Source organism: Girardinichthys multiradiatus, chromosome 3 (genome assembly GCF_021462225.1).
Source record: "Girardinichthys multiradiatus isolate DD_20200921_A chromosome 3, DD_fGirMul_XY1, whole genome shotgun sequence".
In the NCBI taxonomy this organism is placed as follows: domain Eukaryota; kingdom Metazoa; phylum Chordata; class Actinopteri; order Cyprinodontiformes; family Goodeidae; genus Girardinichthys; species Girardinichthys multiradiatus.
Window position 1 is genome coordinate 5,839,351 of NC_061796.1, and position 144,179 is coordinate 5,983,529.

Below are 144,179 nucleotides of genomic sequence, written 5' to 3' on the forward strand. Positions count from 1 at the left end.
CGAGTTCATTTTTTTGAAAAACAGTTCCATCTCTGTCTCGAGTTGAATAACGCTGTTATAGTTGCCACTTCTGATCCTTTGCGTATTGATCTCCACATCGCCAACCTTCCTCCATTCAAAGTAGGCATCATAATCTGGTAAATTATGCCATGTATGAGGGTATGAAATCTCTGCTAATGCAACCATCCATTGGCCTTCTAAATCAATATGTTGAGCTAAATTTACAGGGAAACTCGAACTGGTATTATTTTTAAACACTTCCATGCTAGCGTTAGAGGGAAGGGTAATGTAAAAACCGTCATCCTCTGCCTTGCGTTCCATGATGCTGTATGAATCGTTAGGTTTTAGCACACACCTATTTTATACGTTTCGTAGTTCATCAAACTTGATCCAACTGTTGAATTTCTCAGGCCAATTTTTCCAGCGTACAAAAACCTGTTTGACACCCTTGACGGTGCGTTGATTTAATATTTTCTCCACTTGATACATCTTGTCCTTAAATATTTTTACTTTTTGAAGTTCCTCAGCGTAAAAAGAACCCTCAATAGGTTCTCCATCCAAATTGTAAAGCTGTGTACTTTTTGTTTGTTTCGTTTTTTTCTTGTTTTGCTTTCCGTTTTTGGTCATTAGATGTAATAAGAAAAAGAAGAGTGTGGAACTCTCTTATACAACTTTAAAATCTAAACGCATGAAGCAAAACCAAAGAGCATGAATAATACATACAAACCAGAACTCGAGGACCTCCCACAATCATTAGTCTGCTGTTTGTTGATTGACTGTTTTTCAGCCATACACAATATTGTAGAAAGAAAGGTGGTTTAATTAAAGTTGAGACCGGCATTGTTGAACAAAGATAAGGTGAGTAGCTGGCTCTATGTTGAACTTAATTTCCCCCTTGAACTGGTATAACTCGACTAAATGTAACTGGTATAAAGAAAAAAACAAACTTAAGTACAAATCCAGCTGCTTGTGGCAATCAAGTAGTCCTTTGCTAACAATTCAGACCATACCATACCATACCAAACCAAACCATACCAAAGCCATAACAAATGCTTTGAGAATCTTTATAGCTGTAGATGTGGAACGTAACTTTGTCAATGCACCACATTTTAACACATATAGAAAGGTATTAGAATTACATTGTGTTTTTTTTTTTCATGCTGCTCCTCAATAGATATATTTTGAAGATTATTGAAAAAGCTGTGTTTCAGCAGCTAAACAACTTCCTAATAATGACCAGCCTCTTTGATGTCTTCCAGTCAGGCTTCCTTGCTCACCACAGTACGGAGACTGCCCTTGTCAAGGTGTTCAATGACATCCGTATAAATGCAGCTTGTGGAAGAACCACTGTGCTGGTATTATTGGACCTTAGTGCAGCATTCAACACTGTCGATCACTCCATTTTATTAGAGATCCTGGAAAACTAGGTCGGCCTTTCTGGAACAGCACTCAATTGGTTTAAATTCTACTTGAAGGACAGGGACTTTTTTTGTGTCTGTAGGTAACTTTACATCAGAGAGGATAAAAATCACATGTGGTGTTCCCCAAGGGTCCATCTTAGGGCCCCTCTTATTCAATATCTACATGCTCTCCCTAACTCAGATTTTAATAAACAACAACGTAAGTTATCATAACTATGCAGACAACACACAGCTATACGTTACGATGTCACCAGGTGACTATGAACCCCTTCAAGCGCTGTGTAAATGCTTAGAAGAAATCAATGCTTGGAAACACTGAAGGAGGATGCTCTGTTGCTCTGGGTAACGTCACTTCCTGTTTTCGCTGTTGGTGAATTGTTTGGTGTGTGGAGCTCTCTCGTTTGATCTGATTTCTCTCTACTGTGATATCTCTTACTTGTTCTAATACATAAGCATGTTAAAACACTCACTTTCTGTTGCTACTTTTAACGTTTGGGGACTCTCCGTGTCTTACACAGTTTTTCTAGTAGTGGTAAGGGGTCGCTAGCTTAGCTTTAGCTCCACCATGGCTACCCATTCTGCTGTTTCTCTCTCTGAGTCTCCTCCTCTCTCCTGCTCTCTGTGTCATATGTTCAGTTACTCCTCTGCCTCCTTTAGTGATAATGGTACGTGTAATAAATGTAGCATTTTTGTAGCTTTGGAGGCGAGGGTGTCGGAATTAGAGGCCTGGCTCCACGCTGTTGAAAAACCAGTAGATAGCCGAGGCCCCTTAGCCAGCGCGGAGCCACCAAGGGTAGCTCCCCATAGCAGTCCTCCAGCAGAGCCCGCGCAGCCGGGGCCTCAGGCCGGCTGGGTGACAGTACGTAGGAAGCATAGTCCTAGATCCCAGCCCACAGGTCACCACCAACCCATCTGCGTTTCTAACAGATTTTCCCCACTCAGTGACACACCTGCTGAGAAGCCAACTCTGGTAATTGGCAGCTCCATAGTCAGAATTGTGGCACTAGGGACACCAGCAACCATAGTCAAATGTCTGCCAGGGGCCAGAACGGGCGACATCAAATCATACCTGAAACTGCTGGCTAAGGATAAGCGTAAATACAGTAAGATTGTTATTCACGCTGGCGGTAATGACACCCGGTTACGTCAATCGGAGGTCACTAAAGTTAGTGTTGCTTCGGTGTGTAAGTTTGCCAAAACAATGTCGGACTCCGTAATTTTCTCTGGAGAGGTTTTAGTGCTTTGCAATTTGGATGAGGAAAACTAAGGATTAAATATTCAAAAGAGTTGTAGCTATTGATGGGTCTGGGACTAGTCAATAAATCCGACTGAAAGATGGTTGCTACTCCTCCTCTTCGCCCAGTAATTCGAGGAATGTGAAAATTTTAATAATTAGTAGGAGTTGACTCATTTATAGTAACATAATCCTCTTGCTGCAGCGAGGTTTCTGTCAGGCAAAATAAATCAATCTGTTTGTCACAAATCAGGTCACTAACTAGCAAAGTCTTTGAAGAGAGAGATCTTATGTTCAGTAAGCCACATTTAATTGTTTTACTTTTTCTTTTTGGTCTGAGTTATGTTTATTTTTATGAAATTTTCCTGATTTCCTTCTTTTAGATTATTTTTTAATCTAAAAGAATGCCACAAGCAGCTGGATTTGTACTTAAGTTTGTTTTTTTCTTTATACCAGTTACATTTAGTCGAGTTATACCAGTTCAAGGGGGAAATTAAGTTCAACATAGAGCCAGCTACTCACCTTATCTTAGTTCAACAATGCCGGTCTCAACTTTAATTAAACCACCTTTCTTTCTACAATATTGTGTATGGCTGAAATAAAATCAATCAACAAACAGCAGACTAATGATTGTGGGAGGTCCTCGAGTTCTGGTTTGTATGTATTATTCATGCTCTTTGGTTTTGCTTCATGCATTTAGGTTTTAAAGTTGCATAAGAGAGTTCCACACTCTTCTTTTGCTTATTACATCCAATGACCAAAAACAGAAGGCAAAACAAGAAAAAAGCAAAACAAACAAAAAGTACACAGCTTTACAACTGCTACAACTCCAGGTACAATTATATTTGAGTATTTAGGTTCTAATACTTTGTAACACTTGGCATTTACATTCCTCTCATTTTCACAATGGTACTGTTATCTGTTTACAAAGATTTAAACATGCTTGATTTGCTGTCAGAGTTCATACTTGAAATTAGAAAAAAATAGGAACTTATATTAAACTAATTTATTAAACTTATAGAGCTGACAGGAAAGTCGCAAATATTACCGAACTTCAGGAGAGTTGAATGTAGCGGTGTTAACACGCAGTATGCTGCTTGTAAAACGTGTTTAGTTGTAATCATGTACACCAGTGATTAAGGCACACTCGTTAGGCAGATTCTGGATTGAATCAGCCCTGCATCTCTTCATTCGTCAAACGAAAGTACCATCACATGTCAAGTCTCATCTGACCAACAAAATTGCTCGCATGTGCACTAAAGATTTAAGAGCCTTTGCCACAGTAGAGGGGAAAGGCTTTATAAAGGGAAGATATTAAATAAATACGTTGTGAAATAGAAAAAATGGAATGTACCATTAAATGTGCCACTGAATAATTAAGTATAATTTTAAAGACGACATGACGTAATTAGTGGTACACTTAATATTTAATGATGATTTTATTGTATTAATTTTGTCCAGTTTGACCCTCCATTCTTGATGCCTGTATAGGAGGTCATGTCAGAATTTGAATCAGGTGAGCTGGAGCAGACGCACATCTAAAACTTGCAGGGAAGGGGTCCCTGAGGACCAGGGCTGTGAACCATTGAGGTACAGTTTCTAAATTGTGAAGGTAATGCCTTTTTTGCACTTTTGTTCAACAAGTACAGTTCTCTTGCTAGGTGCATTTTTCTTTCATTTCAGCAACTTGAAACATAAAAGTAATGTCATTGTTCAAAGGAAACAATCACTTAATAAATGAGTAAAATACAACTATGTACATTTTGTTTATTCAACTAAGGTAGGCATGGTCTGTTTACTTGTTTGATATTTTATTTCTTGATTATTATTCTTTTTACTTTAACTGGCCTTTACTACAGCTAAAAACAAGGACCTAACTGGTCTTTTAAAGAAATTGCCAAAAGACTGAAGAAAACAAAAATGGGAGTGGCACAGGAGTGGGAGTCGTTCTAAATGGGAGTGGGACGGGACAAGATTTTTTTTTTTTTTATGCTGGCCTGGATTGGGATGGTACAAGACATTTTTCTGTGGGAGCGGGATGGGACAGGAGAGAAAATCCACTCCCGTGTCACCCTCTAGTCCTCACTAAAAGTTAGAAAGTGAAGCACATCACCCCAGTTCTAAAGTCATTACATTGGCTCCCCATATCTCAAAGAATAGACTTAAAAATACTTCTGTTATTCAGTAAATCAATAAATAAATTTCAGTCCATTCATTTTTTTATCAATCATATTATCATACATTTTTACTTTTTTATGTTTTTTTATCATCTTATTATTTTAATTATTTTTATTCCCTTTAATTATTTGAATCAGTTGTATCTCAATAGATTGAATCAGTAGATGGTTTTCTCCTGGAGGAAAAATGCACAATTAGTCTGTAGAGATTGAATAACAGAAAAAGCAAGAGATGCCAAATGAAATAATTATTAAATGAGGCTGATGATAAAGAGTAAAGTTTATAATAGTTGTGGAAGTTTTGTGAAGAAGTAAAAAGAGAACCAGGTGTTTTATAACCCTATCATGCATTCACTAGTCATGTCATATTGACTGTGCTGTGCTGTGGCTTAATCCTGTGTTCACTTTAAATTTAATTGGATTAAAAGGAATTTCGCAGGTGTCTCTAAAGTGATCAGTGAGGAACCAAACCCATCCCCAATTCACAGCAAATATATTTAAAAGTTATGTTAATGAAACCCCGGCTCCCTATTACAACAAGTACAAAAGACTTGCTCAGGTGCCTTGAGGAAAGGAAATGACTGTTTTGCATTAAAGAATATACACACGGCTCCCGAGACACCTCCGCAAAACTGCAGACGCCTTAATTCAATAAACAGTGACGTGTCTGAGGTCTGATCACCTGTTCAATAAACAGTGGATGTGGATTGTCTGAGACAATGGTTGACACTTTGGGCAGGGAAGGATCACCGTTGCTTTAATTACTTCACGAATACAGTCGGTGTGAAGACTTTGTCTGAGACAATCCGCAAAAAACAGCTGTGGATGTCTGGCTTAATTCAATAAACAGTGACATGTCTGAGTACTTTTTAACTTTTTTTTTTTTTCAGTTTCTTGTGACATTTAACATAGACCACACCTACAGGATACAACCTTCGCCTCCTACGTGGTATGAGAAGAAGACTTTGAATCAGAAGGACGAGGCAGCAGTTACAGGATGACTGTTTTCTCTAAATCCTCAATAACTATTGTTCTAAGATGAAAAAAGAAAAGCTTAAGGTAACTAAAATTATCATCCATTTTACCAAATGGAGTCTCTCATGATTCCAAACAAAATCTTTTAGCTGTAGAATCCATTTCGAATTTGGAAACATCATACTGAGCACTCATAAAATTTTAGATAATTCCATGTTTGGCTTACTTTTTAACAATTTTTTTTTTCAATTCATTTATTTCTCTGTTTTTAGATCATCTCTACAAGTTACTGGTGCAGATTAGATTACTCAAACATTTGAGCAGAGGAAGAAAGGTTCTGTCTCTACTTTTTGTCTCCTTGTTTTTTAGATATAAAAACATCCATCTAAATAACCCCTGTGTTAAAACAAAATGAATTTACAATTCTGTCAGGTTCTCTTTTTATCAGAATTTTGTGTGACGTGCCTGCATTAACCTGAGTGACCTTTTAAAGTAGATAAACTACATGTTTTGTTTTTAGATGTAAAAAACATCTAAAATCATACAATTAGAAAGATTCTCTTCCTTGTAATGACAACATTCGGTTAATGACGATATCCGGCTAATGACAACATTCGGTTAATGATGATATCCGGTTACGTCACAGGAAGGCCCACCACCGGAAGTCCCGCCCTAGGATGTCCCAGCCACCGGAAGTCCCGCCCACCTGTCAAAATTTTCACACTTCGTTTGATTGAAGGATGTACATTTAGTCTCTCACAATAAATTTTTTTGATTGAGATTAGTTTTTTTAAATTTTTTATTGAGATTAGTTTTTTGCTTGATTGAATAATATTAGGACAAATTTACCTCCATAAAAGTCCAACTTTTAACTCCTGGCTGATTTGGGATCAGTCAGACAAAAACATACACACGCACCTTCCTGATTGCAGCCACGCTCCGCGATCAAGCAACACTTGCATTTACAATCAAAATAGCTCAGCATAAAACACTTTAATCAATATTGCATGCAACAACTTAATACCTTTGATTAACTACTGGTGATTCCAAATCACCTTAAACTATGCCTCACCCTGCGCAGGCCTCTAAATATACCTATCTGATTTAATATAAAAAGAACTAAATTACTTTGACGTTGCTTTCTTCTCTTCACTGGCTTGAGGATGGATCGTAGGTCTGAAGAAACCGGTGGGTGGGGGGTCGTGGTGGTGATCAACTCTGTGATCAACTCAAAAACGGTAAACTTCTCATTCGTCTGAAACAGTGAAAATATGAGGAACCGATGCAGTCGACTAAATCAACAAGGGTCTCCTTGGAAATAAACCTTTGTGGGCATTCACTGCGGAGTCTTCGATCGTTTATGAATCTTCTGACCTTCTTGTATCAGACAGAATTCAGCTTTCAAGCTCTTCTGGCAATGGGCATGTGGAGGAAAGGTTCAACTCGCCTGCTAGATTCTGTCGCTCCAGATATGTGCCTTCGTTGCGTCGTCCCATCAGACACGTTGGAAATGGCAACGAAAGATGGTTTCCATGGGTTTTATAATCCCGGTTGACGTCAGAGCTGCGACGCCTGTTGAGCTGCGCGTGTCGAACTGCCCAACCTAGTCGGCCTGTCCGACCAAAATGGATGACCCCAACATGCTGAAATGAGAACCTAATGTGTAGAGAGCCAACCAAATTTTCTGAAAGGTGACACAGCAAGATCCAACAACAGCAAAGCCTTCAGATTCTTCTAAACCGTGAGAAACCTTTAAAGAAGAATGAACTTTTAATCATCCTAGATAGCATCTTGACCCTTCAGAGCTTACTCAGAAAACATTCCCCATTCATTTAGCTACACCAGACATGTTACAACTGGACATGAATTAGAAATGATGCTGTTTTATTTGTTTATTGGTAAGAAGCAAAAACAGTATTTTCATGCTCTTGCTATTCAAACTGCATCTGCATCCCATTCATAAAGTTAGCATTTCCAGCAGTTCTTTTTATTTACATGTCATCACCAATTAGTGACGCTATTCAGTGTAAAGGAAAGAAAACAGATTGAAATGCTTGAGGTATGTATACAAGACTTTACAAGTCATACATATAGTGTAAACGAAGTCTGCAAACTTATAAGTAATGCCAAAGCTGCCTGTCAACTTAAAAAAAATCTGAGATTACAAGAAATTACAAGAGAGAAAATAGTAATTCCAAACAATATAATGGAGGTTACATTTCTTGATTTCATTGTTTGTTAACATTGGAGGCCTCCATTGTTTCAGTCTAGCAATACTATGGGTGCGTTTTTATTGACAGAATTGGCAGCATGCAAAGATGATAATATGAAAATACTCTCATGTGTTCCTACATTGACAATAACAACGTAGTTTTGTTCCAAACATGAGAGTTACAATAAATAAAGCAGTTAATAGTTAAGAAAAACTGCTATTGGCTTAGATATAGTAATAATAAAAAGTACATCTAAGCCCAGAATTATTCTTACCGCTCGCAGATTTAGGTAGTACTGGGGCTCAAAATGGCTTACCACTTACCCCTACACCCTGACTGGCTAACCTGAAATCCCTAGACAAAATGTCAGTGGATATCCAGTGTTTGCAGGATCATTTCGTATTAACTCTATGCACTGCTGACACAGTAATTGTGTCATCCCTGATATGGTGTCATAGGAATGAATGTACGAGAGAGCAAAGGGACTTTGTACCTGGGCTCAGTGGTTGATGTTTTACAGACTCCCTCTGTCTGAACACATTAAAGAGCGAGGAGATGGTACCAAACTTTCATAGGTTTAACCCACCTGCAGTATAGCCAGCATGTCAGCATTCAGGGAAACGATATGTGAAATGTAAGTAATACAGAAGTGCAAACATTTGTTGGCCAAATTGGTCTGGTCCACACTGTCTATAAAATATTATGGCTTGGGGTATATTGGATGCATTGCATGTATTTTGTCTAAAACCTTTTAATTTTAGACGTCATCTTTGCTTTATAAAATAAGTTCATGGTAAAATCTGTGCCATAAAACTGAGGTTACAATTAAATAATTTTAGAACTTGCTAAACCAGATCATTGCTTAAAATTCTGCATGTGCTGTGTCTTTGTGTCTGTCTGCCCATCTTTAAAGAGGAAAAGAGTGCGTCATGTTTGTCTTTGGTAATCTAGTAGCTGTTTATTCTTTAACTGAGGCTTGAAACTTGTATTTAGTTGACAGTATCATAAACGCTATTAAAGAAAACCCTACGCACTGTTATACAATCAGCACATTATTATTAAAAAGCATCAACAAACTTCTGCAGTCAAGCACTTTATTCAGTTCAGTCTGTCTTGGAAGACTCCACCTCAAAGTACAAATGTACAGAAAGAACAACAAAATATTTTAAAATATACATTACTTATTTGCAAAATTTCATTGGATATCACTTCAACAATACTGCAGCACAATCACATATATCACAATATTATGTTGTTTATTTCATTGTATCTTAGTACAAATGTATGGTAGAAGAGTGGTAGAAAAGTAAATAAGAATAAAGAAATTAAAATGAAAAGCACTCAAAACAGCAAATATTCTTTTGAATTTCTGTCTCTTCACAGATTTACAGCATTGTCTATATCAATCTACATCAATGGATGTCACCTTCATCTTGGATTTTTTATTTTCTTTTTCTTGCAATTTCTACAAGATTTTGTTTAAAAAACAAAAAATAGCAAAAGAAAAAAACTTTTCATTTGTGGGTGTTTTCTTGCCTTCGCTTCACTCTAGACCTCTCAACTCTCCGTGAAAATCAGTGTAGTTGCTTTCTCTTCTGGGGGAGCAGAATCTGACTTTCGAGAAATCCGTGAAAAGTGTGATGAGAGAGAACGAGATGACACAAAAGAAAAATGGTCCTCCGCCAGAGCACTTTCCAGAACAAAGCATATGGACTGCTTGATCTTTTTCTGGAACTCGTCACACATGAAAACATAGAGAAAGGGGTTCAGGCAGCTGTTCATGAAGGCGAGACTTACAGTTAGAGGACCTCCAATCCGAATAATTCTCCGGAGATTTGGGTTATTTGTTCCTGTGAAAACGAAAACATGAAATGGCAACCAGCAGATGAAAAATGCAAAAATTATAGAGAAAATGATTCGATGAAATCTACGTTTTCTTTTCCACTGCAGATGCTTGGAACGGATGCATACAGCCACAGAGGAGAAAAGTATTGCCAGGAATGGGATGAGAAAGCCCATTAGGAAGCGGAAAACATTCAGACTCCATTGTTGTTCTTTTGTCATGGTTGAGGGGTAAGTGCAGAAGGTTTTACCCGGAATGACCGTCACAGTACGTAAGCAGGCGTAAGGTGTGCTGCAAATCCCTGCAACCAACCAAATTACAGCACTCATGATCTGAGTTTTACGGACAGTGCGCTTGTTTTGTGCCCACACCACCACCCAGATGGACAAACAACGATCCAGACTAATGGCTGTCAGAAAAAAGACACTGGCAAACATGTTGACTAAATTCACAAAGTTGTTGAGTTTGCACATAAATTTCCCAAAGGGCCAGTGGTGCTGCTGATAGAGAGAGGCAGCTGAAAAAATCAGGAAGCACGTAAAGAGGAAGTCAGCCAGACCCAGGTTGAGAAACCACACCGAGTTGACAGTTTTCTTCATCTTGAAGCCTGTCACGTAGATGACCAGACCATTACCTACTGTCCCAAATACAATAACCATGCAGTAGATGACCAAAGATAATGTTTGCACATGTTTTTCTGCCAATTCTAGTCCAGATAAGCGGTGTTCTGTGGTGTTATCTGAGGACAGAAAAATGGAAAGCTTGAAGAATACACTGCAAGAACAAGACATTGCAATATAAAAAAGATAACATAGCTATCATTTATTGTGCAATGAAAGATGAAACAATAACTTGGTCTAAGTAACAACTAGTTTGTTTGAATTAACAGACTAGGAAATATCACACATTATCAGTTTAACCCCATGTCAATGCATACCTACATTTTGTATTTTCAAAGTTTACCAATTTGTTTCTCCTGAAACAATTTAACAACAATACTATCTTAGTTGCACATTTAAAACATCTTACCAGTTTTCATTTTGCAAGAGTCTGTCTTCTGTCTGAGTTGTTTTCTATCTGCTCTGAACTATATTTCTTGCTGTCATATTCCCCTCCCTCACAGCTCATCTAGCTGCCAATGAGACAGTGTTACCCAATAGAAGGAGTGAACAAAATGACATGAGTGCATTAGAATACAAAGGAGGATATTTAAATTTCCATACAAAGAAGGTAATTTATGACTACTCACTAGTTTCTAAAAGTGGTTTGTTTTTAAACAGGTTGTGTGCATCATTTTGTGAATGCTCAGGTGGGACATATTTGCTGCTGATGCACAATGAAGTTGAAACCATTTTTCTAATATTATCCTGCAGGTAATGCATTGTATGATGTAATGCCACTCATCAAAAGGCCATTACTACAAAGCAAAACAGTAAATCAGACAAGAATATAATGAAGAACCCCTTATGACTTTGGCCTCTGTGTCTTCTTAGTATGAGGACACATGCCCAAACATGCTGTCTGAAAGACTCTTCAGCCTTGGCTGGACATCTCCCCCCTGCAGCTGGGAGCTGAATTCCCTCTCACACTCACCTCAGTGAGTCATAATAGGACATCAGATATGAAGCATTAGAACTGTGAGTGCAGGGATCCCTCAGGCTTGTGTGCTGAGTCCACTGCTCTTCAACATATAGATTGCAGATGACACTACAGCCATAAGACTGATGAAGTGGTGAGGAAAATGCATAGAGAGGAGAGGTGGCAGGACTGGTGGCCTGTTGCCAGAAAAACAATGTCTTCTTAGACACAGTACATGCTTCTTGACCTTAGGAGGATGAAGAAGGAGCACCACACTCCAATACATATCAACTAGACAGAGGTGCAAGGGGTTAAATTTCTAATTTCTCTTAACTATGGCAACAATCTCACCTAGAGATCTTCAAAAGAAGCAGACACCCACAACACTGCCTCTTCACATATCATTTATTGGTGATAGAGTCTATTTATTATTTGGATTTGGGCTGTGTATCACAGATGCAAAAGAACAATAAAGGAATAATACCACTGTGGTGATTAAATTACTGTTTTCCATTCGCATATGACAATAAATCTCGTATCATTTTTGGGTGCATCTTACACATCCCACTTGAGAAGAGCAATTCTCAAAAGAGAATTTCTTAGATAAACTGTGAATAAACATATTGTTGACTCTTATTTCACTTTAAGAAGCAACAACAATGCCTAATAAGTTTGCGAGGTTGTTTTTTTAACACCTTGGCAAAAGGAGGAAGAACTAAATAAAAAAGAAAAAGATACTGATCACAACAGTGCTTTCACAGGAACAACCTTTTTGCAATAACTACATGTCACATTACAAGACATGATTAAAATTACAGATCAGAAATGACCTTCTGAGAAAGGCCATGTAGATTGTCTTTGGGATTTAAACACATGATATAGTTAAAGGTTTTATGAAAGATACTACGAACTATTTTTTAAAACATTAATGCAGCAATAAAAGTAGAGATGGAGAGGTAGAGATACTGTGTACAGTGTTCGAATGCAAAAGTTGTTGACTTAGTTTGTTGACCTAATCTGATACACTGCAGATAATCAATGTCATCATTTAAGATACATATTTCTTTAAATGCATTTCTTGTGTATGCATTAGAGACAATTAGGACATTGGTGTTGGGGAGACTGCTGTCAAGAAGCAGTGGGGTCTTGTACACTCCAGCCACAACCCCAAATTTAATGCACTTGAGATGTTCATGTTGTATTCCTCGCAGAAGACCAGCAAACAAGATCGGAGAGATGCCACAGAGGAATCAGACCAGAGACACAGCCCAGCTGATCGACTGCATTTAACAGAGGATCAACCAGTTGACTTTGAAGGACTGTGCCTCACAATTAAGAATCTGATTTCATCTGAAAGCTTTTTTATCCAGACAACAGAAGTGAACTTGATCGGTGAACAGCTGATAGCTCCAAGATTCAGGCATCAGGAAGTCCTGACTCAAACTCATTTGCGTCTCCGGTTTTCCCTCAACTCTTCAGCCCCTGGAAACCACTACCTTTGGGGACAAAGAACAACAAAGATCCAGTTTAACCATCAAGGTTTGGAGCATCAGTACATGCCACTTAAAGGAAGAAAACTGAAGATGAAGTCGTATTCCCTTCAAGAAACCACTCGTTGTCACCAGAAGAATTCTTCTCCATCAGGTTCATGGATGAGTCTCCATCTTCAAAAGCCTCTTTAAATCCACTAGTTTCAGCATCAGGGAAAGACAGGTTGAGTTGATTGATTCATTACTATTTTTGTGATAATTCATTGTATTGCTGGATTTAAGCTGTTACTGACTCCCGCCAAAGCGTTACTAATTAAAGCAAGCATATAAAATTCTAGTTCATTCGTGGACATTCAATTATTTGAGTCACTATACTGTAGGTTTTTCATTGGTGGTAAAAAGTCTTGTTGCCTGGTTCTGAGATGTATTAGGAGGTTTTTATTGGTTGCCTTAGCCAAAGTTTGACAAAACAACGCCCTTGAAGCTTGTTCCAAGCTACTAAAATTAACCTAGCCCATATACCAAGTGCCAGATGTAAATTAGGGAATGAGCAGCTGTGAACAAAAGTGACTGTCGAAGGTGTGGATGACTGCGAGAGGCTACTCGGTCACCCAGACCTCCAGTTGAAGAAGGGTGAGACTTTGGGATGTAGGCTGTCAGAGGCTAGGCGAGTCATTTCCCGACACCAGCTTAAACAGAACTTTCAGTAAACCTATAAACCTCTCAGGTTTAGGGAAGTCCGGACCCGTTGGATGGAGACCTGGAATGAGCAATCCCTTTTAGACTTAAGGAAGTAGGACGGAGGGGTTGGCTAAGCGGACAACGAAAGGTTCATTCACAACACTTCACATTACCACAGACACAAACAAACACGACTAAGGGGGGGCTGTGCCTGGGGGGCATATCATTATCCTCTGACTCCAACCACGGCGCCGGTGCTGGCTCAGTATAGTGAAAGCTAGTCAAATTAAAGGCTGCATTTATTTATGTTTTTCAACGTGACATTATGCTGTTATAAAAGATGGATTTATTTTAAGCTTCTTATCTGCCATATGTATAAGGGGGGCTAATTATTGTAAAGGCTGCCTTGTGTAAGTAATCATGAACTGTCAAACATGAAGCTTTATAACAAGTATTTCAACCGTCACTCTTCTTGAACCTTTTTGATACTGCTAAATGACAACTGATTAGAAACGATAGATAACTTTTATACTTCCTGTGTGCTGAGCCGACTGTTAAATGTGCCTTTGCATCCTTCCCACAAGATAAAAGCATTTTCGTTTACCTTCAGCTTTCTGTGGTGATATAATATATGCACTTCCAGTAAGAAAGAATCTCACTAAATCTATAGTATATGTGTGTTTGTGCACCAGTAACTGGGAGACTATCACACACGGTCACTAAACCATAATTTGGCCTTTATGCTTATGAATATTACTGTAACTCCCCCTAACATGCCAATACATGGCTTTCTTTTCAATTTATGGTGCATGTAGATGTGGATGTTGTTCAGGTGCAGCAGCTGAATGAGCCTTTGATTTAAAGGTATTTACAGGGTTTTATCTATAACAGGGGTGTCCATGGATGGATGGATGGATGGAACAAATATGCTATCTTAATAATATATCTTTCATACTTATCCAAACCTTTAATACAATCAAATTCTGTACCTTTCCATCTTTCCATACCTTTCTAGACTGCATAGGAAATCAGTATATAGTTTCATTTACATCTGAAGAATTCTGAAAAACACCAAATCTCCCTTGTGATAGTATCATACATGCTGTTATGAGTATTTGCAATTAAACATTTTCAAGAAAGCATACATATCTAAAATGCAAAAAGGAACAAGGATTTTAATTATTCACAATAATTTAAAGGTGTGTTAAATCAGTGCAATCACAAAATTACAAAGCATTCACATATTTACAATATTTGTAAAATTTAATCAAATGCACGGCATTTTTGCTACAATACACAGACACTTGCGAAATTATTGAGGAGCTAAGTAATATTTTTAACCGTAATTTCATTAAAGACAAAGAACTAAAGATTTAGGCAAAGCGGTTTTAAAAATAAAATTGAATAAGCATCGTTACATTTTTCAAATCTACTATGATGTATCAAATTTAAATGTCCAATTTGAAGATTCAACCCTATCATACCACACCACCACACCCCCAACACACACACATACACACAGAAACCACCAGCACCTTTTTTAACATAATTCATAATTCACATTGCTGTTTTCGTTTTGAGAAATTTTAATACTTCATCTCTACTCAATGAAGGACTTGTTGCTACTCTCTGTGAAGGTCATTGAGATTTCAACATGGTTCATCTCAAAAGGAGAATCAGATTTTTGGGAAACCTTTGAAAACTGTGTTGAAAATGAACAAGAGGACTCCTGAAGCTCTTTCTGGAACTCATCACACATGAAAACATAGAGGATGGGATTGAGACAACTATTCATAAAGGCTAGACTCACACTCATAGGACCTTCAATCCACACACCTGAGGTTTTGGTTATCTTTGACCTTTAATTCTACAAGACCTAAAGCATGAAAGGGCAACAAGCATTAAGTACACAAACATGATGGATAAAATAATCCACTGAGATCTTTGTTTCCTTGCACTCTACAGATGCCTGGAATGGATTCTGACAGCCACATAAGAGAAAAGTATTGCCAGGAATGGGATGAGGATGCCTATGACAAAGGGGAAAATATGGAGACTGCATTTCTGTTCTTCCTTTATGAACTAAATACAGTCTGTCCTATTCTTGAAGTCTCTTACAGTACAAAGTAGCAGTAAGGCGTGCTACAAATCCCTGCAGCCGACCAAATTACAGCACTCATGATTTAGTTTTATTGTACACTTGTTCTTTACTCACACCACCAGCCAGTTGGACAAGCAACAATCCAGATTTATTCCTGTCAGAAAAAAGATGCTGACAAACATGTTGACTGAACTCACAAAGTTGTTGAGTTTGCACATGATCTGTCCAAATGGCCAGTGATACTGCTTATATTTAGATAATGTTGATAAGACCAGAAATGCTGTGAAGAAGTCAGCCAGAGCCGAATTGAAAAACCACACTGAGTTGATGCTTTTCTTCATCTTGAAGCCTGTCATGTATATAACCAGACCATGACCTGCTGTCCCAACCACAACAATCATCATGTAAATGACCAGGGACTACATTTATATGACTGTGTCATTTCCATTCCAGATGCCTGAACTACAGTTGAAGTGCTGTTATCTGAAAAGTGAAAAATGGAAATTGTTGAATACAGATTCTTCAGTGTGCACTGAGAGAACAAGAAATTTGTCTGCGACATGTTTTACAGAAAGACATTAACGGCAAATAAAGCTGATGCTAAAGTTTTGTTAAAAATCACTTCAACTTAATTTCTGTGATTGCATTCAAAATGTATGTTCAACATATTGCATATGCTTGATGCTTGCAGTTTTCTTAGGCTATTCAGGAACAAATCATGGTGTATTACTGTTATTGTACTGTATGTGTAATTCGTCTGACCAATCTCCATTCTGCAGCCAGCTGTAAGAGTCTGTGTTCAGTTGAGAGTTGATTTCTATCTGGTCTTATCCACATTTCTTGTCTCTTTCTGATTACTCCTCGCTCGCATCTCCTCCTCTTCCCCGCAATGTAGTAATGTGCACTGTGGGGCATCATATTTTAGATTACATGCAATAACAGTAATTTTGGTGAACAATAAAATGCTTTAGAAAAGTTGTGCATTTTTGACCCCCCACAGCGAATTCCAAAACGTAAATGTTTTTGGCTAAAGCCATTCTTCTGTTGATTTGGTTGTTTGCTTTGGCTCATTGTGGTTCGAAAAATTGAAACCCCTCTCCATCACCACCATTTTAGCAGACACCTGAAAGCTTTGGGTCAAAACTCAGGTTTTTAGAACTGTTCATGATTTAATTCTCCCTGCTCTGAATATGTGTCAGCTCAGATGAATGGCTACAGGTTGTTAATCAGACTTGACGACCCCAAGAGGCCACACTTTGCTGCAGTTCTATGACAGTAAGCAATAGAGATTGTTCACCACTTCACTGTGCATGTTGGAAAGACTTTAGTCCCCATTTCGCCTTGCTTGTCAAAATTTCAGTTGTTTTAAATTTTTGTCATCTTCTTGACTGAAGATATGAGAAAGTTTCTGTAAGCAGTTACTTTCCTGGAACCATCAATTTGTAGAGACATATTTAGACCAGACATAGAGACACCAGGACTTGACTTGGAACTTGTTCAATCAGGCTCTCAGGTTTAATCAAAAATAAAACATACAACAACATGCTTTTACAATCTAACATTGGCACAGTTTGCCATATGACAGAGTCTTTGTTTCAATGCTAGTAGAAGCATTAAGCACTTATGGCCTTGCCACAAGACATACGTCCAAAAAGATCATCACTTGGCAACCTTAGAGGCACAGGCTTAAATCTGTGGCTAAAATAAAAACACAAACGTTTTAGACAGTTAGGCCTCAAAAGACAAGAAATTCTCATAATAGCAAGTTCACTTTCCAAACTGTTAATCAAAGTTATGGTTTAGATCACATTGCACTTAATTTCATGCTTTAAGGGAAATGTTTACATTTCTAAGTGTGTCAGATTTTAGAATAAAATAGGTTGGAAACAAAAGAGAAAACTAAGAAAACTGCTACTTGGAAATCTCTCCAAATTTACATTACTGGACATTGAAGATTTTGCACAGTGTAAGACAACAAAATCTAAAAGAATGTTTTAATCATATTGGCTGGCTGAACAATAAATGATCAATCTATCAAACTCATAATACATAATTAACACATTATAAAAGTCATGGTCTGTTTTTCAGTTTGTTTTGCTAATCTGTTCCAAATCCTGATTTAACTGGATAAAATTGACCTTTCTAGCAAATGAACGTCTGCCTTTCTGCATGAGACATCACAGTGGGTGTTATATTATAAAATGGAGTATTGATACGTATATTTAGTATGGCTATTTGTGTTTAGTCCCTGTTTTTCTTTTACATTTGTTCTTGAGATTGAAAACCCAAGAGCCAAGAACACCACACAGTGTTCCAGATAATTCAGCATGGAAGCAGTACTTTAAGAGGACCAGGGTGGACTGGAATGGCCACATTTGATTTGATCAGAACCAACAAGCTATATATACACTGCCAAGCAGCCAGACTGACAATAGATCCAGTTGCACCATCTAGCCCTGACATTGCTTCACGTAAAACATGATCCAAAGGTACAGTATTAATTATAATGTGAAGAGAAAGGTGCATTATTGAATGAGAAAGAATGAAAAGCAGTACCTAATTGGAGTATGGATAAGCCACAAATGTAACGACACTGCTCTGTGCTTGTGATTTGAGTATTTAAACGTGTATGCCGGTGGATATGTATGTCATGTGTATAACTGCTGTACTTGCATGTCACATAATTGAGGCAACACCAGCAAAATATACCATTCATGAGTGGTGAACATGCAAGAAAAATCAATAAATTTTGTACTGTTGATTACATAGTTTATAAGATATAGATTTCACACTGAACATGAGACTGTTTCTCCTGGTATTTTGGTCTTGCTACATTTGCACAAATTTACAAATTTAGTGATTCAGTCACCACAGTGGTATTATTCCTTTATTGTTCTTTTGCATCTCTGATACACAGTCCAAATCCAAATAATAAATAGACTCTATCACCAATAAATGATACGTGAAGAGGCAGTGTTGTGGGTGTCTGCTTCTTTTGAAGATCTCTAGGTGAGATTGTTGCCATAGTTAAGAGAAATTAGAAATGTAACCCCTTGCACCTCTGTCTAGTTGATATGTATTGGAGTGTGGTGTGGTCTTGCTACATTTGCACAAATTTACAAATTTTATGGAATCCTGTTAGTTTTCATAGATTTTGTATTATTACTTTATTTTCACATAGAACTTGTTTTGGTTAATTTTATTTTATTATATATATTTTTTTATAATGTGTCCTGTCATGGCATTTTAGGCATACAATATGGAGCAGATGATTGCTATGGCAGCTTGGCCCTACAAAAAAGATATCTCAAGACAGTGTCCTAATGGTGTGATTAACTTTATTTATTTATTTTACAGGCCACTTTGTTGTTTTAGTAACCTGTGTTTGCATGACCTTCATCCATTTGAGTAATTGTGTGTTGATGCGTGCATGTGTGTTTGTGTTTTTGTGTGTGGGTAGGTGAGCATATGTGTAGAAATAGGTGTGTTTGTGTTGAGTTAGCGTGTGTGAGTTTGTCACATGGAAGTGTACATTTTGAGGTGTGGCGACAACGGTAGAAGGCCTGCAGTCCACAGCACCTGAGCAACAAAGGGCAGGTATACCTGCTATGGAAGGCAGCAGCAATCCTAGGCAGCCAGACATGTTGCATCGCCCCAGGTCGGCCATACACCCGGCGCAGAAGTAGGTTGCCAGCAAGGCACCCCTGTTGGGCACCCTCATGGTGCCCTCAGAGGCTTCCAGGTCATCCACACATGCCCAGTCCAGGCTCTGTGTGCATGCTTGTGCAATTTGGTAATGTTTCTTACACACAGAATATTCCAGTAATGTTTCTGTTACTCTAGAAGTCATCTGCCTTTGTCAGAAGGCCAGAGTTAGTTTCTGCATCTGCAAGGTAAAAATCAAAAAGAAGTTAGCTATCACAGTCATGTAGTTATTGTGCACTTCTTCTGTCCTTGGGTATATAAAGACATGTAGTAAAACTGTAAGCCAGGCTTTGCACTCTTGTGTAGATGCTCTGTGTTGAAGTCTTTGCTCTTGTCTTGTACATGAGCCTTTAATAAATCTGAATGACTTTCACCTTAACAGTGCTTTGATAATCAAATTTTTTCATCCTCTATACTATTAAAAAAGTCAACCATAAGAAATGCAAAAATAATGGACAATATTATCCGCCAAGATCTTTGTTTACCTTCTGCACACTCCTGACCTGAAAAGAGATGAGGAAGCCCTAAGCAAAACAGAAAATATTAAAGACATTTTTGTTTTTTTGTCATGGGTAAGTCCAGTACATCTTATCAGTGTGATTGCTCACAGTACAAAAAGAAGGCATAAGGTGTGCTGCAAATCCCAGAGGACACCCAGACTGCAGCACTCATGATTTGAGCTTTAAGGACAGTGTGGTGGTTTTGTGCCCACACCACAATAAAGACGGACAAGCAACAAACCAGCTGTCAGAAAAAAAATGCTGGCAAGAATTATGTCTAACCTCACACTGTCGTTTTGTTTGCACATCAATTTTCAGAAAGGGTAGTGGTGCCCCTGAGGAAGAGATACAAGTTAAAAACCTCAGGAAGGCCGTTAAGAGGAAGTTAGTGCCAAGTTGAGAAATACCACTGAGTTGACAGTTTACTTCATCTTGAATCTCGTCGTGTAGATGAACAGACCATTACCTACAGTCCCAAAGACAGTAATCATGCAGTACATGACCAGGTCTTATCTGATGAAATACATTTTAAATATTTGAATCTAGAATCTGCTGTCCACATAGAGAGAACAAGAAATGTGTCTGGTATGTATACAATTTATGCAAAAAGTTGAGAGGACACCTGATTTTGAGGAGATAACACCAGGCAATGCACTGGCACGTTTTACAATCCGGAGGTGTATGGGTTTTGATTTTGTTTTTTTTGTGTATTTTGACCATTTATTTCTCTATTTACTTTGTTCTTAAGGTTCTGCATTCTTAGGTTTATTTCCTAATACTTATTATTGTTAGGTGTTTTCCTTATTAGCTCATTGTTATGCGTTTTATTGTAGTGTTCTTTATCTAGAGTTATTATCTATTAGATTTCTGTTAGATACTTCCCTGGGTTTCTTTGTGTTTCTGCTCAGTTCAGCTCTGGTTAATCATTCTCCCTCCTTCAGCTGCTCTGCCTTCACTGTGCCTTTACTGTGCCTCAACTGCTCATCATTTCTTCTAATTAGCTATTCTGGTTTATTTGCCATCTTCCAATCCTTGCCTCAGTATAAAACCCATTGGTTTTCTTAGTTCTTTGCTGGCTTCATGTTCCCTGTTGCTTCTTTTTCCTGATTGTTATTTCTACACCGGGTTCATGTCCTGTTTCTTCATACCAACATTGTAAGTCCTATTAGCTAACTATAGTATGATTTTTACTGATTACTGTAATACATATAATATCACTAATGGATATAACCAAGTATGTTATTGCTTGCAATGCTTTCCCATGCAGACTTAATTTCTTCAAATAGTACAACCAGTCACATGCTCCTAAAAATACTTGCTACAGCTAAGAGGATTGCAGGGATTTTATTTTAATCTCTGGAGACTTTCTGTTATTTTTATTATTTCCAACATTAGCATGTCACTATAGTGAAATTATTGCAGTTTTCTTTTACCGTCAGGAACTCATGTTGTCAAAAACAAATGATCAGAAGACAATTCAGACATTGCACACATGCACACAGATATACACACATTTGCATGCATTCATTTCTTTATTATGTAGGAACATAACACCAGAAAGAATCATCTTTAAGATTTTATTGCTTGATTTCTAGCAAATGCACCAAACAGCAACACTGTGGGGCACTGTTTCTATTTATTCTCAGTATTATCTAACATTAACAGTTTGTTTGTATTAGTGTGTTGCTCATTAGTTGGAGGCAAGGGTCTGGTCAATCCAGCTGCGCAGGTAGGACACGCGGGAGTACACTGCCGGGGCATACACATTGCAGTTGGTGGTGCCCCAAGATACAATACCCACGAGGTACCACACACCACTGCTTTCACACACCAGAGGGCCACCAGAGTCACCCTGAAATGAGGCAAATAGTTTTTAAGGTGACTTGCATTCGTATCTTGATTCTGCTTGACAGGACTGCTTTCTGTGAGCGCTGGGTTATGTTTGGCTTTGAGCAGATTGTGGGCTGGCTGATTTCAAAAACAGGAAAACGTGTAGCAAGAGCACTGTTGCTGATTCAGATGATACATTTTAGCCCTGACACCAACAATTAAAAGGCATTTCGTAAGAATTTAAAGAACAGGATATCTAATTGCACATTTTACCCGTTACAAACAGGAGAGGACAACAGATATTTCCTTGATTGAATAATCATTTTTAGCAATATGTTTTATTTGAATAATGTTTAGAAACTGAAATGCCTGTTACCTGGCAAGAGGACACTCCAGAAGCACCAGCACAAATCATGACATCGGTAATTCTGTTGGAACCCCAGTAACTCATGCACTGAGCCGGGCTGAGCAGAGGCAGGGTGGTTTGCTGCAGGAAACGAGGGCTCGCTGAGAACACAGAAGAAACGATGATCTTTCCAGATCTCTCACAGTGCATTATTTTCTAATTTTTTTGCATTAATTCTTGTCAGTAATTTGCATGTACAAAGATCCTGGGTAGACATCTTGAGTGTCTCACTCACAGGTTTGTCCTGTCTTGCCCCAGCCAGTGGTGACACATTTGGTTCCAGAGGGGATGCTGCTGCTGGAAGAGACCAGGCACACCGGAGACACACGGGTATTCAGCTGTGCTGGGGAGGAAAGCCTCAGAAGCGTGATGTCAAAGTTAAGGGTGTTTGAGTTGAAGTAAGGGTGGGTGATGGCCTGAAAGGTAAGGTTAGGAAAAAATATTTACTAACTGAAGTGTTCTAAAGACAAGAGTTTACATTTTATAAAAGGACATTTTTAGTTGGATTATGATTTTCCTTACCCTGGAAATACCCAAGATCTGAATAGGTTCGTTGTTATACTGCCGATCGTGCTCACCCAGGATAACACGGTGGTATGATGGACTAACAGAATGAAAGATCATCTTAATGGTAACTTACCTTTAATAAACAGTTTTTAATAGCTTTGCTGTGGGTCACATCTAAAAACTTACGACACACGACAGTGAGCAGCTGTGACGACCCAATACTGGTTGATCAGTGATCCTCCACAGAAGTGAAATCCAGTGCCATCCTAAGTTTGAAACAATGTCTCTTTGAGTGATTTTCTTCATCAGAGTTACTTGGACCTGTGTGATTCTAACTGTGGCATTTTTGAAGACTGAGCTACGCACCTGAAGAGAAACCTGCCAGGGCCAGGAACCGGACACAGCATTTTCACCGTTTACAATCTTGTTGTATCCACTCACCTGGGGCTTAATAGCCGGCACTCCACACCCTGAGGCCCAAAGACAAAATTCACTTTAGCAGCATTCCTGTGCCTTATTGCAATGTTTATGCTCAGTTGTAGCAAAGTGTCAGTGCATCTATATCTACAATATGTTTGAAATGCAAACTGTCAAGTAACTCTAAAACCCAAATTTCACCGCATTTCTTTGATTGCTTGCCTCAAGATAAAAGAGTGAAAGGTGATGTAGTGCCACTCACCCAGTGTGGAGGCCACAAGTGCAAAACAACTAATGAGCAAGAACATAATTGCGGCCCGACTTTGATTCAAGTTCCTGTCTGGGGGCTTCGTGCTGCACTTGCATTTATAGGTGCATCTCAAGCTGACCCTGACTTCTGTGGGCAGCCATTAGTAAAAACCCCACCCCATTCATGTTCCAATTGCCCCTGCATGAGAAAAGACCACCTGCTGATAAGCAGCTTAAAGTTCACAGATGTAACAGTACTCATTTTAAAGCCACACTTGAAATAAAACATATATAACATAATTATTTAGTTTGGAAGAAGCAGCAAGATGGTTTTGACTTGTTGCCGGCAAAACTGATCCATTAGGACAAGCTTGCTTTTTAATTTTAAACTGTACACACAGAAAGAAGAAGCAACTAATGCTGTTAATAGAAATTCTATTTTTTTACACATTTTAACACATTTGCTGAAATTTCCGGGGAGGCAAGTTCATATAGATAAGAAAGATATTGATCAGACGTTTTGTGGTGCACTTACAGGAACAGAGTGTGCAAGACTGCAGCATGGGTGTCACAATGCATACCTGTTTATTAACTAAACTAAACTGAGTAGAGTACGTGCTTTTTGGCTGCTCCCTTGTTGAGAGGTCGTCACAGTTAGTTTTTCCAACTTGCATTCAGACTTGGCAGAGTTTTTATGCCGAATGCGCTTCCCCAACGCAACCAGGATTTGAAGTTGAGTCCCTCGTATCAACAATGCAGACTTAGCCTGCTTCATCACCACAGAAGAATAAACCCCACCACAGAGGGATAATAATAAAAGTGAGATTATTGGAGAATTCATGACTTTAAATTTAGATGGCAAGAGACAGTACTTTCTTTTAATAGTCAAAGTTGTCAAAGTTAAATTTTATTGATTTGAAGATTTACAATTACAGATTGAAGATTGAACAAACCTCATACTTAAGAGTGTTTTATTGCATTTGATTTTATATAATGACATAAAGAAGTTTATGTAATTTATGACGTTCAAACATTTTTACAAATCAAAATTTAAAAAAAGTAAAGGGTGGTGTGCAAGAGTATTTAACCCCTTTAGCTTTCTTTCCCTAAAAAATCCACTTCAATTAATTGCCTTCAAAATTTAACTAATCAGTCAACAGAGTCTACATGTATGTTGTTTAATCTCAGTATAAAAGCTGCTCTGTGAACTTCTCAGATGAACATTATTGAACAAACAGCATCATGAAGACCAAGGAACACAGCAGGGATGAAGCAGGGTCAAGGATAAACTTGTGAAGAAGTTGAAAGCAGGGGTAGGCTTTGACTGAATCTTTACGCATTTAATTTCCCTGTTGAACCCATCTGAATGGCTGTCTTCAATATAAAAAGTTAAAAGACTGTTGAATTCTCCCTCAGCAATTTGCAACAAGCCAAAGATGTGGAAGAAGGAACTCAGGTTAAATGACTCCAAAACTGAACGTTCTGGCTTATGCTATGTGTGGTGCAAACTAACACCCTGACACACAATGTCCGCTGTGAAAAATGATGGTAGCATCATGCTGTGGAAAGACTTTTCTTCATCAGGGATGGGGAGCTGCTGACAGTTGATGGAAGATGGAGCTAAATACATGGAAATGCCGGAAGAAAACCTGTCAGAATATGCAAAAGACTTTAAACTGGGGCCCCCTTCCAGCAGGACAACGACCCTAAACATGCAGCCAGAGCAACAATGGAATGGTTTGTATCAAAACATATGTGTAAGTAGGGTATAGGCCTAAATCCAATCAAGATTTGTTGGCAAAATTTGGATTATGATGTTTTCCGAGGCCCATCCATTAGAACTGAGCTTCAGTTCTAATTTTGCCCATTCTAAAAGAATGGGCAAAATTTATTTGTCTCTAGATTCCTAAATCTGGGAGAGATATATTCCAAAAGGCGTGTACTTGTAGTGAAAGGTGGTTCTACAAACATTTAATTTAGGGGTCTAATATACATTTGTAAAAAAAGTTTGAAAACCATATATCATTTTTTTTTTACTTCACAGTCAGGTACTACTTTGCGTTGTCTTTAAAAAATATACCAAACGGTTTTTGGTTCTGTCAGCAAGTTCAAGAATTAAAGTCCATTTTGTAAGATACTATCTTTAGTGTCACATTCTATTGCTAAAATCGGTTTGGAGACACTGTGGAAATTCAAGTAGAGGAAAATCAAATGTTTATGAAGTTTCCAACATGGTTAGAACAGCTGGTACATGTGGTCAAGCTGAGATAAATAACCTTTGCAGTGGTATGATTGCTTATATTTAGTCGACCTCTTCGATGGTTGGGCCAGAGGAGGAACCAGCTCCAGCTCCACCAGGGAAGCCACCAGGCATCCCTCCTGGCATTCCTCCTGGCATACCCCCCTGGTACAGCTTAGAGATGATGGGGTTGCAAACCTTCTCTAGCTCTTTCAGCTGGTGATCATACTCCTCTTTCTCAGCCGTCTGTGTTAAAAAAGAAGCAGATAATTATGTGGCGAAAGCTGGAACTGTGTGAAATCAACATGAGACGGAAGCTGGTAGATGTCTACCACTGTTTTTCTGTTACAAGTCTTTGATTTCATAGCTCTTTCAAATGTGGGGTGTTAAAATTACAATTTCAGGTTTGTTGATATTTACCTGGTTCCTGTCCAACCAGGCAATAACTTCATTGCACTTGTCGATAATAATCTTTTTGTCTTCGGGGCTGATCTTGTCTTGGAGTTTCTCGTCCTCCACTGTGCTCTTCATGTTGAAGGCCAGAGATTCAAGAGAATTTTTGGCTGTGATCTTGTCTCTCTGGGACTCATCTTCAGACCTAAACTGCTCTGCTTCCTGCACCATGCGCTCAATGTCCTCCTTGCTCAGTCGACCTGAGGAAGAATGAAATATAAAGCTGGCTTTAGTCACTTTAGAACCTTCTCTTGTGAACAGTCTTTGCTCTGTAGTGTGTAGTTCAACCTTTGTCATTGGTGATTGTGATCTTGTTCTCCTTGCCGGTGCTTTTGTCGACTGCGGACACATTGAGGATGCCATTGGCATCGATGTCAAAGGTCACCTCGATCTGGGGGACTCCTCTGGGAGCAGGCGGAATGCCAGTCAATTCAAATTTCCCTAAGATATTATTATCCTTGGTCATGGCTCTTTCCCCTTCGTAAACCTAAAAATATGTATTGATGTTAAGTTTATTGACTCATTTCAATTAACATTTGCAATACTGAGGTGCAGTGCAATTAAAAAGTCCTTACAGATTTATTCTGTTCTTCCTTTTTGTCACATTTAAATGTTTCAGATTATCAAGCAAATTTGAATATCAGAGAAAGATGACATGAGTGAATCCATAATGCATTTTTGAAACAAGCACGGCTGGCTTCAAGGGGGCAGGGGGGTCAAGATGTTTTTTGGGAGCTCTGAGATTAGCCTTTGTTTTCTTTTTGCTTAGCAGTGGTTTTTGCTTTTAAACTCCCATATACAGGTCCTTCTCAAAATATTAGCATATTGTGATAAAGTTCATTATTTTCCATAATGTCATGATGAAAATTTAACATTCATATATTTTAGATTCATTGCACACTAACTGAAATATTTAAGGTCTTTTATTGTCTTAATATGGATGATTTTGGCATACAGCTCATGAAAACCCAAAATTCCTGTCTCACAAAATTAGCATATTTCATCCGACCAATAAAAGAAAAGTGTTTTTAATACAAAAAACGTCAACCTTCAAATAATCATGTACAGTTATGCACTCAATACTTGGTCGGGAATCCTTTGGCAGAAATGACTGCTTCAATGCGGCGTGGCATGGAGGCAATCAGCCTGTGGCACTGCTGAGGTCTTATGGAGGCCCAGGATGCTTCGATAGCGGCCTTTAGCTCATCCAGAGTGTTGGGTCTTGAGTCTCTCAACGTTCTCTTCACAATATCCCACAGATTGTCTATGGGGTTCAGGTCAGGAGAGTTGGCAGGCCAATTGAGCACAGTGATACCATGGTCAGTAAACCATTTACCAGTGGTTTTGGCACTGTGAGCAGGTGCCAGGTCATGCTGAAAAATGAAATCTTCATCTCCATAAAGCTTTTCAGCAGATGGAAGCATGAAGTGCTCCAAAATCTCCTGATAGCTAGCTGTATTGACCCTGCCCTTGATAAAACACAGTGGACCAACACCAGCAACTGACACGGCATCCCAGACCATCACTGACTGTAGGTACTTGACACTGGACTTCTGGCATTTTGGCATTTCCTTCTCCCCAGTCTTCCTCCAGACTCTGGCACCTTGATTTCCGAATGACATGCAGAATTTGATTTCACCCGAAAAAAGTACTTTGGACCACTGAGCAACAGTCCAGTGCTGCTTCTCTGTAGCCCAGGTCAGGTGCTTCTGCCGCTGTTTCTGGTTCAAAAGTGGCTTGACCTGGGGAATGCGGCACCTGTAGCCCATTTCCTGCACACCCCTGTGCACGGTGGCTCTGGATGTTTCTAATCCAGACTCAGTCCACTGCTTCCGCAGGTCCCCCAATGTCTGGAATCGGCCCTTCTCCACAATCTTCCTCAGGGTCCGGTCACCTCTTCTCGTTGTGCAGCATTTTCTGCCACACTTTTTCCTTCCCACAGACTTCCCACTGAGGTGCCTTGATACAGCACTCTGGGAACAGCCTATTCGTTCAGAAATGTCTTTCTGTGTCTTACCCTCTTGCTTGAGGGTTTCAATAGTGGCCTTCTGGACAGCAGTCAGGTCGGCAGTCTTACCCATGATTGGGGTTTTGAGTGATGAACCAGGCTGGGAGTTTTAAAGGCCTCAGGAATCTTTTGCAGGTGTTTAGAGTTAACTCGTTGATTCAGATGATTAGGTTCATAGCTCGTTTAGAGACCCTTTTAATGATATGCTAATTTTGTGAGATAGGAATTTTGGGTTTTCATGAGCTGGATGCCAAAATCATCCGTATTAAGACAATAAAAGACCTGAAATATTTCAGTTAGTGTGCAATGAATCTAAAATATATTAATGTTAAATTTTCATCATGACATTATGGAAAATAATGAACTTTATCACAATATGCTAATATTTTGAGAAGGACCTGTATACTATTTTTGCTGAATCTATCTCCTACTGTTGAGTCATGAACACAGACTTCAGCCGAGGCAAGTGCGTTGCTTTAGATGTCTTTCAAGCCTCTTTCTGTGACTTCCAGGAGGAGTCGTTGCTGCCAGCCTTTCTGGTCACTACTGAGAAGGTTAAACTCTTTTTTATGTTTTCTCCATTTGTAGATAATGGCTCTCATTTTAATTTGCTGGAGGCACTAAGCCTTAGAAATAGCTATGTCTTCCCAGACTAATATATTTTAAGGGCTTTGTTTCTGATTTGTTCTCATTTTCTGTCAGCTTGGACCATGATGTGTTGCTTTTTGAGACCATGTGGCCTACTTCATGTTGTTAGACAGAATCTATTTATTGACTTCTTGTTTCTAAAGGTTTGGACGTAATCTGACCTGGGTGAAATTGAACTAATTTTTTTTTTAAATGTAGTTAATTAGTTAATTACTTACTTTAGTTGTTACTTTCGACATAGGACCAGTTTGGTTTGGATAGCTTTTTTTCCTTAATAAATACATTCGTCAATTGAAACCAGTTTTTTTATATTTACCCAGGTCATCTTTGTCTGATATTTGTCTGATCTGAAACATGTAGACAAAAAGTCAGAGACAGAAGAACTTTGTAAAGGGGGGCAAATAGCTTTTCACAGCACTGTTACATCTGTGAACTCTTATTCGTGGTATGCTCTACCTGAATGAGCACCCCAGGTTGGTTGTCTGAGTAGGTGGTAAAGGTCTGGGTTTGTTTGGTTGGAATGGTAGTGTTCCTTTTAATAAGGACAGTCATCACTCCTCCAGCTGTTTCAATTCCCAGGGACAAGGGTGTAACATCCAGCAGGAGCAGGTCCTGCACATTCTCAGACTTATCACCAGCCAGGATGGCAGCCTGTACAGCTGTGGGTTCCAGAAAATAACGTCATGATTACGGGAAAGCTTTTATTTGCACTCTATTTGCATTTGGACAGGTGATACAGGCAGGAGTAAATTCTATAGAGACCTACCTGCCCCATATGCAACTGCCTCATCTGGGTTGATGCTCTTGTTCAAGTCACGACCATTAAAGAGGTCCTGCAAAAGCTTTTGGATCTTCGGAATACGTGTGGAGCCACCCACTAGAACAATATCATGGATCTGGCTTTTGTCCATCTTGGCATCCCTCAGGGCCTTCTCCACAGGCTCGAGTGTTCCCCGGAACAGGTCAGCATTGAGCTCTTCAAAGCGGGCCCTGGTGATGGAGGTGTAGAAATCTGTTCCTTCATAGAGTGAGTCGATCTCAATACTGGCCTGGGTGCTGCTGGAGAGGGTGCGCTTAGCTCGCTCACACGCTGTACGCAGACGACGGACGGCACGTTTGTTGTTGATGATGTCTTTTTTGAACTTGCGCTTGAACTCAGCAGTAAAGTGGTTAACCATGCGATTGTCAAAGTCCTCCCCACCCAAGTGTGTGTCCCCCGCTGTGGCCTTGACCTCAAAGATGCCATCCTCAATTGTCAAGATCGACACATCAAAAGTACCACCACCAAGGTCAAAGATTAGAACATTACGCTCACCCCCAACCTACAATATATGGAAGTAAATTGTAAGAGGAACATAAGAAACAATACATTACCATTTTTAGCTGCCAGGTGCTTAGATACCTTTTTGTCCAGGCCATATGCAATGGCTGCGGCTGTGGGTTCATTGATGATACGAAGCACATTGAGGCCAGAGATGGTTCCAGCATCCTTGGTGGCTTGACGTTGGGAGTCATTGAAGTAAGCAGGAACTGTGATAACTGCATTGGTCACAGGCTGAAAGAATGGGAAGAATTTATGTTTATGAAACAGTGAGGAACTTAAAATTTAATTTAGTTTTTTTCTACCTATGAGTCTGATGCAGGAAAAAGCTTTACCAGTAGTTAGGGCATTAAAATCAGCAAACCTTGCCAAGATAAGCCTCAGAAATCTCCTTCATTTTGGTTAGAACCATGGAGGAAATCTCCTCGGGATAGAAGGTCTTGATCTCCCCCTTATATTCAACCTCCATCTTGGGTTTTGAGGAGTCATTTATAACTTTGAAGGGCCAGTGTTTCATATCAGATTGCACCACAGGATCATCAAACTTGCGACCGATCAGACGCTTAGCATCTATAGTTTATTCAGCAACAATAAAAGAAAGGTTTCACAGTGTGTATTGACATTTAAAACAACTTTTTCTAATTTCAAATTAACTGATCAAAAATTGAGAAGTATAAGAAATGGAGAAGTGAAATCACTATTTTGTATCACTGTTTTTGACTGTTCTTTCCTGTGGATATTGCAATATTTTTACCAAATACGGTGTTGGCTGGATTCATGGCCACCTGGTTCTTGGCGGCATCTCCAATAAGTCTTTCTGTGTCTGTGAAGGCCACATAACTTGGCGTGGTCCTGTTTCCTTGGTCATTGGCAATAATCTCCACTTTGCCATGCTGGAAAATCCCCACACATGAATATGTGGTACCCAGATCAATGCCTACTGCTGGTCCTTTAGACATCTTTAAAAGACAAAAGAAAGAAAAAAAGTTTTAGCATTTTAGCTCAATTGCAATAGCAGGTCAATCTCAAATGAGTGCATATGGTGTGTATTATTAAATCGTATTGTTTGCAGTCTACATGATTTTTCTGCTCAGGCCTTATGAACTTGTAATATTATTTAGAACATGTACTCAGTGTATCCACAAGATGCCAGATCTTCTTGACCAGTTATTCTATTGGCTCCCTGATGGTTTAATAAAGCTGTGCTTTCATTTTCACTGCATTTATCAGTCTAGTACCTGATCAGTTTTAGATAAATCTAGTATAATAGTTTACTAAGACTTTTCAAGAGCACAGACTGACATAAAATAGTATTCCACTACCAGCAAAGAGATTTCTAGATCACATGTTGAATCTTTCTTGCTTTTCACTTGCTGTCAATTGTTTTTTGGGCCTAAAACTTCTCAATCTGTCTTGGTGCCTTATGCTGGTAAAATGACTTAAGTCCAAGACTTCTTGTCCCAAGTATGGGCAGTTGCCCAGGGGGGCATTTTAGGTAGGATGCTTGTGCACTAGATCTAAACATTAATAGCTTATTTATTACGTAGTTACACCCTGAATATGTTTTCTACTGCTTATATACATGTGCAGTCAATATAGAACAATATAAATATATAAAGGAAATCTGCGGCTTTGTGGTTTAGTTGCTTACTTGTTTCATGGGGGAGAAATCTAACAAAAACCTCATGCGGCACCCCAACCGAGGACCATTTTAGAACAAGAAAATGTCACAGTGTCACTGTGGAAGATCAAGGTACTAGACTTGCCTAGCTAAATTAGCCAGGTTAAATTTTTCCTTCTATAATTCCAAGGCTTAAAACCATTGTAACAACATGCTATAGAAGTAGGACACAGAGCAGAAAGAAATGCTGAGATAAGATATTCTGTGTCCTGCACACACGCCAACAACTGAAATTGCTTTTCAACAGAAATTAGTCAAGGACAAAAATCATTTGGTTGCATAACTTCACACTTTTCCCCTCCCATTTAGTTTGGTTACATGTGTCATGCCATTGTTTGGTAGAGACCATGCACATTTGCTTTATTTCAATACCTTTTACTTTATTCTCAGGCTTTCAAAGCAGAAAGCAAGGTAGATTATGAAGCAAGACCAGATGAGCAATGCTTCCTGATTATGCAGTTACCTTGTGAAGTTGGAGGTTCAAGAAGTGAGTCTACTGAATTAAAGTGATGCTATATTTTCAACAGCACTGTCTGAGATCCTCTCCAGCACTCCCTTTGTCTCCTGAAAGGTAACGGACGAGCTCCCTTCTCTCCTGTGTTTATAAGGCTCTGTGCAGAGAGAGCCCACTGGGGGTGTCAGGTGACTCCACCAAGGAAAGTTCTAGGCCTGTGATTCTGCTCACTGGCAGGATTTCCTTCAATGAAAGCTTGCTATTCTTATCTCTGCAGTAATTTGCAAACTGAACAAGATCAAAAGAGGAAAGGTGTAGAATTGCCAGGCATGGTTTGGTGGAAAAGCTGAAATCACTTAACTGTTGCCATATTCAGTGACATGATGGGAAACATTTTCATTAAACGCAGCCCATTTTCTAAAGACAGACAGCTAATGTCATTCACATGCTTCTTTGCACATGCAGGGAGAAAACTGAAAGGGGCATGGTATTGCTAATTAAGTTTTTTCAAATATTTTTATAAGGATCAGTCATTCTAAGCAAAAATAGACAAAGCATTCATGCCCCTGCAACCTTTCACATTTTGTGACTTTTATGGGTTTATGGAAAGTTTTATGAGGGACCTTAATTGATAGACAAACTCAAAGTAGTCCATAACTTTCAAATGGAAGGAAAATTACATTTTGGAGTTTTTGAAAACAAAAATCTAAAAGGTGGTGTGCATTTGTATTCAGCCTCCTTAGCAAAACAGCTCAAACTTGGTCCGACTGGATTAGAGCATCAGTGATCAGCAATTTTTAAGTACTGCCACATATTTTCAATTGGATTAAGGTTTTCACTTTTACTGAGCTATTTTAACACATTAACATAGTTTAATGTCAAACATTACTTTGTAGCTATGGCTCTGTAGGTTTAGTATTGTTGCCCTGTGGGAAAATGAAACTCAACAACAGTCTTTGCAGCCTCTAACATGTTTTCTCCCAGAATTGCCCTGTATTTAGCTCTAACCCACTTTCCTTTAATTGTGACCAGCTTCCATCTCCCTGCTGAAGCAAAACTTCCCCAAACCATAATGCTTCCACCAGCATGTTTACAGTGGGAGTTGTGTTGGGGCTACAGGCAGTTAGTTTTCTGCCACAGATAGTGTTTTGAGCAGAGCATCTGGTTTGACAGGTTTGCTATGCCCCCTACATGGCTTGTGGCAAACTGCAAACAGGACTTCTAATGACTTTCTTTTTACGATGGCTTTCATCTCGGGACTTAATAATTGCCAAAGAGTTGCATCCTCTCACCCAAGTAGTGAATCATGTGATGCCTTAACAGAAACATAACAGCTGTATTTAGACTGAAATTAAGATACACAAAGGTTTTTTTCTTACACAAATCTGTTTATTTATTTTTTTTCAAATTGGTGGCTTTTGAGGGCAATGAACTGAATAATAAATATAAATGCTTGTGACAATGTTTGTTTGGTAGAATTTTCTTTTTAACATTTACATTTTCTTATTTGTGGTTGGTACAAGACAAAATGTGAAAAGGTTCTAGGGGTATGAATCCCTTTGCAAGACTCCCTCTGTAAGGCAAAGTGGGTATGCATTTCACTTCCCTGTTACTACATGATCTATTCTTGCTGCATTAGCCTCTCTGACACATTTGCCATCTGGCCATAAATATAGCCACAGCAGCTGTTGGGACAGACCACATTTAGGTGGGACTGTTGCATAACCTCAAGAGGGACATCAGTTAAAACCCAAATGCTATAAAGGAGTAATAAAACTATTAAGCTTTTGACATTTGTAAACACAACAACTCACAACAGTTGTAAGATAACCTTTAATAAATAAAGTACATTAAGCAGCTGTAAACAAAGGTTTCCTTTAGAACAGAAGTAAATAAAACGTGTGCCCATAAGAAAATATCAGTTGGAAGAAAATTATAATTTGATAGCAAATGAGAAAGTTATCACTTCAGGACAAACAAACTACGGAGTTGATAAAAGAAGTCTTCATGTTTGCTACTGTTTGCTGGGCAGAACCCATTCATATAATCCCACACACAGCGCTTGCAGTAGTTGTAGAAATGGCTCTCTGCTTTCTTCAGGGTGCTGTTCAGGTCCAGTTTTCCCTGAAGACTACAAACGGAAAATATTTACTGCATTACAAAGACAAACAAACACAAAAACGTCCTTGGGATCAAACCTGCTGGTAAACTGGATTAGCTGCACGTCATCTCGGCACCGGAGCAGAGAGTCCCTGTTATCCAGTAGGATGGCTGCGCAGATGAAGAGCTCAAAGGTGAAGTCTGTGTTGAAGGTTTGTTGCGGTGACTCCAAACTGTCCTCTGGAAACATTGCATGGTGAAGACACAGCAATGTGGGACGTTTTACAGGACAACATATAGTAAAACTGTTCTGCTTTTTCCCTGAATATTACCTGTGCTGTGTTTTTGGCCCAGTCTCTCCTGATATCGAGCACGGTCAACCTGCTGTGAGATTAGCTCCAGATGGTCACAGCTAAGGATTTCAAACAAACGCTGTGCATCACTGTGTTCAAACTCCCTTTGAAAACCCAACAGCAGCCACCTAAATGCAAAAAACATAAGCAAACATTAAAAAACAACAAAATCATAAAAAATATGAAAAATGCTACAAAAGCTCTACCTGTGGCAGAATGTAAAGCTCTCCATGTTGTCTTTGACTAGATGACCATAAAGTAGAGGGTCCAGTTCCTTCAACAAGGCTGCCTCCAGCTCTAAAATACATTAAATTAAACATTTCCCACTCAGTCAAACTGTTTCAAAAGAAAAGCCTGGATTTGAACCTTCATCTTAACATTTTACCACTCTGGCACTGAAAACAATATATGTTCTGTTTCTCCAAACCCTGATATACAATTTTCTGAGCTTGAAATCAGTCCTTTACTTTGTTTAACCACTAGAGGTCTCAATTGTTTTTTACTTGAAATTGAAAAAAAAAAAAAAAAAAAAAAAAAACGGATCACAAGACTTTGGGCACATGCAATGTCTTATAAATGCATTTTTATATTCTGTGTATATCCATTTGAGTAAAGATTATTAGCATTGCTAAATCTAATTACTCAAAACGTTTCTTTTGCAAAACATTGCTAAAAAAAGAACAACCCACCCCCCAAAAAAATGAACTCTTGTAGTTCTACACTTTTCTAAACACATTAGTGTTTAGAAAAGTGTAGAACTACAAGAGTTCATTTTTTCAGATATGTATAACTACAGAAGCTCATTGCATTCCCCAAGAAATAAATATCATAATTACGAGATCTTATCTCGTAAAAGCTGCAATGTGAAAGAGATCTTTTCTCATAATTACGAGATCTCATAATTGTAGATTGTTCTACACTAATAGCAGAATCTTCTAAACACAATTTGGGATTTGTGAAAGCTTTATTTGATCTGTGAAAGTTCCATAAAGGGCCACATTAGAACTGGTCCTGCTCCAAGGCAGAGTAATCTGGCCTTTGATGTAGTGACCACATTCAGTCTGTGTGACCAGCTGACCGCATAAACAACTGCAGAGACATTGAGAAAAGTTTTACCAACAAATTATTCATTTTAATGCCAATAATAATAAAAACCGTAAAAGGATGTCCTGTTGCTCACAGAGCAGGAGAAGAGACATCTGTGCCTCATATTGTGTGTAGTTCTTCAAATCATTAGCATGGTCTTCCACTGAACATTTCCTCTGGTCCCACGACTCAGTCTTTTTTTAAAGCTTATGTCCGGAAATATTATTTTTAATAATAAGTATAACGGTAAATTATTATTATTAAATTAACTAAATCAAAAGAAAAAACAAGAGCAATCTGAAAATGATCTAGGGGCAGTAATACACAGTAAAGTCATGAAGACAGTGACTCAGTGGAAGAGCAGGTGAACCATAGCAGGAAGGTTTTAGTCCTTAATGAAGGAGCTCTGAGTTCAATTCCTGAGCCATTTACTGCATGTCTTCCTGTTCTCTTTCTGTCTTTCTTACTGCTAAGCTACTAATGAATAAAGGCCACTAATCCCACAAAAAAGAAAGATGCCAAGTGGAATTTACCCAGCTTCATATAAAAGATTTAACAAATCTTTCTTCTGCTTCACGGGAGGTTTCTGTCCTCCCTGAGCTCCTGCTTTACCGTTTGACAGGTGTACCACCCCAGTCAATCTCCCTACCTGCCACTGTCCCTGGGGCGGGTCACACCCTGGATGTGCAGGGGTGCTTAACGCCAGAACTGTATTTTTGAAACAGGTCCAGTTGTATTGTGGTCCAAGTGGCAAAAAAGCACTAATATGGCCCTTTATGAAACTTTCACAAATCAAATAAATCTTATATAAATCCCAAATTGTGTTTATAAGATTCTGCCATTACTGGATAACAATCCAGTGCAGGTTTGAAGTGTCTACGTACTGTAGTTTTTAAATTGGAGCAGATTAAAGATGCTAAAGGTAATGAAAAATTAGGTGGAATTGCTCTTTAACTGTTTCTGGAGTCAAAAATCTAAAATGTTGTAATTCCGAGAAATTTGTTTCTCGTCAGACAAAGTAAGAGGAGCAAGACCACGGAGGACCCTACAGATCACACAAACCTTTCTATAGTTTATAATTTTCCCAAGAAATTTAAGATATTTTTCTTACAAATATCACAATGATGGTACATAAACATTTTGTTGTAAAAGTGCTTGTTTGCATATTAATTCCAAATGTTTTGCAGTTCTGGGGTTTGTGTGGGACTAACTTATCAAACAATAACTAATCACTGTGAAAAGGTATGACTTTTGTCACTCCATTTGAAGGTGAATCCCTGATAAATCCAAACATTTCCATAAAAGAAATTCACATGGAAAAAAACTTTTAATTAACACACTTTTACACACCTAAATAATTATGTTAGGTTGTACTATATTTAATGGGACAATGTGCAATTTTAGTCTTGAATTATGTCTTGCTAGCCTGACGACATCAAAAGACAGCATCAAAAGCAGGAAAGTCTTAATTACCAAGATCTAAAACAAGAAAAAGGTTATTAGATGCAAAGTCCGTTAGTAAATCTTTGAGTAATGTGATAAAAACTAAAAACCGCAAAATGTCTGCATAAAATACTGAAGCAAACAAGCTAACGGTGCTGGTACTGTGACGTTAGCTGCATACAAGTTGCTTTTCTTTTTGGTGAGTCCCACCTATTTTTCTGTGCAGGCCGTCGGCCATGAAATCCCTGGAGAATTTTTCCATGTAGCAGGAAAAACTCCAGAAGGCGTCCACCTCAGAGTCGAGGACCTCCAGGAACCGGCTGCACAGGTCATTCATTCCCTGGGCATAGCTAACCTCTGCAGTAACAATGAGGAGCAAGACAGTTATCAGACACCAATAAAGTTTAGATTGGACTTATTCGGTCTGATTACCTGGATGAAACGCAGCATACGTGATGAGGATATCTCTCAGCACCAACAGATTGCCTAAACCTTCCTCTCTGCAGACAAAAACAAGTAATTTATGGAAAATTTGTAAAATGTTTCTGGTGCGCCTGCATATCAGAGACATATATACTCATCAGGAAATTACTAAAGAAATGATGTCAATCATTTTCAAGTGTTTTTACACTAATGTAAACGGGGCGACGGTGGTGGCAGTGGTAGGGGTTTGTGCTGTAACCAGTGGGCTGGCTGTTCGAACCCCTGCTCTGTCCGTCTCAGTCGTTGGGCAAGACACTTCACCTGCCTTGCCTGCTGATGGTGGTCAGAGGGCTCAGTGGCGCCTGTGCATGGCAGCCTAGTTGTGGCTACAATGTAGCTCACCACTGTCAGTGAATGTGTGAATGTGTGTCAGTGGGTGAATGATGGATTGTAGTGCAAAGCATTTTGGTTTCTCTGGGGACTTGATAAAGGGCTACACAAATGCAGGCCATTTACCATAATGTATTACATTACTGTTAAAATTATGTATTTTCATTTTATTTATGAAAGCATTTTTTTTATAACATATCAGTCAACACAGTTGATTGAAATTCCTTAGTAATAATAAGTTTATGCAAAATGTCTGATTGAAACTTAAGTGAAGACACATTTTTGGAGAATAATGCATGAAACTTCCCAGTCCTTTAAAAATGCCCATAAATCGTATAAAGTATTTTTATTTGTGATATAGGAAATGTTTATAGGTACAGACAAATCTGGTTGCTGATAGAAACTATGAAACCTGAGAAATCAGGGATGATAGGTGTTAAGTAACCAACAATTAAAGGCAAGCGAGACAGAAGTAGTATGAGGAGGAAGCAAACATGTTGGTAGCAGCATCTAGCAGTTGGAATCCTATTCTGAAAGAAAGACAGGAAGAAAGGTCAGGAGTAAAGAAAGGATAGATAACAAAATATGGCATGATCACAAAGGAAGACTGTGCAGCTGCTAAGGAAGATCTCATGAAATAGAAAGATTTATTTCTGTGAGGTCTGGATACTCATGTAGGCTGATAAGCAGAAAACGGACAAAATGTATTTAGCAAATGACAATAGTTCTGAGGCATTACCCATTCTTGCAGAGTAGAGATGTAATTTGTATTCTTTGTACACACTATTTGTTGGGGGTCACCCGAAAACATTGTCAAATTCAGATCAGGGGTGCATTTACATCTCATCTGTGAATGAATAAGGAAGGCGCTTTATAACTTCCAAAGGCCACAGGAGCAGAAGACTAAATAACTGTCATCATAGCAACCTTGCTTAAATTGTCCTGGATTTTCCTAATCCTATAGGACAAACATATATTTATTTCTAAGCTTTTGGCATTTTTAATCCATCCATCCATTTACTATACCTGCATCATACGTACAAGGTTGCGGGGGAGGTGTTGCCTATCTCGAGCAGTTTACGGGCAAGAGGTGGGGTCCACCCTGGACAGGTCGTCAGTCCATCACAGGGCAATGTAGAGACACTCAGGACAAGCAACCATGCACACACTCATTCACACCTAAAGGCAATTTAGAGAGACCAATTAACCTTACAGTCATGTTTTTACACTGTGGGAGGAAGCCGGAGTACCCGGAGAGAACCCACGCAGGCACAGGGAGAACATGCAAACTCCATGCAGAAAGACCCCGGGCCAGGAATCAAACCCAGGACCTTTTTGAGGCAAGGCAACAGTGTCTTGTGGAACAAATCTAGGTTTTTCCACATAAATAAATAAATAAATAAATAAATAAAATGTTTAGATATACAGGAATCCAGTTTTTTTTTTCATTGTGCCTTAAAGAGGCATCACAACCAGTACCTGTGGCTGAACTTAAGAAAAGAGGGTACACTAGTTAAGCAACTTGCTTCAGCAGTTACTAAATGTAACTTGTGCCTAAATTAGCACTTTGATAGTAAACCGAGGATATAGGACACATTTCAAATGAGACACACCTTGTTTAGGAGAGGTGGAGTTGAGTCAAGTGGCTGACTGCCACTAAAATCTACCACTAAACCAGGAGGAAAGGAAAACAACAGAAATTTCTGGCTAAAATGATAGCGGTGATTCTTTAACCTTTATCGATATTTGTACCTTGTGCTCAGACTCAGCAGTCAGATTTCATATACACAGACTTTGTAAAGGCAAGAACAATAATTACTAAGGAAAACTCACTGGTAGTAGCTCAGGTCTCTGTTTGTGCGGGGCACATCCTTGTCAATGATTCGAATGGCTTCCCGCAGCTCCTCCAGGTCAAACGAGACACGCTCAAACAGTATCTGTTAAGGGAAAAAAATGCTACAATAACAAACAGGTTGGCAGATGACTGTCTTACAGTGCCTTGTATTCACATACATTGATGGTTTTCATGATTTGTCAATTTACAACCACTAATTTTGGATTCCTTGTAGTGGGACAACACAAAGCAGTAGATAATTGTGAAGTGTTGTGAAAATTATACTAATTTTAAAAAAGTTAAGAAATATACGTCTGAATTTAGTATATAGAATCCCATTTTGCTGCATTTAAAGCTTCAAATCTTCTTGTGTATGTCTCAACCATCTTTGCACATCAGTCGACTGTAAATTATGCCCAATCAAATTGGATGGATGGCACTTGTATTAAGCTTCATCCATTTTCCCATCAACTATGAAGACTTTCACTGTCCCCGCAGGAGAAAAGCATTTCCACAGCATGATGCTGCCTCCACCATGTTTTTACCTGTGAGGATGGTACGTTCAGGAACTTTCACAAACTTGTATCTAATGTTTTCATCGTCTTGAATGAGACTTTCACCACTTTTATCATTCCTGTTATAATAATGTGATCCATTGATTTGCAGCTACTATCCCCTTTAAGGGAATAACTGACTGTAAACCACACCAACAAAATCCCTCTCTTAGATAAACTGGGTCACATGACCCACTGACTGTAGGGGTCTAGAGTTAATTTCTTTCCTTTGATTTCTTAGCTGTCAAAAAATGTAAATATTACCTATTGAGCTTCCAGTACTTTCAACCTTTGAGGGTCATCGTTTGACTTCAGTTTGTTGTTTCTGCGTAGAAAAATGTTCGGTTCTATACAGTCTTTCATATAAAAAGGCAGAGGAGTGCCAGCTGTTGCCATGAGACAAAGTGACCCTCTGAGCTATAGCTACCTCACCTTCAGGCTACAGGAGAAGTCAACTGACACCAGAGTAAATACCAGTTTGTTTACATGATCAGATCCTGTTCGGTTACCTCCCTAAACATATAAACTTCACTACTCCCAGGTTAAAAGAGCTTAAACTGTGGAGGTTAATCTAAACCAACAAATTTAACAACTGTAGAAGGAATTTCTGTTGAAACAAGAATAGATGAAATTCATACATATAAATCAGAATTATCTTAACTTGAGATTGAAGCTCCAAGAAGGCAAGTCTGTCCTTCACCTCCTCAGACTGATCCTGGGCCTGCTGATGGGTTTGTTCCTTCCTCTGATCAAAGTACCGCACAGCTGCGAATAACTCAGCTGGGTCAAATCAGTACCGGGTTTAACCGATGGAAAGACAATTGGGGCGGAGGAGAAACAGATTGAGTCAAAAAGGGTCAGAATGGAAAGAAAAATGTCCTCCATTCCAGTAACATCAGAGCTTGTGCAGGATTGGACCTTTACCATCAGTACCGTTGAGATGTATCCGCACTGCTGAGGGGAGAAACTGCTGCCACTTCCTTTTCATGACCCGGTACCGCATCAACAATTGCTCCTGTAGCAAAGACCGCTCCAGTGCGGTGGAGCTGCATGGGTACATGCCGAACAGGAAACGCCACGCCAGGCCTCGCTCCGATGGAGACACACCACCTAGACCCAAATAGAGGACGGTTTAATTCATCTAATTAACTGGGCAGAATTGTTCTCAAGCTAAGGGTTATCAAACTACAGTAAACAATCCCTCAAGGATGGGGTGTCCAAAGTATGGCTGGTGAGCCATTTGTAGCCCTTGAATCCAATTAGAGAAGGGAATAGATTTAGCACGCCAGTACAGGAGGTTTATACAGATGGACAATTTTATAATCTTTTTAGGGCTGGTTTTTGACTAGAAAATTTGAATTTTTGTAAAATAGAAATTTTTATGTACAACACAAAGTATTCTTAGTTAATTAACCACTCTTTTTGGATGGATGGATGGATGGATGGATAGATGGATGGATGGATTGATGGATGGATGGATGGATGGCAGTTATATTAAGCTTCATCCATTTTCCCATCAGCTCTGAGCAGTTAGTTCCTTGTCCCTGCTAAATAATGATATTCCCACATCATGATGCTGCCTCCACCATGTTTTCAACTCTGAGGATCAGTTTTAGTTTTCAGCTGAACATAGCATTTATCACATTCACAGCTTTCCTTTTAATGAGATGAAGGATCCCTTTTCTACAAAAATCTATCAGCGTAGTTTGTTTCTGTGAAATCTTGCATATTTAGTTTATTGTTAAACTGGTAAAAATGAAAAACAAAAATGCTAAAATTATATTTAAATTTTTAATAGAAAAAGTGTTAACTTGAAGATTTTGCCCTGTGTGGTGAAGTATTTGGACACCACCACCACCTTAAGGTATAGTTTAGTCATTTTTAGTCATGTTCTGTGACTTTATCAGTAGTTCCTCAACTGCAGTAGACAGATGTCCCCAAGTTTTTAGGCTTTTTACTGTTTTCTTAGCCAGTTTCCACAAGTAAAACTGACTGAGAAAAGGAGGATAAGCTGTAACATTCCTGCTAACAGACATGTGACGTTGCACCCCGCAGCCTCTCTGTTAACTTCTCATGTCTGCCGCTTGCCTCCTCATAAATAGTCCAACTGGAAGGTCCAACATACACCCTTGCTTTTTCAAACAACAAAGCTGCATCCGGAGGTAACTTTATGCCTCAAACAAGCAGTAACTGTTGAGATTTTTGTTCTTATTACTGTCAAGATTTACCAGTATTATATCTGTTGTTTTATTACAGTGATCACGCTGGGGTATTTTGCCCCTGGGGAATCTGATGTACGTACAAAGAAATCTTAGAGTTCATAGGAGAATAGTTTGATTGTGACTCAAGTAAACTCCCTAAAGCAAAGCATCACTTGACTTCCTTTTGATTTGGATCAAAGGGTAACATTGCATCTCAAGCCAGCTAATATTTTTTAAATATATAGACGGCAGTCATGAAGTACAACTCTAGAAAGAATTTGAAGAAAATTAGATCACTGCAAATTCGGTTCTAAGCAACTCTACATATGTGACATCGATTTTATTCCAGTGTCTATTGAATTTCAAAGCAAGCATGCATCCTTCTTCCTAATAAGGTCCTGAGTAGGTGGTTATTTGGCCCTGACAACAATGTGAAAGATTGGCATAAAAGGATGAATGAAAGACCTGATTAAAAAAGAAGGTTCTTGCCTGCTACTAATCCTTTTTCACCAGTAGGGGCGTTAGGAGCTGATGGATCAGGGTGGTCAGGTGTTTCACGTGTTGTCATCAGCTGGAGGACTATAAGAGGGAGGCGAGCCAGTACTTCGATGTCTGAGTGTTTTGCCTCTTCGTGGTTACCCAAGCCTCGTTCGTTAAGAGATCTCAGGAGAACTTTCTAACAGTTTAAGGACTCTGGATTCTCGCTTTTTTCCCCCGCTGGCAGCCGGATCAGACGTTTGCTTCACAGCTTCTGGCGAACCCTGTCCACCCTCCTCCGTACCTCTCAGGACTACCTTGCTCCAACGGTGCAGTGTAGCTCGCTGCCCCTCCAGGATCACAACCTCTCTCCCTGGCGGACCTAACTCAACCTGACTCGCTCAGCAGCCTCTGTTTCCAGTACCTGGTTCTGCAAATAAAGCTTCTGAAACGCTTCTCTGTTTAATCGTGTTTTTCTGCATGTGGTTCAAGTCGGCCATCAACAATATGACAAAGAATTGATTTTTGAATTCTTCTTAACCTAAAATATTGTTTAAAAATAAATATGAACTTGTTTCCCTTGCTTTAGTGGAAATCAAATATTTTCAGCTTTTCTTTTATTGTGACAATTTTCTGGAGATAAATGCTAGAAATTACAATATTTTACTTTGCAAATTTTTGAGGAATGTTGTTTATGGATTTAAGGATAAACCAAAAATGTTCATATTTCTCAAACAAATACCTATAAATAATAAAATCAGAGTAAATGATATGAAATTATTGTTATTTTCATTCTTTTTTATCCAGATCTGTATATCTTTTTAAATCTCAAGAGCAGTAAATTAAATGTCTAATATGCTTGCTGTTTTGAAAGTACTACTTTGTAAATATATTTGGTATTTTACTGCTATAAAGCCTTCAATTTTCTTTTTATTTAGGCAATTATCAACTATAAAATACATCATCCTCTTGTCTGATGTATAAACCATTAAAATCAATAAAAATTTGAGTTTCCAAGATGTCTTAAATTTGCTTAATTTAGCAACAAATGCAAATCTGAAAGGTTTGACACGTTTATTTGTCTTAAAAGGTAGGATAAGACCAACACATAACAGATTAAAGCATTCAGCATCCATTTGACCGGTCCCACAATACCAAATCTCAGACAAATTTTAAGTCAAATAAAAAGTACGTTAATTTAATCTAAAATGTAAAAACATAAACACTGTATTAATTGTTAACATGCATGTTGAGTACAAGAAATGCCCATTAGTACTGTAGTTTAATATTTAACGCACATGTATAACCCTATGGTTTTTATGTGTGTGAGAAATGAGTGTTGGTGCAGCTGTTGAATGACCTGTGCTGTGCCAAATACTTTCTTTTATTTGAAATCCACATTCTCACTATATACCCTATAGTGTAAAATAATATTAAAAACTATTTAAAATTTATATTCATCCTTAAGTCATTGGTAAATATTTAATTGAACAATTTTGCAATATTGACATAAACTTGCAAAATTTTTCCAGCTTTTAACCCTACTATTAATATCGTATTTACCGTTCTTGAAGATGTGCATCCTCAGTCTTGACTCGTCGACCCTCCCCTCTGCGTCCATGACCCCGGGTAGGGTAAGGCGTGAGGCGGACAGAGCGGGAGTGCTCACCGCTGCTACTCTCCTCCGAGGGCGGACCTCCGCCTGCTGCCCGCTTACGTTGCAGGGATCTTTCCCCCCCGTTTGCGGCGGCATCCCATTAGGATGCAGATCGTCCATGAGTGTATTTCGATTTTGCGATCACACCCAAACGTTTGCCGTCATCACGGCAATTTTATTTCCAAAACCTATCTACTTATCTGTGAGAGTCAGAGCTAAAGTCAGCCCAGCTTGAGCTTATCCGCCAGGGTCAAGATCCGGATCACAAAAGCAACCGAATTTGCCCCAGGAAGCATTTTCAGCTCTGTTTTCCTCACATTCATGCAACTAGAAGTCATATGACTGTACCTTTAAAGTTTAGCCCACATTCCAGGTGTAGTCCCTCCTTATGATCCAAAGTTCAATGGAGAGTAGAAACCATGTAGCACTATCCCCATCTAGTGGCCTTATAGAGATATTACAGACTTGTCGGTCATTTTTAGTAGACTTTAATGAGGCAGACACAAGACATTGATTCTACGACTGTTCCTTTAGTATCAAAACAAATAAACAAAACTAGGAGTTGTTGATTACTCTAGGCCTATTTGTAACATTTTACCTATAAGTCATGTTTTCATAAGATAAGATTAACCAGCTGCACAGAGCGGCATTGTTGTGAAGAGTGATTATACAAAACGTGTTAATATATCGACAGTCCTGGGTGTGATTTTTTAGCAGGGGGAGGATAAGACCAATTGATGCATTGAGTGTGTTGTATGAAAGCTTTGGAGACTCTGCATAAGAATTAGGTATCAACTGTCTTCACAATAGGCTGCCAGCACCAATGTGTCGAAAGGCAAACCTTTAAAACTGGTTTGTTTATGTTATCTGGTTTTTGAAGACGCACCTCCTTTACTTGACATTGGGAGTCTTTTAGTGTTTAAAGGACTTATAGATCATTAGTAGATGAATCATTTACATAAAAATAACTCATTCCACGGATTGAGGTAAACATGAGGACTGAAATGAAAAAAGGGGTTCGAAAAGAAAAAAGAATCCTGTTCTGAAACAAAACTTTTATTGACCTCTGAAGACTGAGGAACCGTTGCTCAGGACCAACATCTGGCTGTTTGTAGAAGGAAGAAGTTAGGGTTTACCACACAAGTCAGGGATAACGATGTGGAGACGTTTAACACACAGAAGAAGTCCCATTTGCAGTTTACCAAAAGACATGTAGGGCACTGCAAACATGTAGCAGAAGGTTCTCTGGTCAGATTAGAAATGCTAAACTTCCACAATATGCAAAATATTATATGCATTGGAAAGCTAACTTTGCACATCACTCTAAATGCATCCTCCCCACGATAAAACACTGTGGTGGCTGCATCATGCTGTGTGGTTGCTTTTCTTCTGCAGGGACAAAGAAGCTGGTCAGATATATTGGAAAGACAGATGAAGCTCAAAACAATGCAGCACTGTAAGACAACTGGTTATACCCTGCAGAAGACTTGAGACCAGCTCAAGGTATACCTTCCAGTAGGACCAGCATCCTAAAAATACAGCCAGAGCTACAATGGAATGGTTTAAATCAAAGCATATTCTTGTGTTGATGATGACTTTCATAGGTGCTCTCTACTGTGTCTGACTACGCTAGAGCTGTTTTGCAAAGAAAAATGGATACAATTCTTCTATCGGTGGAAAGCTGATAGAGACATAACCCAAAAGACTTGCAGCTCAGGGCGCCACGAATGCAAGAACCTTTTGTCACCAGTTAATATGAACTTAAACTTCATCAACTGAAATACTGTTTGCCCTGTTCAGGAGAAGCTGGAGTCCATGCCAGCATCAGCTGGAAGGATACACCATCAAAAGAATGCCAGTTTGTTACAAAGCAAAGAAAAGTACACATGTGGTAAAGAACCATGCACAAACACAATCAATGCAAAGTTAATTTCAGAATCCCCAATTTTTGGACTGTGGGGGGAGGTGAGGCCAGAAAACAGAGAAAAGATTATGTGTATATATTACAGTATATAGACATACTTTTCAGTAGTAGTGCATAAATCTTTCTTTCTTGGTCATGCAATATTATTCAGATTTTCTGAAAAACTGAATTTTGGGTTTTTTCAGCAATTTTAAGAAGTATAAAAACAGGTATTCGGGAGTGGGTCATTTTAATGCAAACTCATGTTAAAAGCAAGCTGTTATTTTTGTCATAATATATGTGTAAAATTTCTCTTGTAGCTTAGGTGTCCTGGCTGCCTTCCCCTTTTCACCTATTACTCAACTGTGTAACAGGAAACTCACCCAAGAGTTTTTAAGTCAGTGCTTAGATGTAATACAGACTCAAAGACCAACTATCCGACCCACCATCCTTCTTTTCACAGTGAGTACCTAATTTATGTACTAAAATTACAGCTTTAAATAACCTATTTCATTAGATTCTGCTGTAAGTGATGGAGTTTTAAAGATTTGTTCTCTCTTAGCCAATATATATATATATATAGATTATCAGATGAAGCGACCAATCCTGCTTTACCTCAGTCTAATGTGGATACTGCAATCACAAGCTCAAGGTTTGTGATATGGATATATGTGTGTGTGTACCTTTTTTTTTTTTTTTTTTTTAAAGATAAGAAGTTTAATGTTTTGAGGATTAAATATTGTCAATGACATGCTTTTTTTCGCTTGATTTTGAAACACAGATCACGACTGGAAAATAGACATAAGTAGGACCTTCAATGCAACAAAGGGATCAAATATAACCATAATGTGCCGGTTTTCCTTTCCTTCTACGCAAAACGCAAACAATTTTGGAGTTTACTGGAAAACAGAGGGGAAAAGTGAATGCAGCAAAAATGACAATGACAAAAAGGCATTCGCTTTTCACCCTAATTTGACTTGTGTAGATTCCAACTTCAGACATAGGACAAAACTCATTGGAAACAAAAGCAAAGGAAACTGCTCTCTGCAGATCTTCAATATTCAGGAAGGAGAACCAAAAATCTACCTGCGGGTTACTGGATTGAACGACAACTACAGTTTCGTAAAGGATCCTGTCATCATTTATGTGGACGGTCAGAATTTAAGTTAGTATATTTCTATTTTACCAGCCAAAGTCATTTCAAACATTTTTACGTTTATTGTGTTTTAGTGGCAACTTTTGATCCATTTGAGTAGTTCTAGTTTGCAGTCACACAGATTTAATATTGATAAAACATCTTTTTTTTTTTTTTTACAGCTTCCTTAAATCACACAGATCCCCCATTTAACACTGCAACAGGTAATTATAATTTACCGTACTTAATTCACTCAGTATGTTTCTCAGAAACATGTTTAAATCCTTATTTTAGCTTCGTTAATGAAAATGGTTACTGTTCACAGCAAACTCCATGTCGGGAGAAAAAATCAAACTGTATCTGACCACCTTTGTGCCAGTTCTTGGAGTTCTGGTCATTGTCGCTGCTGGTACAGTTGCTTACAAAATACGCAAGAGGTAAGCATCAACTTTAAATAATCTGATCTTATATGTAAAATAAAATAAAATAATGCTAATGCTTAAAGTGAAGGTGTTTTACATCACACCACAACCCCACAACAACATGTATATGTGAAGTTGAGATCAGATAGTCATGCACACTGTATAAAAAGAGACACAACCTGACCGTAAACTTCCTGTTTTAGGTCAGTAAAGAATCACAAAGCTTTTTTTTGTGTTAGGTAAATATTAGAATAATGAGTGAGATAACATTTCAAACACACCGGTTCCTTGTGTGTGAACATGGAAAAATGAAAAGGAATCGGTCAAGATATCAAACGGAGAATTGTTTCACTTTTATCATTGTTGGGTATAATTCCCAGATCCTTAGACAACTATGTGCAATTTAAACACTATCAGAATGTCCAGCCATCAGTTTAGGAAAGAGTTCCTAAACCCATAATTAACGAGTTTTGGTTGAAAATGTGTGCATTAATGCCAGAACAAAAGCAAGAAGGAAAGTAATAAACATTCTCCCAAAAATATATATACATTATTCTGGAAATCAGCAAATAGAAATAATTGTAATAATCCTAACAGACTTACAACAGAATTTTTTTGTCTGATTTAATGTCGGAAACCAAGAAAAAAAAACGCATATCTGTGTTTTAATACAGTATATGTACACTCACCGGCCACTTTATTAGGTACACATGTCCAACTCCTCGTTAACACAAATTTCTAATCAGCCAATTGCATGGCACCAACTCAATGCATTTAGGCATGTAGACATGGTCAAGACGATCTGCTGCGGTTCAAACCGAGCATCAGAATGGGGAAGAATGGTGATTTAAGTGACTTTGAACGTGTCATGGTTGTTGGTGCCAGATGGGCTGGTCTGAGTATTTCAGAAACTGCTAATCTACTGGGAATTTCATGCACTGCCATCTCTAGGGTTTACAGAGAATGGTCTGAAAAAGAGAAAATATCCAGCGAGCGACAGTTCTGTGGGCCCAAATGCTTTGTTGATGCCAGAGGTCAGAAGAGAATCGCCAGACTGGTTCCAGATGATAGAAAGGCAACAGTAACTCAAATAACCACTTGTTACAACCAAGGCATGCAGAAGAGCATCTCTGAACGCACAACACGTTGAACCTTGAGGCGAATGGGCTACAGCAGCAGAAGACCACACCGGGTGCCACTCCTGTCAGCTAAGAACAGGAAACTAAGGCTACAATTCACACAGGCTCACCAAAATTAGACAATAGAAGATTGGAAAAACGTTGCCTGGTCTGATGAGTCTCGATTTCTACTGCAACATTCGGATGGTAGGGTCAGAATCTGGCGTCGACAACATGAAAGCATGGATCCATCCTGCCTTGTATCAATGGTTCAGGCTGGTGGTGGTTGTGGTGTAATGATGTGGGGGATATTTTCTTGGCACACTGGGCCCCTTAGTACCAATTGAGCATCGTGTCAACACCACAGCATACCTGAGTATTGTTGCTGACCATGTTCATCCATTTATGACCACAGTGTACCCATCTTCTGATGGTTACTTCCAGCAGGATAACACGCCATGTCATAAAGCACGAATCATCTCAGACTGGTTTCCTGAACATGACAATGTGTTCTCTGTACTCAAATGGCCTCCATAGTCACCAGATCTCAATTCAATAGAGCACCTTTGGGATGTGGTGGAATGGTAGATTCGCATCATGGATGTGCAGCCGACAAATTTGCAGCATCTGTGTGATGCTGTCATGTCAATATGAACCAAACTCTCTGAGGAATGTTTCCAGTACCTTGTTGAATGTATGCCACAAAGGATTAAGGCAGTTCTGAAGGAAAAAGGGGGTCCAACCGGTACTAGCAAGGTGTGCCTAATAAAGTTAATAAAACTTGCATCTTTGCAACAGAAATTGTTCACTTCAGTTTATATTTGAAAATACTGTTTTTAACAAAATGAAATGTTAGCATCTTTAAGTAATGTGCATATGTTTTCTATAAACACTCTGTAAATTACATAAATTCAGCTGTCTACTGCATTGCTTCCTGTACATACTATTGTCATTTGCACTATCATCCATCATCCAGGATTTTCAGTTTTTTTTCTTTTGATTGCTGCTCTAGAATTTTATTTTTCACATTTCATTCTTCTAAATCATATTTGTCCTGGCTGTTTCTAGTTTTATTTTTCAAACTGTATTAACTATTGCACATATCAATGTATGCAACAGTGATAAAAAGTACTTTTACTCCTGTAAAAAGTATTTATCTAATCATGATCTCCCTGAACATTTACAAATAATAGATATTTAATGCTTATCTTCAATATCCTAGCTCATACAGGTTCGAACGGGAGGAATCTGAATATTATGTAAACTTCAGGCGGACATCGTCAAACACACCCATAAGGTTCTGCCTTTTTTTATTCTCTAGATACATTATACAGTTTTGTGAAAAAGTATATGCCACTTTATAGATTTCTTTTGTTTTTGCTTTGTCACAGCTTTACTGTGTTAATGTAAGCCTCTTAATGAAGAAGTTATGGAAGCTGATAAGATCACCAGATCTATGGTGTATCAACCCACCTAATCAGCTAATTTGTTGGAACAGCTGATTGTGAGTCTGTTGAGATAATTCTCAAACTACAAAACATGAAAGTAGGAGGGACATACCACCTGCGATGCTGCTGTACAACTGATGCAAAATTCAAGGACGCTGTATGTCTAATGAGCTTATTAGCCATCCACAACACCAAGGACCTCTAGCAAGCTCATGGTACTTTGGATGAGGGGGCTTTTGCAGTTAATAGATTTGCAGAACCTCTCTCAAAAAAATTCAAACTAACCCAATAAGGAAAAAAAAAGCTATTTCAACCAGTCATTTTCTACCGCTTATTCCATAGTGGGTCACAGGGGAGCTGGTGCCTATCTCCAGCAGTCTATGGGCGAGAGGCAGGGTACACCTTGGACAGGTCACCAGTCCATCACAGGGCAACACACATACAACCATACACACACTCATACACCTAAGGGCAAGTTAGAGTTACCAATTAACCTAACAGGCATGTTTTTGGACTGTGGGAGGAAGCCAGAGTACCCAGTGAGAACTCACACATGCACAGGGAGAACATGCAAACTCCATGCAGAAAGACCCCAGGCCAGGAATTGAACCCAGGACCTTCTTGGTGCAAGGCAACAGTGCTACCAACTGCGCCACCATGCAGCCCCTATTTCAACCAACCTCGCTCAATTTGAAAAACATATTTCCTCCTAAACAAATGGCAACAATTGCCATTAGGTGTCTCCAATAACTGGCAATGAGTCTTTTACATCGGTGTGGGGGAATTTTGGCCCACTCTTCTTTGAAGAATTATTTTAATCAAAACACATTAGAAGGGTTTTAGGCATGAATGACCTGTAAAAGGTCATGCTACAGCATCTTATTTGAATTTGAGTTTGGACTTTGATTAGGCCATTCCAAATCCTTCTTTGTGTTTTTTTAGGCATTCAGAGATGGATTTACTGATGTGCTTTGAATTATTATCCTGCTGCATAACTCAAGTGTGCCTGAGCTTAAGGCCATGAACCGAACAGTCTCCTTCGGGGGTTTTTCTAAGAGAGCAGAATTTATGGTTCCATCATGTAGGGGAATTCGTCCAGGCAAAAGCAAAGCAGTCCCAGACCAGCACACTATCACCATGTTTGACTGTAGAGGTACGTTTGTACGTTTTTAAAGTAGGCTAGGTTGGTTTTCCTTGATAAACTGGCATTTGAAAACTGCATTTTGTATCTAAATCAATAAAGTGTGAAAAAAAGCATATAATAGAAGAAATCTGTGGGGGCAAATACTTTCTCACAAATTGTATCAGGAAATGACATATTTTTTGTGAATGTTTTGTGATTATCTGTTGCATTTGTCTGGAAATCTCAGTAAGTGAAAACACACAATTCTCCACCTGATTCTCAATCTAAAATCTAAAGTCTCCACATTTCCTCCTTTTCTAGTAAACCATCTTGTGAAACATCAAACAAAAAGCTTCCAGATCCAAAAGCTATTGATGAAAATATTTACATGAATCTCAAGGTATGCTGTATTTCTATTAATATTTGGTTTTAAAATTCAAGACACGTTCCTGTAGTTTTCTCTCAGTTAACTCCAACTTTCCCCTGTCTTTTTAGACATTACAAAATCAGACGGACCAACAGGTGGAACGCGTAGACAATATTTATGGAAATGTGGACCACACAACTTAATAAAAAAGCATTGTCTCACAGCTAATACTAAAAGTGTATCCTAAAGTATTGTCTGTATTTTGCATTGTTTGTTTTTCGTCTTCAAATGAGTGTGCGCATTGAGTTGGATTCAAAGTATGTCAGTAGAATTAAGAAGGGGAGCACTGCACTGGTTTGCAACAAATGAATGTAAACCCCAAAATGTTGTGAAAGGGAACCTTTTCCTGCAGTGTGAGTTTTACAGGTTGGTTAACAGATGAAGCTATTAACCACCCGTTAAGAATGCTTCAATAACACACAGTTCAGAAAGTCAAAAATCTAATTAGATTACTTTATTGTAATGGACTGAATGTTTTCATTAAGGGTATTTTAGGTGTCAAAAACTGAGGTCCCCCACCTGCTGCGTCTCTGACATTAACCAAAACAAACAGGGACTTTTATAATGCTTGCATCTAGATTGCAACGATAAAATCTCATTTTACAGTCTAGTTTGTGTGTTTGTATGCATTGAGTCTTACCATTTGTTAGGTATTAATTAGTCAACTCAGAGACAAGAACAATACTGAGTCAGATTTACTTGCAGCAAGGGTAGCTCACACTTTGCAGTGCAGACTACAAAGTGTTGGCACCCTCTCTCTTTATTTATACATGCTGGTTCACACACAGTTCAACAAACATTCAGGGTGTGTGTGTGTGTGTGTGGGGGTCAGAAAGGTTAGGGTTCATGTGTCTTGATTTTAAACAGAGAGAGTGGGCTAGTACGAGCAGCCCCTAGATGTTGCTGATAAAAGCATAACTCACTTCTCTCCCCATCTCCCTTTCTGTGGCATGTAGGAGGGAAAGGCACTTAGAGCAGACATAAGTGATAAACAATACAAAAGTTTTCAAACCCTAACACCATTTAATAGGTGAATTATGACAGAACCTATATGTGCACAAGGATAACATGGAAACCACTGAAAGTAACTTCTGGGTGCAAGTCATTAGTGCTAACGATTGCCTCACAAAGGAGCCCTATGTGGCAAGGTGAAAACAATTATTGTCGTGTTCTCAAATATAAATCTACAGTATGCAATTGTCTTTTACAGTTTCCCAGGAAAACGTTAAATTATCGTGCTGTAGGAAATAGTTTGATAAATGTAACTAGGTGGTTTTGAAAAAAACTTTTTTTTTCTATTTTTTTAAAGATTCGTCTTTTTTCCTTGGCGTCCAACACCACGTTTTCTTTTTCTTTTGCATTAGTTGTTGTCTCATCTACCAAAGTTTTTTAATTTCTGTCTTAATTTATTGTCCTAATGTACGACTCTTTGGTCTAGCATTTCCTTTTAAATGGGCTTTGTAAATAATTTGAATTGGACTGGAAGGTACAAGAGGAGTTGTGATAATTTCTTGCACTGCCAGATTACTCCGTATAACTTTGGGAGTCCAAAACCTCAAACTTATCTTAATTTTCCACTTAAACGTTACTCTTATCCTGAAGCATCTTTTCGTTTTTTCATGTCTGTGGTCAACTTACCTTAGCAAATCTGCCCGTTTACCCTTGTCCATAAACAGATCATGGAGATTAAGAACCTGTAAGAAAACCACGTAGCTCAGGATTCTCAGCCTTCTCTCCAGGCTTCTTTACCTGTAACTCTGGAAATAAGTGAATCATTTTTTAACCTTACACTTGATGTGTTCATGCATTTGTGTCATTGAAGTAAGTCTACAAAGATGACAGTTGTAAACAGTTGTTTCAAACAAAAGCTATGTATACACATCTATCTATTTTCTATTATCATGCAATATTCAAAAATTTCAAATGTCAGAGATGTAGGTGGAAATGATGTTACGCCCTTGTTGAGATAGTTTTACTTGTAAGCCAGGAAACACTGGAATTTGGAACTTGTTTTGGTTTTGCTACTGGCAATGCCAGCTGATTACTGTACAGTCATATAAAAAAAAAACAGAACATGTGCTCCTATGAGGCTCATTTGTCAGATAAAAACGACCTTTTGAAAATAACTTTGAAGCAGGTGTTAAACATACTTTTCATTAAGCCCACATTTCTGTAGTAAAATGTGTTTTTATTGGTCTGATGTAATAATCTGATCACAAATGTTGTGTTTTCATTGTCTGTAAGCAGAAAATCATCATAATTAACAGAAATAAAGGCTTCAAAACATAATTAATTTATGTAATCTGTTTCACTGAGTGAAGTGAGTTACTGAAAAACAACTAACTTTTCAATTAAATTCTAGATTATTGAATATGACTGGATTTTTCTCTCCCTTCCAGTTGTTTTTCTGACTGGGAACTAGGAAAATCCAACCTCTGAGTACATAGAGAACATTAGATCAGTTTTGCTTTTGTGCTAAGATGAAAGATGTCTGTGTTTTTGGCAAACTACATTCTTGAATAAACTAACAAGGCAGCATTGTTTCTAGTTAATTTTCTGAACTAGTTTACTGCTGACTGCCAACAAGTCATCCTAGAATGACAGGGAAATGCATAGCATGAATTCTGTTCTGGTCAGTCATCTCTTACCTAACTGTCTTCCTTATTTTCCATTTTACACAACCTTGTGGGAGGAAAACACCCAAGGATTTTTCTAACCACTGTGTATCTTACAGACACATGAAGCACAACTAACTTGTCCAACATCCTCTAGGTCCTCCTTATGGTGAGTATTTATTTTGTATAATTGTTCAGAGAATACAGCTGTTTTTTTATTTATTTATTTACATTTACTAGATTCCGCTGTAATTGATGGGGTTAGTCTTTGTTTGCTGTATTAACCAAAGAATATTGTTTCGAATCAGATGCAGCTACCAACCCTGTTTTACCTCAGTCTCATGTGGATTCTGGCATCAAATGCGAAGGGTGGGTAAAATTTTAAGTGTATAAACTGAAATTGCTTTAATCAAAATTAATGTTGCTACTTTGCCTTGGTTTCAAACACAGACGCAGCTTGAACAATGAACGTCGTTCAGAGAATTAAAGCAAAGAAAGGCCCAAATGTAACCATCTTGTGTACATTCACCTATCCTCAGGAAGAACACACTGAAAACATTCAGGTTTACTGGAAAACACCTGGAAGAAGTCAATGCAGCAAGAATGACATAGACAAAGAGGCATTTATTCACCCTTATTTCACCCTGATTCCTTTTGTGTTCTTTTGAGTTACAGGAATAAGACTGAACAGGAAAAAAAAAATAAAGGAAACTGCTCTCTACAGATCTTCAGTATTGGGGAAAGTAACCCAAATGTCTACTGTTACAACATTTTTTAATTTTAAGTTATAAAGCCATCCCATATGAAAATACAACAGGTATATGTAATACATACTCAATATGTTACTGTTGACAGCAAGTTCACCACCTGGATTTTATAATGTTGGAAAAATTAAAATGTATCTGGCCATCTTTCTACCATTTCTTGGACTTCTGATTATTGTTTTTGCTGGGGCAGTCACTTACATAATACAAAAGAGGTAAGAACCAATCTTCAGTCAACTACAAACATCCAAGGAGATGGATACAGTAGATATAAAAGGTCAACATACCCCTCCTAAAAGGCTGGGTTATTGTGATGTTAAAAAATGTTAACTAAATAAATTGTTTCTAAATTTTCTCCACATTTAATGTGACTCATACCATGCATATGTTGACTAAAAACAAATATATTAGGGAAAAAGATTAAAAAACTAAAATAATTGGGTTACATAAGTCTCTTATAACTGGGGATGTGGCTGTCATCCACATTTGTGTTAAACAGGAAACAGTTTAATTACAAACAACAAGCAAGAAAACAATCCAAGACAAATTTTGTACCAACCATCTCCCAAAAGCATTTTGAAAAATGTTTTATGGTCTGATGAAAACAATGTTTCACTTTTAGACATAATTCATCATCATACTCTTGAACCTTTTTCTTCTGCTAGAACGAGACAATTAGTCAAGATGGCAGAAGTTAGTTCCAAATACAAGTTAATGTTGCTGAAAAACCTTAAGGCTTCTGCTTCTGAAACAAGATAATCTTCATATTTAATGACAACAATGACCAAAGCGTACATTTAAATCAACTAAAGAATTGCTTCAACAGCCAAAGATTTAACTCTCAGAACAGCACAGGCAGAACCAAGACCTGAATCTGATTGGAAATGTGTGGTTTTCCAAAAAGGGCTATGCACAAGAGAAGTCCTCACAGTCTGACATATTTGGGGCATTTTTGCAAATCATTTCTGAACGTTTTTGCAAAGGAGAGTCACCAAATATTGCCAATTCAGGATGCTGATAAACTCCTACCACAAACATACTAAGTCATGTAAAAGTCCCAAAAAATTCAAAGGTGCCTGAACAAAGTCTTACTTTAAGGGTGTGCACACTTAAGATAGTATATAGTTTTTCTTATTTTCCCACCTAAAAGGTTTTAGGGTTTTTCATTTTTGTTGTACAGATTTCAAGCCACATTAAAGGTGAAAGAAGTTCTCAACTAATGCGTGTTGGTCAAAATTTAGTTTTGTGTTGCATATGTGGGTACAGTTTTATATCCATTGTGCCATCCTGGAGTAGTCAAGCTAGTGAATCTCAAGAAAAAACTCACAGAAACTGATAAACATTACAGATGGGTATGACATCAATCAATGATCAATGCCAAATTTAATTAAGGTAAAGTACAAAACCTAATCTGAAAGCAGTTTACATCATACTTCCCCAACTAAAAAGCAATACAATTTAAATATGTTTGTAGGAATGAAATAAAATCTATTTTTGAGTTTATTACACATATATTGTACACGCCACTCACTTGTTTACTGCATAACAAATAAGAGTATGCCATATTTTTTCTCAACTTTCCAGGTTACCTACTCTTGAACAAAAAGAACCTGAATATTATGTGAACTTCAGAAGAACATCATCAAACCTGCATGAAACGTTTTGCTTTTTTATTTCACTGGGCAAATATGTCTGGACATGGTATTAACAAATTTAATTTATTAAATTACCAACATTCTACATTTTCTTCTTCTTTAGTAAGTCGGTTTGTAAAGTATCTCACACAAAGCCCCAAGAAGAAGAGGCCATTGATGAATCTTTTTACATAAACTTTCAGGTACATTGCATTTTTATTAATAATAGCCTTGTTCTATCCTCAGAATGCTTCAGGACTTTAATTCATGGGCTTTAGGTTTTAAAATCTAACCCAGAATCTTGTTGTGTTCTTTCCTCTGTCTTTATGGACTGCAACAAATCAAATGGAAGATGTGGAATACAGAGAAAATATTTATTAAAATGTGGACTAATTTGGACTCAACATGGAAGCAAAGCTCGTCTTGCAGCTATTTCTTAGACCCATGATTCTCAAACTGTGGTACAAGTACCATTGGTGGTACTTGGTCAGCCTTCAGTATTGTTGATCAAATATTTGCAATTCAAATGTGAAGGAATTAACTGTAAATAATATATAATATATAATAATATATTATTTACAATTAATTCCATTTTGTACTGTCAAACACTGTTGAAACATGTTCACTAAATGAGACCTTATACCATAGTCTGGAATATCTGGTTCAATCGAAGTCATCTGGTTTTCATACTTGTCGTCTTCCGCTTTATTTGGGACCGGGTCGCGGAGGCAGCAGACTCAGCAGAGACACCCAGAGGTCCCTCTCCCCAGACACCTCCTCCAGCTCCTCCGGGGGGGAACCCAAGGTGTTCCCAGTCCAGCCGAGAGACATAGTCCCTCCAGCGTGTCCGGGACCGTCCCCTGGGCCTCCTCCTGGTACGACGTGACGTGCCCGGAATACCTCCTGAGGAAGGCGTCCGGGATGCATCCGGTATGGATGCCCGAGCCACCTCAACTGGCTCCTCTCGATGTGAAGGAGCAGCGGCTCTACTCCGAGCCCCTCCCGGATGGCCGAGCTCCTCACCCTATCTCTAAGGGAGTGCCCGGCCACCCTACGGAGGAAGCTCATTTCAGCCGCTTGTATCCGGGATCTCGTTCTTTCAGTCATGACCCAAAGTTCATGGCCATAGGTGAGGGTAGGAACGTAGACCGACCACTTTTCGCCTGAGCTCTCTCTTCACCAGAATAGACCAGCACAGCGGCCCCATTACTGCGACAGCCGCACCGATCCGTCTGTCGATCTCCCGCTCCATTCTTCCCTCAGACATGAACAAGTGCCCAAGATACTTGAACTCCTCCACTTGAGGCAAGAACTCCCCTCCAACCTGAAGAGGACAAGCCACCCTTTTCCGGTCGAGAACCATGGCCTCGGACTTGGAGGAGCTGATCTTGCTCAAAGCCTCTTCACACTCGGCTGTGAACCACCCCAGTACATGCTGTACGTCTGGGCTAGAGGGGGCCAGGAGGACCACGTCATGTGCAAAAAGAAGAGACGAAATCCACTGGCCCCCAAACCAGACCCCCTCCGGCCCTTGGCTGCACCTAGAAATCATGTCCATAAAAGTTATGAACAGTACTGGTGACAAAGGGCAGCCCTGCCACAGTCCAACATGCACCGGGAACAGGTCCGACTTAGTGTCGGCAATGCGGACCAAACTCCTGCTCCGCCTGTACTGAGACTGGATGGCCCCTAATAAAGGGCTCCCAATTCCATGCTCCTGGAGCACCACCCAAAGGGCACCACGAGGGACACAGTTGAATGCCTTCTCAAAGTCCAAAAAAGACATGTGGACCGGTTAGGCAAACTCCCATGAACCCTCAAGTACCTTGTAGAGGGTATAGAGCTGGTCCAGTGTTCCACGGCCGGGATGAAAACCACACTGCTCCTCCTGAAGCCAAGGTTCATCTATTGGCCAGACTCTCCTGTCCCATACCCTGGCGTAGGCCTTACCAGGGAGGCTGAGGAGTGTTATCCCCCTGTAGTTGGAACGCACAATCTGGTCACCCTTCTTATGAAGGGGCACCACCACCCCAGTCTGCCGGTCTGCCACTGTCCCCGACCGCCACGCAATGTTGAAGAGACGTGTCAACCATGACAGCCCCACAATATCCAGAGACTTCAGGTACTCAGGACGGAACTCATTCACCCCTGAAGCCCTGCCACCACGGAGCTTTTTAACCACCTCGTTGACTTCAGCCTGTGTGATGAAAGAGTCTAGCCCTGAGTCGAGGTCAGCAGCCTCCCACCCCCACTGTAAACAGTGTCGGTGAAGCACTGCTTCCCCCTCCTTGTTGCCAAAATCGCTTTCAGGCAAACCTGTGTCCTTTTACATGGCCTCACCGAACTCCTCCCAGCCCCGAGTTTTTGCCTCTGCCACAGCCCGGGCCGCGGCATGCTTGGCCTCACGGTACCCGTTAGCCGCCTCAGGAGTCCCACAAGCCAACCACAGCCGATAGGACTCCTTCTTCAGCTTGACAGTGTCCCTTACTGCTGGTGTCCGCCATCGGGTTTGGGAATTGCTGCAGTGACAGGCACAACAGACCTTACAGCCATAGCTACGGGCAGCAGCATCGACAATAGATGCGGAGAACATGGTCCACTTGGACTCTATGTCTCCAACACCCCCGGGATCTTGTCAAAGCTCTCCCGGAGGTGGGAGTTGAATATATCCCTGGCCGAGGGCTCTGCCAGATGTTCCCGGCAGACCCTCACTGTGCGCTTGGGCCTGCCAAGTCTGTCCGGCTTTCTCTTCACTGGAGTGTTCAAAACCTGTGGCCGAAGGTCTGACAACACGATGTTGGACCATGTGTTGCTTGATATTGGACCATTTGCACGTTGCTGGACGCCACTATGCCTTCCGGCGTTATCGGCCATTTTGTACCCCAGGATAGTCCGCTACTACAAATCCCAGCGGGCACCGTGGCTGATAGAACGGGGCGTCCCAGTTCTGACATCACAGTGGGCTATATATTAAAGTCAGCCCTTTAATGAGGCGCTTTTCAGCTTGGAACTGAGATGCGGTTACCGGCATCTGAAGCGCATCATTCCAGAGAAGAAATCCCACGTGGACTTTCATTCATTCTCCCATTGGCCAGAAAACTAAACGAATTAAGCTTACAAGAATGAGAAAGCTTGTAAGTTTCAACTTTACCGATTGAAGTTGTGGATTTAACACGTAACTGAAAAACCAGGAGGTTTCAAGGAGAAGAAAATTTCCTCTTTGTTTTGTTTTTGCTCCAGTCGACTAGTGACGATCCGTCATATTTTTCACCTTTCTGCCAAGGAGGCCAAAAGGACGAGGACGGACCGCTTTCCTGAGTTACCCACGGACGCGTGGAAACTCTTCCCCCCCCTTTTTCTTTACCTCTCTGCCCAAGGAAGACTACATCAAGTACAGTCCGTTCATTTTTATTTTCTTTATTAGGAATTGCTTGGGCAGGATAGAGTAGGATTTTAGGACGATTTAGAATCACCACTTATAGTCTAATGTATTCTAAATTGTATGTGCATGCCATTGTTTATTGAAACTTGATTGCTGTTGATTTTCGGAGGCCGCCGAGTCTCGCAAGTTGTGTTTTTACTGTGTGGACACCTGAGCGCAGGTGCGCTGTGAAACTGAAGTGATATAATTACCTTATGGTGAAAATCAACCATTTTCTTTGTCTCCAACTTCATGCTTTACTGGCTTGCCGCCAAAGGTTTTATTATCCTTTGTGTGCACGGACTTCCCAGCGTTGGGGGATGTTTTATGACTACCTGTTTTAACTAAGCTACACTTTGGGAGTGGCCTCCCAGAACGTCATTCAACCACACTCCTTTTGTATTTTGCCATAACTGCTGGTTTGATTTCATACACACTCAATGCTGTTTTCTTTTGTTTAGTTAGATATTTTAACCCCTTTTTGTGTAGAACTTTGCATGTTTGATTAGGTGAAGATTATTGAATCGGAAGAGCGAGTTGTATCAGGGCTGTTGATTTAATAAATTTTCACGTAGATAAAGAAAAGGCGTTTGTGTTTATTTTGTGCAGGAGTAATTTGTCAGTCAAAATAAGGTTAAAGTTCCCACGTTTTGGCAGAAACGGTTGATTAAACAGTGACATCTAATAATAGTTATCAACTATTACTGAGAATTTAATAATTGTAATTATCAAGGGCTTTGAGCCACAATTACAACCCCAGAGGACATCTCTGATTTCGATTCATAAATAAGGATTCTTGGTTAAGAAATTAATTTTCTCAAATTATAATTTTCAATTATAATTATTGATAAATATTAACTAATCAATGATCATAATCCCAACAACGACAACAAAGTCGATCACCCACCTCCTGCCTAGGGTGTCCTGGTGCCAAGTACACTGATGGACACCCTTATGCCTGAACATGGTGTTCATTATGGACAATCCGTGACTACTACAGAAGTCCAATAAAGAAACACAACTTGGATTAAGATCAGGGAGGCCATTCCTCCCAATCACACCTCTCCAGGAGTCACTGTCGTTTCCTAAGTGGGCTTTGAAGTCCCTCAGCAGAATAATGGAGTCCCCGGGAGAGGCACTATCCAGCACCCCCGAAAGGGACGTTCAAGTGCACTCAATTCCATAGTCTGGAATATCTGGAGCAATAGAAGTCATTAAAAGGGCAAATGCAGAGTTTTATTTTGTTTTTTTCTATTTTTTTAGGTTCACTGTACACAGAAAACTAGGGGCGGGGGACAAAATCAGTTTTTTTATGCATCAACATGGGCAATTTTGAATCAATTAACAAATGTCAAAACTTGATTATCTTACCTTTATTTTATGACCTAAATTAGAGGAATGTAATCGGAATGTTAACAGGAAGATCGTCGAGCTAGTGACGGCTCCCCCTACATGCAAAGTTCACTACAGCTTCTACTGCGAAGGACCTGCGACCATCTAGAGTTGTTGGGAATCAGGACATTTGGACTATGGCGCTCTATTTGGAGACAACATTCCAACTCAAAAACATTTGACTAAAACAGCAACCCCACACCTTACAACAAGGCCAAAACAAAGTGGGTAAACAGGTAAGAGAGCTCTGACTTTTGGTGACTGGATTTTGTCACTGAATCTTATGTCCGTGACAGCGCATCTTCTGATGCGTAACGGCTAGCCCGTATGGTGCACCCATCATGGGCAGTGAATAAAAGTCACATATTTGCAAAAGTGCAGCAGAGAAACAGCAGATTGCTAAAATAGATTTAGTTTTAGATACATCTAAAGTAAGGTACTTTGGACTCAATAACTTGTGAATAAGGTCAGCTGTTTTGTTAGTTTTTAATGAGGAAAGGTGAAAAACCTTTTTTATGTATTCTGTGTTTAATATTTTTTTGTTATTTAATTTCAGTTTTTTCTTGAAAAAATATGGTTTCAACCTTCAGTTCACAATCACATCATAGCCTTTTGCATCATAATCAATCATGAAGTGATTAAACCACACCCCCTTTTATAGGCGGCCGTATAAAACTTTGAATTTGCAAGAATCCTCATAATTTTACACTTTGACTTTCTAGTCATTTCCTGCATTTAGAGTTCGGATATTCCAGGTTTTGAGTAAAAATTGTATTTCTTATGAAAGTACTGCTTACAACCAATCATGAATTGCCACTGAATAAGAATGTTGTTGTTGGAAATCATAAACAATAAAAGTTCAAGCCCTGTTCTACTGTTTCAAAACACCTATCAGTATGATGGGACTCAGAAGATGTATTTACTGAGGAGCTGGATAAGTTTGAGAACCAGTGACTTGCTTTGTTTTGTAAACATGTTTATGTGCTGCGATGGCTTTATATGATGATTGAAATAAAACTGCTGGAGTCCCATAAAAGCATGGGCGAAAATTTCATTTGTGTTGCCGGATTTTCAGTGAAAGCTCTGCAAATGAGTTCTGTGAGGTTTGTTTTTGTGCATTTTGCCTAACCTTTATTTCTCTCAAATAAACTGCCTGATGAACATTGGGGACAGGCAATGTTGGATATTTGTTACACCATTGGAGGGCAGCTATATCAAACCACTTATTATGCATCTTACTAAGTCAGCTACATCTTTGAATGTAGTTATGCTTTCTCTAGAATTAGTGCATCTATTCAAAAACACTTGAAGGAGAGGTGAAGAAAAGCACACCCCTGACAGCATACCCTTGTGTACATGCAATGGTCTAATCTACTTGAATTCCTTATGTTCAATGTCCATAATTTGAAGTTGAGTTCAGTGTAATTGTGCCTTAAAATAAACAGCAAAAATATAGATCTGCAGATCTATTTCTCTTTTATAGCACTGCAACAGTTGTGTAAAACTGTAATAAAGAGCAACATTTCCTGTGGCCTTAGCACTGAGAGGAAGTAAAAAAAATGTAACACTGCAACCACACCCTGAAGTGTGCTTTAATTTTTGCGAGCAATAATTATAGAACAGTGAAGGTCCTCCAATATGTTTGTTGTTTGTGATAAAGGTTGATGCAAATAAGTACTAAAAATAATGCCTAATAAACAAATTGATGTTAGGTTGTTTTCAGTTTTTGAGGTCTTGTTAAACAGAAAGTTCCCTTTTTTTAAGATGTTTCTCATTTTAAAGGTAACCTTACATACCCTCTTTCCCAGAAATGTTGAGAAACATTGAGAAAATGTTTCAATGACATTCTGAGAGATAATTTAAACTGAAGTGAGGAGGGTGATAAGATTCTGCTGAAGGAATAAAATGAGCATGACCATGACTATCAGTTTCCTGCATATTTAAGCAGGCTTTACATCAAGATCAAGTATGTTGTTTTTGCAAAGCTCACTATGCACAACGGAAGCATAGTCAGCTTCCTTTGCACACACACACATAAACACACATATTGTATATATGTATTTAAGGACATAAAGATATATGCAGAATATATCTTATAACGCAAAAAGCAAACAAACAAAACAAAAAAAGAAACCCAGAGAGCAAAGTGTACCGGAGTCAAATTCCTTGTTTGTTGCATGTATAAACTTGGCAATAAAGGTAATTCTGATTCTGATACACACAGAGACACGCAAAACAGTTACACTTTCTAATTTTCGTTGTTTGCGTGCATGTCACCTAACGAACTTAACAATCACTTTGAACAAAATAAGAACAAAACAGGTCAGGGCCTTTCAGTAGCCCTCTGTGCTTCTGGGACTTGGGTGGGTTTGGCTTCCTTTTTGTGACTTCCTCTTCTGTAACTATAGACATCTTCTGCGCATCCAAACACCCAAATACAAATAAATAAACACTTGGCCTCATCTGTCCAGACAATATTCTCCCAGTATTTGACTGGCTTGTTGAGATCTTCTGCAAGAAACGATGAGACTCCTAACCAACACTGCAAATTCTCTTTTTGAATAATTCTTAGGGTCAATCAAACTTCTTTAACACACGTTTTTGGTACAGTTTTATCATAAAGGGTACACACAGTAAATCATAAACAATTGAGAAGATTAAATTATGAATATGTATTACCAGTTAAAACCTGAACACAGATTATTATGGATAATTGCACAGAAAGACCACATTCTTAGAGAGGCAGTTGAAAGAAAGATTTAGGGGGCAATGAGATTTTAAGTTTAGCAGACCTGAGTAAGCGCATATTATACTGTATAAAAGCTATTGGGATTAACATATTTAGGGAACAAAATGTTCAAACAAGAAACAAAAATGCATTTAATAGCAATAGTTCAAAGGGAACCTTGTTAGGGGACAAAGAAACATCAGATGGATGAGTAAAGGTTTTTTCAGACTCCAATTACCCAATTACCAAATTAATGCAAGATTCTGTTTACTCAGTTTCTAAACTAGTTAGAGAGTCAGATCAACCCCTAAGTCGCCATTCAATTTTGTCCAAAAGTGTTTTACATTTCTCTACAAACATTTATTAAAGGCATAGTTAAATATATACCCTGCTATCTTTTGGCATCGTATAACAACGTAATGAGATCTGTCAACTCACTTGACATGCAGCATGATCCGTTTCAGGTGTGCAGGGTACAAAGATATAATGGCTGACCACTTATACATCATGCTTGTTCCTTCACCAGGGCCACAGATATTTATTGGAATAAAGCACGTTTACACCAGACAGTCACACACCCTCCATTGGCTGGTTCTAGTTGTTAGGGCAGGCTTAGATCAGAATGCTGTGTGCAACAACTCAGTGCTTTTAACTTGGATGAACTTGGTGAAAGTTGAAAAGGTTTCAATTATGCAGGAGAACAATTTCTGGCCAAAATAATAAAAATAAAAAATTATGGAGTTTTGAGGATCTGAAGGCGAAAGGGGGTATAACCCAGAACTAGTAAGGTGTATATCAATGGCCAGTGGGTGTAATTTTAAACAAAGATACCAGACAAGTGGCAACTGTGGCTCAGAGTAGATGTCTTGCAATCCAAAAGCTGTGGGTTTAATTCCACCCTACTTCTGTCACATGTTGATGTGCCTGTGGCCAAGGGACTTAACCCCAAGTTGCCTAACAATAGGTGAGAGAATTTAAGTACACCCTTTCATCAAACTTTTTGACAGGTGGGCGGGACTTCCGGTGAGGGTGGGACTTCCGGTGGGGGCCATGTGGGCGCCATATGGGCAGGAGGTCACGTGGTCAAGCAGGTGGTGTGTCCAAGGGGGCGTAACCGTGGATGCTGATTGGTTGTCGTCATTAGGGGCGATACCTTAAATGAGTCAATTAAAACACAGGGGTGTGTTTAAGGGTGTTACGGGGAAGGCCTTAAATGAGCCAATTAAAACACACAGGGGTGTGTTTAAGGGTGTTATTAATAATCTGTATGTTTTTTCAGGCGTTAATACATTTAAAAAACAAAAAAAGACATGCATCCTTTTATATTTTAAAGGTATAATCAACTTAATGTTGACCTATCACATGAAATCCTAATAAATGAACTGTGTAACCTGACAGAATTATAAGTTCATTTTGCTTTACAGCAGGACCTATTTGTTGAATATATGAGCCAGTCTAAATCCGTTCAAAATAGAAAAGACCTAAAAAGTAAATTAAAAGATTGTGCTTCACTACATCGATGGAACGAGAAAAACCTTCAGCTTCTGCGTCAACAGACAGGAAAGCAGATGAAAGAGGTAAGATGAATATGAGATTAACAGAAAAAAAAAAAGAACTTCAGTATACTGTTTCCAAGTTATAAATTGACTAGCAATGATGTGTTTGTTTTTTTAATCATGAGAAAAAAGGAATGATAATTTTAGTTACCTGTAGCTTTTCTAAAACATTTACTTTTTCATCTTAGAGTAAAAGGATTCAGGGAGTTACAGTTATACTATATCCATCTGTTAGGGGCGATGTCAGGAAGGGGCAGTTAGGTCTGTTCCTTAGATAACCATATCACCTTTGAACTCAAGAAAGGTTTTGGTCTTAAAAACATAGTCTTTGCAGTTGAGATAACACTGTCATGTTCTGGTATAAATACTGTGTGTAAATGTTGTTCGAGGGCTCTGTTTCATTGGCTAACCTCAGTGTCAGGGTCTTCAAATGCTGAATGTCTTTGAACCATAACACTTATTACATTGAAAATACCAGTACTGACAAGAAAAAATGTCGGTAAATATTTCAGGAAACCCGGAAATTGTGGCTTCTACTTCGGATAATTCACAAAAGCACCATGACATCTTTAAACGTAAGTAAGTAAGTAAGTATTCATTTTTAAGAAATCATTAAATGCATGTGAATGTTCTCTAATTTTGTTTATATATATTGTTTATATATATATATATATATATATATATTTTTTTTTATTTATTTTATTTTATTTTTTTTCTTTGTCATAGAACCCACCGCTGATGACCTTGATGATTTCATCTTGACACAATCAGATTATGGTAAGTAAATGTTAAATGCAATAAAATATATATATATATATTATAGTTAACCCTTGACAATGTTTCAATTTATAGATTTGATGAGAGAGGTAAACCCGAATGATCAAGTTGAAGGGTTCAGTGGCTGGAATCGACAGTCAAAATTGAGAAGGCGAATTATTTCCAAACAAGAAAAAACCCCAACAACAACTGAACTTTCTTCTAACACAGAAATTAAAACTGATTCTTTGAATACTCCTCCGTCAATTATCATCATTTCCCCTGAAGACACACCGGATAAGTTACCGGCACCACCAGAAAGTAAGTCCTAGGAACCAGCTATTTTTCTTTGAGAGTGAATGTATTTTAAACCTCAGATAAAACTGTTTACAGATTCGACTGAGAGCTCTGTGGAAGACACAGCTGTCGAGCAGCAAGGTAAGGAAATAAAAATTAAATAAAAACAATATATATATATATGTATTTTAAGCATAGTTCAATAAAATGTAATATAAACCTGTTTACAGATACATCCAAAGATGCCACATTGAATCCGCCCACCAGAAGGTCACTTTTCAAAGATCAAGACAGCTTTCAGCAGAGAGGCACCGTTTCAGCTCAACAAGAAGTGAAATCTGGAGGTTTTACCGCAAAGAATCGGAGTAAGATAAAAAAAAAAAACTTGTGTATTTTAAAAACTATTTTTCGTTTTATTTATGAACGCTGTGCTGCGCAGCGTAAGATAACTTTTATTGTCTTCTGTTTTTACAGAATATTTAACCCCGGCCAAAAGACAGCGACTCTCTGCGTTACAAACCAGAGCTACGCTAGTGAGAGGTTTAATGAACGGTACGTTTTAATTCATACATACATACTGAATTAATTTAAATTCCTTTGTTTTTTTTCCAGCTTTAATGTGATTATTTCAATATATATACATATATATATGTATATATATATATACATATTTTTATTTATTTATTTATTTTTTGTTCATTCTCCTTACAGAGGTAACGTTGATGGTAGGACAGATTGGCCACAGAAACGGACAGCGCAGGAAGACAGTCTCTACAGCCTCACGGAATCTTCGTAATGAGGCCTCATCGTTAACGCTTCTGGCAGCATGTCAGATTCTGTTAAAGAAGCATTTTGGTGACATCAAGGTGATTTTAAACTGAACTGATCACTGTGTTTTTTTTTTTTTTTTTTTTTTTTTCTGTAGGTTAGTTTTATTTATTTTTTTTTCTTATGTTCATAGAAATGGATAAGCGAATCAGACTTGCCCTGGATGAAATAAGAAATTTAGTTAATGAACTTAACGAAATTCACGTTAATGCAGAAGTAGCAGATAACATCGTTTTAAATGCATCTCCTGCTAACAGTGAAAATGTAATAAATGAACATCAGCACGGTGACGTTTTAAACGTAATCAATCAGGCTCTTGATGATTTAAATAGAGCATTTTGTCCACTCAGTATTGAGCAAAATGATCCACCTGACTCTCATCAGAATCCTTCTACGTCACACGCCGCAGATCGGCACGGGGGTCATTTCAATACGGACGTAGCAGTTAGTTCTGATCAAATAATCAGACTTGCCCTGGATGAAATGAGAAATTTAGTTAATGAACTTAACGAAATTCCCGTTAATGCAGAAGTAGCAGATAACATCGTTTTAAATGCATCTCCTGCTAACAGTGAAAATGTAATAAATGAACATCAGCACGGTGACGTTTTAAACGTAATCAATCAGGCTCTTGGAAGTAACGTTCCAGATTTAGCAGCATTCTATACAGACATCATGCGTATTATCATTGAATTAGCCGACGCTGCGAGATCGTTAACCAGACGTAACGACGTTGTGCAGCTGGAATTAGTGGGTGAAAATCTCAATCGTCACATCACATTTACTGTTACAGATGATGGAAATATGATCCTGCCTGCTTTCGAAAACTTCCTCGACGATTTAGTACAATCGAATGCAAATATACCTGTAGATAATAACATGGAATTTGTTCTTCAGGTTGTTAATGACCCAGCAGGAGGTTCTAAGCGTAAAGCTGCAGGAACGTTAGACTGTGAACTGTTTAATAAGAAAATGCGTCATTTGTATATTATAAACAATACCGGTAATCAGTTATGTTTTGCAATCAGCCTCGCACACTTCTCTGATCCTGAGCTCACGGATCACCGTGCTGTAGAACTGGGGAGGAGATGGCACCATCAGGCAGGCCTCGACGAACAAACAGCAGTTACTTTTAGTGATATTGGTAAATTTGAAACCATTCTGAAGAGAAAAATTGTAGTGTTTCACAGAACCACGGGCTCTACTGCTCTGTGTAAATTTGAGACCAGTTTCCCTGATCGTTCAAACCCTCTGTTTTTGCTGTTATTTCAAGGTCATTACTATGGGATAAAAAATCTCAAAGGTTTTATGGGGTGCAGATATATTTGTAATTACTGTTACGCCAGCTATGATAATGCAAATACACACCATTGTGAAGGTTATTGTCCAGTGTGTCGAACATATAAATGTATGCAAGAGATTAGCAATCCTGTAAGCTGTGCAGGCTGTCAAAGAATCTGTCGTAATTCCTCATGTTTCAGCAGACACAGGGAACCGCGCATCAGAAATAGTGCTGAAAGGCCTATGAGTGACTGTGAGTTGGTAAAACTGTGTAAAGTATGCAAACGGATATACGTTATTCCAATCAGTAAACCGAATAAACCACACGTGTGTAATGTAAAATGCAGTATTTGCGGTGAAAATGTACCCCCCAGCCTAGACATTACATGCGATGATCATAAATGTTACATTCAGCCTTGCAGTGCAATTAATCAGCTTGATGATAAACTGATTTTGTATGATTTCGAATGCCTCGTCAATGAGAGCTGCGTGCATACCCCCTTTCTGGTCTGTGCTAAAACGTTGAAAGGTGATGAATGGTACGCTTATGGACTGAATTGCACCCAAACATTTCTCCTGCATTTCAGGAGGCCGAAGTACAGAGGCTTCACCTTAATAGCGCACAATGCGCGGGGGTACGATGGTTACCTGATTCTCACAGCAATGCTGCAGTTAGGCATTAAACCTCATCTCGTCATGGTAGGAAGTAAACTTCTCTGTTTAACCGACCCTGATTACAGGTTAAAATACATTGATAGCCTGTACTTCATGTGCATGAAGCTTAGTGCCATGCCGAAAGCGTTAGGCTTTACCGATCAAAGCAAGGGTTTTTTTCCCCACCTATTTTCCTCTGAACAACGTCTCCAGTATGTGGGGCCTTTTCCTCCTCCATCCTGCTACGCTGTAGAACGCATGAGTCTTCAAGAACAACAGGTGTTTAGCAGCTGGTACAGAGAAGCGAGCAAAGAGGTCTTTGACTTTAAGAAAGAAGCTATTCGTTATTGTAAAAATGACGTTGAAATTCTTTTTCAAGGATGCTTAAAATTCAGAGACGAGTTCTTTAAGGAGACAAGTGTGGATCCGTTTTAAAGTATCACAATAGCATCAGCCTGCATGAAGGTTTTTGTAACCAATTTCCTTCCTCCTCAAACCTTAGCCATTCCATCACCTCTGGACTACAGACGTAGCAGTAAAACGTTCTCCAGCGCGTCCATTCAATGGCTCGGCTGGATTGCAGACAGCAGAGCCATATTTATCGAGCATGCATTAAATAGGGGTGAAAAGAAAATCGGCCCATATTCTGTGGATGGGTATGCAGAGATTAACGGTGTCAAAGTTGCGTTTGAATTTTAAACTGTACACTATGTGGATTACACATCTCTGTACCCTTATGTAAACGCCAACTGTGTTTTTCCCCTCGGACACCCCACCATCATTTACAAAGATTTTGATGACCCCAGCAGCTACTTCGGTATAATCAAAGCTGTGGTCTACCCACCACGTAACCTGTTGTTCCCTGTTTTACCTTACAGAACATCCCAAGGTAAACTTGTGTTCACTCTCTGCCGCTCATGCGCTGAATTAAATAACCAGTCAGGTCCCTGCATGCATAATGATCAGGACAGAGCTCTGACGGGAGTTTGGGCGAGTGTAGAACTCTGTAAAGCGTTGGATTGTAGTTATCGTCTTGCTAAAATCACAGAGGTGTGGCATTTTGAAAAGAGAAGTGATACAATTTTTAAAGGTTACATTCATTGCTTTTTAAAGGGTAAGCAGGAGGCTTCAGGCTATCCGTCTGAAGCAGTGGATCAGGAGAGTAAGTCAAAGTACAGGTCCTTCTCAAAATATTAGCATATTGTGATAAGGTTCATTATTTTCCATAATGTCATGATGAAAATTTAACATTCATATATTTTAGATTCATTGGACACTAACTGAAATATTTCAGGTCTTTTATTGTCTTAATACGGATGATTTTGGCATACAGCTCATGAAAACCCAAAATTCCTATCTCACAAAATTAGCATATTTCATCCGACCAATAAAAGAAAAGTGTTTTTAATACAAAAAACGTCAACCTTCAAATAATCATGTACAGTTATGCACTCAATACTTGGTCGGGAATCCTTTGGCAGAAATGACTGCTTCAATGCGGCGTGGCATGGAGGCAATCAGCCTGTGGCACTGCTGAGGTCTTATGGAGGCCCATGATGCTTCGATAGCGGCCTTTAGCTCATCCAGAGTGTTGGGTCTTGAGTCTCTCAACGTTCTCTTCACAATATCCCACAGATTCTCTATGGGGTTCAGGTCAGGAGAGTTGGCAGGCCAATTGAGCACAGTGATACCATGGTCAGTAAACCATTTACCAGTGGTTTTGGCACTGTGAGCAGGTGCCAGGTCGTGCTGAAAAATGAAATCTTCATCTCCATAAAGCTTTTCAGCAGATGGAAGCATGAAGTGCTCCAAAATCTCCTGATAGCTAGCTGCATTGACCCTGCCCTTGATAACGTGTCATATATCCACCAAGTAAGACAAATAATGTGTTTATAGCGGCATTCACCACCGCTTATCCACGTTTAAAACTTCTCAGCAGCATGGAGAAGTTACAGGACAGATTGATTTATATTGACACAGACAGTTTGATTTATGTGACAAAAAGTGGTGAAACTCCTCTGGAATTGGGGAATTATCTGGGTGATCTTACTGACGAGTTAGATGGTGACAGCATTTCGGAGTTTGCATCGACAGGACCCAAGAGTTATGCATACCAAACTAAAAACCGTAAAAAAGTAGTGATACGTGCTAAAGGCATCACTCAGACGCATGAATGCAGCGAGAGGGTCAATTTTGACGGCATCAAAGGGCTGGTCGAGGGCTACTTACAGAGGTCAAGTGAGGGTGTCATTGAAATCCCTCAGCACACGATCAGGAGGGATAAAAAGAGATTCCGTTTGACAAACACGACATTTCTTAAAAAGTTTCGACTGGTGTATGATAAAAGACGTCTTTTTTCTGACGGGACAACTCTGCCTTTCGGTTATTAGAGTTGAAGAAGAAATAAAATAAAAAGTCACATGGATTTACAGGAGATTGATTTTGATCCTAGATTTAGAGCACCTTTCTCATGTATGATAGTTGGACCCAGCGGCTGCGGGAAAACTTTCTTTGTAAAAAGTATTTTACAAAACTGTAATCATGTCATGGATATTGTTCCAGAAAATATTGTATGGATTTACACATCTTTTCAACCCATGTATGCTGAATTGCAGAAGATGAATAAAAATATTACCTTTGTGGAAGGATTGCCTCATTCTTTTGAAGATGAAAACCTGTTTCCTCCTGATCAGAATCATCTGATTATTCTAGACAATGTTATCGCTCAAGCCTCAGATGATGAAAACGTGATAAAGGTCTTTACCCAGTTTCGTCACCATCGTAATAATGAGTGTTATGATGTTGACTCAGAATGTTTTTCATCAGGGGAAGTTCAGTCGCACTATTAGTTTGAACTGTAATTATATGGTGTTGTTTAAGAACCCGAGAGATAAGCTGCAGCTGAATATACTAGCCCGCCAAATGTTTCCATCTCAAAAGGGTCTCTTCTTGGAGAGTTTTGAAGATGCAACGAGAGAAGCTCATGGATATTTAATCATCGATTTTACGCCTACCTGCCCAGAACATTTCAGACTGAGAACGGGGATACTTCCTCAGCAGTGGCCTGCTGTGTACGTACCCAGAACAAAGTAAGTCATCATGTCTGCGCATATAAAAAGGAATTTACCATTATTCAGAGCTTTGTACCAGGCCTGTCCACAGAAACGTAAAGATATTCTTGCACACTGCTCTCCCGACTTTATTCAGGCTCTGTGCGAGATTGCACTGAATATCCTAAAAGGTAACATTAAACTATCACCTTCTCAACACCGACAATTGAAGAAACAAAGAAATATCATCAGATTGTTGGGTGATAAAAGAACCGGGATAAAAACTAAACAGTTGGCTCTCAAAAAGCAACGAGGTGGTTTTATTCTCCCCATCTTAACGGCTCTTGCACCCTTGATCGGTGATCTAGTGGGTGGAATCATCAGGAGATAATGTCTCTCAGAACATTGCAGAAGATGTTTCTCATTTCACCTCATCAATTCAAGCGTCTGACCCAGTCAGACACGTCCATCAGACAGATGGCGGAGGAGAATTTGGATGCTGAAATGAGAGCGATATTAAACGAGCCGGGTTTGACTTCTTATGAAAAAATCAAGAGATACGATGCTCTTCTCCAGAGGTATTTGACTTTACTTAAGCAAGGTGTCAAAGAAAAAAACCAGCGGGTCAGTTTAACGCTGCAGCGTGACACAGAGGTTCCTGAACATGAGCGGTCCCAAGAAAAACAAGGCCCAGGGCAGGACGAGGCCCCTAAGGATCAGGTTCTTATGGAAGTACTGAAAAGCCTTCCTAAACACAACCGTAAAAATGCCGAGTACATTTTGAAGAAATTATCCGAAAGAAGTGAGAGTTGGACTTCGCGAGGTGAATTTGTATTTAAAGGAAATGTTATAAAAGGGTCCCACATGATTGATTTGTTGAAAAATCTCATGCTTCCGTTTAAAAAATCTGGAGCATCACAAACCCGAGGATGGTCTGATTTTCTACACTCCATGTCAGAAGTAAACATACCTATATCTTCAGTCATTAACCCTTATGCTCGTGAAGAATATAGACGTTTCAAAACAGAGGGTACATCGATTGAAAATGGGGGTACACCCCCCAGCGTTAAGCAGAGAAGAAAAAGAAGAAGAAGGCAGATAACTAATTCTCCCTACTGGTCGAGATCTGAGCTGGAAGATCCAAAAAATGCTGATGGGAGATCAAAAAGGTCTCTTCGTAAGACGACACTACCACCCCGATGGATTACATTTTCACCATAAACCGTTATAAGAAAATGAAACATGTAGCCTATTTCTTTTATTCAATAAAATATTTATTGATTATATTTTCAAGTCTAGCTTCGTTCTCTACTTCACACACTAACATATGATATCATTACACAAATATTAAATCATAAGAAGAAAAAAAAAAAACAATGAAAAAAAAAAAAAAGACATTTTAAATTCCATAACAATCCAGAAACATCTCCAAAGAGCATGTTCCGTGAGTATAAAATGTACAACTTTGATTAATGACACATTTCTGATATTTTTTCACAAAGTTAGAGACCATTAAATCATTCTTAATCACATCTCCGGTGTATTTCGACAACACTTGCTGCATTGATAATCCGCACGTTCTATGACACAGATGAAAAATGCAATGGTGACCGCACACAGTGGACAGAGTGTTTTGAAGCTGATTATTATGATACAATATTTTTGAGGATCTGTCTTCTAAAAATGTTACGATGCTTGACGGGTAGAACTCGAAATCCGGAGAGAATCCATAAGAGTCAAAAAAGCTGGATTGACCATTCTCATCCAATGTCAGAGCTAGCCAGTGTTCTCCAGGCATGTGTGAAGGATGTGTGTTCACGATAAAGTAGGCCGGCCCTGGGAATTTGTCAGCTAGCAGCAGCAGCTGGTCGCACGGCCATACACCACAAAACAAATCTCCCAGCAGATGACGCATCAGGCTCTCAATTTCATGATTATTCATGTCTGATTAGATTAATAATAATCCACCAGCACACGCCTCTTTGAATCAATCTCTAAAATAGAATCATAACAAGCGTAGATGATCAGCGTGGTGGTATGAGACAACGGGTTTCTGAAGCGCATTTCCAATCTTAAATTCCCACTGGAAACTGGAGATAGAGCATCTGTGTCCTCGCCCGGGTTAAGATTAAATGTGAATAGAGAGTATCCTTGATTAAATTCCTGACGTGTTATACTCAGTGGAAGATCTTTTAGATGTCGTCCTGCAGCCGTAAACAAGTTGTAATACTCTCTCACTGAATGACCTTGGTTAAAATTGGGCTGGAAGGCTTTAGCAGGAATTTGTCTGCCATCCTTACACAAAGCTAAATATTCCATATCAAAATGATTAAAGTCAAACGGATTGAGATTGCGTGTTCCTGTAAAAGCGTCATGATCCAGTAACGCAATCACCACATACTTGGGAAAGACGCCTAAGAAAAGATTCTCTTGGTTGCATACCCTTGAATTTTCAGGGATGGAATATGTTTTTACATTCACACGTGAAAGTGGATACAGAGCATTTGCTTTCATTAAAGCTGAAGCGTGCCCCAGTCGTACAGCTGGAGAGACAGTAACTTTTTTGATAAAAAGAGATGCTCCTAATATCCTGAGTTTGTAAGTGGAGTCTCTTGCTGCCATGAGACAAAAGGCATCGTTGGCTCTTGTAAGTTTAATTTTAAGGTCAACAGAGTTTAAAAGAAGTCTCTCGCAGAAAAATATGTCTGCATGCAGGGGGCCTAGGAGATGTACCTCCCTGGAATTTGCCGTAAAGCCTGCTCTGCTGTTAAGACCTTGGTTAGGGCCGTTAGTTGTAACAATAGAGTTCAGAGCACCTGCAGTGTCTTTATAAAAAAGACCAGAGCTAAACTGGGTTTTTAAAGAATCCTCAGAAAAGTTTAACAATGTCTCAATCATAGCTCTGTATGGATGTGTAGCGCTGGATTGAGTGACGTCACACTGACTGAAGATGGTGTTTAATGGGTAGTTGATGAGCCCTACAGGTGCATCATCTGGCAGGTTTGTTCCATCCTCGTTAGTAATTTTCACTCTGAGATGCAACAGCGTATCGTTGAGATCCAGATACTTTTCTCCGTCTCCCGGAATGAAAAACTCGATCGGCCCTCCATCAGTGATTGCTGATAAAGGCTGGATCTCGGTGTAAATTTTATCTTCGATCGATAGCTGCGTCATCGGGGCAGAAAATAAGTCCAACTCTGCCAGCGTGCACTCTGATGATTTGTTATGTAAAAGAGCCATTATTTAAATATATCAAAACTTGCGGATGACTTCCTTCCTCTTTGTTTGTCAGCTGCGACTGATCTCCTTTTTCGCATTTGTCACCAGGGGGTCTTGTTCTGGGTCTTTTGGATAAAACCATAATTTCTGAACCTTCTTGACCGTCGGTGTGTGTAGAACCACTCATTTTACTCACGGCTGTACCGATGATATCCGAAGCGATATTTGATGCAGCCGTTTTAAGATGGGGTTTTGCAATTGCAAATCCTTTCTTAACCAGAGGGGATACAAAGCGGAATAATTTTGAAAATAATGATCCAATTCCGCGTCCGTACATGACCGGGGCCCCATAAAACCCTGGCAGATTACCGCCTGATTGACTTACATAGTAATTTACAAAGCGATTTGGATCATGTCTCAGACTTAGCTGTGCCATGTTCTCTCTTGCCTGCTTGATGCAGTGTTGAATGACCAGCGTAATATGAATGATAACCAATCAATCTTAGAGGTTATATACATATCTCGGGAATAGTTTATACAAATAAAATTTATCTCAGGCTACGTTGTGATATCACCGGTCTGAAGTGTAGTCTTATGACGGTCTTTCCATAGACGAAATTTACAGGAACGTATTGGTCCGATTTAATTTCTATATTGATATTTTCAATATGTCTTCTGGAGACTGGAAGGTAGTGGGCGGGGTTAAACGTCTGAGTAATCATATCACTGAATGTGCCTTGTACTTTGTCGCCTACTATTTGAGGGCTGACCACGTCGCTGTAACAGTATAGGTGATAGAAACCAGCCTTTATATCCGCCGGAAAAGGAGCCAGTTTTGGTTCAGAAACATGAATCCATTCCCCTGGTTTTACGCCCATCATATAAGCTAGAGTGCTGAAGAAGCGTATTTCATACGGACTGTTTGCTTGAAATGCAAATCTCTTTTGAACTTTGCTGAATTTAATGCGTAAACCCGATTTCAATTTTTTGAAAAACATTTCCATCTCTGTCTCGAGTTGAATAACGCTGTTATAGTAGCCACTTCTGATCCTTTGCGTATTGATCTCCACATCACCAACCTTCCTCCATTCAAAGTAGGCATCATAATCCGGTAAATTATGCCATGTATGAGGATATGAAATCTCGGCTAATGCAACCATCCATTGGCCTTCTAAATCAATATGTTGAGCTAAATTTACACGGAAACTTGAACTGGTATTATTTTTAAACACTTCCATGCTAGCATTAGATGGAAGAGTAACGTAAAAGCCATCATCCTCTACCTGACGGTTCATGATGCTGTGTCAACTGTGAGGTTTAGTGCAAACCTTTTTTATACGTTTCGAAGTTCATCAAACTTGATCTAACTGTTGAATTTCTCAGGCCAGTTTTTCCAGCTTACAAAAACCTTTTTGACTCCCTTGACCGTACGTCGTTTTAATATTTTTTTCACTTGATACATCTTGTCGTTAAATATTTTTACTTTTTGAAGTTCCTCAGCGTAAAAGGAACCCTCGATAGGTTCTCCATCCAAATCTTTGAGTTTGTATACAGGAGAAGAACGGGGTATCCGCTCATACACTATAAACACTTCATCCGTAAAACTCTGTTCGTATTTTTTGTCAAACACTCCATGGACCTCGGATATTCTGACAAGATCCCCTTGTTTAAACGTTGTCACTGAGTCCTTGCAATATCTGTTGGACTTGACATCATACAGATTCTGAAACACTTGAAAGGCATTTTCTGGGGTCACTTCCATAGGGCTCATTTTAATGCTGGAGTGGTAGGAATGATTGTAGCTTCTAGCTAGGTTTTGCAGTACATCGACGTACCGCCGGGTATTGTTAGCTGTAAAATATCTCCACATCCTTGTTTTTAATGTGCGGTTAAATCTCTCGACCACTGAAGCTTTTGCTTCACTCGCTGTGGCAAAATGATCAATACCGTGTTTCTCCATTAAAACCTTAAATTTCTTGTTAAAAAATTCTTTACTGGCATCGGTCTGAAGTTTTTTGGGGATCTGACTTTCTGTAAAAACTGATTCAAATGCCTTTACCACGTCAGCGGCTGTTTTCCTCTTCAAAACTCGTACATACGCACTTTTTGAAAAGATGTCAATGACTGTTAATAAATAATTATAACCATCATTTTCCATGGCCAGAGCTTGCATGTCACAGAGATCAGCCTGGAACTGCCTCAATGGTCTGGTGATAAAAACTCTGTTTCTCGGGAACTTTATTCTTGCAGGTTTATGTAGAGTATAGGTATCTTCTCCTGATCAAAAATCTTTAACTTTTTCAACCGCAACCTTCTTTCCCGTTTCATCTTGCATAACCCTCCTCAGCCTATCTACACCCCCAAAACTTCCCGGATTTGAAGGGCTATAATATACTTTCTTCATCAGCCGTCTTCCTGCCATCTCTGCCGATTACTTGTTAAATAATGAGAAAAAACACACAGGAGGGTAGATTTATCCTTATTTTTAAATTTTTTTTTGTATTTAATATAAAAAAAAAACAACCAGAAAACAAAATCAGATAAAATGCAGATTAATGCAGATGAATTCAAACACTACTAGCTTTTAAACAACACTTTTGGGAAAGGTTACTATGTTCCTACTTTAATTGTATTTAATAGTAAAAAGAAAAAAGAAGAAAAATCATATAATGCAGATTAATTAAAGTACTGGAATACTAAAAAAAAAAAAAAAAATGATACAACAAGTCATCAAACATGTGAGATCAGTTTGTCAGTCCATAGCACTCTGAAACAGAGTTAAGTTGTTTGAGGTGTTTCTCTTCAACCATGCGATCATAAACGTGCGCTATTGCACTGTGGATGCCTTGTACCGATTTCAGTTCATATAAAACCGTCTTGGCAATCGTCTTCACTCTGAAGTCATCCGCTTGTATGCGTCGAAGTACCAGAAGATTCTGAATAGCAGGAACGAGTTTGGGGGTTACGAGTCGTCGTACGATGCGTTGAAAGTTGACGTGGTAATAATCCTCCCCCAGTACCTCCAGGCAATGGTGTTGACGCTGGCTCGGGTGGTTCGTTATACATCCATAGCAGGTTTCTCTGAGATAGTTCAAAGAGGTTATGTTGAATAAATGAAGTATCGCTGTTTTCACCGTATTGATGAGGGTGGTTGAGAACCAACCGTCAATTTCGTCCTCCTGGTTACTCTCATCCTCTGCTGAAGGCTGAGGGTCCTCCATCGGTTCCAGGGTTTGTGTAGGGGCTTCGGTAGAGGGTGAGTAGCCGGTGGCTACCTCTTCCTCCACGACCACCTTCATGTCTTCTGGCAGGACATTCGCGTCTACAGACTCAGCCATGAATAGCGGTGATGGTGAGCAGAGGTCTGGAGAAAGCGGTAGATATTTCATGTTGTATCCTGTAGGTGATGCAGGACTGAAGTGGTTCTCTGAGAATGAGGATGTTGAGGTGGATGGTGAGAAGAGGTCAGGGGAAGGCGGATGATATGGTCCAATGTTGAAGCTTTCATCGTGCTCAGGAGAGAAGTGGATCTCTGCTCGGTGGTTGTAGAGATCCTGTATGGTGTCGGTCCACTCATTCTCATGATACGATTCTCAGTGTCTGTGAGCTTGCAGTTATCCCCCCGTATATATATCATAGGAAGGGGCGTGTCCTCAGAAGAGGGTTCGTTCTAAACGTCAAACAGGAAACGTCAGCATTTTTTTCACTGACATGACATCGATCCAACTTCGTGACTTTTGGAAAAGGTCAGAAAGACGATGTCCAATTTCACTCATCTTCTCTGCCCAAGCTTCAAACGGCAGAGCCAGCATTGTCTTGAATACACCGCAGTCCTGATTGAAAGCCTCCAACACAAACAGATCTGAGGGACTCGTCCAGTTGTTCCTGCGTCTGCTTGCCCGAAAAGACCAGCGGCCATTTGCTGTGGTTTTTGACCCCCACACTGCGCTAAAGAGAGGTTCTCTCTCAGCTATTTCAACATCGGATGGTATATGAAACATTCTCGCCCATTTTACAGGTCGAGGAGACAGTTCATTTTCTTCTTCTTCTTCCTCCCTCTCCTGCCTTGAGACTGTTTCAGGGCTATCATTAAGGTGCGGGATTGCAAGCTTTAACACAGCCCAGTCGCTGTGGGTGAGTGTACACAGAGCCAGTGATCCATTAAATACCTCATCTTGATCCAATTGATACAGGCAAAGCTCTCCTATTTCATACATGAAAATATAACCCCAGCTGCCAACCAGGCCATATGGCTCCAAAGACCATTCTTCCTGCAGAGTGTCGAACGGGGGTCTTTGTACCCTGCAGATGTAGTATGTTGATTTCTTAGGAGCATTCAATTCACGGGATGAATACTGGTAGACGGTCACTGGGGTTTCGCACAGAACTGACATACCTCTTGGCCGAACCGAGGTCTGATTTTCAACCATGGTTGTTGAAGTTGATGTTGGATCCTCATCATCGGTAGAGTATGTCATGACGGGAATTCCGATAGGTATCTCCGTTGAGGAAGTATATGATGCAGTTGCTTGTTCATCATCGATAGGTATCTCCGTTGAGGAAGTATATGATGCAGTTGCTTGTTCATCATCATCATCTTGGCACGCGTTGCGTTTCTCCTCCGCTTGACGATAAACTCTCTTAACTCTGGCCATTGTTGAACGGGTGTTCTTTTTTCCAACGAATGCTGCATGTAAAGTGCAAAGTTTTATCTCTGTATTTAAAGTAAACACTAAAGCACGCCCTATTGTTTTCATTGGGTTATTCAAGGTTTAACGATGCTTACAAACACACCCCTCTATTTTTAATTGGTGCTGATGCCAAACAGTTTCCGATAATACCATATTTGTCTTGTTCTATTTATAACAAACACACCCCTGTGTTTTAATTGACTCATTTAAGGTATCGCCCCTAATGACGACAACCAATCAGCATCCACGGTTACGCCCCCTTGGACACACCACCAGCTTGACCACGTGACCTCCTGCCCACATGGCAACCACATGGCGCCCACATGGCCCCCACCGGAAGTCCCGCCCTCACAGGAAGTCCCACCCACCTGTCAAAAAGTTTGATGAAAGGGTGTACTTAAATTCTCTTAGGTGTATGCATGTGTCTGTGTTAGTGACTGTGTTAATTTGGCTTCAGTGTAAAGTGCTTTGAGTGGTTGGTGTGACTAGAAAAGCACTATATAAATTCAGTCCATTTACAAGTATGCTGCAAATATGGAAATGAGTTCAGAAATCAGGTATTTATTTTCCAAATGTGTGAATATTTTATCATGGACTAAAAACCTTTTAACATGTTTAAAGGAAATGTTGTTAAATTGTATATTTTATATTTTTTTAGTTCTTCCATGATTTCATCTAATTGTGCAACAAGATATTCTCACCACATTTGTTATTTTGGTGATATTATGGGACTTATCTGTTATTAAATATATTAAAATCTCAAAGATTCTATTAGCTGTCAAGCATTACACTGTTTAATTGTTCCTCACATGATTCTAGGAACATTGAATTGACCTTCAGAGGTTTATTATAATAAAGATGTTTGTGCTGAGGTTAGCTAATTGTAACTGATTGTTTGCTCTCTATAAAAAATTGTTTGTGAAAAATGAAGCCAAAATGTGACAATATATAAAACAGTGGAGAGAGTTTGATTGTAAACTGTAACACTTACTGTGTTCAAGGTCTCTGGTGTAGCTTTATAAGCATAAGACTCAATCTGAGCATACAAGTGACCAGAGGCAAAATCTTAAGACTATAAACATTCAAATCTTTCCCTAGTTACTTTCATTCAGATTCAAAGGTGAGTGAGCCATTAACACAACATTAATGCTCGGACGAATTCAACAACAGTAATGACTTTGCTATGTTTTTCTTGATCGTTTTTCTCCTGGTTTTAGACTTCCAGTGGGTTAGTGATGTAACTCAAGCTATGGACTATATTTTATTTTTTGTTGGTTGTTTTTTGGGATCCCTGAAGTTCAATCTGCAACCAGCGAATGGTTCATAGATGTGCCATCAAAACTCCCTGCTCTTCAGGGTTCATGTGTGGTTATTCCCTGTGTCTACACTTATCCCAAGATAAAGAAAATCTTGAACAGATGGAAAGGATTCTGGAAAAGAGGAAATACAATTGTCTCAACAAATCTCCCTAAGTTTAAACTTAACTCTGAGTTCAAAAGACAAACCAGACTTTTCGGAAGCCTCGAGGTGGCAGCTGCACCATGCAACTGAGCAGCGACAGGACCACCGACGTTGGCCCTTTTTACTTCAAGATTAAAATTCCACAACACAAAAGCTTCACCTTCTCGCAAAATACTATGACCATTGATGTCTTACGTGAGTACATTAGAGACTTCTTCAATAATTGTAAACCCTTTAAAAACATATTTATTTACCCAAGATTTTTTGTTAAACAACTTACATATATAGGCACTCCTGAGCCTCCCACCATGTCTGTTGAAGTCCTTGGTAAAGTGGTGGCCTCCTGCACTGTTTTCCACTCCTGTCCAACATCCCCTCCCAGATTCTACTGGAATCACTCCGGAATCAAGAAAACAAGGTCAAAACGACTAAACAAATGGATGTGGACAACAGTGTCAATCCTTACCTTTGTCCCCTTATCCAATGACTTTGACCAGCCATTAAACTGTACAGTAATGTACAGAGGGAAGAAGACTGCACATCTTATTCAGCTGTAACAGTTTTTTCAATTCTTTATCAGTTGTAAGATACTTAACTTTCTCCATTGAATTTTGTCATATTGTTTTCTAACAGCCTCTAGCTGTCTGATTCTTTAGTATTTTGGCTTTCATCAAAGTGCTAAGATTCTGGAACATACATTTTTTGTGCATGTTTTCTTTTTGCTTTTATTTCTATTACCTTTCAGAAGTGTTGGAAGTAGGGAACTGTTGTGACTGCAGCCTTCTGCTTGTGGTGACTGAAGAACATAGAATATTTAACTCAGCACTTTAGCAGGCAGCAGCAAAGAACCTTCATAACCAGAGATGGTGCAAAAGTAGCAAGGTAGCACTGGTTATGACCTTATTCCTACATTGTGTGATGCATTAGATAAACTCTGCTGACAACGTCCAGTTCAGCATTTTACATGTGAGCAAGTGGTCTCATACAGAGGAAATGTTTCTGAAAAAATGTTAGGGAACATCAGTCTATTAAACTATTGCTGTTGTAACAACCTTCCAGACCCCTCTAGTCTTCTGGTTGAAGTCTACACTGCATCCCCAGAATCAGAACCAAACATTGAGAAGCAGCATTCAGAATCAGAATCAGAATCAGCTTTATTGCCAAGTTCGTACATACAAACAAGGAATTTGAGTCTGGACCTGTCCTGTTTTGTGGATGAGCCAAACTACACTGAGATGGATGAAGACAGGATAGACTGAATGATGGCAGTGTAGAAGATGACCAGCAGTTCCTGTGGAAGGTTGAACGTCTTGAGTTGCCTCAGGAAGTACAGTCTCTGCTGGGCCTTCTTTCGAACAGTGTCTATGTGTGAAGACCATCTCAGGTCCTCAGAGATGGTGGTTCCTAAGAACCTGAAGTGGTCCATGACCAATACAGTGTTGTTGAGGATGGTGAGGGGGGTGTATGGGGGTGGTGTTCTCCGAAAGTCCACCACCATTTCCACAGTCTTGAGTGGGTTCAGTTCAAGGTAGTTCTGACTGCACCAGTGTACCAGCCGATCCACCTGCTGTCTGTATGCAGACTCATCACCGTCCTGGATCAGTCCAAAGACAGTGGTGTCGTCTGCAAACTTCAGGAGTTTCACAGACGAGTCCGATGAGGTGCAGTCATTTGTGTACAGGGAGAAGAGGAGTGGGGATAGAACACACCCCTGGGGGGCACCAGTACTTATTGATCTGGATCGGGAGAAGATGCTCCCCAGTCTCACCTGCTGCTGTCGGTCCGTCAGGAAGCTGTTGATCCACTGACAGGTGGAGGCTGGGACGTTGAGCTGTGTGAGCTTCTGGTGGAGCATGTCTGGTATAATGGTGTTGAAGGCCGAGCTGAAGTCTACAAACAGGATACTGGTGTACGTCCCTGGACGGTCGAGGTGTTGCAGGATGAAGTGTAGACCTACGTTAACAGCATCATCTGCCGACCTGTTTGCTCGGTAAGCAAATTGCAGGAGGTCCAGCAGGGGGCCTGTGATGTCTTTCAGGTGCTTCAACACCAGCCGCTCAAAGGATTTCATGACCACAGTCGTCAGGGCTACAGGCCTGTAGTCATTTAATCCTACGATGGTGAGTTTCTTGGGAACCGGGATGATGGTGAATTGTTTGAAACAGGAGGGGACCTCACATTTCTCCAGTGACTTGTTGAAGATCATTGTGAAGATTGGAGCGAGTTGATGTGCGCAGGCTTTCAGACATGATGGGGAGACGTTATCAGGTCCTCCAGCTTTCTTTGTTTTCATGCGCTGAAAGAGCCAGTTTACCTCTTCCTCGGAGATCTTTAGTGCAGGCAGAGGATCTGAAGGTAGGGGGTTGGTTGTTTTATGGGTCAAATTTGTTCTTGAATGGGATGTGGGGGGGATGATTTGAGGTGTGAATGGCTTCTTGTCATGTCTGCAGTAGAAGCCATTCAGACGGTTGGCCAGGAGACGACTCTGTTCAGGAAGGGTGGGGGGGCTCCTATAGGCCGTCAGGTTTCTCAGACCAGTCCATACAGCTGAAGAGTCACCAGTAAAAAGGCTGTTCTTAAGCTTCTCACTGTAGCTTCTCTTAGCTGCTTTGATCTCTTTTGTTAGTTTGTTCCTGTCCTGCCTGTCTACCGCGCCCAATCTCCACTGCTGTGAGCTTCTTCCTTTTCCCTGCGCAGATTACTGAGGTGTGGAGTAAACCGTGGCTTGTTATTCCCAAAGGTGCAGAAGGTCTTGGTCTGCACCCACATGTCCTCACAGAAACTGATGTATGATGTCACCACATCAGTTAGTTGGTTTAAGTCAGTGGCTGAAGTTTCAAAAACAGTCCAGTCTGTGCATTCAAAGCAGGCCTGTAGCATCTGCTTTGATTCCTCAGTCCACTTCCTAACAGTGTGAACCGTGGGTTTGGAAGCTCTTAGTCTCTGTCTGTAGGTTGGGATGAGGTGGATTAGATAATGATCCGAAAAACCCAGAGCAGCCCTGTTAACAGCATGATATGAGTCATTTAAAGCTGTGTAACAATGGTCCAGTGTGTTTTTGTCTCTGGTGGGTCACTTAATATGCTGTCTGTATTTGAGGAGTTCATTTGAGAGGTTTGTACTGTTAAAACCTCCCAGTATTATGATGAAAGAGTCCGTGTATTTTTTCTCCATGTCTGTAATCAGCTCAGCAAGATGTTTTTCCGCTGCAGAAGTGCAGCCATGCGGTGGAAAATATGAGCCAATTATTATAAACGAGGAAAACTCTCTCTGTGAATAAAACGGTTTACAGATTATGGAAAATGACTCCAGATCCGGACCACGTGCTTTCCCCAGCACTTTTACATCTCTGCACCAACTTTCATTTATATAAAAGCAGATTCTGCCTCCTCGCCTCTTCCCCGATAGCTCCGCACTGCGATCCGCTCTGAACAGCTGGAAGTCCGGCATCAGCAGTGCTCGGTCCGGGATGTTTCCACTCAGCCATGTCTCGGTGAAGCAGAGAACCGCTGATCCGCGGAGGTCTGAGTTTTTACCGGTGAGGAGAAGCAGCTCGTCCATCTTGTTACTTAGAGAGCGGACATTTGCCAGGTGGATTGAAGGCAGTGGTGTGCAAAGTCTTCTTTTGCGGAGCTTTACCAGCGCGCCAGCACGCTTTCGGTGCAGGATCCCGTATAGTGCTGCAGCTCCGCTTGCCAGGAGGTCAGTGAACCTTGGATCACTGAAAGATGGTGAAAAAATCCCAAGAGAGGACTCTCTGATGTTGAGAAGTTCCTCTCTACTGAATGAGACCACAGGATTGTGGCCCGACACCACAGAACTGTGGCTCGAAAAACATAAAAACACAAAATACAAAAACAAAGAGAGAGCGAAGCTCCGAGGCTGCCATCGTCGGCGCCATCTTCAGTTCTTATTATCAGCTAATCTGTATCAAACTTCCAGGGATTTTAATCATCCCTGGGTGTTGGTTTACTAGTAAAAAGAGCACACCTGTGAGCTTTGTTGTCTTTAAAATATGATTCTTCAGCCAAATTCATTTTGATTACTTGTTTGTTGGTAACCAGAGAAAAGCAGTCCACTAATTGCAAGAATGATAAATCTTTAACTTGGACCAAGGTGCAGCTGCAAACAATGCCACAAGTAGGCATTTTGGAACATGTCTATGCTTTTAAAGGACAAGTCTGTAGTAGTGTGTGATTATGTAACAGAGAAGAAGATATTTGACTAAACATTTAACTTGTTTCTTCCAACATACAGCTCACTACAGCTGTCGCTATTAGACTAGAAGTTGCCAACATAATCAGTCTCCCAGCAGTAACACCAGAAATAAGGTGGATACAGGTGTACACAAATAAAAATTCAGCTGAAATCACATCCCACTATCTTTTTATTTACATACACTCTAGTATTAGTAGTATTATTATACTACATCACTGGTGCTTATACACTAAGATAAAAAAATACCAGATAAAAACTTTATCAAATCATTACTTTCTTGTCATCTAACGCCATAGGATAACATTAAGGAAAGATAAAAATTGTACTGTGGTCAGTTTCCAATACTGGAGTTGTTTGCTTAACATTTGTATAGAACGCCATTCATAATAAGCAATAAGTCATATGCAGCCAGGGACACAAAAATTTAAGTAAGAAAACTGAACCAGTCACAGATGATGAAGAGATCTTCTCTTGTGCTAGATTTGACAATATTCTTCTCTGGAAAATCTTTCTGCCATGTGGCTGTTATTTCCTCCACATTACTTCTCCTTATATGTGTCATACCTTTTCTATCGTCAATGAAGAATTTAAAAATAAAACCTGCGGTTTGGATCAACTGACAAAAATAGAGAGTGCAATAAACGAATATAAGGTAGAAACTTTTCAGTTTTCCTTTTAAAAACACATGTTGATTCTTTGATGTAATGTTTTGAACAAGATTACAAATGCAGTTTGAACATTTTTCATCAAGGTTCAGTAATCTCCTTTTCTGGAAGTTAGTTCACAAGACACTTATATGCACATCAGTTAGTTTTTCACACTTTATTAATAGCACAACCAAAGCAACAACACCCCTCTCTTCTTTTATTTCCTGAATAATCATAATGTGTGACATGCTCACTTGTCTTTACATTTGCACATATCAAACATGCAGGTCAGCTACTACAGGATCATATACAGGTCCTTCTCAAAATATTAGCATATTGTGATAAAGTTAATTATTTTCCATAATGTCATGATGAAAATTTAACATTCATATATTTTAGATTCATTGCACACTAACTGAAATATTTCAGGTCTTTTATTGTCTTAATACGGATGATTTTGGCATACAGCTCATGAAAACCCAAAATTCCTATCTCACAAAATTAGCATATCATTAAAAGGGTCTCTAAATGAGCTATGAACCTAATCATCTGAATCAACGAGTTAACTCTAAACACCTGCAAAAGATTCCTGAGGCCTTTAAAACTCCCAGCCTGGTTCATCACTCAAAACCCCAATCATGGGTAAGACTGCCGACCTGACTGCTGTCCAGAAGGCCACTATTGACACCCTAAAGCAAGAGGGTAAGACACAGAAAGAAATTTCTGAACGAATAGGCTGTTCCCAGAGTGCTGTATCAAGGCACCTCAGTGGGAAGTCTGTGGGAAGGAAAAAGTGTGGCAGAAAACGCTGCACAACGAGAAGAGGTGACCGGACCCTGAGGAAGATTGTGGAGAAGGGCCGATTCCAGACCTTGGGGGACCTGCGGAAGCAGTGGACTGAGTCTGGAGTAGAAACATCCAGAGCCACCGTGTACAGGCGTGTGCAGGAAATGGGCTACAGGTGCCGCATTCCCCAGGTCAAGCCACTTTTGAACCAGAAACAGCGGCAGAAGCGCCAGACCTGGGCTACAGAGAAGCAGCACTGGACTGTTGCTCAGTGGTCCAAAGTACCTTTTTTCGGATGAAAGCAAATTCTGCATGTCATTCGGAAATCAAGGTGCCAGAGTCTGGAGGAAGACTGGGGAGAAGGAAATGCCAAAATGCCAGAAGTCCTGTGTCAAGTACCCACAGTCAGTGATGGTCTGGGGTGCCGTGTCAGCTGCTGGTGTTGGTCCACTGTGTTTTATCAAGGGCAGGGTCAATGCAGCTAGCTATCAGGAGATTTTGGAGCACTTCATGCTTCCATCTGCTGAAAAGCTTTATGGAGATGAAGATTTCATTTTTCAGCACGACCTGGCACCTGCTCACAGTGCCAAAACCACTGGTAAATGGTTTACTGACCATGGTATCACTGTGCTCAATTGGCCTGCCAACTCTCCTGACCTGAACCCCATAGAGAATCTGTGGGATATTGTGAAGAGAACGTTGAGAGACTCAAGACCCAACACTCTGGATGAGCTAAAGGCCGCTATCGAAGCATCCTGGACCTCCATAAGACCTCAGCAGTGCCACAGGCTGATTGCCTCCATGCCACGCCGCATTGAAGCAGTCATTTCTGCAAAAGGATTCCCGACCAAGTATTGAGTGCATAACTGTACATGATTATTTGAAGGTTGACGCTTTTTGTATTAAAAACACTTTTCTTTTATTGGTCGGATGAAATATGCTAATTTTGTGAGATAGGAATTTGGGGTTTTCATGAGCTGTATGCCAAAATCATCCATATTAAGACAATAAAAGACCTGAAATATTTCAGTTAGTGTGCAATGAATCTAAAATATATGAATGTTAAATTTTCATCATGACATTATGGAAAATAATTAACTTTATCACAATATGCTAATATTTTGAGAAGGACCTGTAGTATTCTGCCAAAAGTATTTGTCTGTCTGCTTTTACTTGTGCATGAACTTTGATGACATTCTATTCTTAATCTATAAGGTCCAATTTGTTGATGGGGCCACAGTTACCAGCAGTAGCAACTTTAACTAATCTATAAACATCTTCCTTAAGGTTTAGGAGTGTGTTCATAGTTAGATGAGAAAACCAGAATTGCAGCTTCTGCTCTAATTCATCCCAAAGGTGTTCAAGAAGGTTGAAGTCAGGACTCTGTGCAGGTCAATTAAGTTTCTCCACACCAAACTTACAAATGCATCCATGGAAGTGACTGTAACACTGGAGTTCATTGATTTGAAGTTGTGACCCAATACGTTTGGCAATTTAGTGTATTTTGGCCCCTTGAAAGTTTAGCTTTTTTGTCAGAAGTTTCTTATTTCCAATCTGTTGAGCTAATAGAGCAGTATTTCTAAGAAAAGAAGAAATTATAGTACAAGTACGAGTATAAAGACATCCCTTCCATAATATATTCTAACAACATAAATCTTAACATATAGGTAAAAGTTAAAAATGCATTCAGGTAAATTTTTACAACAGTTAAATGGTCATTATTCATACTTGTATTTAAAAGGCTTACTTGATGAAGTAATAGCTGAAAGCAGAAGTTACAATAATTAAAGTTACCATCACTTTTGAACAGCATTTGAAAATTAAATGTGATCCAAATGTTTTGAGAATAATAAACTTTTCCTAAAACTGAAATAAAAACAAGGCATTTTTTTACCGCTACCAAAAATAGGCAGACAGACTTCAGCTTTTCTTCCATGACTTACACATTGGCATATATTTGATCATTCCAGTCAGTCTGTTAAGGAAACATAAAGTTATTGTATTCAGTCATGAAAGCTTAAAATTTATAAAAAGTAGAAAAGAATACATACCCCTGTATTGCCATATAGATTTTCATTCTGATAAATTTCATAACAAGGCTGATCATCACAAATCTCTTTCCTGGGGAAACTAAGTAAATAGTACATACATGTAAGAATGAATGCAAACATGAATCCATTCAATTAATTGAAAACATTTAAAACAATTATAAATTAGAGACTTTTTTTTATTTGAATCTGGGGTGAGTGATAAGGACCTTTCTGAGGAATACTGTGGGGGCTCCAATGCCCTTTGTGTCATCACCGTGCTCCTGTTTAATCTTGAAGTGTCTCCACGTTTCCCCCTGCTGGAGGAATTCATATAAAGACAACTAAAAACTGATATTTTTATAAAAAATATTTTCCTCCCAGGTAATGCACTTTTATTGAAATTTAATGGTAAAGTCTTCTAATGGTATTTTAATAGCTTAATTAAGATCAAAAATGTAAAATCCTAAAGCAGAACATTGCAAATTTCAAGCATTTTTTATTCCCAAAATGCATACTTGTTAGATATGGGCTGAAATTTGAACACTTGTGCAGTGTGCAAATTAAAGAGGACGTCAAGAGGATGAGAACGAAAAATAAACTAAAGTGACACAAAAACAGATATCCTATGTAATGTTTTTTGCAGTGTAGTCCCATCAGTTCCCATCTCTTTTTCATGCAAGATCAGGCCATAAAGGCACACTGCTACAAGATATAAGCCAAAGCTTTGACATTAACATCAAAATACAAATACACAATACAACTAAACATAATTCCCGTGAAGGTCCAACTTAAGAATAGCAATTGCTGAATTCCATGGCAGAAAAATGTTAAAGTCTTCTAGATGAAAAAAAGTATGAAGCTTTATTATACTCTGAACAATATCCCATGACCAAGGTGCAAAATAAGAGAAAATAACTTGTACTGTACAAGTTGGGGAGACTATTTAAGGATTGCAAACTAAGGAAGAGTTTGAAGATATTAAGAGTGGGCACAAATGTGACAGAGGAGAGTTTAAGCAGCATAGCTTTGTACATCAAATCAAACCAGTTCTTCTGTCTCCTTAGGGTTAATGAGGGTAAAGAAACAACATTCTAATGTACACAGTAATCCATTAAGTGCAAAACATTTGTTATAAATTGTATAGAATTATGCAGGAAATGTAAAGAATCCAATGTGGAGAATGTGGAGAAAATGTGGAGAAATGTAAAGAATCAAATCTGTCTTAGTTTATCCTGACATCAACTAAGACAGGTACTATGTCAAAAACTTTAATACCCTGATACCTAAATACGTTTAGCCATACAGCATCAATGTATGCCAGCAGAAGCTGAAGGGTAGTTTGAAGTGTGGTAATTGCCTACATAGATAGAAGAGTATTTAACTTTCAGCGGACAAATTAATTTTTTACTCACCATGTCCGAATAAATCCCACTACAAGTACAATTACCACCAAACATCCTGCTGCTCCAGCGGCAATGAACATGTAAAGCACCATATCTGTCAAGACAGAAATCAAACAATGCATTTTTATTCTATTCCCCATGTTTGGTGGTGATTCTTGAAATCCGATATCAGTTCATACCGTCGTGAGGTAAAAGGAGTTTAAGGTTGGCACTGCCTTGCATGTTGTCTGCCGAACACTCCACAAACGTGGTGGACTCAATGTCTTTCCAAAGAAACTTTATGGTGTAGGAACCATTTTCAACTCCTGTAACTCCTGGCAGAATTTTGTCACCAAGCTTAAATGTGACTGTACTAGCAGGGTTGGAGTCCACAATACACTTACACTGGACCCAGTGTCCCTCTAAAGAGCATGACGATTCATTTTTTACATCAGGAGCATCTGTCAAGGCAAAACATTGAATCATATAATGTAGATGAAGTCAGCGATTGCTCATCTAATATTCTGTTTATGACATAAAAGAATGTCATTATGTGTGTTATTTTTTACTCACATTGAACTTTAAACCGCACAGATCTCGATTTGACTTGTCCCTCTGCATTGATAGCAGTACAGTACATCGCTCCTATATTTCTAGAGACATTTGATACTATGTAGAGGTTTCCTTGAGATATCTGAGCCCCAGTTGCATTGTGCCACTCATAGCGACTGACAGGAGGGTGTGCCTCACTGGAGCAAGTGAGAGCGACAGTTTCTCCCTCCTTTACATCAGAATTGTAATCGACATTCACATTGACAGGGGCATCTGCATAAAAAAAGAAATCAATCAATCATTAACCATCTTGTTTGCAACAGCTTCTGGTACAATAGTTTCATGTAAATGTTAATCTATGGAAATTGTTGGCCTCATATGTGTCAGGATCTGGGTTTGTGTTTCTGTTTTTGTGCTTGCTGCATGTGCTCATTCTCAGGTGGTGCTGGAGTTCTCAGGTGTTCTGGGTGACAGGTGCAACTTATTCTACTGATTGTCAGGAGGAGTACTTAAGCAGGAGGCTGCCAGCACTTCAATGTGAGTGTTTTGCCAAAGTGGTAAAAACTCTAGCCACACTCCAAGTTATGCTTTGTACTTCGACCTCGTTTAACTTTGTTTTTTTGCTCCTCTGCAGATTTTGAAAGCCTAAGCTTTGGATCTATGTCACTGAGTTTTCTGGACTATGTTTCTGAAAGTTACTCTGGAGAATCAAGCCTGTCTTCGTTCTGAGGATTCCTATCCTGTGATCTACCTTCATTTGGATTTGCATCAAACTGGCAGCTTCCTGTCCTCTTCGTCTCCTGAGCCAAACCACAAGCGTACCGTGTCCACCCTCCAACGTAAGCCACCGCACATCGAACTTGTTTACTGTAACCTGAGCTTCACAGAACAGCACCAAGTGAACTCTACAGATCTACCTGCTTAAGACCTGGATCCTGAATCTCATTCCCCCTGGCGACCTGACCATCATAACTCAGTAAGCCGATCTCGTGTCAAAATAACTATTTGCTCTTAGTTTCGTTTTTCCCTCTGTATACCTGAACTCATCCATTCTCTTCACTTCTCTCCTCACAGTGAGATATTTCATCCGTTCCTGATTATATCTTCAATAAACAATCTTTATTTTTCTTCCTCCTCCTGAGTGTTCTCTGTATGTGGGTCCGAGCTATTTTGAACATAATGACAATATAGTGCAGACTAGTTCAGCTAACATGTAGACGTGTAGAGAATGCACATTGATGTCAGATGAGAACATGTTAATCTTGTGATTCTGAGAGGGATCAAGAAGCTTCTACATTTTGCCTGTATTTTTATCAGTGTTAAGGGGTGCTCACATTTTTTAATCTTTGATCTGAACAATGCTGATTGCAATTACAATTAGTCGTTATGGACTGTTTTTCAGCCAAAATGTCAGACTAATTTGGTTTTCTAATGAGGAAATCATTAATTTGAATGGGAGTAGCTTTGTGAATTTGACCATGATAAAATGCAGTTTGTGAAAACAGCCAAAGAGAATAAAACTGATGTAAGTAGACAAAGGCTGTTTTGCTAACATGTCATAATTAAGATGCTAATTAGTGAATGGCCTTATGACCTATGCATTCTATTTTAAGCAAAATATGATTCATTGGTGGAGTTGTGATCCTAGCTAAGAATGTTTAGGTGAACTATAAACATTAATTTTAACCAAGCTGATAGGGTTAGAATTAAGAATTAGTTCTTAAGGGTGAACTGGCACAACATTAACATTGTTGAACATCTTTTTGTAAAATTCTTCTTGGGTGGCTTAGTTTTAAATTAAAAAACAATTAAAAAAAATGTAACCAGAAAACAGTTAATCAAATCACTTATTCTGTGAACACTTACATTTTACAGGAAAGATCTTGGATTGTTCCTGCTTTTTACCTCCCCTGTATGTTACAGTGCAATTTAAAGGCTTGTTGTGATCAAAATGAGTCGCACGAAAGCTCAGAATAGACGTTTCTTTCCACTCTGCATCGCCAAGCTGTTGGGACTGATGAATCTCCTCTCCAGGGTGATTCCACTTGAAACCAGGAGGAGAGGTGGGACAAGAGTGAGACACAGAGCAGGCCACTGACACGTTTTGTCCCTCCTTAATGTCTTCTCCCACAGAGAATTGAATGGGATTTGGCTCCCCTGTGTGGAGAGATCGCAGTAGGCTATAAGAATGATCAAGGTCCAATCACATAAAGGAAATTGTTACATTCTGTGCCAAAAATATAATTCCCTTAATCGGGTTTTACTTGATTTACTGTAAACACATTTTTGCAGTTTTTGAAACCGTCCCAATCTTGTCAAATTACAACAATGATGCCCATTTGAGATTGGCAGAAAGGAACAGAAAGAAAAAAAGTGAGTATAATTAAAGAAGTTTCTTTGAAATAAAGTTTCATTTCTGGTCGAGACTTTCTTTCGTATGTATTGCATTAATGTCAGTTTAAATATATTTGGAATTTTTTTGTCATATGGTCAATTATACTTTTATTTACTTTTAATGTCTTACATTTCAAGAGCTTCATTCCTAAAATGCTTTGGTTTAATGTTAAGTTTTAAAAAGGTTACTAAGAATTGAAACTAGTGTGCAGCTTCTCAGAAATTCACACAATTGCATAAACAGAAACAGATCTTTTTGTTTTCCATGGGTGTCATAGAATAGCAAGAATAAAATAGATTTATTTACTGTAGTTTCCAAATAATTTCCTAATGTTTTATTTCATTTGTCAGCCAGTCTTTCTCCAAACATGTAAAATGGAGCAAAAAGATTAAAATCTGCAAAATCTGTCTTAAGTGGTAAACACTTAAACAAGTACAACAATCAAATGTAAATTTTATAAATGCATTAACTGAATATGGAAGCTCACAAATGTCAAACATGATAGCAACACTAAAACAGGAGAGAGGATCACTGAGGTTCCTTTATTGTATAAAACAATGAGCCACTTACTTATAACTGAAATGGAGACCTTGTTTTTGTACGAATAGTTGTCATAGTTCTTAATTTCAATTCTGAAATGAAAAGGCCCTATGTCACTTTGTTGAAGGGCATTGATCTTCAGAGAGCAGTTCTTTCCTTTAAGATCTCCAACCAGCTCAAGCCGATTCTGATATTGCTGTAACACCTTTTGAGGCTCTTTTGAGTGAAAAACTATGCCCTCCGAATGCAACCAAATCCCAGTGAAATCAAATTTATTTCCTTCATCTGGGTAGTTAAATGAGCAGGGGATGACTACGCATGAGCCAAGGAGACCTTTAACTGAGGTTGGGGATGCAGATGTCCAAGATGAGGCTTCACTTTCAACATCTGTAAATAAAAAAAATAAGTATTTAAGGATATAATTTTATGTATACTATGCATAAAGTTGTACTATAATAAAAAGTAATTCTCATGAAAAAAAAACTGAAAACAAATAAAAATTGTCTCATAATTCATACCGCACTACATATTTTACACAGAATTTAGCTTACCTTTTAAATAAATGCCTACAAAAAACAACAGCCATCTGTAAGCACCCATCTTCTCAGGGGCTGGACCTCAAATAGACAATGTGGGCTGCAGCTGTTATTGAATCTTGTGACAGATGACTGGTCTAGTTTCCGTTCCACTTTTAATAAACCTCAAGTCCACGGCATCACTTACATGAGTATTAATGCTAGTATCTACAACATACTCCCAGCTGCAATCTTAATTATGGCTCACTAAAGTGCCTAAGGTTATGAGGGGCATTTGAAACATTTTGAAATTGTAGAGTTAAAAAGATAATTTACTAGGTCATCCTTCACCTTGCTGTGAAGGCTCTGTCCATAATCTCACCAATTCCATGAAGCATGCCCCATTGTCGTCACAGAATTTGAAGAAGAAATAGCCATCCAGGATTCGTGCCAAGCCTCCAGCCTAATAATCCTCACATGAGACTGAGACTGGAAAACAGTCTAATTTAATCTGACCCTTTTGGCACATTTGCTACTATGCACCTGGGGTCCTGTTGAAGTTAAAAACTTCTGGGTACACGTTTTCTGCTTTAGGAAGCCGTTACTTTATTTTTCTTCAGATTTTGTTAAGATTTTTAAATTTGTGCAATGTGTGATTTGTTTTATGTGAGAGGGGAGTCAATGATACAAAGTCTTCAAGGTGCAGCTGCACAGCTGTTTTCCATCAAGAGCAATCACTGAGGAAAAGCTGCTGAGACCTAGGAGGAGGCGTTGGATTGTTTTGAGTGGTAATCGGACCAACAAACCCTGCTCTATCTTGCTTTTGTCCTGACTTGTTGGTTTCCTAACCCCAGCTCTGTTCTACTGCAAAGTTTGCTGTCAGCTGAACCCTGCCCTGGGTTAACTTTCAAGGTTCTGCCTCATCCTCTGCTGGCCGCCAGCAAACCTACATCCTGGATAACCCGCTGTGGTTCAGTCTTCTACTAAGCTGGTAAATACTTCAATGAAATTACCTAAGCCCAAGGACCTCCCTGGATCCACCGGATCAGATTGTAGAAATACTCCTCGCTCTACATGCCCTGCCTGTCCACCCTCCATTCATTCACCAACTGGAGGAGCCCGCTCACACAGCATACCGACCTGCCAACCCCAGCCTCCATGGTTTGCTCCCTTCTACCCAGCATCAACATATCCATCATAAAAGGAAGCCTTGCCCATTCTTCTTCATCATTCAAAATCATCTACCAGTTAATAATCATCTCTCTCTCAGTGAGCTGATCCTAGAAGTCCTGACACTGCCAGAAAACATTATTTCAATAAACCTGTTTAAACCGTTCCTGTTTCTGAGTTGTGCTGCTGCTCAAGACTCTCCTGGTTCTGAACTGAATATGACACTTTGAGATTGCTCATGAAGCTGTAATGTGCAAAGAAATAGAGATCTAGGGTATTACAGACAAGAGGAGAACTTGGAGGGGGCAAACTCAGAAGGTGAAAACAGAAACAATTATTCTGCGAGAAAGTGTCCATATAATCCAAGATGCAGGGCAGAGGTATAAGTGAATTAACTAATGCCACTGCAGAGAATAAGGGGGGTGGTTTGACAACCAGCAACTAAAGGCTGGCCAATCTACCTATGATGTAAATGCATTGGTTGTGTATTGGATTGCACCAGGTCTGTAGCATCGCAAGCATAAATCGATGGCCAGCCCTTAATTTTTCATTAAGACTTTAATGACTGCTTTGTTCACAAACATACCTAAGAGTAAGACACAATAGCCAACAAGGATTGTCAAAATATCCTCTACTCTTATTTTTAAAAAGAAATCAAATCCTTTAATTTTGTTGCTCAGTGAAATAGATATATACAACAAACATAAATGTCCACAAGTAAAATCTATTTAATATGGTTCCATTACTTTAAAAAACATTAAAAGCTAAATAGTGCCAAAATAGAGCCAAACAAATGTTCTTAACAGTTACTTCCTGATATGAAAACAGGAGTAGTTTCAGTATAAATGTTGAAAGTGCAATCTCATCTTCCATCATTTGTTGGGGTAGCAGCAACAGAGTCCATTACCGGTACTTTGAAACAAGGGTGGTTCTGTTCAGAAGACTGATGTGCCTCCAGAGCTGACTGTGCAAAAAAAGTGATTAATAAAGTAATATTGAACTAAAGTGACTTGAATTCAACATTTGTGATATTTTATTATGAAGTCAAGTTTTACCTGTACCCCTTGCAGAAAGACCTGGAAGTGAGGCAATTTAGAGAGGGACAGAACAAACAGTTCAAGAGTGAAGGTATGATTTAATAGTCAACATTTGAGGAAGATCTCTGATAAGTGAACAGCGAGGTATGGATTTTATGTGCTATGCAAAAAATGGTGATTATTTTTTACATGTAAAGGTACATAATTTGTTTGTTTAAATATACAGGACATAAATTATGTTACTAACCTTGCATAACCTAAGCCTTTTTTAGGGAAAATTATTTGAGTGCACAATTTGTATGTAGCAAGAGTGTTAGTAGGCAGGAAGAAGCTCAGGAAATACGTGATTTCCGATGTGGAAAGCCCTCTAGGTTCAGAGCTTTTGTTATTTTTGGTTTTCTGAACTTTACTGAAAACAAATGGAGAGAACAATGTTAGGATAAGCGAAACCAGAATGAGAGAGGACAGCAACATGAATAAAAGAATCCCGAAAAGAAATGCCATTGGACTTGTGAACAACATTTCATAATTTAAAATCAGGGTTTTTGTTCTTTTTACATATTTCAAAGATAAAATATAATTTATTTAAAAAGGTCAAGTAGGAAAAATAATTTAGAACCAACTTACAATGTCATTCTGTCCAGACCTACCTTAAATGACTGTACTCGTACCGTCTTCTGCTTTATCAGGGACTCGGGGGCAGCAGACTCAGCAGAGACGCCCGGACGTCCCTCTCCCCAGACACCTCCTCCACCTCCTCCAGGGGAGCCCAAGGCATTCCCAGGCCAGCCGAGAGACATAGTCCCTCCAGTGTGTCCTGGGCCGTCCCCTGGGCCTCCTCCCGGTGGGACGTGCCTGGAACACCTCCCAAGGAAGGCGTCCAGGAGGCATCCGGTATAGATGCCCGAGCCACCTCAACTGGCTCCTCTCGATGTGGAGGAGCAGCGGCTCTACTCCAAGCCCCTCCTGGATGTCCGAGCTCCTCACCCTATCTCTAAGGGAGTGCCCGGCCACCCTACGGAGGAAGCTCATTTCAGCCGCTTGTATCCGGGATCTCGTTCTTTCGGTCATGACCCAAAGTTCATGGCCATAGGGTAGGAACGTAGACCAACCGGTGAGTCGAGAGCTTCGCTTTTCGGCTCAGCTCTCTCTTCACCACAACGGACCGGCACAGCGCCCCCATTACTGTGGCAGCCGCACCGATCCGTCTGTCGATCTCCCACTCCATTCTCCCCTCGCTCGTGAACAAGACCCCGAGATACTTGGAGGAGCTAATCTTCATCCCAGTCACTTCACACTTGGCTGCGAACTGCCCCAGCGCATGCCGTAGGTCTTGGCTAGTAAATGACCATTTAAGTAAAATTATTTCAGTGAGAAAGGAACTAAAACTGTAACTTTAACTGCATTTGTGATTATTAATCAATCAATTTATCAGTCTAACTACAATCCTTCACAACATGATGATTATTAATTATGATTATAAGTGAATTTGCTTATGCATTTACAAACACTGGGAATTTAATTTGTTTCTTTGCCCACTGATTTATTTTCAATCTGACACAAGGACACATCAGGACAGTAAAAATAATGGATATTTGTAGTCTGCAATGGACATTACAAAGTATATCAGCCAAGAACCTTTTCCTGATAGGAAATTACACTTGCATCTCAAAAATCAATGTAAAGTGAGTATGAATTTAGAAAAAAAATTAAAAATCAGTTTAGAAAAAAGCATGTTGATCATAAACCTTCCTCAAAAAGCAGTGGAAATCTTTTTGGCATCATAGCAATCACACCCTTCTTATAACAGCAGTCTAGCTTTTTGCATGTCTACACCAGTATTTTTGATGAGGTCAAAGTCTTTGAGGTGGGAAAGCCTCCTTGCCATCAGCCTGATCTTTAGCTACCTTGACAGATTCTCTAGCCGATTCAACTCAGGACTATTGCTGGGACAATCAAAGTTAATATTACTTCAGAACAAGCATTTTGGTAGAAGTATAAGTTGAAGTTTGAACCATAATCTGTCAGGGGTATGAATACGTTTGGGCTGAACTGTACCTGCTTATTCCTTGCAGGATCGCCTAACAAAACATCTTGAATGAACCACATGGCAGTGGCTATAAAAAACTAAATTGGCTGCTATAATAATAGTTTGACCTAATTTTCTTCATTTAATCACATACATAATAGCATACGTAATATACATTTTAATATGCAGGATAGTAATAAATATGAAGTTGTTAAAAAATGTTTTCTTCTAAAAGAGATATGGTTCTCATGTTTTGATCTAAGTTTACATTTGATAGAATAGCATGGTCTGTGCATTACCAGCAGCCGCTAAACAAGGTGCTCCACAACATGATCAAGAAACGTCTAACCCTGCTGCTGAGCACAGAAACAAACTTATTTTAGAAATCATTGGCAAGCTGTTCCTTTTTGTCATTACCTTCTTGACCTGCTGAAAAGAGTAAAATATTGCCTACAGGAAATAACCAATGACAGCAAGGCAATTTGAAAAATGATCAACATTTAAATACATGTACGTTTCACTTAAATCTGAACAACTGCCTATGGCTCTGCCTAAACCAGAGAGGAGATACAGAGCTGTGTTTTGAGCTCAACATTTGTGTCTTAAAGTGGGAAGTGGGAAGGTAAGTAAACTTTATTTATGTTTCCGATCAATCTGTCAACAGGAGGAGACCTGGAGACACAGTAGTCTGTTATTGTCATAATGGGGTTTTCTTAGACTCTGAGATACACAACCACGAGGACAAAGACAGCGTTTTAACAGTTTATTTAGAAACACAGATAAAGGTTGGACTGGAACCAAGGCTGGAGCTGGTGTACCTGTTACCACGCCAAGTGAGAAAATGAGCTGACGCCTCCTTCTGGGTTTCCACTCCATAAATAGCCCAGCTGATTGCTCTCAGATGAGCAACACCTCTGCAGCAGCACCTGACAGTTACCCCCTGCACAGTGAGAACACAGCACACAAACACAGTCTGCATACAGCCTGCACACAGCCTGTACACAAACCGCCGTGGATATGACAGTTATATGATTCTTGTATTTACATATTGTTGTTTTCTTTATTCTTTCCTGTCTTTACCTACAAAAAAGTCACAACTTTTATCTGTGCTCACAAAACATAACATGTAAATCTGATAACTAAAATGGTTCAACGCTATTGGTATTAAATGAGAATAAATAAATATGTTACTATCTGCATTGACACACCAGCTGCTGGACCAAATAACTGTAAGCATATACTAAATATTAACACATTCAGATGTTTTTTGTTTTTTTTACAATAGCATAATGGTTGTCATTCATAAATGTATTTGGAAGACATACATTACTTGAAAAAGCAATAGCTACAAGAATAAGTGCCGCTTTTGGTTTGGACCAAAAAAAGCGGATCAAAAAAGCGGACCAAATGACTTTTTGAATACCACCTAAATATAGCACTATTAAGTCAGACAAAAAGTTTGTTTTTTACAAACTGATGTGAGTAATAAAGACCTTTTTGAGGCATACTATGTGAGATACTAAGTTTTTTGTGCTGTCGAAGTGTCTATCTTTGATCCCAGTGTGTCTCCTGGGCTCTGAATATAGGTCACTACTGTCTGGTTGACTTTATGAGTCATTTTGATGTCAGCTAAAGATCCAGTATTTAATTAGATGTTTATGAACTAAACTGTCTCTATCTGAGATCAGAAGGTAAGGTATGTGGTATCTATAACATTGAAGTTGGTAAAGCTCTTTCCACAAGTGCAGAAAGCTAAAACCATTTAAAAGAGAAAAGTCATTATTTGATGTTGTATCTTTTCCTTTTTGGCCTCAGTGTGGCTTGGGTGGCTGAGGTCTACATTTATCTTTGGCTTTCTTGCCCTCATATAGTTTCACTTTTCTTCAATATGTTTTAGATTTCTTCAAATGCAATTATACTTTTAGTTGTCTTATAAACTTAAAGATTCTAGTAAATGCTGTAAATTGAGAAATGTTATGAGTGATAAATAAACTGATCAGTTGAAATACTTATTTCATGAAAACTTACATTTAACTTTAGGGATCTGGATGTTTCCTGCTGTTTCCCTCCTGGGGATGGTGCCATGCACTATAAAGCCTTGTTATGGTCATGGCAGTCCATGTTGGCATTTTAAGGAGACCCTTGTGAGGGCAACAACTACGGAGAACAGATATGAACCTCCCATTGGATAATTACTGCATAGGTGATTATGTTTTGGCTGGCAACAGGTTATTTAACCCCAACTGGTGCAATGAGTTTCTTCTCATTTCTTAAACAACCATGTTGAAAGACACATCCCGTGGTCGTGGAAAAGATGTCAGTCTATTTCAGAAGAGTCAAATCATTGGCACGCATCAAACAGAGAAAACATCTAAGGGATCGCAGAAACTACTAAAACTGGGTGAAAACAGTCAAACGCATTATTAAAAACTGGAAGGATGGTGGGGGCCCATCGTCTTCAAGGAAGAAATGTGGCTGGAAAAAAATCCTGAATGATTGTGATCGGCGATCACTTAAACGTTTGGTGAAATCAAATAGAAGAAAAACAACAGCAGAACTCCGGGCTATGTTTAATATTGAAAGTAAGAGCATTTCCACACGCACAATGCAAAGGGAACTCAAGAGATTGGGACTGAACAGCTGTGTAGCCTTAAGAAAACCACTAATCAGTGAGGCTAACCGGAAAGAAAGGCTTCAATTTGCTAAGGAGCATAAAGGTTGGACTCTGGAGCAATGGAAGAAGGTCATAAGCTCTGATGAGTCCAGATTTACCCTGTTTCAGAGTGATGGGCACATCAGGGTAAGAAGAGAGGCAGGTGAAGTGATGCACCCATCATGCCTAGTGCCTACTGTACAAGCCTGTGGGGGCAGTGCTATGATCTGGGGTTGCTGCAGTTGGTCAAGTCTGGGTTCAGTAACGGTATGTGTTCAAAGAATGAGGTCAGCTGACTACCTGATTATACTGAATGACCAGGTTATTCCATCGATGGATTTTTTCTTCCCTGATGGCACGGGCATATTCCAAGATGACAATGCCAGGATTCATCGGGCTCGAATTGTGAAAGAGTGGTTCAGGGAGCATGAAGCATCATTCTCACACATGGACTGGCCACCACAGAGTCCAGACCTTAACCCCATTGAGAATCTTTGGGATGTGCTGGAGAAGGCTTTGCACAGTGGTCAGACTCTAGCATCATCAATGCAAGATCTTGGTGAAAAATTAATGCAACACTGGGTGGAAATAAATCTTGTGACATTACAGAAGCTTATCGAAACAATGCCACAGCGAATGCTTGCTGTAATCACAGCTAAAGACGATACAATGAAATATTAGAGTGTGTGACCTTTGTCTTTTTTAGTGGCAACTTTTGTTTGGCCAGGCGTGTTATAGTGACTGACAGAAAGGTAAGCAGTGCTGGAGCGAGTCAGATCCACAGTTTTTCCTTCCTTTACATCAGACTTGTACCTTTACATTCACTTATAAATCTACATAAACAAGTCATGACCATATTCAATCACAATGTTTGTTACAGCTGTTATATGTTGGTACAACACTTTTGCAAAAAAAAAAATAAATCGGCCTCTATAGATACAAGCAAATATATTATTAGCAGAAGACATAATCTGCTGTCGGTGCAGATTGTTTCAGCTGACAATGGACACAATATACAATTGTTCTTTGCTTTAACATCTTCAGTGTACTTCAACAAATATCTGTTGGTTAAACTCCCTTCCACGAATATGGAAACTTAAAACCAGTATGTTGCATATTGCCTTCCTATTAGGCCACCTCTTCTGCTTTTCGCCCTCGGTGTGACTTCAGTTTACATTTAACATATGTTCCCTTTCTTGTTCCCATATTGCCAAGCTTTTCGGACTGATAGATCCTCTGGTCAGAGTGACACCGCTTGAAACCAGAAGCGGAGGTGGGGCAGGATTGAGATACATTACAGGATGCAGACACTTTTTGCCCCTCCTTTATGTTCACTGAATTGGCTGTGACTAGGTTATTCATGAATCACAGCAGGGCATTTAAATAATCAAAGCAGAGAATATCATATGGAAAGGACAAGTTCACATTATGTGCATATGCTAAAGTGTTTAATTCAAGTTTACCTTGAGCTACTGTTAAAGCAAAAAACAATTCTTCAGTTAAAATATTTTTTGAAATTGCTGTAATTATACAAGTTTATCTAAAGACTAAATTAACACCCATTTAACACAGATGTAGACTAAAGGTACAATTACTAAATTACAATAATTACAATCTTCTGTTTTACTTGAGGTTTCCTTATAAGATCTTCAATTCTGGTAGAACGTGCAGCAGCATCTACATGGCACCTCTGGTTAAATTCATTTAATCATATAAAGAAGCCTTTGAAGTATTTTTCAAAAAACAGGAACAGAGACTGCTTTTCAAATGTAAAAATGTGGCCAACAGAATTTACATGTCTACTGTGCAAATAAATTGTTTTCCCCATGCATGCATGGGTTCTCCCACAGTCCAAAAACATGACTGATAGGTTAAATGGTTTCTCCAAATTGGCCTTAGGCGCAAATGAGTGTGCGCGTGGTTGTTTGTCTTGTGTGTGTCTGTGTTGCAGTGCGATGGACTGGCAACCTGTCCATTGGCACCAGCTTCCCTGCGACCCACTATAAAAGAAGCAGTAGAAAATGACTGACTGGCCAATATAGCCACCCTTCTTATTAAAACCAGTTACAAGTAAATAATGTGTGGTGGCGTTTTATGCATAATTTATCATCAAGAGGCTGTCTCATTATTCCTCAGCCACTAGATTTTAAGTTATTTTACCCAATCAGTTCATTGCAAGGGCAGACACAACTAGGAGATCAGTCGTTTTCAATACCGCTTCTTCCATAGTGGGTTGCGGGGAAGATGGTGCATATCTCCAACAGTCTATGGGTGGGAGGCGGGGTACACCCTGGACTGGTTGCCAGTCAGTTGCAGGGGACACCTGCTATTCTGCTCTTATCTAAATCACACCCAGTTAAACAATAAAGATATAACATAAAACTCACCCTACCTATTTTCTTGTGGCAGAAAATAAGAGTCATCTTTAACAGGCAATTAATTATTAATTTAAAAAGAAAATAGCATGTGATTAAACACACAAAACCCACAGAAAAACTGGCTCCATTAAGTACAACTGCCTAATGAGAATTTTCATTTTCTCCATGTAAAGAAAAATACCTAAAAAGATCAAAGTAAAGTACAGAGCAAAGTAAAGTAAAGTAAATGGATATTTTTATAGATCATAACTTATCTGTTATGAAAAATTACAAAACACAGTTAAGCCAAATCCTTGTACTCTCAGCAACATGCTTTACAAGTTTGAGGTCAGTCTGATTTTGGAGCTAAACTGTGAATAGACACATACATTTTTTGCATGATAGTGATTAAGTTAAAGTTGTTAAAGTCAGAACTGTCTCTGTCTAAATCCTTAACCTCTGCTACAATAACACAGGTCATATACAAGGTAATGGATACTGTTTTACATTTTTCAAAATAGATACAAAGGAGGCAAAATGAAAGTCTCAAAACAATTTAAGATTTTTTGGACAAATTGTAACATTAAAAATATAATCATCAAGTGTACCCTGACAAAAAAGTTCCACAGCAGAGCAGCAGAGCAGGTTTGAGGAACACATAAGGCAAGACTTGGATGACCTGGAGCGTGTCAAGGGTTAGCCTGTTAGGGAACCAGTAAAACCTGACCACCATGCAGCACCAGATCCCAATTGGATCTGGTGCTGCATGGTGGTCAGGTTTTGGCTTTCTGGATATTTTTTGTATTTTCCCCCTTCAGCGTGATGTTGTCTCTCATCAAGTCAAAGCTTAACAAAGTAAAGGCTGCACCTCAGTGTATATTAGATGAACCCTTAACAGCATTTTGGGCGTTGACCAATATCATTTCAACCTGAAAAGACTCACAATAAGAAACACAAAGATGGCAATTAGAGATGTTTATTGATAAAAGTTAATATCTTTGGCGCTCGGACCCCAGAGGAAGACATGAATGCTGAGAATGACATGAGCTTGAATTAACATATTAGGCTTAGAATTAGATGAGTCTTCCCCCCTTGGGATCTGATACTTGTGGTGGAGTGAAGGCCTAAGGATGTAAGGGAGCCAGGAGGAGTATGTGAAGGGAGATGGTGGAGGTGGCATGGAGGAGGGTTGAAGCTCAGCTGGAAATCCATGACTGGAGGTCCTTAAAAGCGAAACCTCGGAGGATGATTGATTGAAGACACCTGCGGATCTGACGCTGATTGGATGGAGGAGAGACGCAGGGTGGAGTCATAGGATGGCCGGGGGGTGTAGGTGAGTCTTTCAGTTTGAATTTTCGTCAAAACTCCATTTCACAATGACATCTAATTAACAAATGACCATCAATGATTGATGGTGTCAAGTCTGACAAATTCTCTTTTTCAAAATAAATGAGCTATTGATATGAGTAAAAAACACAACATTTTGAGATGTGTAATTTTGCTCTTTTCTGCCACACAATGACAACTATTTTGATAGAATTTGCCATGAATAATTTCTAAAAACCCTCCAAATGTTGTGAAAAGCAGCCCAAATTTTAACAACCTGCCCAAAGCAATTTGTTTCAGCCCAACATGTTCAAAAGAAGCCCAGCTGGGGGAAAACCAGTGCAGTCAGGCAAATTGCACAGCACTACCTGCCTCCTCATATATGCATGCCTAGGACCGGCCCTGATTGCCAAACAAATGAAACTACACAAACAAACCAATATCTTTGTGCTACAGTGAGTGTGATGTATATACGAAACAAAGAAACTCAAAGTGGAAAGTTATGGTGCGTGCCGTTACCGACTGTGTGGCTGCAGGTGTGGCCATCACACATATACTTCCACACAGGGAATTGATACATTGACTGTCATAATCATAAGTAAATATTTAAATAAAGTAGAAGATGCATAGACAGTGGAGTAGAGGATTGTAGGATAACTGTGCTTCTGGGAAACTGCATCCAAACATGGAACTGTTGTTTCTCCTACTGCAGAGCTGTCTGCATGAAACTATGAAAAAAAAAAGTGCACACTGCACTAAGTTAGGTTTTATGAAAAGCTAGGCTTAGGGAATTGTGTGTACTTTTTTATGTACATGGACTTTTTATATTTTATTGAACCTTTTTTTTTACTAGCAAAAAAAATCAACACAGAAACAAAACCGGCCAGCATAGCACATACAACCATGCAAAAAGCTTAATGCTGGTTACATTTAAAAATAAAGCGTGATCCTCCCTTCTCATTCAAGTCCCGAGGCAGGTAGTCCAGAAGGGGTCTCCATATTCTATAAAATACATCCAGTTTGACTTTTGTTAAGGCACTAAGATGCTCCATTGGGAGGACCCTAAATGTCTCAATGTACCATTGTGTAACAGAAGGGGGCAGCCCCAGAATCCACTGTAACAAAATCGCTTTGCCAGATGTAAGAGTTTGCTCAGTAGTGTAATCTGCTCTGGCAACAAGGATAACCCCTGCCCAGAGGAGCCAGAACAAAACCAGAACCGGGTCCAAGGGAATTTTTTGATGGAAAATAGAGCAAACCTCTGTAGCAACATTTTTCAAAACCTATTAATCAACGTACAATGCCAAATGCAATGGTAATATGGGGCAACATTTAATTTACACTTCACACAAATAGGAGGATATTGAGGGTGAAGTTTCTACATATGCTGTGGAGTGGGCTGTAGTCTGTGCAGAATTCTGTACTGGTACTCCCTGAGTACTATCTTCAATAGTAAACACTTTTGCTGTTACTGAGAAGGCCCTTGACCATGTTTCACTGCTAAGTTCAACCCCCATATCTGTTTCCCAACAACTTTTGCATCTGTCAGTGGTAGAAGGATTTAGCATCCCCATGCCTATAAAAAAAGGGAAATGAGATTCTTTTTGTAGTTGGAATCCGTGTTGAATTTAAGAGAAAACTTTCTACGGGGCTCAAGATTCACTGATCCCCTGGGAAGTGATTATTGTATAAAGTGTCTCACATGAAGAAAGCCATAGAACATTTTCTGTGAAATATCATACTTCGTTTGTATTCGTCTAAAGGGCATGAAGTCCCCCTTTTCAAATAAATCACAAGTCTTACATTTCTGCTATACCAGCTGTTACATATGCTAAATAACAACCTTTTGCTTTTAAGTGAAAGATTGTTATTCCTTACCCCTACCGGGAGTTCTGCAAGATCCATGGATGCAAGAGAAAGTAGTGAGAGGGAATCACGGCACCAACTGTCCACATGCGGTTCAGACTGATGTAAAAAGTAGTGTAACCAATCTGATATTAACCATTCATTACATGCCCAATAATATTATAAAAAATTAGAAACAGCCGGACCTCCCCTGTCCTTTGGCAGTTGCTCCTTTCAATGCCATATACATTTTGACAAACATTTTTCAATTTCAGAGAATGTTGATCTGTTAATTTTAAGAGGTAACATTTGCATTGGATCCTGGGAACAATCTTCATTTACTAAACCTATCCTACCCATCCATGACAGTAGGAGATCAGACCACCTGTTCAGATATCTCTTGACTGAGGCCATGTCAGAGTTAAACATAATGATAAACTCAGAGAAGGTATGCACTGAAGGCACAAGTGAGTCAAAGTTATCTTTGGCTGGCCAGGGAGAGACAGTTCATTCTCTCAGAGGAGCTGCCCTGTGTCACAGCCTTTTATTAAAGAAAGAAAAAACACTCATGTTACAGCATCGTGGGTGTGGCTATAGTTTCACAAATACAGTTTCACAAATACAAGTCCTACTGAATAAAACTGGTTCTGTCCAGATACTGATACAGCCCACACATCCACATCTGGCATTCAAGGCCACGGAGATTGTCCGGGGTGCGAACAGCCTGCTTCCCAGAACTCCCCCACACACACACACACACGAGGTCCTGCTCAGTCTGCATAGCAACCATCCAAATGCAACTCTAAGATAAGATGACAATTCTGTTAATAGTTCATAAAAGTACTTCAAAAATAAAGGTAAAAAGTATTCAAACCACTTCTATCAAAGTTCACCCAACTAAATAAATGTAAATATCTTTTAATGGTAAATCATAAAGATAAATAATCTTTTTAAACTAAGCAATGATAATTCTTCCAACAATTCCCTCCTGTTTATTATTGATTAGTTTAAAATAAGTCATCCATGTCTACATTTCCTTTCGGCTTTATGCACCCACTTCATTTAGTACTAAACTATTTCCATGTCGTCATCAGGATCTGGATCATCTCTCTCCAACAGCTGGTAATCCTGGGACAGCATTGTTCCAACTATACCTGCAACCATCTTGGAAATCATTACTCTGATGCAAGGAATGATACACATGGTGAAAAGGCAAAAACAGCACTAATATTATGAGAAAAGGAATCATGATTTTGAAAAAGACTCTGGAAACCTTATTGAGACAGATGTTTGGCAATGATCATCAGAACATCAGAGCTTTATTAGCGCTTTTAAGGTCCCTCAAAGATGCATTACAATGAAATCAATCATTCCCATTCACACACATTCACACACTACTTACTTACGTCTCTGTCAGAGCAATTTCATTTGCAAAAATATGAACATTATTTGACTTCTATTATTCTTAAAATGCACATTGTTTGTGTTGTCTGTTGGTGTCACGTTATCATTGTGAGGTCAGTGAGGTTCATAAGTCAGTCAGAACCTTGGTCGTTTGGTCTGTGCACATAATGTTTCATAGATCCAGCCCATGATTAGTCAGCAAACTTCCACACAGTGTGAGGTTATGTCTTCCACCTATAAGAGAAAATTACATTGTTAATGAATGAGCTGCATTTCCTAGGAACACTGCAATCCCACTGTCTTCCTCCTGGATGAGCATCACCTGTAAAAAAAACTTTCATCATTGCTTGTTTCACATATTCAATCAGATCTTTATATTATACCAGTAGGTGAAGTTGTTAGTATCTCATGTAGACTGACATATACTGTTGCATTTGGAGAGGATCTCAGATTAAATAAACATAGAGCTTTAATCCAGGTTAATTTTGTGTCTGCAGACTTTAGCCAATATATATATTTTTTGTATACATAAACAGCAAGATCCAAAACATTTTCAAAAGGCAGATTGTGGCAGAATGTAAACAAAACTGCTTATTGATTGACAAAATAACATTCAAGCACACAATCACCATATCAAATGTTCTACTTCTAGAGGATCACATAAACGTCTGGGGGCCAGTTTTGGCCCGCGGACCTTGAGTTTGACACATGCAGGGTAGAGTTACAATCTTCATCAGAGCTCTCAGCAGAGACAGGCTTCTGCTGTGTGCAGAAGTTTTATCTTTGTTTTCAGGCAGCTGCATTTCCTGTGTCAAGGTCGTTTCACAGAGCTGAAATTTCACTTATCTCAAAGAGAAAAAAAAAAAAAATCAAGAATGCACACAATCTGAGTCAAATAAGACATTATTTCCCTGTAAAATGAATCTTTTGCATTTTATCATGGTGCCGCTGGTAGTATAACACCATAGAATGATTTTTAAAGCACCTGTTTTTCACTAACACTTGACTACAAGATTTATTTATTCTCAGATTACTTCTCAGCACTGTTCTGCCTACTGGGATGGGTGGTGCTCTGCCCCCCTCTTCTTGTTTTCAGTTTTCAGTTAAGCTGAAAGTTTTTTGCCCTGTACTTTTCATAAGGCCTCACTATTATGGCTGTCTGTTAAAGGCTGCTCTTGCTGTTTTTTAATTTATCTTTTAGTTTTAATCAGTTTACCAACTGTGTGCACACAGAGACTGAGAGGTCCCCTTTGAAACTATAATCTTTCTGCCATTTAGCAAGGTTTTTTACTGTATCTGGATCTTTTGAATGCATGAACTTTGCATCTCCCTCCAACGGGGGGTGCTCCTGGACGCAGCTGCCAATCTTTGGAGAGGTTCTATACTTAGTTTATATTTTAATTAATAGTTTCTAATCAATAACTTTTAACTATGTATTATTATTATCTTACTTCAACTAATTATTATTATTATCTTATTTATTTTCTGATTTACCAACTTATTATTATCTCATTTATGTTCAGAACATAAAATATGTATGTGAATCCACCAGCAAACAGAATTTCTCACCGGACCCTCAATTCCTCCCGGAAAACAGGCTACTAGATGAAAAACCTAGTTATCATCCGGTTTTCCGCTTAGGGTTCTAATCCCGGGGGTAAGAGGTTTTAGACTGTTACTGGTAAAATGCCTAATAATACAAATCAGAATTCCCTACAACACAGGTTCAGTGGAGAACAACTTCATGTTCACACCGCTAAGTAGGCTCTTTCTTGCTGAACTGATTTTACAGATCAAGTTTTGAAATTTACACTAAGTGGACCTTTTAATACCACTTAACTAAATCCATGATTGCAAGGTGAAAAATGTCAGGTTTTGCCAATTTGTTTTTTGTTTTCATTTACTCTTGCTGTTAGGTGTTTTTGGTTCGTTATGATTTAGTAGTTTACTTAGGTTTATGTATTCCTGCCATGTGCTTCTTAGCTTTGTTAGTTCATCTGCATTTCTGTCTAATCAGTTTTATTAGTTGTTTTCCCCCCCGGTTTGTTATTTTAGCATAGTTCTCTTTTGTCTAGTTTCTCAAGTGTTATTTCCGGTTATTAGTTGCAGTCTATCTAGTAGTGTTTGTGTTTATTTACTTTTATGGTTAGGAGTTTCCATGAGTTATTTCCTGTTAAATCCAGAATAGAATTTAAAATGTTCCTCCTCACATATAAAGCCCTCAATGATCAAGCTCCATCATACATCAGAGATCTGATTGTTCCGTATATTCCTAACAAAGCACTTCTCAAACTGCAGGTTTGCTGGTGGTTCCTAGAGTCTCTAGAAGTACTATGGGAGGCAGATCCTTTAGTTATCAGGCTCCTCTCCTGTGGAACCAGCTCCCAGTTTTAGTCCTTGAGGCAGACACTCTGTCTACTTTTAAGGCTAGGCTTAAAACTTTCCTTTTTGATAAAGCTTATAGTTAGAGTGGCTTAGGTTATCCTGAGTCATCTCTGTAATTATGCTGCTATAGGCTTAGGTTGCTGGAGGACATAATGTCCACTTTCACTCTCTCTGCTACATTCTCATTCTACTCTCCAATGTTGCATTATTTGCTGTTATTTCAGCTTTTAACTTTATGTTCTCTCTGTTTTAATTACAACCGTTAAATACTCAGTAATAATTGATAACTATTACTAGATGTCAATGTTTAATCAACTGTTTCTGCCGAAACATGGCAAACTTTGACCTTATTTTGACTGACAAATCACTCTTGCACAAAATAAACACAAACGCCTTCTCTTTATCTACGTGAATATTTATTAAATCAACAGCCCTGGTACACTCGCTCTTCCAATTCAATAATCTTCACCTAATCAAACATGCAAAGTTCTACACAAAAGGGGGGATAATATCTAACTAAACAAAATAAAACAAACAGCAGTGGGTGTATATGGAATCAAACCAGCAGTTATGGCAGTTATGACAAAATTGCACAAACAAAATATGGTTGAGCGAATCTCGGGGAGGCCACTCCCCAAAGTGTAGCTCAGTGGGACACGGGTCCTCCAAGCAAAGTTGCAAACCCAGAGGACAAAGGTTAAATAAAACTTTTGGCGGCAAGCTAGTAAAGCACGAAGTTGAAGACAAATAAAATGGTTGATTTTCACCATAAGGTTATCATAGCAGTCCAGTTTCACAGCGCACCTGCGCTCAGGTGTCCAGACAGTAAAAACACAACTTGTGAGACTCGGCAGCCTCCGAAATTCAACAGCAATGAAGTTTAAAAAACAATGTCATGCACCTACAATTCAGAACACATTAGAATATAAGTGTTGACTCTAAATCGCACTAAAATCTACTCTATCCCGCCCACGCTATTTCTAATAAAGAAATAAAAATAAAAAGATGGATTTTACTTGATGTTGTCTCCTTTGAGCAGAGGGAGAGAGAGAGGGGGGGGAGTTACTGCGCCTCTGCAGCTAACTCCAAGAAGAGTGGTTAATCTTCTTTGCCTCATTGGCGAAAGGGAAAAAAAATGATCTGACCATCAGTAGTCGACTGGAACAAAAAAAAAAGGGTGGCAATCCATCTCCTTGAAACCTCTGTGAGGGTTTTTTCTTCTGTTACGTGTTGAACTCACATCTTCGATAGGTAAAGTGAAATTTCTGGCCTTCCTATTCCAGAAACTTCTTTCATGAATTTTTCTTTTTCGTGGGCCAACGGGGAGAATGAATGAAAGTCCATGCGGGATTTCTTCTCCAGAATTGATGCTCCAGTTGTGTGATAACCCCGTCTCGGTTTCAGCTGGAAAGCACCTCCTTAAAGGGGCCACCTTCTTATATAGTGTCCTGTGAGCTCAGACTTGGGACGCCCAGTCATATCAGCTGCAGTGACTGGGATTTGTGGTAGTGGACTATACTGGGATACAAAATGGCCGAAAACGCCGGAAGGCCTGGTGGCGTCCAGCAATGTGCAAATGGTCCAATATTCAGCAAAACATGGTCCAACACAGGAAACTGAGGAAACTCAAGAGAAATTCAGATCTGCAGAAAATCTCTCTTTTACTTGCCAGTATTGTAGCGCCAGTGCAATCTCCACCGAAAAAGAGTTTGTTGAACACCTTAGTCCACATTTGAAAAAACATGAGACTATCAACTGTGTTTTTTGCAATTTCAGTACTAAGATTTATGGAAAGTTGCCTCCCACAAAAGCCGAAAGCATACTCCTCACTCACTCCAAGACTTTAAAGAAGAGCTGCTAAAGAGGTATGGAAATTCTTCAAATACAGATGATCACAGTGATGTGGATGTTCAAGATGGTAAACTGTCTATTGCTGATGATAGTCAAGATGATAATAATGTGAGATATCTACCAAACCTCACTGAAAAGAAATTGGCTTTGTTGTTTCTAACACTGGAAAGTACTTTAATGTATCTAACATGTGTATTGATGAGGTTGTTGAAGAGTTACATTTTATCTCTTACTCAGCATCAGGTCCTATCATCAAAGATATTTTACAGTCGTGTTTGAGGACGCACAATTATGAGATTGATGAGTGTGTCAGACATGGTGACAAAGCTTTGTGATGCCAACCCCTTTACCTCTGCCCTGAGTAGTGGTGGTCCACTTTCTTCTGCCTACAAGAGAAGGGCTTTTCATAATGAGCAATTTGCTGTGCTAGAGCTAGTGGAGTTTGTACTCAGTAGGGAAGAAGATAGATAGGAGATAGAGTTTTGTCAGTATGTCCCCATTCTGAAGTCATTACTTCAGGTTTTGAAACACAAAGAGATCCAGGATTTGATCTTGCAGGACCAAGAGGCTCAAAGTAATGGAGAAACTCAATACAGGGCATTTGCTGATGGCTTCCATTATAAAACAAATGAGTTGTTTTCTGGAGAAGATCCTACCACTGCTATCATTCTCTATATTGATGACTTTGAGATATGCAATCCACTGGGCACATCAAGGAAAAATCACAAAGTCACAGCTCTGTACTGGGTGTTAGCTGATGTATCTGCAATTCTCAGATCATCACTGACCTCTATCTTCTTAGCCATTCTCCATAGGTGCTGAAGTTGTGAAAAGATTTGGTTACAGTACTGTACTGAAGCCACTGCTCAAAGATCTTGTGAGCTTGGAAGATGAGGGCCTTCATGTCCCAGCATTAGGAGAAGAGTGAAAGGAATGGTGTCTTGTGTTGTGGCAGATAATCTTGGGGCCCATTCAGTTGCGGAATTTGTTGAAAACGTCTCCAGTTCTCAAATTCGCAGATTTTGTCTGGGTAACCAATCAGAGTTTCAGAGTGATGGAGTGAGGACAGGGGCATTTCAACTCAGAACTAAAATACAGCATGAAATGCATGTCCAGACGGTGCAGGAGAATATTGCTTTGACTCATGCCTGTGGAGTCAAGAGGCAGTGTGCTCTTACAGAGCATCTAAAGTATTTCATTGTGTTGTCAGCTTACTCACCTGATGTGTTGCACGATCTGTTTGAGGGTGTAGTCCCCCAAGAATTGGCTCTGTGTCTTCAAGTATTTATTCATAATAAATACTTCACTCTTGATGAACTCGACAAACGCATCAAAACGTTCCCCTTCAATGGTCAGACAAGACTAATGCTCCACAGCAGGTCCCTCTGAAGTTTGCAGCAAGGAAAAGTGTTGGTGGGAATGCCCATGATAACTGGTCATTGCTGCAATTCCTGCCCCACATAACTAGATCAAAAATCCCTGAGGGTGATCCAGCATGCGAAGTACTTCTAGTGCTCAAAGAAATTGTTGATCTTGTTGTAAGTCATGTTCACATAGAGATGACTATTTGTTACCTAGATACTAAGATCTCTGAACACAGACATAGGTTTCTCCAGGTTTTCCCACAGGAAAAACTAATTCCTAAACATAATTTCCTGGAACATTATCTACAGCTGATCAGGGCCTTTGGTCCACTTGTGTTACTGTTGACTCTGCAGTTTTAAGCCAAACACCACTTTTTTAAGCGTGTTGTCAGGCACACTCACCACTTTCGAAATATTCTGCTGTCACCTTCCATGAAGCATCAGCTGATGGTAACCACCATGATCCCAGTGTTTTGAAACCTGTCTTACAGGCCACACAGGTGTCTACTGTAGACGTTACTGTGCTAAGAAAAGATATCCAGGAAGCACTGCAAGCTAAATTCCCTGGTGAGACACATATCCAGATAGTCAACAATGTGTGTTACAGTGGCACAAAGTATACAGTTGGAGTTATTTTGGTTAATGGCTTGACAGGTGGTCTGACAGATTTTGGAGAGTTGATCCAAAACATTGTTGTGAAGGGTACTCTTGTACAGGTCCTTCTCAAAATATTAGCATATTGTGATAAAGTTCATTATTTTCCATAATGTCATGATGAAAATTTAACATTCATATATTTTAGATTCATTGCACACTAACTGAAATATTTCAGGTCTTTTATTGTCTTAATACGGATGATTTTGGCATACAGCTCATGAAAATCCAAAATTCCTATCTCACAAAATTAGCATATTTCATCCGACCAATAAAAGAAAAGTGTTTTTAATGCAAAAAACATCAACCTTCAAATAATCATGTACAGTTATGCACTCAATACTTGGTCGGGAATCCTTTTGCAGAAATGACTGCTTCAGTGCGGCGTGGCATGGAGGCAATCAGCCTGTGGCACTGCTGAGGTCTTATGGAGGCCCAGGATGCTTCGATAGCGGCCTTTAGCTCATCCAGAGTGTTGGGTCTTGAGTCTCTCAACGTTCTCTTCACAATATCCCTCAGATTCTCTATGGGGTTCAGGTCAGGAGATTTGGCAGGCCAATTGAGCACAGTGATACCATGGTCAGTAAACCATTTACCAGTGGTTTTGGCACTGTGAGCAGGTGCCAGGGCAGTGCTGAAAAATGAAATCTTCATCTCCATAAAGCTTTTCAGCAGATGGAAGCATGAAGTGCTCCAAAATCTCCTGATAGCTAGCTGCATTGACCCTGCCCTTGATAAAACACAGTGGACCAACACCAGCAGCTGACACGGCACCCCAGACCATCACTGACTGTAGGTACTTGACACTGGACTTCTGGCATTTTGGCATTTCCTTCTCCCCAGTCTTCCTCCAGACTCTGGCACCTTGATTTCAGAATGACATGCAGAATTTGCTTTCATCCGAAAAAAGTACTTTGGACCACTGAGCAAGCGTCCAGTACTGCTTCTCTGTAGCCCAGGTCAGGCACTTCTGCCGCAGTTTCTGGTTCAAAAGTGGCTTGACCTGGGGAATGCGGCACCTGTAGCCCATTTCCTGCACACGCCTGTGCACGGTGGCTCTGGATGTTTCTACTCCAGACTCAGTTCACTGCTTCTGCAGGTCCTCCAAGGTCTGGAATCGGCCCTTCTCCACAATCTTCCTCAGGGTCCGGTCACCTCTTCTCGTTGTGCAGCGTTTTCTGCCACACTTTTTCCTTCCCACAGACTTCCCACTGAGGTGCCTTGATACAGCACTCTGGGAACAGCCTATTCGTTCAGAAATTTCTTTCTGTGTCTTACCCTCTTGCTTGAGGGTGTCAATAGTAGCCTTCTAGACAGCAGTCAGGTCGGCAGTCTTACCCATGATTGAGGTTTTGAGTGATGAACCAGGCTGGGAGTTTTAAAGGCCTCAGGAATCTTTTGCAGGTGTTTATAGTTAACTCGTTGATTCAGATGATTAGGTTCATAGCTCGTTTAGAGACCCTTTTAATGATATGCTAATTGTGTGAGATAGGAATTTTGGGTTTTTATGAGCTGTATGCCAAAATCATCCGTATTAAGACAATAAAAGACCTGAAATATTTCAGTTAGTGTGCAATAAATCTAAAATATATGAATGTTAAATTTTCATCATGACATTATGGAAAATAATGAACTTTATCACAATATGCTAATATTTTGAGAAGGACCTGTATTTCTTAAAATGCTTAAGTGCTTGGTCAGTTGAGCATCTCAGGAGCTACATCCTTGAGAAAACATGCACTGTCAAAATGCTTGAGCCTGCAGAGCTTTCCCTTTGACACCTTACATATTTGGTGGAAAGAACATTATAACCCTGAAACGTTACATTTGTGTTACTAAGATGGCCGACATATCCTTGACTCCATGCCTGTAACAAAACCAAAAAAAAAACGGTTGCTCCAATTTGGAGAAACACAGAGTTCTTTAATAACTAATGTATGACTTTTGTCATGATGAGATATAGCCCTATTAACCCAAAGTTTTGTTAAGATGTACATAGAAGACAAATTAAGTGCAGAAACAAAGTCTGTTATTATTGGTGATCCCTCACTTATTGGTTATGTGGCCTTCATGTTTTCATCTAATAAACAAAAATTAGAATAGAGTTTGGTGCATTGGTCTGGCATTGAGCCTGTACAACTCTGGTGGAAACACTAAATTGTATATTTATTGACATTTACGGTACCTTGTTATACATTCCAAACATTTGTGTTTTACAGATTGAGAAATGTCACAACCAGCCCATCTCCGAGTGATAATTTCAGACCACAATGTTCAGAAACTGACATTACCAATTGGAATCCCTGGAACAGTTGAAAAACTTTGTTCAACTGTTAGAAATGCCTTTGGGATTTCTGGGGATTTCTGTTTGCATTACAAGGATGCTGATTTTGCAAATGAGTTTTTTTTTTACTTGAGATTGACAACTGACATCACGGATAAGGACACTATCAATGTTGTGTATATCCAGGAACCTGCTACAGTAATTTTAACCCTAAGAGACGTAGATGGCTCTGTCTCAAGTGTTATTGATGGTTATCTTTGGTATTCTGATGATGCCTGCTCATCTGTGTCCTCCCATGACACACTGAATGTTTCTCCAGATCTGAGTACAGAAGGCCTAGCTCAGCGGTCACAAGGTTGGTCTTCAGAATTTGCAATCCCTCGTTTCTTTTCCACTACAGAGATTCTGCTTCAGTCAGGTAATAAAAACGTCATTTGTACAGTGTTGGGACCCAGCCATGGATTTCAACATTAAACTCCGGTACAGACTTTCCTGAACTTTTCAAAATAAATCGCATTTAACTGACTTCCAGCAACTGAGGAAAGGGGGACTTCCCATGATGCCACTGTCTGAATAAGAGCACCCCCTCTCCAACAAGCCGACCTCTTCCACACGGCCTTCAAGAGGGATCGGATAGGGGAGACAAGCGCGCTGATGTCTCTTTGCTGGCAAACAAATAAATTTTTCAACTGGATCCACACTCAAAAAAATAATTCGTTCAATTTACTTAATATAGTTATGTCAACAATTTCCACTAAACTGAGTTTTGTTCTATATAATTCCAAACAATTATTAAGATGCCAATAAGTGACTTTAGTGTAACCAACATAACCTAATCAGGCAAATCCAACCTTATCTGGCCTGTTTTGACTTATTTAATAAGTCTGTGTTCACCTAATTAAACGGTTCAAAGAAATACTTAACTGTGTTGATTAATGCAGACATATAAATATATCATTTCACTGACTTAACGTGTTTATGTAAATAAAACTTGACTGTATTTAGTAACACAAATCTAACAATACTTTGCAGCTCCAACTTAACTAACCTAAATTATTGTTGCACTCTGTGGTTCTCATTTTACCTAACTTCTTTCACTTAGTACAACCTTAGCAGTCTTAAGTTGACTTACTAAACAAGGATATGTCAACGATTTCCACACAGTGTAGTCAAGTAAATTCAAATTAAACCATTTTAGTTTTTTGGAGCAAATGTTTATTACCTCTGAAACACAGAACCAAACCTTTGCCTGAGTATCAAACATTTTCATGTTTAAGAGCATTCACTAAGGAGCAAAGAAGGAAAAGTCTTTTTACTCTCACATTAATAAGGTTACATCTGTGATTTTATACATCATGTTAATATTTTCTAAACCTGTTGAAAGACCAAACCAACAACAAATGGCAGAAAGAGTTAAGACATATCAGGTTTTGGAGAAAGAAATACTTACACATAGTAGATAAATTTACTTTTTGATCCTGTGGCCTATATTTGTAAAAACAAAAAAGAAAATCACCAGCTTTACCCTTTAACCCTAACAATGATCAACTATCAAGAATGTTTACAGATAAATGAACTCCTATAACTGTCATCCAAGAAAACACTGTCAATTTAAGAACAGACAGATGAGATGGTTATTATTTCTTTAAGAGAAACATCTAACATGTTTTCCCTACCTCTAAATATTATAAAAATGCGCATTTAACAAAAACCGTCTGGACTTGTGTGTGACCTGCACAATTCTAAACCAGAAAAGCCTTCAGATGAAATTAAAATGGAAATCAATACTTAAATGGCATTTTCTAACACTGAATATGAATATGAAAAAGGTTAAACAGTGCTATACCATAGAAATACTTAAAAAAGCAAATTCCCTTTTTCCTTTCAGGATAACAAATCTGTAAAAAATAAAATCTGATAAGCTCAAAACTGCTTCACCATTTAGCTAAAGATGGACATTTTGAAAATTGCACCACCTGTAAAATCAACATGTCCTGATAAATGTATCAAACCAACTTAAAATCTTAACATTCCTGTTGTGCCTCTAAGTCTTGCTCAATATTTTGTCTACTGCCATGAGACTAATTTAACTTCTCTCATTCTCAACAATCTTGCTCTAACCTTCTGACATCTCTCATTGCCCCCTCTTTTATACCAATCTTTGCTACGCTCTCCATTTTGAAGTCTCACCCTCAATAAACCTCAAATGAAAAACTTAAACGTTTGGTAAAACATATTCAGACATCATTTTCAAAGACCATTAAGAGTTCAATGTGTGGGTCCAAACGATTCCAGTCCTGTAGATGGTTAGGGATAAAAACCATTGTCCAAGTGTTCTGCAGCGCCATTTCAAGGTTATTCTAAATGGTCTTTTAGTGCTCCTCTCTACCACCTCTTGGTCCTCTCTCCTCCTTGCAATGTCTTTTCTGAACTGTTCATTCAAACAGTTTGTTTTTTAGCACTTGAGCTTTAGTTGAGAGAGTTTCCATCCAGTTCCATCACAATCTTTTGGAAAACCTCAAATGTGTACTTAAGCTTTGTAGGGTAGCTCAAGTCCAGTGAGTAAATGAGGCCAAACAAAATGGTGACTGCATTAGCAATGTTACCGAGGTCATGAAGCACTTCGACACCTTCAATGATTATTCCAACATCTTCAAGGTCATCTGTGGGCTCTGCACCTTCCTTCTTAATGATGAAGATTCCCAGGATCATCTGCCGCATTCCCTCCTGGTTGTCCTCAACATCCTTAGAATCAAAAGAAATAAATCAGCCAGAACACAAGCAAGTAAAAACATTTAATTGCATTTTGCTGCACCATCTATTCAGCCCAAAATCAACCAAAGAATATTTGGTGTAGCCCTTCAAGCTCATCCAAAGTCTAATTTTGATTTCTTCTCCCTTAAATTTGAAAGTTATACACTGGTCTAAAAACATCAGAACAGATTTTCTATGCAAGCATGGCCCCATCTATTCGCCCCAAGGGAAGTGTAGCTTTATTAAATAATATCTGGCAATATTCTATATTTATTAATGTCAACAGACCTTATGATTTAATAGAAAATCAACAATATGACAGGTTTATACACAGTGCCTATCATAAATATTGAGCCCCTTGGATGTTTTACCTTTTTTTGCTTTCATAAATCAAACAGGATCAATACAATTTGGCTTTTTTAACACAAAAATGTATTGGAAAAAACTTTAATGTCAAAGTAAAAACAAATTTCTACAAAGTAATGTCAATGAAACAAAACTATATAAAGACATAACTCTTTGCATAATTATACAGCCTCTTCAAGTCACTATGTAGTAGATGTACCTTTGGCTGCAATCACAGCACTCAGTCTGTGTGGATAAGTCTCGTACATCTGCACACTGCTGTTATAAAACTGCTCAAGCTCTCTCAAGTTGCGCAGATATCAGGCATGAACAGCCCTTTTCAAGTCCAGCCACAAATTCTCTATAGGATTGAGGTCTGGGCCACTCCAGAACATTTAACTGGTTCTTTTTAAACCATTCCTGTGTAGTTTTTGCAGGATGCTTTGGATCATTGTCTTGCTGGAAAATAAATCTTCTCCCAAGCCGTAGTTGTCTTGCAGACTGAATAAGATTGTCCCTCAGGATTTCGGTGTATTTTTCAGAATTCATTCTGCCCTCTATCTTTACAAGTCTTCCAGGGTCGGCTGCTGAGAAACATCCCCACTGCATGATGCCGCCACCACAGGCTTCACAGTGGGGATGGTATGTTTCTGGTGATGCGAAGCGTTTGGTTTCCACCAAACAATGTCTTGTCTAATGGCCAAAAAGCTCAATTTTGGTGTCTTCAGACCAAAGAATCTTCTTCCACTTGACCATGGAGTCTTCCACATACCTTTTGGTGAACTCTAGTCGAGCTCTGATATGACTTTTCTTCAACAGTGGCTTTCTCATAGCCACTCTCCCATAAAGGTAGCAGTTGCTATATGCAGTCTTTCTCATCCGGGCAGCTGAAGCTTGTAACTCCTTCAGAGTAATCGTAGGGGTCTTGGTGGCCTCTCTCACTAGTTTCCTACTTGTACAGTCACTCACTTTACGAGGGCAGCCTGATCTAGGCAGATTCTCACACATGCCATATTCCTTCCTTTTCTTGATGACTGATTTCACTGAACTCCAGGGGATGTTCAATGCCTTGGAAAATTTGGATGGACCTCTATTGAATTAGACCAATACATTTAAAAGGGGCTGAATAATTATGCAAACACTTATATTTCTTTATACATTTTTGTTTCCTTGTCATTATTTTGTAGAAATCGGTTTTCACTTTGACATTAACGAGGTTTTCCTATCACATTCTGGGTTTGGATCGGACCAAAGTGCAGATAAGAGCTTGGCAGCCGCATGATGAGAGGAAGACTTTTCTTTAATTAAAGGTCTCCAAAACATAACATAATCCAGCATGAACAAACATGAGTCAAGCCAAAAACTTACATGTGTACATAGTTCTGTAACGTAGCAAAACTGAGCATAAACAGGGGTAGTGAACGAGGAATAGTGACGGAGGAACCAGCGGGGAACAAAGAACACAGACCAACTAATATACAGGGAGAAAACAAAGGCAGGTAATCACAGGAACTAAGAACAGGTGTGGCAAGGAGACATGGAGGCATAAGGGACAGGTGGAACTAATTAACAATAAAGGAAACCATAGACCTAAGAACGGTTAATACAAAAACACAAACCAAGTCCAAGGATGTCATACCATGACATTTCCAATAATTATTTGTGTTAAAAAAGCCAAATTTTATTGACAGACTGATTTATGAAAGCAATAAAAGTGTAAAACCTCCAAGGGGGTGAATACTTATGATAGGCACTGTATATATCCAAAGCTTGACATAGCACATTATGTCAAACTTTGCCAGCAATTACTGTAATTACAGTAATTGCTGGCAAAGTTCTTGGTCCCATTCATTTGTTTATAAACTCTTCTGAAAATGTAAACATTACTAACATTTTCAAAGATCAAATGTGTGGAAAGCAGGTGCAAAAAAAAAACAAAATCTTACAATGTACTCCTTTATGAGGGTTTCTGGGTCTTCATTGAGATAAACAACTAATGCTTTCAGTACACAAGCTCGTTTAGTTTCAATGGCATCATCCTGCAACAAAGAAAAAGGTCAGTGTGATTATTATTGTTATATTGTAGAGAAAATTACATAGGAAAAAAAAGTCCACAATGGATGAAGATTTTATTAGTTTCCATCGTTGAATGTAGCTTTTCTAACAGTTCAAGAGTTTAACTTTAGGGGTATTTTTCAAATCTACTTACGTTGTAAAACACCTTGTGACAAAAAGTTATTAGAAAGTATAAGGGGAACAAATGTAAAAAGTATTAAGATAAATAAAGTAACAATTACATTCACACAACAGAATGAACTGAACAAAAAAGGTCTTGATGTTAAGAAACAAACAAACAAAACCAAAACACACGTAAAAAAACAAAAAAAATAAACCTTGTCCAAGTCTGCCATGATGTTCTTAATTTTTTTTCCAGCAGCTCCTCCTTTCCTTCGGAAGATTCTCATTAGCTGCAATGAGTGGTGATCTAGCTGCTGCATGAATCTGCATCTCAATGGGACAGTGGTGATGCGGGCAAACTCTGCTTCCACCTGCAATCATTTAATGACAGTGTAACATGTAAAAAATAAAACCGTATTATTTAGCAGCTCATCAAGAGCAGCATGGAAACAATTTTCTAATTTCAATAAAATTAATGCCAATTTCTGCTCTACAACTTCAAGTAAGTCCTCATTTTCTGGCACTAATGCATAATCTTCATGTTCCGCATCATAAAGAATCTCAGCACTTTGTCTCAAAGGTGTATCTCCCAAAGTACAATTTAGTGAGCCCAAATTTGAGTCCAGTTTTACAATTCCAGCTTTAAAATCATTCAGTGTAAATGTCTTGTGCTTTCTATTTTTATGTGTTTGATATGTTCCATAAATATTTGTTTGAAAGGAACAATTATTAAAAAAGCAGAGGATGGTTTCTTGTCTCTTTAGATGGGTATTGATATGAGCAAAAAGTTCTGTCGATGAGGCAATGTCACTGCGTGAACAATGATGGCAGCTAAATGTTGTGTAATCCACTGATCTCGGAGATGTCTGATTAACGTGTGATCTACATAGGTGACTTCGGAGTGCATTCCAGGTTTTAAAGGTGCAAGGACAATTTAAATATGTGCATGGATAAGGGTGTCTGCGGCCAAAATGGCCATGGTTCAATCTGTAATGCTTCAATAGCTGAGATCGTGTAGTCTCTTGTGCAGCACACTCTTTACAGTTCCACATTGATGTTACTGAAATCGAAGCAAAACAAAAAGACACTATATCATATATTGTTTGTTATTTTAAATATATTCATGGATGTGGTAAAATAGGCTGACAATTCATTATGATGTTGAAGATGAATACTTCTAGTCAGTTAATGTTGATGGCATTTTACTTACCACTATGTGAGCGTCACAGACAAATGGAGTTGTGTTGTTGCCCAGTCTTCATACTTGGGGTTGATTTATGAAACAGAGATGTACTGTAATAAATTAACCAGAGTACTGGTTATAAAATAGAAAGTGTAAAACAAGCCAAAATGTAGTTTTACAGTACCAATTACATTAAAACATTACAATAATGGCTTATTCATCACATGTCAAACTCAAGACTTGGTGTGGGTTTGGGAACCATCTTAGTATTTGTTTGTAGAATGGTGCAAGTTTCATGGAGACTTACTATCAGCTCAACTGTGCATATTTATTCACATTTGTTCACTCGTGTGGTTTATTTAAAATAGCCCTGGTTATGTAAGTAGATAAATGTAGAAATGAATCACAAGTGCAATGTCTTTTCACCTTGTAATGCTGTTAAAGCCTCAAAATCGTATTCTAAAGCACAATGCTATGAGCACCAATAAACACTTCAATCAAAATAAATTCCCAGCATGATTGCATATGAAAGAAGTTGAAAATCTATATTTCCCAAAACTATCAATTACTAATACTAATATTTCTAGTTCAAAACCACCATAGAATTCTGCTGTTGTTCATGCTATGGAAGAATGGCTGTCAAAGACCAATTCACACTTCAGTGCCACAAAAACACAGTCCCATAATAGTAGTCCTGCACATATTCAAAACAGTTACAAATGGCATTAGCAGCATAAGGACTTAGTTTGAATTTACAAACCCTCTGTATTTAAAGTAATGTACTATCATCAGAATAAATAAACAACCAGCAGCTTCGTTGAACTCTACAAACAGAAACTGCCGTTTGAAAAGCATTGGTCTATACACAAACACCAAAATTGAAACCACATTAAAATAAATGTATACATGTAACATTATTACATCACACACATCTAAACCATATTTTAAATTTTTATGACCTGGCTTGATAAACGAGCAAATTATATTCTAACCAACCTGGTTCCCCCTCCACAGCTGGTTGAAAAGCTCCACCACTTTTTCTACACCAACATTTAAACACAATATAGTAACTGAATTTGATAAAAGTACTGCTCAATTTAAATTATCACAAAATGCGCTGCTACACATTCACACAATATACTGCTCACTCAGCGCTATGCGACATACCTCTGTGGATCCCAACAGCACAGGTCCCTCCATCACACCAAGCCCACTCACTCTGCTACAGGGAACTTGTTCTACCACGTAAGCAACACATGAAGGTCAGCGTAGCTCAATTTTCAAGCCTACTCTTCAACACGACTGCTAACTTCGTCTTTAACTTACAAGCTACAGTGACCAACACAAGTTTAAGCCTGACGTCATCTCTATCTCCGTCTAAAGTCCATCTCAGCATTTAAGTGAACTATTTTAATACCCTCTTAATGTTACACAGCTCCTAACTGATTAAAGCGCCTCTTTCGGATACAGAATTCAACAGTTAAATTGTAATTCTGAACTATTTCCGCCAGCTAGCATGAGGTTGTATAGCATTAGTTGGCTAGCTACAACGTTAGCTAACATGTGCTTGGACATTGTTCATATTTCTGAGAGAAATGCACACCAACATCGCCTGTATAAATTTCTAAAAACGTGCTGATACCATCTTCATATATAATGATTAAAAAAAACATACTTACTGATAATTGTTGAGATAGTTCCTTATGGAAGAGCGGAGTTGTCGCGGCTAGCGCCACCACTTTCGTTTTTTTTTCAGGGTGAGGTTCTGAGCATGCGCGAACCTTTTAACGCGACAATATACGGGACTTTATAAAGGGAAAGTTTGGATTGTTGAATTCACTCAACACTGTTATGTTGTCTGACACAAAATGGGATATGTGACTTCAACAAGTCTAAATTTTAAGTTAGACTTGCGAAAGTGTGATATGTTTAAAATGCCAACACAAATATATTAATTAATTTTGTTATAGGTACGTTTATTTCATTCAACACTTCACAGAGTTCCCTTTTTTGAGTGCAAGGATGTCATACGATCATCGATCATATGCAAAGTTAAGTACGAATGAAATACTGTCTGTGTATCCGGTATTTTCATTCATGAACGGGGAAATTAAGGTGTAAGAATTGCTTACTTTCTCTCTGAGGCCTGCAGAAGCAAACGGTCCCAGAGACGTTCCCTACAGAGACGCGGTCTCTATGAAGCCGAGCGGAGCAGTCTCCCAGTCTGGAAGGAAGACAGCAGAAACCCCATCACCATGGTTACAGTAACGTGCAGTGTGGTTGGCGGACAGAACGGGCTGTCTTTCATCCACAGCTACGGAGGTTAGCTAGAAGCTAACCGTTTGTTCACAGACAGCCGACAAAACAGCCGCCACTCCCCACAGCTAAGGAGGTTAGCTGTAGCTAACCGTTTAAAGACTGTGGACGTTTCTTCAAACGTTTCCGCCTTGGACAACGTTTCCTCACCACACTTCATGAGGTTAAGTGTTTGGGCAGAATAACATAGAAGTGATTTAGATTGAAATGATCTAAATGTTTTGCATTTTATGAAGTTTGGTTTTGTTTGTGTTGAACTCAGCTATCTTGGTGCTAGCAGACTATCTGCAGCACACGTGCTCAGGTTGTGTTCTTTGTGTGTTTTTAAAGTTAAGACAAACTTTATTTAAAGGGTGATTTTACACAGAAGGTTGATCATCGGCGTGTTGGTGCGCATTGTTTTGTTTTGTTTTTTGCTTTAAAACGGTCTTCTGTGATGGTACCCGGAACTCTCTCACCAGAGAAGAACTCATGAACATCAGGGCTACTACACCTGAGGAGTTATTTCCCACTTTTCTGCCTACTGCTCTGGAATTTTTGGACATTCTGGTCAAAGGTGCACTCACCTTTGCTCATGCGGTGAAACGCCGGAAGAGAGGGAAATGGGCTGGGGTGCTGGTACGTCTTCGCCAGCGTGGACTACAAACACCGTTACCTGGAATATTTCTCTCTAACGTGCGCTCACTTCCCAACAAAATTGAGGAACTACAACTGCTGTTGGGGAAAAACAGGGACTTTTATTCATCAGCAGTTTTGTGCTTCACGGAGACGTGGCTGTGTGGATTAATACCGGACTCTGCGCTGCAGCTGGCAGGATTCCGGCTCTACAGAGCGGACAGAGACACGGAACTCTCCGGCAAAGCGAAAGGTGGAGGAATCTGTTTCTACCTCAACAGTGGTTGGTGCAACAACGTGACAGTGATTCAGCAGCACTGTTCTCCAGACCTGGAAGCCTTCATCATAAACTGTAAGCCTTTCTATTCCCCCCGTGAGTTCACTTCATTCATCCTGGTCGGTATTTACATCCCGCCGCAAGCTAACGTGCAGGTCGCACAGTGCATGCTTGCCTACCAGATACTGAGTGTGGAGCGGACCAACCCGGACTCCTTAGTTATCGTCGTTGGCGACTTTAACAAAGGTAATCTCACCCATGAACTCCCCAAATATAGACAGTTTATAAAATGTCCGACCAGAGAGGACAACATTCTGGATCACTGTTACACCACCATCAGAGACGCTTATCACGCCGTCCCACGTGCTGCACTGGGCCAATCCGACCACATCATGGTCTACCTGATTCCTGCATACAGGCAGAAACTAAAGCTCTGCAAACCTGTTGTGAGGACGTCAAGGAAGTGGAGCAGTGAGGCTGTGGAGAATCTCCAGGCATGTTTAGGCTGTACAGACTGGGATGTGTTCAGGACTACTACCAACAGTCTGGACGAGTACACAGAGGCTGTGACTTCCTACATCAGCTTCTGTGAGGACAGCTGTGTACCATCATGCACCAGGGTGAGTTACAACAACGACAAACCCTTGTTCACAGTAGAGGGTGACACGGGAGTGGATTTTCTCTCCTGTCCCATCCCGCTCCCACAGAAAAATGTCTTGTCCCATCCCAATCCCAGGCCAGCATAACAAAAAAAATCCTGTCCCGTCCCACTCCTGGTATTTTGACTCCCACTCCCATCCCACTCCCATTTAGAACGACTTCCACTCCTGTGCCACTCCCATTTTTGTTTTCTTCATTTAGTCTTTTGGCAAATTCTTTCTTTGAAGGACCAGTTAGGTCCCTGTTTTTAGCTGTAGTAAAGACCAGTTAAAGTAAAAAGAATAATAATGAAGAAATAATAAAATATCAAACAAGGAAACAGACCATGCCTATTTTAGTTGAATAAACAAAATGTACCTAGTTGTATTTTACTTATTTATTAAGTGATCGTTTCCTTTGAACAATGACATCACTTTTATGTTTCAAGTTGCTGAAACGAAAGAAAAATGCACCTAGTAAGAGAACTGTACTTGGTGAACAAAAGGACAAAAAGGCTTTACCTTCACAATTTAGAAACTGTACCTCAATGGTTCACAGCCCTGGTCCTCAGGGACCCCTTCCCTGCAAGTTTTAGATGTGTGTCTGCTCCAGAACACCTGATTCAAATTCTGACATGACATCCTATACAGGCATCAAGAATGGAGGGTCAAACTGGACAAAATTAATACAATAAAATCATCATTAAAAAAATAAATGTTGTGAATGTCCCATAAGTGAAGTAAATGTACATGAAAGAAATGTAACATTAAATGTGCCATTAAATTAAAGGTACCATTTATTTAATACATCATTAGAAACAATAAATGTACCATTATGTCATGAAATGGACTATTATGCAATTAAATGTGCCACTGAATAATTAAGTATAATTTTAAAGACGACATGACATTTTTAGTGGTACACTTAATATTTAATGATGTATTAAATAAATTGTACATTTAATGGTACATTCAATATTTTTCTATTTCACAACATATTTATTTGATATCTTCCCTTGATGAATCCTTTCTATACGGAGCCCGCAAGGGGACAAGGGCAATTTTTTCTCTTTTTACGTTCTCACGCAATAGTCTTTGCGTTATTTCACAATACTCTGTGGGATAGTTCTGTGGGATAGTCCTGCGGGATTCCCGTGGGACTCCCGAAAAAATGTCAGCCTCTAGTTCACAGCCAAACTCAGAAGGTTAAGACTGGATAAGGAAGAGGCCTTCAGGAGTGGGGACAAAGACATATACCGAGAGGCAAAGTACAAGTTTGGCAAGGCAGTGAAAGAGGCCAAACAACTGTACTCTGAGAAGCTCCAAAACCAGTTCTCAGCCAACGACTCTGCGTCTGTCTGGAAAGGGCTCAGGCAGATCACCAACGACAAGCCGAAAGCCCCCCACTCCATCAACGACCGACGCCTCGCCTATGACCTGAACGAGTTCTACTGCCGCTTTGAAAGACAAAGGGACAGTCCTGCAACCATCCTCCACGACACCCCCCAACAGCTGCAGCCACAACTCACCACCCCCACCTCCCCAACCTCAAGAGGGGCCTTGGCACCTCCAACCCCCACCCTGAAGTTCCCCCCCACCAGCCCCCTACCCATGCCGGGGACGGATCTTTCCATCCAGGAGAGGGACGTCAACAAACTCTTCAGGAGACAGAACCGCCGGAAAGCTGCTGGACGGATTCTGTCTCAGTAGCCAGCCTGAAGCACTGTGCTGATCAGCTGTTTCCAGTCTTCACAGACATTTTTAACACCTCACTGGAGACATGTCATGTGCCAGCCTGCTTCAAGTCCTCCACCATCGTCCCTGTTCCCAAGAAGCCAAGGACCACAGGGCTTAATGACTTCAGACCCGTCGCCCTGACCTCTGTGGTGATGAAGTCCTTTGAGCGCCTTGTGCTCTCACACCTAAAAGACATCACCGACCCCTTCCTGGACCCCCTGCAATTTGCCTACAGAGCCAACAGGTTTGTAGATGATGCAGTCAACATAGCCCTTCACTTCATCCTTCAGCACCTGGACTCCACAGGAACCTACGCCAGGATCCTGTTTGTGGATTTCAGCTCTGCTTTCAACACCATCGTCCCAGCTCTGCTCCAGGAGAAGCTCTCCCAGCTGAGTGTGCCCGACTCCACCTGTAGGTGGATCACTGACTTCCTGTCTGACAGGAAGCAGCGTGTCAGGCTGGGAAACACGTCTCTGACTCCCTGACCATCAGCACCGGTTCCCCCCAAGGCTGTGTTCTCTCTCCTCTGCTCTTCTCCCTGTACACCAACAGCTGCACCTCCAGTCACCAGTCTGTCAAGCTTCTGAAGTTTGCGGACGACACCACCCTGATTATACTCATCTCTGATGGTGACGAGTCTGCGTACAGATGGGAGGTGGACCATCTGTTGGACTGGTGCAGCCAGAACAACATTGAGCTCAACGCTCTAAAGACAGTGGAGATGGTTGTGGACTTCAGGCAGAACCCAGCCCCACCTGCCCCCATCACCCTCTGTGACTCCACAATTGACACTGTGGAATCTTTCCGCTTCCTGGGAACCATCATCTCCCAGGATCTCAAGTGGGAGCCAAACATCAGCTCCCTCATCAAGAAAGCCCAGCAGAGGATGTTTTTCCTGCGGCAGCTGAAGAAATTCAACCTGCCAAAGACTATGATGGTGCACTTCTACACAGCCATCATTGAGTCCATCCTCACCTCCTCCATCACCATCTGGTACGCCGCTGCTACAGCCAAGGATAAGGGCAGGCTGCAGCGTGTCATTCAGTCTGCTGAAAAGGTGATTGGCTGCAGTCTACTGTCGCTCCAGGAACTGTACACCTCCAGGACCCTGAAGCGGGCAGGGAAGACTCTGGCTGATCCCTCCCACCCCGGTCACAGACTCTTTGAGATTCTCCCCTCTGGCAGGAGGCTGCGGTCCATCCGGACCAAAGCCTCACGCCACAAGAACAGTTTTTTCCCATCTGCCCCCTGCCTGGTTAACAAAGCCCGGAAACCACCTTGACATTCTCCCTTTCCCCCACACCCCTCCTATTTTGCTGGCAGGACACTTGTAACTCTATGCGTTATATTAACGCTCAGCTTGGACTCCTGCTTTACTTGCACTGCCATAATTGCACAATGATCACCTGCACTGTTGTACTGCTCTTGCACCCAATACTGCTCTATATTTACTCGTACTCGTCGTCTTCCGCTTTATCCGGGACCGGGTCGTGGGGGCAGCAGACTCAGCAGAGACGCCCAGACGTCCCTCTCCCCAGACACCTCTTCCAGCTCCTCCGGGGGGAGCCCAAGGCGTTCCCAGGCCAGTCGGGCCTCTTCCTGGTTGGACATGCCTGGAACACCTCCCGAGGAAGGCGTCCAGGAGGCATCCGGTATAGATGCCCAAGCCACCTCAATTGGCTCCTCTCGATGTGGAGAAGCAGCAGCTCTACTCCGAGCCCCTCCCAGATGGCCGAGCTCCTCACCCTATCTCTAAGGGAGTGCCCGGCCACCCTACGGAGGAAGCTCATTTCAGCCGCTTGTATCCGGGATCTCGTTCTTTCGGTCATGACCCAAAGTTCGTTGCCATAGGTGAGGGTAGGAACGTAGACCGACCGGTAAATCAAGAGCTTCGCTTTTTGGCTCAGCTCTCTCTTCACCACAACGGACCGGCACAGCGCCCCCATTACTGTGGCAGCCGCACCGATCCGTCTGTCGATCTCCCGCTCCATTCTCCCCTCACTCGTGAACAAGACCCCGAGATACTTAAACTCCTCCGCTTGAGGCAGGAACTCCCCTCCAACCTGAAGAGGACAAGCCACCCTTTTCCGGTCGAGAACCATGGCCTCGGACTTGGAGGAGCTGATCTTCATCCCAGCTGCTTCACACTCGGCTGCAAACCGCCCCAGTGCATGCTGTAGGTCTTGGCTAGATGGGGCCAGCAGGACCACGTCATCTGCAAAAAGAAGAGACGAAATCCTCTGGTCCCCAAACCAGACCCCTTCCGGCCCTTGGCTGCGCCTAGAAATCCTGTCCATAAAAGTTATGAACAGGACCGGTGACAAAGGGCAGCCCTGCCGGAGTCCAACATGCACCGGGAACAGGTCTGACTTAGTGCCGGCAATGCGAACCAAACTCCTGCTCCGCTTGTACAGAGACCGGATGGCCCCTAATAAAGAGCCACCGATTCCATACTCCTGGAGCACCCCCCACAGGGCATCACAAGGGACACAGTCGAATGCTTTCTCCAGGTCCACAAAACACATGTGGACCGGTTGGGCAAACTCCCATGAACCCTCGAGTACCCTGTAGAGGGTATAGAGCTGGTCCAGTGTCCCACGGCCGGGACGAAAACCACACTGCTCCTCCTGAAGCCGGGGTTCGACTATCGGCCGGACTCTCCTCTCCAATACCCTGGCGTAGGCCTTACCAGGGAGGCTGAGGAGTGTGATCCCCCTGTAGTTGGAACACACCCTCCGGTCACCCTTCTTATGAAGGGGGACCACCACCCCAGTCTGCCAATCCAAAGGCACTGTCCCCGTCTGGCACGCAATGTTGAAGAGGAGAGTCAACCATGACAGCCCCACAACATCCAAAGACTTGAGGTACTCAGGGCGGATCTCATCCAACCCCAAAGCCTTGCTACCGCGGAGCTTTTTAACCACCTCGGTGACTTCAGCCTGGGTGATGAAAGAGTCCAATCCCGAGTCCCCAGCCTCTGTTTCCACCAGGGAATGCATGATGGCAGGATTGAGGAGATCCTCGAAGTACTCCTTCCACCGGCCGATAATGTCCCCAGTCGAGGTCAGCAGCTCCCCACCCCCACTGTAAACAGTGTTGGCGACATCCTGATAGTAAGGAATAGTCCAGCCCTGAAGTAACAAATACATGGACTAGTTTTTCAGCGTCACTCTTGGATAGGATATTTCTAATTTTGGCAATGTTCCGGAGGTGAAAGAAGGACATCCTAGAAACCTGTTTAATATGGGATTTAAATGACATGTCCTGGTCAAAAATAACACCAAGGTTTTTTACTTTCTTATCGGAGGTCAATTAAATGCCATCCAGGTTAAGTGATTGACTAAGCAGTTTCTTTTTTAAAGACTTCGGTCCAAAGACGACAACTTAGAAGCAGAGAATTTAAAGTCATCCAAGTTTTTATGTCTTCAAGACATGCTTGTAGTCTATCTAACTGGTTGGGCTCATCAGAATTAATGGATAAGTAAAGCTTAGTATCATCAGCGTAACAGTGAAAATTTATCCTATGCTACCTGATAATTTTACCTATTGGAAGCACATATATAGTAAAGAGAACTGGCCCAAGTCCTGAACCCTGTGGTACTCCACAATTAACCCTGGAGTTTAAAGATGATTTATCATTTACATGAACAAACTGGAATCTGTCAGACAAATAAGATTTAAACCAGCCTAGCGTTGTTCCCATAATCCCTACAGCATATTCCAGCCTTTCTAAGAGAATATTGTTATTGACTGTATCAAATGCAGCACTGAAATCTAACAGAACAGGTACAGACACAAGTCCATTATCTGAGGCCATAAGAATATCATTAGTGACTTTCAGGAGAGCTGTTTCAGTGCTATGATGAGCTCTGAAACCTTAGGTCTGTAATTTTTCAAGTCATCTCGATCAAGGTTTCTTAAGTAAAGGTTTAGAATCAGAATCAGAATCAGAAAAGCTTTATTGCCAAGTACGTTTTTGGACATACAAGGAATTTGTTTTGGCGTAGTCGGTGCAATACAGTACAAATTAAACAGTACAAACATATCTACAATATAATATAAATATAAGTGCACAGTTTTAAGTGAGTGAGAGTAAATATAGAGCAGTATAAGATGCAAGAGCAATACAACAGTGCAGGTGATCATTGTGCAAGTAAAGCAGTGCAAGTAAGCAGGAGTCCAAGCTGAGCGTTAATGTAACGCATAGAGTTACAGGTTACAGGTGTCCTGTCAGCAAAAAAAGGGGGGGTGTGGGGGAAAGGGAGAGTGTCAGTGTGGTTTCCGGGCTTTGTTAACCAGGCTGGTGGCAGATGGGAAAAAACTGTTCTTGTGGCGTGAGGTTTTGGTCCGGATGGACCGCAGCCTCCTGCCAGAGGGGAGAGTCTCAAAGAGTCTGTGACCGGGGTGGGAGGGATCAGCCAGAATCTTCCCTGCCCGCTTCAGGGTCCTGGAGGTGTACAGTTCCTGGAGCGACAGTAGACTGCAGCCAATCACCTTCTCAGCAGACCGAATGACACGCTGCAGCCTGCCCTTATCCTTGGCTGTAGCAGCGGCGTACCAGATGGTGATGGAGGAGGTGAGGATGGACTCAATGATGGCTGTGTAGAAGTGCACCATCATAGTCTTTGGCAGGTTGAATTTCTTCAGCTGCCGCAGGAAGAACATCCTCTGCTGGGCTTTCTTGATGAGGGAGCTGATGTTTGGCTCCCACTTGAGATCCTGGGAGATGATGGTTCCCAGGAAGCGGAAAGATTCCACAGTGTCAATTGTGGAGTCACAGAGGGTGATGGGGGCAGGTGGGGCTGGGTTCTGCCTGAAGTTCACAACCATCTCCACTGTCTTTAGAGCGTTGAGCTCAAGGCTGTTCTGGCTGCACCAGTCCAACAGATGGTCCACCTCCCATCTGTATGCGGACACGTCACCATCAGAGATGAGTCCGATCAGGGTGGTGTCGTCCGCAAACTTCAGAAGCTTGACAGACTGGTGACTGGAGGTGCAGCTGTTGGTGTACAGGGAGAAGAGCAGAGGAGAGAGAACACAGCCTTGGGGGGAACCGGTGCTGATGGTCAGGGAGTCAGAGACGTGCTTCCCCAGCCTCACGCGCTGCTTCCTGTCAGACAGGAAGTCAGTGATCCACCTGCAGGTGGAGTCGGGCACACTCAGCTGGGAGAGCTTCTCCTGTAGCAGAACTGGGACGATGGTGTTGAAGGCAGAGCTGAAATCCACAAACAGGATCCTGGCATAGGTTCCTGTGGAGTCCAGGTGCCGGAGGATGAAGTGAAGGGCTAGGTTGACTGCATCATCTACAGACCTGTTGGCTCTGTAGGCAAACTGCAGGGGGTCAAGGAGGGGGTCGGTGATGTCTTTTAGGTGTGAGAGCACAAGGCCCTCAAAGGACTTCATCACCACAGAGGTCAGGGCGACGGGTCTGAAGTCATTAAGCCCTGTGGTCCTTGGCTTCTTTGGAACAGGGACGATGGTGGAGGACTTGAAGCAGGCTGGCACATGACATGTCTCCAGTGAGGTGTTAAAAATGTCTGTGAAGACTGGAGACAGCTGATCAGCACAGTGCTTCAGGCTGGCTGGTGAGACAGAATCCAGACCAGCAGCTTTCCGGGGGTTCTGTCTCCTGAAGAGTTTGTTGACGTCCCTCTCCTGGATGGAAAGAGCCGTCCTCGGCGTGGGTAGGGGGCTGGTGGGGGGGAACTTCAGGGTGGGGGTTGGAGGTGCCAAGGCCCCTCTTGAGGTTGGGGAGGTGGGGGTGGTGGATTGTGGCTGCAGCTGTTGGGGGGCGTCGTGGGAGATGGTTGCAGGACTGTCCCTTTGTCTTTCAAAGCGGCAGTAGAACTCGTTCAGGTCGTTGGCGAGGCGTCGGTCGTTGATGGAGTGGGGGGCTTTCGGCTTGTAGTTGGTGATTTGCTTGAGCCCTTTCCAGACAGACGCAGAGTCGTTGGCTGAGAACTGGTTTTGGAGCTTCTCAGAGTACAGTCGTTTGGCCTCTTTCACTGCCTTGCCAAACTTGTACTTGGCCTCTCTGTATATGTCTTTGTCCCCACTCCTGAAGGCCTCTTCCTTATCCAGTCTTAACCTTCTGAGTTTAGCTGTGAACCAGGGTTTGTCGTTGTTGTAACTCACCCTGGTGCATGATGGTACACAGCTGTCCTCACAGAAGCTGATGTAGGAAGTCACAGCCTCTGTGTACTCGTCCAGACTGTTGGTAGTAGTCCTGAACACATCCCAGTCTGTACAGCCTAAACACGCCTGGAGATTCTCCACAGCCTCACTGCTCCACTTCCTTGTCGTCCTCACAACAGGTTTGCAGAGCTTAAGTTTCTGCCTGTATGCAGGAATCAGGTGGACCATGATGTGGTCGGATTGGCCCAGTGCAGCACGTGGGACGGCGTGATAAGCGTCTCTGATGGTGGTGTAACAGTGATCCAGAATGTTGTCCTCTCTGGTCGGACATTTTATAAACTGTCTGTATTTGGGGAGTTCGTGGGTCAGATTACCTTTGTTAAAGTCACCAGCGACGATTACTAAGGAGTCCGGGTTGGTCCGCTCCACACTCAGTATGTGGTCGGCGAGCATGCGCTGTGCAACCTGCACGTTAGCTTGCGGTGGGATGTAAACACCGACCAGGATGAACGAAGCGAACTCACGGGGGGAATAGAAAGGCTTACAGTTTATGATGAAGGATTCCAGGTCTGGAGAACAGTGCTGCTGAATCACTGTCACGTCGTTGCACCAACCACTGTTGAGGTAAAAACAGATTCCTCCACCTTTCGCTTTGCCGGAGAGTTCCGTGTCTCTGTCCGCTCTGTAGAGCTGGAATCCTGCCAGCTGCAGCGCAGAGTCCGGTATTAATCCACACAGCCACGTCTCCGTGAAGCACAAAACTGCCGATGAATAAAAGTCCCTGTTTTTCCCCAACAACAGTTGTAGTTCCTCCATTTTGTTGGGAAGTGAGCGCACGTTAGAGAGAAATATTCCAGGTAACGGTGTTCGTAGTCCACGCTGGCGAAGACGTACCAGCACCCCAGCCCGTTTCCCTCTCTTCCGGCGTTTCACCGCGTGAACAAAGGTGAGCGCACCTTTGACCAGAATGTCCAAATATTCCAGAGCAGTAGGCAGAAATGTTGGAAATAACTCCTCTGGTGTAGTAGCCCTGATGTTCATGAGTTCTTCTCTGGTGAGAGAGCTCCGGGTACCATCACAGAAGACCGTTTTAAAGCAAAAAACAAAACAAAACAATGCGCACCAACACGCCGAGGCGACCATCTGCGGCGCCATCTTGTTGACAAGATAATTACAGCTAACTTAAAACCCTGTGGTACATATCCATTTACTGAAGATAGATTAATCATAGCTAAAATGGGGCTGGTAATCAGAAGGGAACACTTCTTTAAATAATTTGGTTGGGATTGGGTCTAACATACAAGTTGAAGGTTTAGATGAAGCTAATATTTCTGATAACTCAGGAAGCTCCACAGGATCAAAACAGTCCAAACACAGATCAGGTTCAGTTACAGTTACTTCCAATATTGTCTCACTTGCTGAGGATGAAGTAATTATCTTCGGGAGTATGTCAAAGATTTTCTTTTTAATAGAATCAATTTTATTTTGGAAGAATCCCATAAAGTCATGGCTGCTAAGAGCTAAGGGAATGGATGGCTCAACAGAGCTATGACTGTGTAAGTTTAGCAACTGTACTAAAGAGAAACCTAGGATTATTCTTGTTCTCTTCTATTATTGATGAAAAATAAGCTGTTCTGGCTTGGCGAAGTGTCTTTTTATACAACAGTAGGCTATTTTTCCAGATTAAGTAGGAATCCTCTAGGTGTGTAGAGCGCTGTTTTCTCTCCAATTTTCTAACATTCTTCTTTAAAGTACGCAGCTCTGAATTAAACCAGGGAGCCAGCCTCCTATGAATAATTACCTTCTTTTTCAAGGGGGCTGCATTGTCTAATGCACCACGCAATGATGAAAAAACACTATGAACAAAAGAATGAATATGTGAAGGGGCAGAAACAAAATTATTGCCCTCCACTGTGTTTTTCAGTGATAATGAGGAAATTAAAAGTGAAACAGATTCTTTAAAGGTTGTTCCAGCATTTTCTGATAATGATCTACTATAATGAAATTTTCTTTCAGTTGTGGAGTACTCGGTTAAATTAAACTCAAAGGTTATTAAAAAATGGTCAGACAGGACAGGGTTATGAGAAAATATTGTTATGTCTTTACACTCAATACCATATGTCAGCACAAGGTCCAGAGAATGAAGACAAAGGTGGGTAGGTTTGTTAATGTTTTGAGCAAAGCCAATTGAGTCTAAGATAGCATTAAAGGCTATATTTAGGCTATCACTTTCAGTGTCAACATGAATGTTAAAATCCCCCACTATAATAACGTTATCTGTATTTAACACTAAATCAGATAAAAGGTCTGAAAACTGATTTAAAAATTGAGAGTAAGGGCCTGGTGGATGGTACAAAACAATAAACAGAAGTGGTTTTTGTGCTTTGAAATTTGGATGAGGAAAACTAAGGATTAAATATTCAAAAGAGTTGTAGCTATTGATTGGTCTGTGACTAATCAATAAATTGGACTGAAAGATGGTTGCTACTCCTCCTCCTTGCCCAGTATTTCGAGGAATGTGAAAATTTAAATAATTAGTAGGAGTTGACTCATTTATAGTAACATAATCCTCTTGCTGCAGCCAAGTTTCTGTGAGGCAAAATAAATCAATCTGATTGGCACAAATCAGGTCACTAACTAGCAAAGTCTTTGAAGAGAGATATCTTATGTTCAGTAAGCCACATTTAATTGTTTTACTTTTCTTTGCAGTCTGAGTTGTGTTTATTTTTATGAGATTTTTCATGATTTCCTCCTTTTACATTATTTTTTAATCTATTCAATTTTGGCCTCGGACAAGACACTGTCTTAATAGGGTAATGGGTGGGTAGCAGTACAGAAGCTGCAGAGAGGAGTGTTAAACTACGACCCTGCTTCCTGGTCTGAACCCTGGGTTGTCAGAGTTTTGGAGAACTGATAAATTTGGCCAGATTCCCAGAAAGAAGAACTGCTCCATCCAAAGTGGAATGGATGCCGTCTCTCCGGATCAGACCAGGTTTTCCCCAAAATGTTTGCCAATTGTAATGTAACCCACATAATGTAACCCCATAAAATGTAACCCACATCGTTTTCTGGATACCACCTAGAGAGCCAGCGGTTGAATGACAGCATGCGGCCAAACATGTCGTCACTGGTTAGATCCGGGGAGGGGACCACAGAAAATTACGGAGTCCGTCATTGTTTTAGCAAACTTACACACCGAAGCAACACTAACTTTAGTGACCTCCGATTGGCGTAACCGGGTGTCATTACCGCCAGCGTGAATAACAATCTTACTGTATTTACGCTTATCCGTAGCCAGCAGTTTCAGGTAAGATTTGATGTCGCCCGTTCTGGCCCCTGGCAGACATTTGACTATGGTTGCTGGTGTCTCTAGTGCCACGTTTCTGACTATGGAGCTGCCAATTACCAGAGTTGGCTTCTAAGCTTCTCACACGTACCATTATCACTAAAGGAGGCAGAGGAGTAACTGAACATCTGACAGAGAGAGGAGGAGACTCAGAGAGAGAAACAGCAGAACGGGTAGCCATGGTGGAGCTAAAGCTAACGCTAAGCTAGCGACCCCTTGCCACTACTTGAAAAATCGTGTAAGACACGGAGAGTCCCCAAACATTAAAAGCAGCAACAGAAAGTATGTGTTTTAATGTGCTTATATATTAGAACAAGTAAGAGATATCACAGAAAAGAGAAATCAGATCAAACGAGAGAGCCTTCACACACCAAACAATGCACCGAGGGCAACAATGAAAACAGGAAGTGACGAATATGCCTTAGCACGCCTTAATTATATATAATTAAGAGAAGCGTTCTTTGTTTATTGCGTGCAAGAGTGATTTATCTGTTAAAACATGGTCGAAGTTCCCTCACCTTTGGTGAAGCGGTTGAATAAACAGTGACATTATCGATTGTTAATGAATAAATAACTAATTGTACTTATTAAGAGCTTTGCGCCCATAATTACAACACCAGAGGACATCCCTGATTTCTATTTGTAAGTAATGATTTCGGTTAAGAAATTATTTTCCTGAATTAGGATTTTTTATTATAATTTTTGATAAATATTAATTAATCAATAACCATGATCCTTACAAGGTCAAACCCCTACAACCTGAGCCAGCAAAATCTCAAAGTAATTTTAGGTCCTAATGAGAATAAATGCGTTAATGATTTTAGTCAATGTGACAAGGTTCAACAAATTGTTTCCAAGTCACTCAAATAAAAAAAAAATAAATAAATACAGAGGTATTGAGATTACTGAGATTAGAAATATAATATACTGATTTATTTTAAAATGTAAGGAATAAGCAATTTCTCAATAGGAATACCACATGCAGAATTTACAAGCACTGCTATGTTTCTACTGAAATTTGGTTTGCCGAACTAAAAAAACAAGTGCCGGCCAAACTACAGTAATGGACACAAATTACATAGTACAGAAATACATTTTGCTTATTCTTTAGTAACTTTAAACTGTAGTTTTGGTCTTAGCAAATGCATGATTTTGTTGTTTTAACGACAAAAATCCAACAGTTCATTAGGGCAATACATGTGGATGCCACCGCTCAAGTGTTATTACTCTGCTTAATTTCTTGCAAGAACGTTTTCAATCTTCATTTCCCTGTCTCAAATGTAGATCTTTCAAAACATAAAACTGTTTGAGCAACAGAGGTCCCTAGAGTTTGATTCCAGCCACCCACATTCATCTGTTCTGATGTTATTCATTATTTGAACGGTGCATTTTACACTGATGCTAGTTTGTCTATACTGACCTTACATTACATTTTAAAGAACAAGGCAACTTTTAAAAAGACAAATATTTCAGTAGACATAATAGAGTGAAGAGAAAGAGGAACATGGCTTTTATTGTACAAGAGGAGGTACCTTAGTACAAATGCAAAGATCAGGATCAGAATCAGAATCAGAAAAGCTTTATTGCCAAGTACGTTTTTGGACATACAAGGAATTTGTTTTGGATCTAGTCTATGGTGGATTCCTATATGGCAAATGTCTTAATTATCACACACTTCTACAATCACAAGTTTTTTGGTTTTAAAGGAAAGTTTAATGTGGAGCTGTATGCATTGTATGTATGGATTTCAGTTACTGCAGGGGAATTTTGTTTTTGATTAGTCTATTAGTTAAATGTTGGAGAAATCCAACTGTAGTTTTTTTTGTAGGTCTGTTCAGACCAGTCATTAACTGATGGAGAAACCACAGCGGTCTTTTTTACAGCTTATTCCAGGAAATCTAAAGCTGAAGGGAAATTCAATTAACTGGTGGTTAAAGTTCAAGCATGGGAAAGAAAAAAAAGTTAGCCTAAAACCACTCAGATTTCAAATTTTGTAGTTTTTTGTATTAGTGTCAGAGAATGTAGTTTTCAAAGTGTAACAGAAATTTGCTGAGAAATATGGAGGAGGTTTTCAGCTGAGACCACTCCCTATTCTCTGCATCATTAAGTCTGCCTCGACACACACCCTTCCATTTCCACATAGAGTAGCAATATCTGTCAGCAGACAAACTGCAAAAAATCTGAAGTGTTTTCAGCAAACAGCTCAGACAAGATAGTAGCGCCTTTAGGTAAGAGTTTTTAAATTCTAATACTAGTTGCACCACTTAGTGCATGACCATTTTTCTAATTTAACTGGGATTGGGATTAGTGAAAAAATGCAGTGATAAATATATTGAAAGTGATTCATTAGATTTTTATTAACCTTGATTTTAATTGCTCTTGACGGGATAGGTACATTAAAAAAGACAGATAATTCCTGAATAGTCAGAAGAATTTGAAAATGTATCACTAAAAAGGTAAAATAATAATAAAATGGAGTATTTCATCTTGTTAAAAAAAGAAAACAAAAGCTGGGTTACATGACAAAAGTAGATGTAAAATTCCAAAAAGTAAATGCAAAAAAAGCAAAACAAAAGGTTATAATTGATATCCATGCATGAATGACTGCTCTGCAGGTGCATCCTTTACTGCTGTTCTAACTGCTGAACTAGTTTGAACTTCTGAGTTACTTATGAAAAGATTTACCTTCTGTTCAAACATCTTTCTTTGTCTTATTCATTTTTGGTACTGTTCACCACATTTTCTTTACCAAATGAGTTAATTGTAATTAAATATTTAAATTAACATTTTGTTTTCATGCAGAAACCTGTTGTGTAACATGTCACCATAATGGTAAAAGAGCTTTTATAACTGGCAGGTTTATGACTCTAAACCTATGTGGTTCTGTCCATATTCAAGCAGAAAACGTGGCGTTTCCATTTTTAAATCTATTTATTTTAAAACATCTAGGCAAGTGTGTCTTGTAACCAATTTGACTTCGTAGTTGTTTTTAATCACATAAAAGATAAAAAAAAATAATTTGAAAAACCTCTAATTTAAGAGGTTTTTATAAAATGTCTGACATACTCTTGATGAATAAGTGAAAAATGTAAGAGTTGTGTAGAATTTGCATGTTTTGCATGTTGTCTTGATCCTTGGGACTTGATATAATATTTGTAATTTTTGTATTACTTGTTCTTTTATAGATTCTTTCAGGGTTTTAATAAGTCAACTCAGAGGGGTTTATATCTCTACCACATTTAGAAGAATGGACCATAAGAGAAAGATCACGATGTGTTTGTTTCTGGCTGGTAAATATTTAGTAATTTACTTTATTCATGTTCTCTTAATCCCTGCTTATCATTAGTAACATTTAGCTTTGCTTGTAATATATACTTTTCAGCCATTTGCAGCTCAGTGTTTGGAGAAGAGTGGAAGGCCACTGTTTCAAAAAACGTTGAGGCTCTACCCAGCTCCTGTGTTGTGCTGCCTTGTACATTCACTCATCCTGCGAGTTTGCCTAACTCCAGACTCAGGGGCATCTGGCATCGTAAGGACAAATGGGAAGAGATCTTCTACCATGAGGATCGCACACAGATCTTGGACAGCTTTAAGGGCCGAACAAAGTTGCTGGGAAACCTGGGTGAAAACAACTGCACCTTAGAAATAATTGAAGTTAAAGATCACGACAATGGCCCTTTCTGTTTCCGCATTGAATATGTGCGAAACGACAACAACCAACCCATTACAGAAAAGTTCTCCTTTGTTGAGGAATGTGCTGAAATAAAAATGCTCTGTATGTTTTCATTTATATATATATATATATATATATATCACATCTATAGTTGTTATTTGCATGTTTAACAAATTAACACATTAACTACTACATGCATTTTTTGTTTATAGATGACACACCTAAACCCAAACTGGGTCCCCTAAAGACAGCCATTGAAGGAAAAGCCTACACCGTCACCTGTTCCGTTCGCCACACCTGCCCCTCGCGTTTGCCTCAACTTACATGGAGTCGTGGAAGTAAGGATGAAATCACTGAAGTTCATAAACACATTCATTCAGTGGTCTGGGAAACAGAGTCCACGCTGGCTTTCATCCCGGAGGAGAAGGATGATGACACCGAGCTCACATGCACAGCAACATTTAATGGAGGGAGGAAATCGTTTACAACTTTCCCACTTAATGTAAAACGTGAGACAACATTTGATTAGCTTTTTTGTTTATTTTGCAAATATTCTCAGAAGTATAGAAATTCTAAATCCTGTGTACTAGTTGTTGTTTGCAATAACAGAGGAATGGTATACATTCGGTTTGCAGGCATGGAAAACTACAACCACATAATCATTCCCACTGTTGCAGTAGCTGCCACTGCTGTCCTCTTTGGACTCCTCTGTGTTTTGATGGTGAAAAAGTACAAGTAAGCAACAAAGTAGCAAACTATTTTTCATGAACAGTGTACCCAAAATAAGTAGTAACCACTGTATTACAGATATTCTCCTGCACATGTATAATCTTTTAATTATTGGTCTTTTCAAGGAAACGCATTCAAGAGCTTCAAAGTCAGGAGGGCAGGTAGAAAAAGGACAGCTTGCTCACAGTGACAGTAATATTTAAATGCATTCTCATAGTAACTTTTCTTTCTCTAACATTTAGCATGTGGAACAG

At 39.8% G+C, this 144,179-nt stretch overlaps 7 protein-coding genes, 2 long non-coding RNA genes and 2 pseudogenes across 18 annotated transcripts in view; 3 read left to right on the plus strand and 8 right to left on the minus strand.

The window, feature by feature from the left end:
* Positions 1-9,100: 9,100 nt before the first annotated feature.
* LOC124864823 (chemerin-like receptor 1) lies at positions 9,101-11,003 on the minus strand. The gene is made up of 2 exons (XM_047359759.1): positions 10,893-11,003; positions 9,101-10,602 (listed from the first exon to the last, which is right to left on the minus strand). Exons 1-2 carry the CDS (start codon positions 10,900-10,902, stop codon positions 9,578-9,580), a joined length of 1,035 nt encoding a protein of 344 aa, XP_047215715.1. The 5' UTR covers positions 10,903-11,003; the 3' UTR covers positions 9,101-9,577.
* On the plus strand, positions 10,996-13,268 carry LOC124865049. Its single transcript, XR_007037434.1, has 2 exons — positions 10,996-11,093; positions 12,653-13,268. It is a non-coding gene; the product is annotated as an uncharacterized LOC124865049 (long non-coding RNA).
* Positions 13,269-15,212: 1,944 nt separating this feature from the next.
* LOC124865569 lies at positions 15,213-19,434 on the minus strand (annotated as a pseudogene).
* On the minus strand, positions 19,185-25,580 carry LOC124865570 (annotated as a pseudogene).
* Positions 21,482-23,492, minus strand: LOC124864930 (chymotrypsin-like protease CTRL-1). The gene is made up of 7 exons (XM_047359880.1): positions 23,341-23,492; positions 23,028-23,131; positions 22,848-22,927; positions 22,677-22,758; positions 22,390-22,570; positions 22,125-22,255; positions 21,482-21,770 (listed from the first exon to the last, which is right to left on the minus strand). The coding sequence occupies exons 1-7, from the start codon at positions 23,384-23,386 to the stop codon at positions 21,609-21,611; spliced, it is 786 nt and encodes a 261-aa protein (XP_047215836.1). The 5' UTR covers positions 23,387-23,492; the 3' UTR covers positions 21,482-21,608.
* hsc70 (heat shock cognate 70) lies at positions 25,046-32,290 on the minus strand. The gene is made up of 9 exons (XM_047359420.1): positions 32,141-32,290; positions 30,751-30,955; positions 30,361-30,566; positions 30,078-30,230; positions 29,442-29,997; positions 29,132-29,334; positions 26,308-26,506; positions 25,987-26,219; positions 25,046-25,812 (listed from the first exon to the last, which is right to left on the minus strand). Exons 2-9 carry the CDS (start codon positions 30,953-30,955, stop codon positions 25,630-25,632), a joined length of 1,938 nt encoding a protein of 645 aa, XP_047215376.1. The 5' UTR covers positions 32,141-32,290; the 3' UTR covers positions 25,046-25,629.
* A 1,658-nt stretch (positions 32,291-33,948) lies between these two features.
* On the minus strand, positions 33,949-44,979 carry si:dkey-238d18.4 (TBC1 domain family member 15). Of its 2 annotated transcripts, none has more exons than XM_047359543.1 (10): positions 44,556-44,979; positions 41,248-41,424; positions 40,976-41,094; positions 39,760-39,863; positions 37,546-37,613; positions 37,324-37,470; positions 34,791-34,881; positions 34,564-34,712; positions 34,330-34,471; positions 33,949-34,262 (listed from the first exon to the last, which is right to left on the minus strand). In XM_047359543.1, the coding sequence occupies exons 1-10, from the start codon at positions 44,767-44,769 to the stop codon at positions 34,094-34,096; spliced, it is 1,380 nt and encodes a 459-aa protein (XP_047215499.1). In that variant the 5' UTR covers positions 44,770-44,979; the 3' UTR covers positions 33,949-34,093. The 2 variants fall into 2 exon arrangements, with proteins under 2 accessions (XP_047215499.1, XP_047215489.1); XM_047359533.1 differs by having other exon boundaries at positions 41,239-41,424.
* Positions 44,980-47,103: 2,124 nt separating this feature from the next.
* Positions 47,104-55,749, plus strand: LOC124864919. 2 transcript variants are annotated; one of them, XR_007037410.1, is made up of 9 exons: positions 47,104-47,204; positions 47,334-47,717; positions 47,870-47,911; positions 48,013-48,124; positions 50,450-50,524; positions 52,120-52,198; positions 54,960-55,009; positions 55,149-55,209; positions 55,291-55,749. XR_007037410.1 is itself a non-coding variant. In XM_047359878.1 (7 exons), exons 1-7 carry the CDS (start codon positions 47,144-47,146, stop codon positions 52,366-52,368), a joined length of 828 nt encoding a protein of 275 aa, XP_047215834.1. In that variant the 5' UTR covers positions 47,104-47,143; the 3' UTR covers positions 52,369-52,945. The 2 variants fall into 2 exon arrangements, 1 of the variants encoding a protein (XP_047215834.1); XM_047359878.1 differs by lacking the exons at positions 54,960-55,009; positions 55,149-55,209; positions 55,291-55,749 and adding an exon at positions 52,294-52,945.
* A 33,615-nt stretch (positions 55,750-89,364) lies between these two features.
* On the minus strand, positions 89,365-95,896 carry LOC124864657 (myelin-associated glycoprotein-like). The gene is made up of 9 exons (XM_047359523.1): positions 95,674-95,896; positions 95,153-95,509; positions 94,054-94,344; positions 92,209-92,460; positions 91,836-92,096; positions 91,666-91,750; positions 90,481-90,570; positions 90,275-90,353; positions 89,365-90,198 (listed from the first exon to the last, which is right to left on the minus strand). The coding sequence occupies exons 1-9, from the start codon at positions 95,720-95,722 to the stop codon at positions 90,163-90,165; spliced, it is 1,500 nt and encodes a 499-aa protein (XP_047215479.1). The 5' UTR covers positions 95,723-95,896; the 3' UTR covers positions 89,365-90,162.
* A 10,187-nt stretch (positions 95,897-106,083) lies between these two features.
* The window catches only part of LOC124864875 (myeloid cell surface antigen CD33-like), a 39,446-nt gene continuing 1,350 nt past the window's right edge, over positions 106,084-144,179 (plus strand). For 5 of the 7 annotated variants that reach the window (XM_047359852.1, XM_047359863.1, XM_047359858.1 and 2 more), the window contains exons 1-7: positions 139,421-139,484; positions 142,709-142,813; positions 142,906-143,298; positions 143,409-143,705; positions 143,832-143,931; positions 144,051-144,086; positions 144,168-144,179. The exon at positions 144,168-144,179 is cut by the window's right edge and continues 21 nt beyond it. In XM_047359852.1, coding sequence (XP_047215808.1) covers positions 142,771-142,813; positions 142,906-143,298; positions 143,409-143,705; positions 143,832-143,931; positions 144,051-144,086; positions 144,168-144,179 — 881 coding nt within the window. In that variant the 5' untranslated portion in view covers positions 139,421-139,484; positions 142,709-142,770. Of the gene's footprint in view, positions 106,217-139,420; positions 139,485-141,673; positions 141,752-142,708; positions 142,814-142,905; positions 143,299-143,408; positions 143,706-143,831; positions 143,932-144,050; positions 144,087-144,167 lie in introns of those variants that run through there. The other 2 variants (XM_047359848.1, XM_047359844.1) reach the window with 2 other exon arrangements.
* Positions 119,189-126,223, minus strand: LOC124865011. 2 transcript variants are annotated; one of them, XR_007037424.1, is made up of 6 exons: positions 126,136-126,223; positions 125,624-125,694; positions 124,484-124,566; positions 123,489-123,644; positions 123,042-123,134; positions 119,189-120,741 (listed from the first exon to the last, which is right to left on the minus strand). It is a non-coding gene; the product is annotated as an uncharacterized LOC124865011 (long non-coding RNA). The 2 variants fall into 2 exon arrangements; XR_007037425.1 differs by lacking the exon at positions 125,624-125,694.

Bases quoted from the DNA above. Each gene is read 5' to 3' on its own strand.
- LOC124864930 (XM_047359880.1), bottom strand. From the start codon at position 23,386: ATGTTCTTGCTCATTAGTTGTTTTGCACTTGTGGCCTCCACACTGG. The intron at 22,759-22,847 runs GTAAGTTTTTAG...TCATTCTGTTAG, and splicing joins GCTGCTCACTGTCGTGTGTC to TCCATCATACCACCGTGTTA. The intron at 22,256-22,389 runs GTGAGTGAGACA...CTGTGTTCTCAG, and splicing joins GGGCAAGACAGGACAAACCT to CGAGCCCTCGTTTCCTGCAG.
- hsc70 (XM_047359420.1), bottom strand. From the start codon at position 30,955: ATGTCTAAAGGACCAGCAGTAGGCATTGATCTGGGTACCACATATTCA. The intron at 30,231-30,360 runs GTTTGCTGATTT...CCATTCTTTCAG, and splicing joins CTGAGGCTTATCTTGGCAAG to CCTGTGACCAATGCAGTTAT. The intron at 29,335-29,441 runs GTAGGTCTCTAT...TGGAACCCACAG, and splicing joins GGCAGTTGCATATGGGGCAG to CTGTACAGGCTGCCATCCTG.
- si:dkey-238d18.4 (XM_047359533.1), bottom strand. From the start codon at position 44,769: ATGGACGATCTGCATCCTAATGGGATGCCGCCGCAAACGGGGGGGAAA. The intron at 41,095-41,238 runs GTAAAGGTCCAA...GATTTGACCCAG, and splicing joins ACATCTCAACGGTACTGATG to CTGAGTTATTCGCAGCTGTG. The intron at 34,472-34,563 runs GTAATATTCAGG...CAATGTTTCCAG, and splicing joins GGGCCAAAAACACAGCACAG to AGGACAGTTTGGAGTCACCG.
- LOC124864919 (XM_047359878.1), top strand. From the start codon at position 47,144: ATGAAGCGACCAATCCTGCTTTACCTCAGTCTAATGTGGATACTGCAA. The intron at 48,125-50,449 runs GTAAGCATCAAC...TCAATATCCTAG, and splicing joins GCTTACAAAATACGCAAGAG to CTCATACAGGTTCGAACGGG. The intron at 52,199-52,293 runs GTATGCTGTATT...CTGTCTTTTTAG, and splicing joins ATATTTACATGAATCTCAAG to ACATTACAAAATCAGACGGA.
- LOC124864657 (XM_047359523.1), bottom strand. From the start codon at position 95,722: ATGGGTGCTTACAGATGGCTGTTGTTTTTTGTAGGCATTTATTTAAAA. The intron at 90,571-91,665 runs GTGAGTAAAAAA...GAATTCCTCCAG, and splicing joins GTGGGATTTATTCGGACATG to CAGGGGGAAACGTGGAGACA. The intron at 90,354-90,480 runs GTCCTTATCACT...CTATTTACTTAG, and splicing joins CCACAGTATTCCTCAGAAAG to TTTCCCCAGGAAAGAGATTT.